The sequence below is a fragment of the Mauremys reevesii genome, linkage group 2, assembly GCF_016161935.1.
Source record: "Mauremys reevesii isolate NIE-2019 linkage group 2, ASM1616193v1, whole genome shotgun sequence".
Taxonomy (NCBI): Eukaryota; Metazoa; Chordata; order Testudines; family Geoemydidae; genus Mauremys; species Mauremys reevesii.
In genome coordinates, this window is record NC_052624.1 from 212341667 (window position 1) to 212462960 (window position 121294).

General features: G+C 42.3%; 2 protein-coding genes and 1 pseudogene across 3 annotated transcripts; all 3 read left to right on the top strand.

Moving 5' to 3' along the window:
* The first annotated feature begins 14196 nt into the window (after positions 1-14196).
* On the top strand, positions 14197-69651 carry DSG2 (desmoglein 2). 2 transcript variants are annotated; one of them, XM_039526752.1, is made up of 16 exons: positions 14197-14384; positions 40056-40091; positions 41522-41656; positions 47297-47458; positions 47644-47788; positions 50232-50389; positions 54396-54530; positions 54684-54869; positions 55830-56089; positions 56572-56714; positions 58592-58819; positions 60373-60603; positions 61482-61606; positions 64096-64467; positions 65741-66179; positions 66215-66355. In XM_039526752.1, exons 1-16 carry the CDS (start codon positions 14337-14339, stop codon positions 66223-66225), a joined length of 2814 nt encoding a protein of 937 aa, XP_039382686.1. In that variant the 5' UTR covers positions 14197-14336; the 3' UTR covers positions 66226-66355. The 2 variants fall into 2 exon arrangements, with proteins under 2 accessions (XP_039382686.1, XP_039382685.1); XM_039526751.1 differs by having other exon boundaries at positions 14198-14384; positions 65741-69651.
* A 19832-nt stretch (positions 69652-89483) lies between these two features.
* LOC120396649 (transthyretin) lies at positions 89484-102228 on the top strand. The gene is made up of 4 exons (XM_039521672.1): positions 89484-89627; positions 90908-91047; positions 100135-100270; positions 101963-102228. Exons 1-4 carry the CDS (start codon positions 89559-89561, stop codon positions 102068-102070), a joined length of 453 nt encoding a protein of 150 aa, XP_039377606.1. The 5' UTR covers positions 89484-89558; the 3' UTR covers positions 102071-102228.
* An 8943-nt stretch (positions 102229-111171) lies between these two features.
* On the top strand, positions 111172-115921 carry LOC120397315 (annotated as a pseudogene).
* Positions 115922-121294: the final 5373 nt, after the last annotated feature.

Sequence of the window (121294 nt, forward strand, 5' to 3'; positions counted from 1 at the left end):
TGGGGTCAGGTCAACCTGAATCAAAACATTTTGGTTTGTGTCAGTTCAACATTAATCTGTGTACGTTTGTGTTGATACAGTGCTTCACATGCCCTCATTTGCCTTTATGAGCCAAGCTCCCTTTCTGGATGATATTTCCTATGATGCCCCACAGTCTCCTTTCTGGCTGAACCATTGGATTGCATCTTGGGAGATTCAGGCCATGTTGGCCAGCCCATACAATAGAATAGGGGCATGAGGCACCTACACTACAACTCCCTTGAGACACCGCAGCAACTCAGAAAGATACAGTTTAGTGTTGAATCAAGTCAAAATAAAACAATTCAGTTTGACAAGTGGAAACAAAACATTCTGACATTTCTGAATCAATCATTTTCTGAAATTTCCATTCTATGAAAAATTTTGATATTTCAATTTTTCAAATCAATTTGTGACAAAAACAAATTTTGAAACATTGGAATTTCCCATGGGGAACAAATTCTGAATTTCAACCAGCACTACTTTTAAAATGTTTTATTTGAAAGTAGTATTTTTTTTAGAAAAGTACATTTAAAAAAAATCTAATTTATCCCTATATTTTGCTGTTAAATCTTGACATTCTTTCCTTCAGTATTTTATACAGCATTGCAAACAATTGATTTAAATATCTGGGCATCAAGTTCTATCTTTTATTCATCATTGATCATTTTCAAATATATATTGATAATATAGTGACTTCCCAGGGAAGACTGCAATATAATACAAAGAGAAGTACTGGAAATGGCAACATTTCCCCTTTATTTTCAGTGTACTGAGAAGCCTCCCATTACCCCATTACTTTTCAGTGTAGAAGCAAAACAGAGGCAGAATAAAGGATCAGTTATGCCCCTTTTCTGCACAAGCAACCCCCATGCAAATCTATGGGAGTTATATGTACAGATCAAGGATAGCCTATGGCCCTAAATAATAACACCATATTCCAATTGCACTGAAAACTTATGTAAAAGGAAACAATGACAAAAACATACTTGTGATATTTTCAAAAAACAATCAGATGACCTAAAAAAGTCACTTTCTTGTTGCCGTTGATATTTAAAAGGCCATCAGAGGTATTCTTTGGAAGGAATATGTATTTCAAGATGCAGTTAAATATAGTATAAAATGAAATAGTTTATCTAAGAAGCTAAATAAGTACTCTGAAGCTGTTTAACTGACATTTACCATGTAGACTGACTTTTGATATTGATTATGCATTAGCAGATTTATTTGCAAGTTTGTTTAGCTGATTTTATATGTATTGTCTATTGATTGGCTATATTTTTGTACTTTCTCAAAAGCCCTAATAAAGTGATAATAAATACACTGTATTTATTGCAGATTTCTTTTCAGCTTGTTCATTAAAGGTTTATTTAAAGTCATTCAAACTCTAGGTGTAACGGTTGGTATTTTACTCCCATAGGTCCCAATCTTACAATGAGTCCATGTGTATGGAGCCCTTTTGGCTTCAATGTAGCTCTGCACCGGTGCATGGATCTGTCTGTGTGGAGTTCATGGCCGGATCAGTGCTTTAGGAAGAAAGGGTGGTCTTGTGACCCTGAACTGGGACTCAAGAGACTTGGCTATGCAATAGACTTCTTGTGGGACTTTGGCAAATCACTTAATTTCTCAGAACTCTCAGTACCTTGTCTGTAAAATGGGGATGAAAATTAATTCCCGGCTCTTAGGTTATGACTACACTGCACTAAAAGGCCCGTGGGACTGATTCTCAGACCCAGGGCACTTGGCTCAGGCTTGTGGTGCTCAGGCTGTAAGGCTAAAAATAGCAGTGTAGACATTCGGGCTCAGGCTGAAACCCGGCAAGGGGGGAAGGTCTCGAAGCCTGGACTGCAGCCCAAGCCCAAATGTCTACATTGCTATTTATAGCCCGAGCCCCAGAAGCCTGAGTCAATTGACCTGGGCTCTGAGACTCAGCACTGTGGGTTTTCTTTGCAGTATAGACATACCCTTAAGGTATTGTGAGGATAAATTCATTAATGTTTGTGCGGTATTCAGATACTATGGTGCTGGGCACCATATAAGTACCTAGATAGATTTTCCAACCATGTATCTTTCAGCATCTTATACTGTAGACTACTGAACACATGGAGCAACCTTCAATGCTGAGAACCTACCTTCAGCGTGCATTAAAACCAAAGGAAGTTGAGGGCTGCCAGCACATTTTGGAATAATTCTGTTACATTCAATTTGCATTTGATAGTTCCACTACTTCAAGATCAGAAATACAGTGGTGAGCTAGCTTCTAAATTATTTCTGTGGAGTTGAAAGTTTGCCTCACATTGTTCAGTTAACATTACCAATACTGCAGTTCTGATGTAAGACAAAAGAACCTGCTGTATTTATATGAAGCAAAATCAGAATCAATTGATATATAATGGTGCCACAAATTACTGGATATTAATGTTCTGCCAATATCATTATTTTGGGTATGTATCTTAGTACATTTATTTTGCTCATTTAATATATTACTCCACGCATGTTACTATCATTGCTAATATGATTTATTGAAACTTGAAGTATAAACAAAAAGTCCAGCTCCAACATCTTTAATCAGGTAAAATTTCCAGAAAAGTTATGGACCTAAACTGTCAAAAATATTTAAATATCATAAAATAACAAATATGCAACAAAGTGTATGTTATCACTGATATTAACCAGAATAGCTTGCACTCTACAGCATACAAAGCTATGAAATCCTGAGAGTCTAGTGACTATGGGCCATGGTTCTGATCCTGTTCCCACTGAAAACACTAGAAGCTTTGCCACTAACTTCAGTGGGAACAGGGTGGGAGCCACTTTGGTTTTGGGTTGCATTGTTTTCTTTATATTTACCATTTAAACCAGAATTTATTGTGCATTTCCATAAACCAATAAACAGATTGTGAGAGAATGTATCCTGTAATCATTCCACACGGGGAATCTGGCATAAAAAATACATGGCATGTTATGTCTGGCAGAACTGTCATCTTGCGACAGATATTATCTTACTTCATAACTGTTCATGGTATATAAAAGAAAACTAACCGTTTTCATCAGTACAGTAATGTGATATTTCTAAAGGAAATGACACTTCTAAGTATACATATGAATTATATATATATATATATATATATATATATATATATATATATATTTTAAAATATCATACCTCTGAGAAAAGTAATTGGAGTGAGGGTTTTTTTTTTTTTACTGGTTTGATAAAGCCATGTGTAACCAAAAATAGCAGGCTCAGTGTGAGATGAGGGTTGTAGCATTTTATGGCATATAGCAGTGGTTTCCAAACTTGTTCCGACACTTGTGCAGGGAAAGCCCCTGGCGGGCTGGGCTGATTTGTTTACCTGCCACGTCCGCAGGTTCGGCCGATCCGCGGCTCCCAGTGGCCGCGGGTCACTGCTCCAGGCCAACAGGAGCTGCTGGAAGCAGTGACCAGTATGTCCCTCGGCCTGCGCCACTTCCAGCAGCTCCCATTAGCATATAGTCTTCCACACACATGCTTTTCAGCTGTGATATGACACAGGCTATGCCATACCACAGACTAGCAGTATCATGGAAAAGACCCAGTAAATCCTTCAAGCTTGAAAGTCCCCTTGACTTCATTAGGCATTCTATTTGTGAAGGATTGCACCACATTCAGCATGTTCAGCAAAATGCATGGGTGTGACAGGCCTCTCACTTTCCCATCATGGATTACATAATAATACATTTTTTTGCATAATGTTGTAATAATGTTGTAATCTGTAGCAATGTTGATTATTTATGGGGCAAGGCTCTTTTTCCCCAATTCGTCGTGTCTCCAAACCATACAGCTGCTGTTGAGTGTCTCACCAGTTTTCCTTCTCAAACAAATTGGGCCTTTTTGGTGAGATAAATTGAAGATGAATCCGACATAATGGATTTCAGGCCCTATACAGAGTGATTTAGGTTTTTCCTTATGTATCCTTAAAAGGATTTATTTGTTCTTGTATTTAATCCAGTCCAACTAAGAATAAGTTCTGCTACATAGGGCACAACACTGACCCCCCTCCAATACCCTTAAAGGCTTCTGTAGCATCATGGTATTCTCCTTCTACATGATAAGAGTTAAGGCTCTTTTCAGAGTGCTATTTTCTTTCTCCTCAGACTACTATTTCTCTGATCTAAATCCCTCTTTCTGGAGTGCAGACTCAACCACATGAAGCTCCCAACTACTGCTAGCATGAGGAATGTGGAATAAAGCTGAAACCCACCAATCACCAAATCATACTGAAACCCATCAACAATGTGGTAAAGAACTAACAGTGAAGCACAAAGATGTAGGTGACTATTCTTTCTGTGAATATCTGGTTTTTGTTTCAGGTTTTAACTCCATGGAAGGAGAGAGAAACATGGGGCCTGATCCTAAGAAGTGCTGAGTAACCTGAGGTCCTCTTAACTGCAGCTCAGCATCCTGTATGGGTAGGCTCAAGCAAAATTTCAGTGCACATAAAGTAACACTTTCTAGGGGACAGAATGAGTAGCACCTTACTGTATGTGTAGCTCCACTGAAGTAAATGAGATTTCTTAAGGAGAAAGATGCTACTTAACAAGAGTAAAGAAATCTAGCCCTAGAGTAACTACAATATTGTGGTTTACCAATACTTGTAGTTTAAAGTTATTTTGTAGAAAAAAACAGAAAAACTTGGCAAGAGAGGAGTCTGGATATTTTATATTTACTTTTAACTGATCATTAGACATTACAGAGCTCAACATCATGCTGTCTTTACCTACAATTTCTTTGAAATCTTCTGGTAGTCATTAACTCATTATTCTAATGTTCATTCAGGGTCCAACATGCCACCCTTACTCTCACTGGGTAAGATTTTTCAAAAGCACTCAAGTGATTTAGGAGCATAACTCCCATTGAAAATTAATGGAACATGTGCTCCAAAGTAACTTGGACTCTTAAAAAGCCCAACCACTGAGTTGGATGTTACTCATATGAGTAATCCCATCAAAGTTCACAGGAATACCCAGGGTGAGAAAGATTACTGAAAAAGACAGTGTAACTGGGTATTCAGTGAATCTTTCACCTAGGAAGTCTTGGCTATTCTATACCACTCTGGCAGTTTTTTCTTCTTAACATATATTTTATATTTCATGTGTTATATCTTTTCTAGCTCACTTCCATTCAATATTTGCCCAACTAGAGCAAACAGATCAGTTTGTGTTATAAATATGGCAAGAAAGAAAAGTATGTTGGACAGATGACAACAAAGGAATAATGCTGGACTCTGTGGTTTCACACATCACCGGATGTAAGTTAACATTTCATTTCAAAGGCTGCACTGATGTAAAATGTGAAAAACAATAATGTTTAAAAGTAAAATTCCAACTTTAACAACTGATAGAATGAAATGCCGAGGTTTATGTAGATTTTGATTAGAGAGCATCTCCAGCACACAAAATCTGTCTGATGGCAGATACTCTTTGATGAGTACAGGAATAAGAACCTCCCAACAATAACAGTTTTTCTCTCTCCTATCTAGATAATGACAGTATTTCTTTCCTTCATTCTCTAGTAGGATACTAAAACTTGAAGCCCCAATTGTGCCTTCATATATGCAGTTCTTATTGTAACTGGTATTTCTAAGCACATAAATTGGTCAAATTGTATTTCTTATTCAAATTGCCATGTAATCAAGTTATCTCAGATGAACTAGTGGGCCAAACCATCCCATGGTTAAAAGTGCAGAAGGAAATCTCTTAATGGGTCACATCATGAAGATCCACCATATCACTCTGTCAGGGCACTGGGAAGAGATCCCACTAGAAAAAGCCATGGAGTCTGCTGGCAAACCTGGCTGATCCCCAAAGATCTGCAAGGATTCTGACCTCCCAGTGGCTTTCATTGAAACCACACTATCAGGGACCCCTTCCAGTCACAGCTGCCCCACTGGGGTGGGGTATGTAGAAAAGATAAAACAAACTTGAGCTGTATTTACTTTCCCTACAAATCTCTACAGGTTTGAAGGGAGGACAATGTGTGTGTTCCTCTAGCCCCTCTGTTCTCCCTCACTTTTCCCAAGGGTGGACTGAGACCCACAGAGGACATTCTATATGATCCAGAGACTGGGTGGAAAGTTGCCCTGGAGATAGATTAATTCCCCATTTTGCTTGGAAAAAAATAGATCCACATGTGGGAGCAATCCAGGCCATTATGGGGGATTTGGGTAAGAAAAAAGAATACATTCAGATTACCACAAGGGGTACAAAGTTCCTATTCTCTCTGAAAATATTCAGATAAAGGTCCAAATTCGACCCTAAAATGTTCACCACAGAATCGAGGCAAGAGGATAATTTGGGGTGATTTTGCAGCTCATAATAGTCTCTAGCAAAATCTTGATAGGGCCACATTCTACCTGGCTGAAAGATAATGGATATCTCTGCCCTCCACATTTGTACTCTCCTATCCTTAAAAGGAGATAGGATTTTAGACTAACTGCACCACTTCCAATGCTATCCACCTTCAAACACTGTTCTTTGCCTACTATTCAAATATGCCTTTCGAAATGGACAGCTTGGTTTCTGTAGTCCCTTCTGATGCGGAGCTACTGGGATATCTGAAGTTAGTAACGAAAAGCTTACCATGCAAGTATCAGTATTTAATAGCTTTGGCATGGGACATTACAGGGATTTTTGCTTCATCAACTAAATGCTAGCTATTATGTACTGCAGAGGAAAAGGGTGATTAACACTGTGCTCCTGTCTTCCCTTCAGACCACCTTCATTTCCTATCAATGGCAGTGTTCCCTAAGGAATAGCTCTCCCGTAGAGTTAACTCAGGTGATTGGCACCCATGTCTGAGCACCTGAGTTAACTTAGCCCAGGTGTGAGCAGGCACACTGCAAAGCCCTACCTGAGTTACTGTGTCCTCACTGATGTTGCATTCAACCATGTGTGTCACTAGGACTTTTGGGGGCATAGCCTGTGTTTCTTTTGTGCTGTAGTAAGCTGAGTCATTCTATAATTTTTTTCCCAGTGAATTGTGGGAGAACTTGTCTGACTTTTGTGGCACACAGGGAGGAATTTGGAGAAAGTACTAGACGACTATGAGCACCTAAGTGGTTTAGTGTGCATCTTCACTGCCAAATAGACAGGTTACCAACCCAGCTGAAAGTGGAACCCAAGTTCTTGCCTTCATCCTCAGCCACATAAGTTAGGCTGTGTTGAAAGCACCACTTACCTTGAGTGAGACATTTTAGTGAGTGGAACAGATGGGAGATAGGACCAAGGTGTAAGAACCTCGGCTAACTGCAGTGAAGACATACCCTAAGAGTTCAAGCAACTCCCAGGCTAATTAACTTGAGACTATAAAATATGCCCTCTCGTAATCTATGTAACACTTGCACAGATCTCATCCTTGACCAAAGCACTTCCTGGTCTGTCGTCTTAGAGTGAAGAAGTAATCAGCACTTCTATGTCTCATTCAGAAGTAGACATGATTTTCATGTTGTCTTTCACCCAAGTGTCTTTCCTTTTTTCCTCTGCTCTATTGCAAGAACACCAACTCTCTAACCTCTTGATTACTAATACTTTTGTCTGTCTCTTCATCCCCCTTTTCCAAACTTACTATACTAAAATATTATTGCTTGTTTCCAAGCCTTAGGCATTTTTTCCTGATCTCTAGGTTCAGTTTTTTCAAGTCCCATGACTTTGGCCAGGAATACACTAGAAAAGGATGTCTGATAAATCTATACTGGTATAACTACCAGCAAACACTCTGAGTGTGCAACCCTCGTAAAAAGTGATTTAGGTAGTATAGCTTATACAGGTTCAGTGACCGTAATAAGGTAAACCAATAATTTTATATCAGTATAATTGAGCCTATACTAGGGTGTTTGTCAGTGTAGGAATGTCACAAAATAATCACCCCCTCCCCCAATCAACATTGCTATACTTGCAAAAGTTTCTAGCATAGACATCCCCTTTAACACTAAGGGGGAAATCCTCCTTCAACTGGAGTCAATAGCAAAATTCCTACTGACTTCAATGCGAACAGTAATAATTTCCTCCCCTATTCAGGCTGCAATATGTTTGTAGTTATTCAACAAACAGCTTCTGAAAAGAGTGAATTGATTTGTAAATATCAAAGTCTGTTTGTGAACGATTCACAAACAGAATAAAGGGATTGATTCACAACATATATGTCTATCAATAGCATTAATTTAGCTTACTCCTTGCAATGTCTGGCTCCCCTACGTGAGCTTGCCTAGAAAGAGCATCACTGTGTATTTTAGATAACATACAAATCCATATCAAATGAGCTGCGTTGTTGCGCAACTTGAAACAACAAATGAATTATTCTGCCACTCCCTTTTCTGTACAGTGTAAGGGCCTTTCTTTTTCAGACTTTGGTATGATGTCAGAAACCTGTGTTAAAGACAATAATTTTGTCAGGTTTTAACAGCTTTGCTAAGCAAACAGGTCAACATGTTCAACACTGTTCAACATGCCAACTAAAATGTGTAATTAGAACTCACATAATTTAAATGAATTACACTTCAGCAAATTTGCTGTACAAGGGAACAATCAGATATCTATTAACACTCCTGCAGAGGGACTGCACACTGTCTTTCCTATATCCATGCTGCCCAAGCAAAAGCCCAGTTCAAAATTCATTGAAATCAATGGGAATCTTTCCAGTGGCCTTTGGATCATGCCATGAAAGCCAAGTTCTGCATTTGGCACCCTGTCCTGTAGTATCTCCCTACAGCTTCTCCCTAAATTAGAGGGATCAGCAGCAGCATTCCCTTTGCAGCCTGACATAATCACTGAGCCCAAAGGATCAGAGTATGGCACAGCTGCTGCTATCTACTCTACTCCACTCTATCCATCGGTGCCACAAAATATAAGGGTGACAAAGAAAAGGGTGAGGAAATGGACAGTAATTATGACAGAGAGAACATAGAATAGGGATGGGAAGAAAGATAAGTGGGAAAGAAAAGAGACAGAGATTGAGTCTGAGAAGAGGTGGAACAGGAGGAGGAGGGAAATTATTCCAGCCAGTGAAAGGGAAATAAACACCCTGAATTTATAAAAATGATCCGAACAGAGGAGACACAGAAAGGATCAATCAAATACAGTTTATGAACACAGAAGAATCAGAAGCATTATTGTATGTGTCCAACTATAATCTGTTTAGTACAAAGTAATGACAGTAAACCACTCTTCCCTGTCTGTACTTTATACTTCTCAACCAATATTCTCACATGGGCCCCAACCCTGTAAGCACTTAAGCACAGGTATAACTTTGTAATTAATGGGGTTATGCCTGCTTAAAGTTAAACATGCTTAATGGATCAGGGCCTTAACATGAAAAGTTTTTCTCCTAATCCTTGATATCAATTATGCATTTAAAAACTGATAAGAAGAAGAAGAAGAAGAAAAAGAATTAATTTTATACTTAGCCCTTATATACCATTTTCTATCAGTAACTCTCAAAGCACTTTACAAAGGAGATCAGTATCATTATCCCATTTTACAGCTGGGGAATCTGAGGCACAGAGATGTAATATTTAAAGTCAATAGGTGTTAAAATTAGTGGTAGTTAGAAGTGAATTCTTGTGCAACCCTGTGAAATCTGGACAATGTCCTTTAATTGCAAATTCTTGGACAGATCATTGACAATAGTCACAAGAATAGTGTGGTAAGAATTTTAAAACAATGGAGTGTGATTTTAAGACAATGAAAAATATTCTCATATTACCTTAATATGACATACAATGAGCTTGGAGCATTTCATCACAGATATACACTGGATTTCCTGCTGTAGCAGCACTTGTTAAATACGGTACCTGTTCCATTTAATTCAACAGCTTGATTTTAAAAAATCACAGATGATTGTCGAATCTTTGGTTTCAAAACTTTAAAGGCATTATAACAAATTTTCATTGATTTCATAAGGAAGTGGGTTGGACCCTGGATGTTTTAATCTACCCCGCCCCCCCCTTCTTCCCTATCGCCAAAAAAGAAATTAATCATATACTAGAATTGTTACTGTAGCTTTACTCAGCATAAAAAGGGAGTGGCACTCATGGGTGATCACATTAAAATGTTTCACGGAAAGTACACAGGTTCATTACTGTCACTCATAAGATGGCACTGGATGTGCTCATAATAAATAATACTGTGACTTATTACAAAAATAATATTTTTATGAAATTGTGCATTTGTTGTTAAATCTGTATGAGGAAAATTATATGGATGTTTAAACTTTTAGAAAAGAATAGCAATTTAGGGCCTGCTCCAATGCTCATCGAACTACAGTAGAACCTCAGAGTTACGAAAACCTCAGAAATAGAGGCTATTTTAACTTTGAAATTTCATAACCCTGAACAAAACGTTATGGTTGTTCTTTCAAAAGTTGACAACTGAACATTGACTTAATACAGCTTTGAAACTTTACTATGCAGATGAAAAATGCTGCTTTTAACCACATTAATTTAAATGGAACAAGCACAGAAACAATGTCCTTACCTTGCAAATCTTTTTTTTTTCTTCAAACTTTCCCTTTATCTTTTTAGTTGTTTGTTTAACACAGTACTGTATTCCCCCCCCCCTTTTTGTTGTTGCTCTGAACTGCTGCTTGATTGTGTACTTACAGTTCCAAATGAGGTATGTGGTTGACTGGTGTGTTTGTTACTCTGCAATTCTACTGTAATTTGAAAGATTTTCACTGTCTTCCACAGGCTATGGATGGGGCTTGGTCATTTCAATAATGAACAAGGTGTTATGCAAAGGAACTCAGCCTGAGCTGAGCTCAGCTTTGGAGCTACTTCCTTATTGTTTTTTCAGCATGTTTGAACTCTCTGAGCCTATACCAGATAGCAGAAGGATACAAGCACCTGTGTCCTTGTATAGTTTACCTGTATCATGTATAAACTGATTTCCTGGACCATAATTGTAGACCAGTTTTAGGGATAATGTTAATAAAAGTGCTGAGATTCTATTTTAAACATTTGTCATTCTTGAATGGAAGAAGCAAAATAAGTGCAAATTATTATAATTTTTAAGGTGTGTACCATGTCTTGGAGAACAGGACTGAAGCCCTTAATATTATCTGTATTTGTAATTGGGTGAGTTAAAGGTAGATTCAAAGCTCTGGGTATATTATGATTGACAACCTAAGAGCTCCAGCATCATTACAATCTAGATGAAAGTGTCTCATTATGTCAAAGATATGTATGGAAAGCTGGGAGAGCTAGTTTACGGCATAAATCAGTGAAATTGAGTGGATGGTCATGTGGTGAAGGGACTAGGTTGGAAACAGATAGATGTGGATTCAGCTCCTTGATCTGCCAGATGTCAAATGTGAACTTGGGCAAGTTACCTCCATACAATAGGGATAATATTTCCCTATCTTAAAAGGAAGCTGATATTTAGTTAAATTCATAAAAAAATGTTTAGGTATGTCAATAATGAGTGCTATAAAAATTATAAACAAGAAATCAGGAAGCTCAGCATTAATGGTAACTGAAAGTATTTACAGCTTTGATTAACCTATGTGAATGTTATAAGCATCACAAGAGCAGGTCCAGCAGAGGGAAGTTTCTGGCAGCACCGCTTCTGCATACTCCCTGGCTCTACTGGCTGATCTTTCTCTGGCTGGACTCAGGGGGACTAGAGTTACTGCTGCTCCCTGGCACCTCACTATTCCTGCATCTGGCCCTACTCCCACAAGCGCTTAAAGCACGTGAAGTCAGTGAGATTACGCAAATGAATAAAGTTACACCCTTGCCTAAGTGTTTGCAGGATTGGGGCCTCAATACTATACATTGATCTATTATTTTTAATTGACTTTAAATAGAAATGAAAAGGTTTCACTTTATTTTAACTTAGAAATTATTTTGATTAGTTGTAGAGATGTATTCCGCTAACAAATGGCCCTAACAAATAATTAGCAGTTGCATCAAGGTTCTGCTTGGCTGCATTAGAGAGCACAAAAAAAATCACCAAAAAATTTGTAATAGTCTATTATTCAGCAAATGAAAAAGCTTTCCTTACAGATCTTTGACATAAGACACATTCACTTACATTGTAATGGTGCTGGAACTCTTAGGCCATCAGTCCCAGAGCTTTGAATCTTGGTATAACTCACCCAATTAAAAATACTGTATATAGATCATATTAAGGACTTCAGTCCTATTCTCCACTGCAAATCTTAAAAATTATAAGAATTTCCACTTATATTGCTTCTTTCATTCAAGAATTACAAAACTTTAAAATAGGATCTCAGCACTTTTACTAACATTAGGTAAGCCTCAAAGCATGTTTGTGATGAACAAAACCATTTATACACCCATTCACAAGTAGCTACACTGGCATAGAGAAGTTATGTTCCTTGACCTGTGAGACTGTTAGCAGAACTAGGAATATAACACTGCATCCACTGCTCTTGGACATGTGGTATCACTGATTTTTTTCTAAGTAGCAATATGATGTGCATAGAAAGGCAGCAGTAATTTCTATATCACTATTTCCTAAATCAACAAAAGTGAAGACAGTCTGAGATAATGCTGGTTCTCTGCCCTCAACTTACCATTTTGTGTCTAGTTATTGCAGCTGTTTCAAATGGAGTTATTTAGGAGATGCTGCATGTATAATGCAAAATGCTCCGGGTGGCTATTCCTCTGAAAGAGTCCTAATTCTGTTCATGATATTACAATTGGTTGCTTCAGAAATGATAAGAAAAGATATTTACCACAGTTGAGTCTAACCTGATCAATGCTAATTAATCACCATCTATTAGCATTAAGGTGTTCCAATCCTTGTAAAAGTAGGAAGCATGCTTACCTTAACCTTTCCCCCTTAGTGGGTATCATTAGATTCTGGACTGGTCAGTGCTAATTAATCAAGAGGTGGTATTGAGCAGAGAGCAGTATCAGAAATGGTACAAAGGAAATGGCTTTCAGGTTATGGAACACAGATTAGGAGTATCAACATTGACAGGTTGTGTTGGAGCAATTCTTCTTTCTACTTTCCCACGAGTCCATGTTTTTCCTGGGAAGCTGCATTACTCATTAATGAAGGCTACCTCTTTGTGAAAGGATTATCTGTAAAGCATACTCTGCTTGCTATGACTTGTGGTGTTCTTTCATATGGTGAAAAAAAATAATGGAACGAGCCTTCCTTGTATTTGAAATCCTCATACAAACACATGTTCAGCCCAAGCCTGCCCAAAGACAAAAGCAGGACTCTGTATGAAGAATCCTTTATGAAAGATACCCTGCAGCGACTGGGCAAAAGACTTGTGGTGTGAGAAGCAGATAGACGAAACAATCAAAGATCAACATAGAAAACAAGTAACATGGTCAGTTTTATTAGAGAAACTCGGTACTGACGATAGTGGGGATTTTTTTGCCCAGATCCTAATTGGAAAAAAAGTGGCTGCAACATTTAAAAAACAATATTCAAAGTTCTCGCCCTAGAAAATCCAAGGAGCGACCAGCCCTAAAGGATAAACAACCCCCCGATCCTTGTAAGTGGTCCCTCCAGGAGGAGACGGAGGTATTGCCCCTGCCCGTGCAGTTGCTGTTGGGTGAAGGAACAGAGTCGGTCAGGGTCCAGGGCTGGCCAGCTCCGCTCGTGTGTGTTGTAATAAACCGAGGAGCCCCCCGCGAAACGAGCCAGGGCTTGCTGGGCCAGCAGGGCCTTCGCAGGTAAGCGGCTGCGTTGTATGTGGCCGGCGCTTCCATCCAGGCACAAAACGTCCCCTTCGTTCTCCGCTCCGTGGCTCGCTGCGGGGAACAAGGGGCAGCCGTGGCACAGCCAGTGTTTGAGTTCACAGGTGTAGCGCCGGCAGCTTGGACTTTGTCTGCCTCCCACCTGTGTCTGCCCCCGACAGAAGCCCGGGGAGCGGGCTCGGCCGCGTCACGCGGGGAAGGGAAACACGTCCCCACACGACGCTGCTGTCTCTTGAAGCGGCGGCGACGGCGGCGGCTCCTGAGGGGTCCGGCAGCTCCAGCCCCTGGCTCCGGTTAGTCCGCAGCAGGAGGGAGGCAGGGCGGCCTCTGCCCCTCCCCTTTGCTGAAGGGGCCTGGGAGCTGTCACCCCCCCCCCCCCTCTCCCCGCGCCCTGCCCCGGAGGAAGGCGGGATTCACCTGCCCCCTCCCCCAGGTGTACAAATGTCGGGCCAGCCTCCCGGCCCGGCACACTCCACCCCTCCGGGCTGCCTTCCCGGCCCCAGTGCGTCGGCTGCCGCGGGAAGGATCCAGCCCCGCACGGAGTCTCGCCCGGGGGCGGCTGCTTTGGGCGCCGGGGGAAAGCGGGCGAGGCACTCGGCCATGGCGCGGGTCCCGGGAGGGCTGGAGGCGCTGCTGCTGCTGGTCACGGTGAGTCCCGGGCCCGGCGGGGAGGCGCAGCGGGGGCCCGCTGCCGGAGGGTCGGCGGGGGCAGAGGGGGGTGTAGCTGCCGTGCGGTAAGAGCCTTGCAGGATTGCACGGGGCCGAGCGGGACTGGGGCCGCTTCCCTGCCGCCACGCCCGGCCCGCAGCCGCACCTCGCCCCGCCGGGCTGTTCCTGCCTTCGGACAGCGGCGGTGGGACTGGCGGGCGGGGACACCCGGGCCGGGCGGGAGCCCCGCTGCGCGTGGGGCGCTCTCAGCGCTTCGCCCCGTGCTGAAGGGGCTTGAAACACAACTCGCTGCCGAGCTGCGTGGGGAGTGGGCCTGGTCGGCTGGAGCGGTGATTTTACACCGTCTTCCAGCTGTTGAATGTGGCCATTCCCACCAGGCCCTGGCTGCTCTGTCCTCAGGGTTTGGGCAGGACTCTTAACCCAGTGAGGCTTCCGTAACCTTGCCAGTCCTGTTGGTTTTGTTCCCACCTATCTTGAGGGGATACTGCTAAGTTAAGCAAAACTTTCCAAATGAAGAATTCTATTTACTGACATTATTAATATCTTAGGGGTTTTTTTTTTAATCTCTTAATAAGCTAATATACTTTTCAGTGGTTTTGCTGGCTGTTTATAGTCAGAGCTGGTTGGAAACATAATTTCCATCCTGTGGAAACTTTTGGGGAGGGGGAGTTTAGGGGGGTGGAGGAGGGAAAATAATCCTGAATTGGGATGAAAAGTCAAAATTTCAAAAAATGTGGTGGGACTGTGCAGCTCATCAGGTGTGGAACTGGGTCAACTGGCCTCCCTGCCTGCCTTCCATTGAAAGTTTTGATGAAATTGACATATTCCCATGGAAGATTTCGCTTCCAGTGAAATCTCCATTTTCAAATGGAAAACTGCTCAGCTGACTTTTTTTGACCCACTCCATTTATAGTTTCCTAAGCTTCAGACAATAACAGCAAACCATAGGGATACTATCAACTTAAAAGTCACCTTTGTTGGAAAATGTTTTACTCACTGTTGTACGAGTTACAATGGGTGAACTTACACATTTTAACTGGTTTGAAGTTTTCACTAGTTTTACCATTATTCCTGATCCTGCAGGACAGACCGTTGGCCTTTCCTAGACTAGGAAAAAGGTGCTTTTTCTCAGTTGTTAGTTCAAGCCTAGGCAGGACCATAGGCTATAACTAGGGTGACCAGATGTCCTAATTTGGGGGACTTTTTCTTATATAGGTGCATATAGCTCCCCCACCCCCGTCCTGATTTTTTACACTTGCTATCTGGTCACCCTAGCTATAACCCAACTTGTTAAAATCAAGCTAATGGTGTTAAACAGTGCCTAAATTAGTGTCAGATGGGATATTCCATCAAATAAAGCTAGCTCGATTGGAAAAAAGCACTTTTTTTCCTAGTGGCCCATCTGAGCAAATCAGATTAGAAGATCAGGGTCATTTTATAATATTATTTTAAATTTATTATGTATCAAGAAGACATTGAAAGGTTTAGAAACAATCATATATATTTAAATTCTACATGTCCTCTACCTTAGAAAGATCAGGAATGTGATCTCTTCTCTTCCCTGTGTTTGCTGAAGGTATCTTTGGAGAACTTGGCTCTTAGTGGAAGGGGCTGATGTGTTGAATCTGTAACAAAGAAATCTTTTCTTTTCTTTCAACATTCTGTGTCTCATCTGAGTCAGTGAGGACTAAATAAAAACAAAAGCAAGAGTTTTAAGGAGTGGCTAAATTATGTTCCCAAAACATTTGTTCAAGTTTCACTTCCTTGATACCTGTGATGTCATGATTGTAAGAGAGGGCCAGGTATCCATAGAGGGTTTTGTTTGTTTTACAAAAAAAACCAGGATGACAAGATGTGACTCTCCAATGTGAAAAACATTTGGTGGGGCAAACTTTTAGGCCTTCTTCATACATCCCAAGGAAGCAAATATGGGCTCTTTCCTTCTCCACCTTTTGTTTTGTTTGTTATAACTTTGCAGGGCAAAGTTAGTTTTGTAAAAGATAATTTTTACAAATTTTAAATTTGGCCTCACCCTGTCTCTTTACAAGTCACTGTGACAGGAACTAATATTATTAATGGGAATAAAACATGGTGACTGGGTTGTCCCCTTTGGTGATGAAAGCCATGAGAGGAAAATATTTGCAAAGAAATCCTTGTGGTGATTTTTCCAACAGCATCCTAATAGGAGGGCAGTGTTTTCTGCCCAAACCCATATAAAAGCATTACGCAGCCTGATGGATTTCCCCAAGTTTTTCCCAGTTGTAGAGTGATATGTGTAGTGGAGTGTAAGCAGCGCCAAGCTTCACACACTAGTCAGCAGAGCATGCTAGCTTTGATTGAGCTAGCATGCTAAAACTAGAAGTGTAGATGCAGAGAGGTGGGCTAACCGCACAAGTAAATACCGAGGGTTCCATGTAGGATTGTACTCAGGGCAGCTGTCCATCCTATCACCTACACTGCTATGGCCACAGTTCTGTTTGAAGTGTACTAGCTGGATCAAAGGTAGAGTGCGTATTTCAACCTAGGCTAAAAATCACACTTTCGGCTCCAGACATGCTGTAAATGAGATCAGACTCTGACTCATGGTGTTTAAATAGAGGGCTTTGTTACAAGGGTGGAGTGTACTCATTCTCATCCTCCTGAATAGGTAATTTTTCTGTTAGCAATTCCCTGGGAAAATAATTCTGAGCTTCTGAGTTGTTTAAGTGAAAGGCTTTCAGGGGTTTCCCTAGAAAATACACTTCTGTTAAAGAAATCTTAAATTAACACTGAAGAGGCCTGTGTACTTGGATTTTAATTTTAGATGCCTATGTGAAATCGGAACAGTTTTTACATTACATTTTTTACTACTGAAAAATCTTTACCTCTACAGTTTTCCTAATCCTCTGAAAGCCTTTAATGCAAAGCAATACATTGATGTGAAAACAGAAATTCAGAAGTCAATATCTATTTGGAAACATCACTCTTCACTAACAAAGGAAGTGCCAATATTAAATCAACAGCCCTTTAAAAGTTTCTACCAATAAAAAACAAACAAAAACCAACGAAATATCAGTCAATCAGATCAAATCTGTGCTTTGGGCTCTTTAAATGAAAAGATGTCAATCCCACTTAGCATATTTAACTGTCTGGTATTTTGTTTCTATTTTACTTCAATCCGTTGTTTTAAAAGTATCAAGAGAGGGCATATGGTTATTCATACACTTCAGACATTTTATATAATACAATGGTTTGCAAAGGTTCCCTATCAGGGCACACCCTGCCCTAAGCATCCAATCTAGTCAAAATCTACACAGGACTCATCTCACCTTCCACTTAAAAATATAGGTTAAGAGCAGGGTAATTTTCCTCTTGACCCCTATTTGTGATTTCCCTGGTAGATTGCAACCTCCAGGGGGAAAACCAATGGCCAGGTTCTGTTCTCAGTGACATCCATGCAGTGTCACTGATTTATAAATAAACTTATTCAGTGAAGATGCAAAAAGTTTAAGGAAGCAAATTGTCATACAGTTTAAGATTCTGTAGCTTCCATAATACGCATCCTTTATAGAACTTGTTCTCTCACTGCGCATAACTCCATTGGCATGAAAGCTGTGTGACGCTGACCTGTCAAGTTTCAGAAAATACTTTTAAAATATAAGTGAATATAAATGAACCATGAGAGCTCACCTGAAGTCAGAGTGACTAGTTTATTTGTGAACTCAAAGCAGTGATTCTCTGGAGGAGCCCCTGGGGGTCTTTGGTAAAAGTTTGCCACCATTCTTTGGTTGAGTTCCGTACCTTTTAATGAAGTTCATTCACCCTGTCTTTAGTTATGGCAAAATTACTCCTGCCATAGATGTTGCCCTCTTACTTGAGTTCGGTTCTGAGAAAGTGATATTGTTTAAAAGGAAATTAATAGTTTTTTTCAGTCCTGCACTACTGGGAAATAGGGTTAATCACAAGGAAATTTTGTGGGAGTCTTACATTAAAATATTGTATCACTGACTCAATGGAAATAACACAGGTATTTTAATCTGATATGAGAGCTAATGTCAGCCTTAGCAAACAAGAATGTGCAATGTATTTGGCTAGATTTCTAGCAAGATCTTTCGTATCATCACTACCTATAATATGACATGTTGCCTTTTTCTTTGAATTCTGCTACAGTACCTAATAGTCTGAATGGTAATGTTTGTATGTCATTCAAAGTAATTTTGTGAATAGTAAATTACAAACTAGGGCTCCAATCCAGCATCAGGCTTCATGCAGGCAGACCTCCTGAACCCATGCAGATGCCCACAGGCATAGAACTCCATTTGTATAGAACAAACTTCAGGCTTGGGGCTTAGAATGGTCAGTATGTTGATTAAAAATTGTAATTGTAACAATAAAAGAAGAGTCCTGGAGATGAATTTCAAATATAGAATCTGGTTTCATTTATTTTTGATAAAAGTTGGCTTAATATTAGTGTTACTTGAAACAACACTTTTCTGTTTGTGATTGTGAAATAGGCAAATGGTGCCTGTGGAGGATTGTTTCCTGTAAAACAAAGATCCATCCTGGAACAGACACTTCCTTGGGCTGGATACGTGTCTTTCTTCAAACATGCTGGAGCTTGAGAGAGACAGTGGGTCCATGGACACACTGACCATGGTGCTAAGTGCAGGGAGACCACAACAGAAAGTGCTTTTAGGTAATGTCAGCTTCCTTAAACAATAGCCTGTAACTAAGTCTTGGCACTTAAGGTATATATACCCTGCATGTCTGCAGAATCATGCTAGTGGAGCTCTCACTGGTGTGCTAGAAATAGCTGAGTAGATGACCCTTTGACATTATGGCTTGGGTTCTGAAGGCCTCCCCCACACAGTCTTCAGAGCCCAAGCTGTAGTCCGAGCCGCCATGTCTACACAGCTATTTTTAGCATGTTAGCTGAAGCCCTGCTAGTATGAGTCTGTGGATGTGGGCTGGGAGGCTCATTCCCAGATGCAGTGTAGACCTACCCATAGGGGCATTTTTTGTAGTGACCTGCCAGATTTGATTTTAATTCTAATTTAATAAAAAAAGTGTTTAACCAGCTTTGATTTTCTTTTGTCTTTTTTTTCCTCTATGCTGCCAGTAAAACCTGATCTAATTTGTAATGACTGGAATTGAGTGTGGTGACAAATTCAAGACAGGGCCAGGTGGATCACCTCAGAGATAGAACATGAAGTCTGACTACCAGGGAGGCTGAAGGCTTATCTACATTTGAAGCGCAAAGTGTCCCATTGTAGTCTGTATATCTACAATATGAGCATTACCTACACCAGTAGGAGGGTTCTCCGGTCAGCATAGGTAATCCACCTCCCCTAGAGGCAGTAGCTAGATTGACAAAAGAGTTTTGTTGACCTAGCGTATCTCTATGGGGACATAGTTCAGCTTTACTATATTGCTCAGGGTTGTGGATTTTTCACACATCTGAGCAATGTAGTTGGGTCGGTCTAATTTTCTAGTGCAGATCAGCCCTGGGTCAGGAGTAGCATAACAATGTATGCACCTACTCAAAGGTAACAGAGGTTATGATCTCTGTCACCCAACAGTGCCAAAAAGGGGCTTGTGTAAACCATCAGATTCACAGGGAGAACTGAACCTCTCTCTACACTCAGAAAACATCACCGAAACATTTAAAGTAGTAACAAAAATGAAAAGGTGTATGCTTTAAGAAGTTTATTAATGAAGAAATACATAAATGAGTTAAGATTCTTAATCATTGTTGGCTTGATTCACAAAGGTAGCAAATGGCTTCAACTCTTCTACTCACCTCTCTTGTTCATCCCTATTTATAGCCAATGCAGAGACTCTGTCTACAGGGTGTAGGAGATGCCCTCAACCTGAGGAGTTATCATTCAGCCCTTCACGGGGGTTAGATTTTAGAAGGCCTAGCAATGGCCCTAAGTCGAGGGTTCTCAAACTGGGGGTCTTGGACCCCTCAGGGGGTTGTGAGCTGTCAGCCTCCAGCCCAAACCCTGCTTTGCCTCCTGCATTTATAATGGTGTTAAATATATTTAAAGGTGTGTTTAATTTATAAGGGGGGTTGAACTCAGAGGCTTGCTGTGTGAAAGGGGTCACCACTATAAAAGTTTGAGAATCACTGGCCTTAGTTGTATTTGTCAATTTCGTTATTAGTTGTTGTGATAGGATGAAAGCATCAGCAAATGGCTAGCTAAGCAGCTGATGTGGAAATGCCTGCAAAATCTTATATGTGGACCTCGAGCCTTCTTAAAAATAAAAAGTGGATCCAAAAGATTTTTTTTGTTCATTATGCAATGGACAAGAAGAAGGTTAAATTTCTCATTTTAGTTCTTGGATAATCTCTTAACCAAAGGATTTTTACAGCCCCCTCTTGGCACCATCCAATACGGTGACACATGGAGCACATTTCACAGCACTAAGTAAAATCCTTTAACCACTTATGCATATGACTATGTTTATACAGCTAAATCGTCCCTTTAACTCTGATCCTGAGCCAAAGCCCAGCGAAAGCAAGCCCTCCATGCACAAAGTTAAGAACATGTGTACGTGTTTAGCATTATAGTCAAAAATTTTGACACAGAGAGAATTTGTGTTTGGAAAGTTCCCTAATCACAATGAGACTTAACTTCATTATGTCACAAGCTTAATTTTTTTCTCAGTGATACTTGTAACACAAAGCAAATATGAAATATCTAAGTTTTAGAAAGGCTGGAATTCTAGATTAATTTAACTCAATAGGAATTTTGCCCATTGAGATCAATGGAACCAGGTTCTCCCCCATAAAGCAGTCATTCTTCCCTTCAAACTGCTTCCTTGACAAAAAGCCAATGATACGGCTTTTGATAATGGATGCTATTTGTACTGGAGGTAGTCTAAAGGCTCCAGATGAGGATCAGGATCCCACAGAGCTAGGCACTCTACATACATAAAGTAAAAATACAGTTTCTAACTCAAAGTTTACAATCTAAACATATGAGACAGATTTTGGGAGGCTTTGTATGCATTTTTAATAAAAGAAAATACAGTCATGATTGAGGTATGCATTTAATTGTACTTTGTAACAGCCTATCCATGAATCCTTGCAAGTGTACATTTTCTACTCATTGGGTGAAATTGTGACCTTACTGAAACCCATGGAAAAACTCCCATTGACTTCAATGAGCCTTGGATTTCATCCATCAAGTTTGTATGTATGTTTCATATTCTGTCAGTGAAATGTTATTTTTCTCTACTAAACAGTGTCTTGGGTTGCTGATCAAGCTCCCATTGAACACATTGGAAAGACTTCAGAATAACCAGATCAGGGCCTTATGGCTCCAATCCACAGCCCTTTACGTAACCAGAATGCTATGTGTCTGCTTTGTGTAGTGACCAGGGAGCAAGGAAGTTACACCAAAGGGAACTCTGCATCTCCATCCCTGTCACAGAGCTGAGGCTCAACACTAATCTCTGTTGCAGTAAGGGATTAGTTGGGAGGGTAGTAACATAGCCAATGTGTCCACAAGATGGTTGGATAGGCTAGACGATATGTAGGGTGAGGTACAGCAGGCCTTTGTAGGCTACTCTAGTGCTGTGGGCACTGCCCCCCAATCGTGGGAGAGAATGCCATTTCCTGACTCAGCTCAACACATGCATAGTTCCCAACTTTTATTCACTTTCAGTGTTTTCCTGTATTTAAAGTTTTTTGTGGGGTTTTAAAGTCTAGGGAGATGTTCAGCTCTCTCGGTAGGTCAGGGGTAGGCAACCTATGGCAGGCGTGCCGAAGGAGGCACGCAAGCTGATTTTCAGTAGCACTCACGCTGCCCGGGCCCTGGCCACTGGTCCAGGGGGCTCTGCATTTTCATTTAATTTTAAATGAAGCTTCTTAAACATTTGTAACCCTTCTGCTGGGCCGAAACGATAGCAGCAAGGGCTGGGTTCAATACATAGGGGTCCCTTCCCCACAACATAATGCAAAACCAGCTCGAGCCCCCACCCAGTGACCTGGGAAAATCTTGCACTCACCCCTGGGCGCCTCGAAGAGGCAATACTTCCCCTCTCGCAAGCACAGAGTCTTGGTGTAGCAGAAAAGGTTTAATTACATGACAAACAACAAGCATTAAATTGGGAAAATACCTCAGCTAGAGTTCATAGGTCAAACCATGAGCAAAGACCCACTCCAGCAAATTAGGCCATGTCCTTCTCTCGGGGCCCTTGAGTCCAGCAACCCCCAAATCACCCACAGTCCCAAAAGTCCCACAATCCAAAAGTCTCTGTCCCAGATCAGTGCAGCCCCAGAGCTCAAGAGTCTCTCTGCAGAGGTCCCCCTCCCCAGCCTGGGTGGGGCACCTTACGTGGTTTCGGGGCCAACTGCCCTGCCTCTTCGTGTTCTGCTTCCACTAGTCATCTCTGCAAACAGCTCAGCTCCACTTGCTCTGTGGGCTGCTCCGCTCTGCCAGCTGCTCTGGTCCACCAGCTGTCCTGTGAGCCACTCCAGCCGTCCTCACGAGCTGCTTGGCTCCACTCACCCAGTGGCTGCACAAACTGCTCCACTCCGCTCTGCCAGCTGCTCTGGTCCACCAGCTGTCCTGTGAGCCACTCCAGCCGTCCTCACGAGCTGCTTGGCTCCACTCACCCAGTGGCTGCACAAACTGCTCCACTCCACTCTGCCAGCTGCTCTGCTCCATGGCTTCAGGCTCCCCCACTCATTAGCACAGTACTCAGTGCTCTCAGCTCAGCAAGTCCAGCTCTTTGGTGATTCCAGCTCTTAGTAGGGGAGCCCCAGTACCAGTGAATTCAGCTCAGTAACCTGCATTTAGATTCTTAAGGGAATCAAAAATTAACTCTGACATTCCACAGTGGAGAGAGGCATAGGTGGCACTGGTGCTTCTGGCTCACACAAGGAGCCTGCACCACCAAGTACAGATCTCTGTCCCCAGCCTCTCTCTCTTGATTGGGTTTTGGAACCCATGTCCCTTGTCTAGCAAGTGCTATTTAGTTGACAATGAAACCCTCTATCATAAGACAGTTTTGTAGTTCCTCATTTACTTAATCGGGATGACAACATTTTATTGCTCCTGCCCCAATAACAAAATTGGGGCTCCCATAGCTGTGAAAATAACCATCCCAGGCTGCTTTGCGGTATGCTAAGTGGGGTGGGAGTGCCCATGCAAATAACTGAAATGCTAATGCGAATATTTGAAACTTCTTTCCGCACTCCCCATAATCTACCACCAGATGTCAGGGTAGAGCTCATCCTGACTCTGCTTACACATTTAAAAAACCTTATTTACTTTACATACAACAATAGTTTAGTTATATATTATAGACTTATAGAAAGACCTTCTAAAAACGTTAAAATGTATTACTGGCATGCAGAACCTTAAATTAGAGTGAATAAATGAAGACTCGGCACACCACTTCTGAAAGGTTGCCGACTCCTGCTGTAGGTCCTGCCAGCATTTTTGTCACCGTTCAGGTATTGTGATTGCATCTTCTGTTACCCTTTACTAAATGCATTGGTTGTTACGCCTCTCCTGATATCAGACTTCAGGTTCTTTCTTGGGGCCACCCTGAATTTATACCCAATTTATCTTTCTGCATCCAGTTCCAGTTAGCACAAATTAAACCAGATTTCACTGGCAGAATTATCCTTCAGGATACATATGCCAGAAAAGACCTCTTCAGGAACAGATTTTTGGTTCTCAACCTGAGACAACATTCAGTCCAATCTCCCGAAAGCACCCACTAAATATAGTGTGGGGAAAGAAATAAAGCCTCCTGCAGAAGTTGAAAGAACAGTTGTAGAGAAACCGAGAGCAATTAATTCTGAATCAGGAGAAATGAACTTGCAGAGGTTGGTCACAGTCTAGATCCCAGTTGAAGAGAAGACAAACTACTCACTGAATGACTTGAATCTGAAATCACGCCTGAGATTGTAATGTCATGGGTATGAACAAAGCCAAAAATTATTCCAGGGTGCCAAATCTAGGGGGCTAGAGGAAAAGAATTAAAATACTCTAATCTCCCTCTAAAAAACTCAAATTCTCAGGTTCCAAAATCTAAACAATCTCACTGTCTCCAACAATTTAAGTCCTTTGCCTTTGATTTCCAAATATCTAATATTGTTGCACCTTTGAGGACTTTTGATCTCAAAACCTTTGGGACAGTGAGATAAATCTGGAAAATAGGGTCAGGTGAACATCAGGTCAGTGGTCTTTTTGACTTAATCTATTAATAACAGAAAAATACTCATCTGTCTTCAGAAATGGAAGAAAAAAGTTCTCTAAAGTGTCAGTTTAAACATGAGGGGCCACATCCACAGCTGGTATAAAACAGTGTAGCTCCATTCACTTCAGTAACTCCTCACTTAGGCCTGGTCTACACTAGGACTTTAATTCGAATTTAGCAGCGTTAATTCGAACTAACCGCTCAACCGTCCTCACCAGGAAGCCATTTAATTCGAACTAGAGGGCTCTTTAGTTCGAATTTGGTACTCCACCCCAGCAGGTGGAGTAACGCTAAATTCGACATGGCTAGCTCGAATTAGGCTTGGTGTGGATGCTAATCGAACTTAGTAGCTCCGGGAGCTATCCCACACTGCACCACTCTGACGCTCTGGACAGCAGTCCGAGCTTGGATTCTCTGGCCAGCCACACAGGAAATGACCCGCGAAAATTTGAATTCATTTTCCTGTCTGGGCAGTTTGAATCTGACGTCCTGGTTGCACATCGGGGCAAGCTCCGCAGCACCTGCAACGATGCAGAGCTCTCCTGCAGAGGAGTCCGGGCAATCCCAGAATAGAAAGAGGTCCCCAGCATGGACTGACAGGGAAGTCATGGATCTGATCGCTGTGTGGGGCGAGGAGTCTGTGCTCTCGGAGCTGCGCTCCAGCAAGCGGAACGCGAAGACCTTCGAGAAGGTCTCTAAAGCCATGAAAGACAAAGGATACAGCCGGGATGCGATGCAGTGCCGCGTGAAAGTCAAGGACCTAAGACAAGGGTATCAAAGTCAGAGCGGCAAACGGATGCTCCGGAGCACAGCCCCAGACATGCCGCTTCTACGAGGCACTGCATGCCATTCTAGTTGGGTCTGCCACAACTGCCCCACCAGTGACGGTGGTCTCCGAGGACGGAATAGTGTACCGGGACAGTTCCTCCTCGATGTTCGCCGATGGGGAAGATGAGGAAGGGTCTTTTGAGGACGGCGCAGGCGACAGCGAACACACTCCCGCTTTCCCTGACAGCCAGGATCTCTTCATCACCCTCACAGAGATCCCCTACCAACCCTCCCCTGCCGTTAACCCGGACTCAGAATCAGGGGAAGGATCAGGCTGTAAGTGCTACACACGTATAAACATTTATTTTTTATAACATTGTTATAGAAAAAATAGAAACAGTATTTACAAAATTCTAAATATTAAACTATGTGAAAAGAAGGTCCACACAAATGGGGATAGAATAATAATCCTCTATCGACAATTCCACGAAGGTGTCATTCAGTTCCTCGCAAAGCCTCCGCATGAGGTTCGTCGGAAGAGGTGCCTTGTTGGGCGCTCCGTGGAAGCAGACTCTTCCACGCCAGGACATCAGAATATAGAGAGGAATCATCGCCTCTACTAGCATTGCTGCATATGGTCCTGGTCTGTGCAGTGCGTCCCGTAACATCCTGTCTTTCTGGGCACGAGTGACCCGCCTCAGGGTGATCTCATTCTGCAAATACTGCATCTAAGTAGGGCAATTAGTGTAGTGTTACTATTGTTAATGGTTTAAAATTAGGTTGCATAACAATGACCCTCGCCTAACAGCCACGTGCGAGAGGCCACAGAGAACAAGCATCCATTGATCGTTCCCGTGCACTGGCGGGAGGGGCTGCAAAAGGCTCATCCTTTCTGCTTTGCACATTGCCTTTAGCAGGAGAGCACAGCTAACCACTAACTGATAAGCAGTATGTACTGCAAGGCTTACCAGGACTTTGTGCAAGAGGGATGCAGCTGTCTTTCCTCGCTTGTGCGCTCTCCAGTGCAATGGCGCCGCCAATGAGAGCGTATTCCGAAATCTCGGACTAGTTCTGAGATCTCCTGAGACTTGGTGCCCTCTTTGGTCTTGTTAACTGAAACTGACTAGACTGTGTTCACTGTTGGCAAACATGTATGTGTTCAAGGAAATCACCTACTTTTTCGCATCACACAGCTTCGGCTCTTTCCCGGACTGCCCCGGCATCCCCCTCGCAGAGGCTGGCTCAGATTAGACGGCGAAAGAAAAAGACTAGGGACGACATGTTCCAGGAACTGATGGCCTGCTCCAGAGCGGAGGCGGCAGAGCAGAGACAGTGGAGGGAGACCCTGTGTCAGCAGCATCGCACACACATCGAACGGGAGGATAGGTGGCGGCAGGAAGACCAGCAGGCGACTCAAACGCTGCTTGGTCTAATGAGGGAGCAAACGGTCACACTCCGGCGCCTTGTAGATGTTCTGCAGGACCGCAGGCAGGAGGAGAGAGCCCCCCTGCACTGTATCTGCAACCGCCCTCCAACGCCAAGAAGTCCTGTCCCCCCCCTCACCCAAAGTTACAAGAAGGAGGGGTGGTAGGGGCCGTGAGAACTGTCACTGCACCGCAGCAGAGCGCTAATGTTCAAGACACCTCTCGCGCTGTAAATTTGTACAAGTTCTTTCCTTACAGCATCACCCAGTCCCAACTCCAAGTTTAAACCCCCCACTGTGTACTACATTATTAAAAGCGGTTTGGTGTTACTCACTGTTTCCGTCACGTTTCTCGTGTCAGAAGACTTTCTGTGTGTGTGTGTGGGGGGGGGGGAATTGTAATTGCAGTGCATAGCCCACAGTACCATGGTACAGACTTGGGTGCAGGGTCAACTGCAGGGCACACACAGACTGCAGTCACTAGGCACCAGGGTCAGTCTGTGTGGTGTATGCTGTCCCGGGTCTTTCGTTGATGTGTATGCTTGTCCAGGGTCCTGGTGCCTGCCATCCCCGAATGTAAAGGCAGGCTTCCCTTAACATGCACTTCGACCGTAGCCACGATCCTCCCCGGTGCCCTGAGCCCCAAAAAGAGCCCTCATCCAGGGGCAGATACTCACCCTTCCCCCGCACCCCTCACCCCTTCCAACGCCCAAACCCACAGCCGTCATGTAAACCCCTATCCAAAGACGGCACCCCTTGCCCCTTCCTGCAAACCCACGCATTCCTGCAACCCCCCCCTACATGCACAACCACCGTAAACCGTCCCCCACCCCACAGACCTATGTAGGAGCAGGAGGCTGTCCGTCCTGTTTTGGACAAGCGGTCTGTACATCAGTGCACACCGAACCCAGCACAGAATGCTTCCATGTTTCAACCAAGAAACAGAAATGCAAAGTCAACGAAAGATTTATTATTAATTACTGTAACATTTCATTAGTTTTAAAACGTGCTTTGGAAGTGGGGGAAACTTGGAGAACCGGGTTTGTGAGCTCAGATCTAACTCGACACATACAGACACAGGCCCATGATCAGGCTCTCTTAAAATCAAGTGGACAGTCACAGGTTACCCTGCTCTGCGAGGAAACTCGCTTTCAAAGCCTCCCGGATGCACATCGCTTCCCGCTGGGATATTCTCTCGGCACGGGTGTCTGGCTGATCGTAAACAGCAGCCAGGCGATTTGCCTCAACCTCCCAAGCGGCCAAAAAGGTCTCGCCCTTGCTCTCACAGAGATTGTGGAGCACACAGCCAGCAGCAATAACTATGGGGATATTCTTTTCGCTGATGTCCGAGCGAGTCAGTAAGCTCCGCCATCTCCCCTTGAGACGTCCGAAAGCACACTCCACCACCATTCTGCACTTGCTCAGCCGGTAGTTGAAGAGTTCCTTCTCACTGTCCAAGGCGCCTGTATAGGGCTTCATGAGCCAGGGCATTAGCGGGTAGGCCGGGTCCCCAAGGATCACTGTAGGCATCTGCACATCCCCAACCGTTATTTTGTGGTCCGGGAAGAAAGTACCTGCCTTGAGGCGTCTAAACAGACCAGAGTTCCTGAACACACGCGCATCATGAACCTTGCCCGCCCACCCGACGAAGATGTTGGTAAAACGTCCCCTATGGTCCACCACAGCTTGCAGCACCATTGAAAAATAGCCCTTTCGGTTAATGTACTCGCTGGCCTGGTGGGCTGGTGCCAGGATAGGGATGTGAGTCCCATCTATAGCCCCACCGCAGTTTGGGAATCCCATTGCGGCGAAGCCATCTATGATGACCTGGACATTTCCGAGAGTCACTACCTTTGAGAGCAGTTGCTCAACGATTGCGTGGGCTACTTGAATGACAGCAACCCCCACGGTAGATTTGCCCACGCCAAAGTGGTTCGCTACTGACCGGTAGCTGTCTGGCGTTGCTAGTTTCCAGAGAGCTATGGCCACTCGCTTATGCACACTCAGGGCTGCTCGCATGCGTGTGTCCTGGCGCTTCAGGGCAGGGGACAGCAAGTCACACAGTTCAAGGAAAATGCCCTTACGCATCCTGAAGTTTCGCAGCCACTCTGTGTCATCCCAGACCTGCAGCACTATGCGGTCCCACCAGTCTGTGCTTGTTTCCCGGGCCCAGAATCGCCGTTCCACACCATGAACGTGACCCATTGCCACCATGATCTCCACTGCGCAGCGTACCCTGCTTTGAGAGGTCTGTGCCACTCTCCTCACCGCGCTGCCGGAGCCTCCTCGCCCGGTTTCTCAGCAGCTGACTGTTGCAGAGGTGGACGATAAGGTGCGAGGAGTTGACAACGGCCATAAGTGCAGCGATGATCGCAGCGGGCTCCATGCTCGCAGTGCTGTGGCGTCCGCGCTGTAACCGACCAGACAAGGGCGCGAACAGATTTCCCGCCGGCGCTTTCAGGGAGGGAGGGCGTGATTGACGGTTCAATGACGACAGTAACCCAAAACCACCCTCGACACATTTTTTTCACCCAGCAGGCATTGCGAGCTCTACCCAGCATTCCAATGGGCAGCGGGGACTGCGGGAACTGTGGGATAGCTTCCCACAGTGCACCGCTTCGAAAGTCGACGCCGGCCCCGTTAATGTGGACTCAGAAGTTCGAATTAGTGTATTTAGTGTGGATACACAAATTCGACTTCATAAGGTCGAATCCACAAATTCGACTTAAGTAGATTCGAAATAGTCTTGTAGTGTAGACAAGGCCTTAGTCATCCTGGTTAAGGTTGTTTCATTGCTGATCAGTTAGGGTACATGTTCGTTTAACATTGCGCAATGCTCCCTTATAACATTGTTTGGCAGCTGCCTGCTTTGTCCACTGCTTGCAGGAAGAGCAGTGTATTGCAGCTAGCTGGTGGGGGCTTGGAACCAGGGTGGACCAGCAGCCCCCCTCCCATCAGCTCCCCGCTCCCCTGAGTTCCCTGTGTGGCAGCCACCCAGCAGGCTCTCAATTGCTGGGCAGTTCAGCCATCTCTCCCCTCACTGCCATGTGCTGCTCCTTCCCTCTGCCTTGGAACTGCTCCTGGGAGCCTCCTGCTTGATGTGTGGTGGGAGAGGGGGGGCTAATGTCAGGGTGTCCCTTCCCTCTGCTTCTGCTCCCCACTCTTGCCCTCCCTCTCCACAGAGCAGGGGGGGACACACAACAGGGCTCAGAATGGAGGGAGCTTGCTGGCAGCAGCTGCTGTCTCAACTTGCTGGTCTACTAAAAAAGGCAGTGTACTTAAAGGGACAATGCGCATCTCTCTCACACACACATGGTGTGTGTCTCTGTCTGCCATGCTGTCTCCTATCCCTCCATTCCTGCTGCCTTGGAGAGTGTGAGGGTTAGTGCTAGTTCATCATTTATCAGTAAGGCATTCCCTGGGAAATATCCCACCCTCACCACCTCAACCAAGCTTCACAATCACCATTGCTGTGTACAGTATTAAATTGTTTGTTTAAAACTTATTGTGTGTGTATGTGTATGTGTATGTGTATATATACACACACACACACACAAGGAATTTCTTGAAAAATACCTAGGAAGAGATTAATGCAAATTTCCCCAACCTCTGGTAATGCAAAAATGCTGTATTTTGAAGCATTAAATTGTTTGTTTAAAACTTATTGTGTGTGTATGTATATGTACACACACACACACACACACACACACACACACACACACACACACACACACACACAAAATATGTGTGTGTGTGTGTGTATATATATATATATATACACACACACACACACACACACACACACACACAATAAGTTTTAAACAAACAATTTAATACTGTACACAGCAATGGTGATTGTGAAGTGTGTGTGTGTGTGTGTGTGTGTGTGTGTGTGTGTGTGTGTGTGTATGTATAATAAAAATATATGGATGTGTGTGTATATACCTATTGTGACAAAGTTCCTCCTCTGCCTTGGTGGGTCCTGCGCTTATTGGCAGATTTGCTCACCTCAGTGATTTTCCCCTCTGGTGTAACCCACAGTCTGGGTCAACTCCTCCTGTGTCTGATCAGGAGTTGGGAGAATTGGGGGGAACCCGGGCCCGCCCTCTACTCCAGGTGCCAGCCCAGGGCCCTGTGGACTGCAGCTGTCTAGAGTGCCACCTGTAACAGCTGCATGACAGCTACAACTCCCTGGGATACTTCCCCATGGGCTCCTCCAAACACCTTCTTTATCCTCACCACAGGACCTTCCTCCTGGTATCTGATAATGCTTGTACTCCTCAATCCTCCAGCAGTACACCCTCTCACTCTCAGCTCCTTGCGCCTCTTGCTCCCAGCTCCTCACACACAAATCTCACTGACTAACTGGGAGGCTTTTAACTAGTTCCAGCCAGCCCTTGATTGGCTTCAGGTGTCCCAATCAATGTAGCTATCTCCACTGACTTCTAGAAAGATCTTAATTGGCCCCAGGTGTCTTGATTAACCTGGAGCAACTGCTATTTGGTTACCATGGTACCAGGGATTTGTTTAGCTTGGGGCTAACATACCTGTTCCTCACTACTTTACTGTAGCCATCTGGCCTTGCCCCATCCAGGGCCGGCTCCAGACCCCTGCGCGCCAAGCAGGCGTGTGGGGCGGCATTGTCCCAGCAGGGCGGCATTTGGCTCCGGCGGACCTTCCGCAGTCATGCCTGCGGGAGGTCCACCGGAGCCCCGGGACGAGCTGACCTGCCGCAGGCATGACTGCGGAGGGTCCCCTCTTCCCGCGGCTCCGCTTGAGCTCCCGCAGGCATGACTGCGGCGGGTGCGCTGGTCCCGCGGCTCGGACGGAGCTCCCGCAGGCATGCCTGCGGATGCTCCACCGGAGCCGCGGAACCAGCGCACCCACCACAGACACTTCTGCCCCGGCCGCGGGACCAGGCTCGCCACCCTGCTTGGGGCGGCGTAATTTCTAGAGCCGCCCCTGGCCCCATCACACTATCTATATGTCTGGTGAAAAAAATTGTCTGGTGAAAAAAATTTCCCTGGAACCTAATCCCACCTATTTACATTAATTCTTATGGGGAAATTGGATTCGCTTAACATCGTTTCACTTAAAGTAGCATTTTTCAGGAACATAACTACAATGTTAAGTGAGGAGTTACTGTACATTAGCTCTTAAATAACACCCTACACCCACTTGAAATCCATTATGTCTATGTAGACAAGTATGTAAGGTGGATTTAAAACCAGAAGAGAAACTACATTATATCACTATTGAAAAACATAATTTCAGAGATACTCAAAACCCTAGAATCTGTTGAATAATTGAAAGGGAAGAATATGTGTGGACATCATTGATCTTTCCATGTCTTTTGGGTAAACTTGATCTTTGGGTAAACTATGATAGCTATAATAGTTTCCTGCAAATATCCTTGAAAAATCTTATTGCATTAAGACTTATTGCAAAGTTTGTGTTATTTTGGGCCAGGATTGTTTGTAACCCGGAAGATGTGATATGAGGCCTGGGAGTCCAAAGGAATTTTGAAAATGTGCCAGATAATAATGGACATTGGGACAATGAGTGTGAAGTGAATTTCTTGAAAAATACCTAGGAAGAGATTAATGCAAATTTCCCCAACCTCTGGTAATGCAAAAATGCTGTCTTTTGAAGCTTCACCCTGAGGAGTGAGCAGGGCCACCCGGGCGGGGGCAGGGGGGCAAGTGGGTCAATTTTCCCCAGGCTTCTGGCCCCACAGGGGCCATGCAAGCCCTGGCCTGGCGGCGGTCTGGGTCTTTGGTGGCGTTTTGGCGGCAGGGTGCCCTTCAGTGCTGCTGAAGACGCGGAGCGACTGAAGGGCCCCCTGCTGCTGAAATGCCGCCAAAGACCCAGACCGCTGCCGGGTGAGTATTAGCGCCGCAGCTCCCCCACTTTGCCCCAGGCCCCCTGAATCCTCTGGGTGGCCCTGGGAATGAGTCATTGTCTGATTACAGACAAGATCAAAGCCTCAAGCTGTGTAAAGAAACAGTTGAACTTCCTGGCCTGGGTTCTCGTTCTAAATCTGAGACTGTTATGAACTTGCCAGAGGACGATGTGAAGGCCAAGACTATAACAGAGTTCAAAAAAGAACTCAATACATTCATGGAGGAGAGGTCCGTGACTGGTTTCCCCTGGGGTGCCACCTGGAACTGGGTTTACCACTGAGCCCCCTGACTCACCGGCCTGGGCTGCCTTTAACTGTACTGCCTGTACTGCTGTGACAAGCTACAAAGCCCTTCCAGCCTGCACTTTCACCAGCATACATACAGGTAGGCACACACCCAGCTGCAGTTACATGCAGATTCTCTGACCAGCCCCTGCATGGGAAGACTCCAACTAGAGTACCTCCCAGATCCTCAGGCACTTACTGCCTCTGGAATTGAACCCAAAATTATACCATCTTGCGCTGCACAGGGAACTGTACAGCCTAAGCTTGTAAAATTTGCCCCCTCCCTCAATGTGGAGAGGCATATGCAACAAGCTTTCTGCCCTCCAGTTATGATTCCCCCCACACTGGTTTAGATAAAGCAAAAACAAGTTTATTAACTACAAAGATAGATATTAAGTGATTATAAGGGATAGCAAACAGATCAAAGTAGATTACCTAGCAAATAAAAAAGGCAAACTAATTTTAATATATTAAATAGATTGGTTATGAATAGCAGATTCTCACCCTAAGAGATGATACAGGCATGCTGCAGATTCTTAAGGGGCAATGCTTACTGCTTAAAAATCCCTTTAGCCTGGGTCCAGCACTTCCCCCAGTTCAGTCTTTTGTTCCTCAGGTGTTTCCAAGAGTCTTCTTGGGTGGGGAGTCAATGAAGAACCCAGAAGATGTCTCTCCCTTGCTCTGTATAGCTTTTGCATATGGTGGAAACCCTTTGTTTTAAATCTTGGTTCCCATGCCAGTCAGTGGAAAAATACTGACGTCCCAAGATGGAGTCCAGCACCAGGTGACCTAGTCACATGTCTCTGTAGAGTCACAGCAGCCATCCCCCATGGGCTGTTTGGCGTGTTCACAGGAAGGCACACCAGGTGGGAGCTAAGCTTCTCCTACCGCCTATTATTTCTTTCTAATGACTCATTAATCTAAATGGGCCTTTCCCAGCCAGCCATCTAGACTGAGAGCATTTTGCCTAGTGTTCACAGGAATAGCTACATGTGAAATAGATACCTAGTCAATATTCATAACTTTGGATACAAATATGATATATGTGTACTGTGACAGGTTCCCCCCAGGGTGCCACGTGGAACTGGGGTACCACTGAGCCCCCTGACCCACCAGCCTGGGCTCCCTTCACACTGTACTGCTGTGACAAACTGCCCATCCCACATATAGGTAGGGACACATCCAGCTGCAGTTACATGCAGATGCTGTGACCAGCCTGTGTGGGAAGACTCCAGCTAGGGAACTTCCCAGCTCCTCAGGCACTCACCCCCTCTGGAGTGTAAACCCAAAATTATACCGTCTTGTGCTGCACAGGGAACTGTACAGCGTAAGCTCATGAAATTTGCCCCCTCCCTCAATGTGGAGAGGAATACGCAACAGCTTTCTACCTTGAGTTATGACTCCCACACACTGGTTTTAAACAAAGCAAAAACAAGTGTATTAACTACAAAAGAGAGATTTTAAGCTATATCCAAACAGATCAAAGCAGATTACCTAGCAAATAAAAACACAATCTAAGCTTTATACTACAGATCAGATATGAATAGCAAAACTTCACCCTAAGTGATGATACCAGCAGGCTGCAGATTCTTAAGGGGCAAGCTGCACTTGCTTACAGCTTGAAATCCCCAGGGTGTTCCATTCACCGGCTAAAAATGCTTTTAGCCTGGGTCCAGCACTGCCCCCAGTTCAGTTCAGTCTTTGTTCCTCAGGTGTTTCCAGGAGTGTCTTTGGGTGGGGAGTCGGTGAAGACCCATGATGATGTCACTCCCCCTGCCTTATATAGCTTTTGCATAGGATGGGAACCCTTTGTTTTAAAGCTTGGTTCCCACGCCAGCCAGTGGAAAAATACTAATATCCCAAGATGGAGTCCAGCACGAAGTGACCTAGTCACATGTCCCTGTAGTGTTATAGCAGCCATTACTTGGAGGTTGTCTGCAGCATCCTCAGAAAGGCCCCCAGGTGGGAGATAAGCTTCTTCTAAGGCCTATTGTTCTCCGTAATGGTTCATTAACTTGAATGGGCCCTTCTCAGCCAGCCATCTAGACTGAGAGCCTTTTGTCTAGTGGGCATTCCCTAGTATAAACACATTCGTAATACAGATACATAGTCAATATTCCTGACTTCACATACAAAAATGATACATGCATACAAATAAGATAATCATCTTCAGCAAACCATAACCTTTCCAATGACACCTCATGTACCTTATCTTGCATAAAATACACCGTAATTATGATATAATATATCATTAATATCACTATGAAGAATAGGGAGTGCAGTGTCACAAGGACCATAAATGGCTATTAGCCAGGATGGGCAGGGATGGTTTCCCTATCCTCTGTTTGCCAGAAGCTGGGAGTGGGCGACAGGGGATGGATCACTTGATGGTTACCTGTTCTGTTCATGCCCTCTGGGGCACCTGGCATTGGCCACTATTGGAAGACAGGATACTGAGCTAGAAGGACCTTTGATCTGACCCAGTATGGCTGTTCTTACGTTCTCACAGGCAAAACCCAGTTGTGGGTTTTGGAGAACTAACATTGACCACAGCCTGAGGTTTGAGATGGGGTGACCTCTGAGAAGCTTTTTAGCATGTATGTCTTTTCTTTATTGTTTTTAAGATGTTTTCTCATCAATGCTTTCCTTTTAAGAAGAAATGTTTGCTTAGAAAGAGTTGTGTGGTGACATGTAACTGTGGGCAATTATATGTTCATAGCCTTCAGAAGGAAAGCAAAGATGCTGGCCTGTTTAGGTAGTCTGACTTTTTTAGATTATCACAACATAATGCAGGGAGCTGCCTTAAAAAAACAGGAGGGAGAGAGATGGGGTCTTAACCCAAGAGAGGAGCTGGGAGTCTTCAGTAGGTGCCCTTTAGGGACCACAGAGGGAGAATACAGGTGCAGTTCCCCTGAACTGTGCACACACTATTGACATATGGAAAAAATATCTAATACATTTTAGAGTATAGGATATGGAGTTAAAGGCTATTATTGTAAAGGTTTCTAGGGACAGAATTACCTCTTTCACTTCATAAGTATAAATGAAGAAGTTATTTTGATATATCCTTGCTTTAAGACATTACCTGAAACCTTTTCGATACTTCTGCGTGATCCGTGGCCTAACAGGGCAGAGGTACTCCAGAAGAGACAAAGGTTCACCCTAATACTGCTGACTTCAGCATTATGGGCCTGATCCTACACCTGTCTGAGTCAATGGAAGTCTCTCATTGACTTATTGTTGAACCAAGAGGTGATCACTTATGCATAAGAAAAAGAGAATTAATTAATTCTTGCGTGCTTCCTGCTTCTCTTAAAAGAAAGGCTTGCAAAGATCCTAACCTTGTTTAATTTTCTAATTATAAAATATTTGTATACTTTATAGACTGTGGGTAAAATTTTCAAAAGTACTTAAATGACTTGCAATCAGGATGGATACAAATCAATGATTTTTTTTTTAATTTTAAAAAATGATTTTTTAATCAAATCTTTTTTATATTTAAATATGCTTTTTCCTCAAAAAGCATTTTATCAAAAAAAATCCAATCTTTATAGCTCAAAGATATCTCAACATGGAATAGGGATTATAAATTCTAATTCTATAGAATGAGACAATATATTCGTGTAATGTTTGAGAAAAGTTTTAGAAATGAGTTCTAATAGTTCATGGATTAGGGACCCAATTTTATGGAGCTCCAGGGGCTTCTGTAGAGATTACTTAGGTTAATCTTTCTATCTACCAATGGATCTGTCTAGAAGATACCATCAGAGATGCTTAGTTTTGCAGTTCTCAAACTATGGATTTGTGTCTGCAGAGATAACATGCTTGTTAGCAGCAAAAATGTTTTAAAATAAATAAATAATATAGAGAGGTGAGAAATAACAGACCTCAACCCTATTGTCCATATGCAAATTTGTGTACACAGAGTCAATCCCTTACCTCTCTAAAAGTGCAAAGTTTCAAAAAGTTCAGTGAATAGAAGATTGTTGGGGGTGGAATAGATCTGGACAAGGAGAAGAAGTCTGGAGATAAATGTGAGAAGTGAGGGACAGGCAGTAGAAACAAAAGTGAAACTGTTTGAGCAGCATATTCCAGAAGTCTTGTGCTCTTTCTGAGTGTAGCCTTCACTGATTTGAAATCTACCATATCAATGTCTCACTAGAAGGGAAAACCTATAATGGCAGCAGGCCGTAGAAGAGGCCCAGTTTGGGAATATTTTAATGAAATTCCTCTATCTGTGGTAAGACAGACATGTGCAAAATGCAAACAGTGCAACAAAGAAATGCAAAGCCTGGTTGCCCCAATGAAACAACTTCATGAGAAGTGTTCCTTCTCGGGAGGAAGCTGCATTGAAGATGATGAAAGGAACATGTCGGAACATGCAGGATCTTCAGGTTGGTAAACCTTTTTATTTCATACTTCTTTCTTAAGGACTGCCTGTCTTCCTTCTGGACTATTCTTGAATTCTCAAGTTTGAGCAAAAAGTATAGTTGTTACTCTATAGTACTATAATTTTAGATGCAGTTGTGATTTAAAAATAAATAAATAGCTGAAATAGGCAGATCTTCCTTTTACAATTTCACCTTTAAAGTACTATTGAGTGTCAGTGGATGCAATGAGTAATACTAAATGAGCAGTATGGTAATAATACTTAAATAACTGCATTGACTTATTTTGTTTAGGAGACTCCATCCTCAACATACAGGATCCTGAAGACTATCTACCTTCAAGATCACCATCATTTTCTATAGTTTCAGAGTTATCTGCCAATTCTAGAGTTTCAGTCACATCATGTATGTCACATAGCCTCACTATATCAGCTGTAGCAAAAAGAAAAATAAAACCTCCATTATCCAGAAAAAAACATAGATACCTTTGTGATAAGAACCAGTAGATTACAAAAAAAAGATAATTGAAGAAAAAATTGCCTGGCTTGTATGCAACAAACTCTCCTTTCTGTACGATTGAGAACCCACACTTCATTAACATGGTTCAGTCATTAAGACCAGGATAGAGTCCACCCAACAGAGCAGATATCGCAGGCAAATTGCTGGATATAAAGTGCATGAAAGAGAAATTGAGCAGTGTGCCAACGGTCTAGAGGGTAAAATTGTTAACCTGAGTCTTGATGGGTGGAGCAATGTCCATGATGATCCTGTTGTATGTGCTTGTGACAATAGAAGAGGGAATGTCTTCCTTACAGAAACAATTGATACATCAGGAAATGCGCACACAGCAGAATACTTACAAGAAGTAGCAGTAAAAGCTATAACAAACTGAAAAAAAATTCAAATGTCTAGTATGCAGCTTGGTCACAGACAATGCTACAAATATATCCAAGATAAGAAGAAATTATTTGGAAGAGAGTGAAGAGAGTCCCAAGCTAATAACATATGGCTGCAGTGTTCATTTGATGCACCTCCTAGCCAAAAACTTCAGTGTTCCAGAAATAAAGGCTAATGTTGTTGAAATTGCAAAATACTTCCATAACAACCACTTTGCAGCAGCAGCTGCTCTGAAAAAAGTGGGAGGAACCAAGCTAACGCTCCCACAAGACATGCGCTGGAACTCAGTAGTGAACTGTTTTGAGCACTATATCAAGAACTGGCCTAATCTGATGACACTTTGTGAACAAAATAGTGGAAAAAATAGATGGCACTGTCACAGCCAAAGTTCTCAACATTGGGCTTAAGAGAAATGTTGAACACATGCCAAGTAACCTGAAGCCTATTTCTATAGGCTTGAACAAAATGCAGGGAAATGGCTGTTTTATTGCTGACACTGTTGATATTTGGAAGTAACTGAGTGAGATCTTAAAAAGAGAAATATGCAATGGCAGAGTTAAATTACAAGCATTCAAAAAACGAATGGGACAAGCACTATCTCCAGCTCATTTTCTTGCAGATATTCTCAATACTCGGTACCAGGATCAAACCTTAACTGCTGAAGAAAAGGAGTTGGCTATGACATGGACATCCAGCAATCATCCCTTCATAATGCCAACTATAATAAACTTCAGAGCTAAGGGTGAAGCATTCAAGAAATATATGTTTGCTGATGATGATATTTTAAAGAAAGTCACACCAATGAATTGGTGGAAGTCACTTAAGCACTTGGATTCAGACACTGTTGAAGTTATAATCTTACTTTTAACAGCAGTAGCTTCTTCTGCTGGTGTAGAAAAAATATTTTTTCCCCTTGGAATAATTCATTCCAAATTGAGAAATCGTTTGGGACCTGAAAAAGCAAGAAAGCTTGTTTTTCTTTTCCAGATTATGAACAAACAGGAAATTGAAGGTGAAGACGACGGAGTTAGCTGCAGAAGCCAATATTTTAAGTTTCTCATGTTGACCTGGCTGACCTAGTTGATTTTTAATTTTTTTTTAATTTCATTTAACAAAAACAAACCCGATTTAAAAAAAACTTGAATGTTTAACTAAATTCAAACATTCATATGCTTGTTTTGTTAAAATATTGTGTTTGCTGTAGAAGAAAAAAATCCAGAATACATAATGTTGTTGTTTTAGTTAAATAAAACTATTTAAATGTCTGTCTGGTGATGTTCTCTTCCTAATACAGCATGGCAAGAAAATCTTCCAAATATGAATATTAACCTGTTGAACTGGAAATAGTTCACCTCCCAATGACTTCATAAATATCTGCTTCAATTACCTTTTGGTAAATGAAATTACAAAACAATCATTCATTTTCTGATATAGCTGTAAAACTAATCTGAAAAGTTTTCAAAATAAATCACTTAATGTACAGTGTGTACCTTCTAAAAATGAAAGCTACATCTATCTCTGAGTTGTGAAAAATATGTATTAAGGTTATAACAACCAACAAGAATGCACTTTTATGTAGAAATCCATGATTAGTCTTCTTGGCTAGTGATTTAAATCCCGATTTAAATCAATTTGATTTAAATCAAATCCACCCTGCCTTGCAATATCAGACTCTTACTTGTTTTTATATTTTGAAGTTTGTTTTGGGTGCGGTTGCATAAACTGTACCTTAATGCCACTAAATGGTTGCAGAATGAATAACGTTGACTATGTCATTTATTTGACAGATCTGTTTGAACTTTGGAAATGGACTTCACCTAGAGGTAGGCAATGGCTGAGAAATAAATACAATGTCCATGTGTAAAAAAACGTTTTCTGAGCAAACAGTAAACAAGAAAAGACCACTTTACTTATAACGGTAAATAGCTTGAGTTGCTTTGATGTAGACACAACACAAAAGTCATTGTATCTATTGCTTACTGCAGCAATATAATTGAATAGGCCCAGTCCTAAACCTATTAGCATTAATGCTATTTTCCATGGGGAGAAAACTTCCCTAGAATATTATGGTTGTGATGAATCAACTTTAAGATTCTCTGAGTTAATGGTAGTGACTGTTAGTTTCTGGCTGGTATCAAGGTGAGATTCACAAGAGGGAGTTAGGCACTGCACTACCACCATCTTTTGTGCAGTTTTAGGTATTCATAGAACAGTCCTATTGCACTGAGCCCTGAAAGCACGACAATGAAGGGACACTTAGTCTGAGAGTCCCACTGGGGCTTAGGCATGAGTAAGGAACAAAACAGTTCAGCAGTGTCAAGTTAGGGAGCTGCCTTCATGCTCAGCAACCAAAATTTAAGCACCTCTGGGATTTTAATGGAGGAAACTTATGTTCCTAGGGAGTTTAAACACCTCTAGGAATAGGCAGTAGCTAAGCAGTGGTTTTGTGAATGCCAGTGGTGCCTGTATGTTGAATTTAGGCATCTAGCTGCCGTTTTAGGCACCTAAGACTCCGTCATGAATCTCACCCCAAATCTGAATCTGGATATTGAGAGCCACTGCACTGAGTAAGCCAGGCAGTGGGAAAGAACAGGTGGGTCTCCACTGGAAAGAGGGTAAGGTAGTGGAAGCAAGTAGTTCGCAAGTTTCTGGGGTTGACAAGATTATGGCATACAGGGGAATGACAAAGAGCCAGTGAGAGGATGAATGTGGAGGGCTCTGGCTCTATGGAAAAGGTGGAAGGAGCAGCAAAAGAGAGAAGATGGAGGTTGTTTGATGGGGGTGAGAGAGGTTTGAGAGGAAGGCAAACAGGGAAATGTGAGAGGACTCTGAGATCTTTAAAATAGACTGCATAGATAACTTTCTCCTCCAGTCTGATAGCCACCACTTTAATTCACAGCCATTCTGAGAGATTTGACTAATTCCCAGTTGTCTCATAATTTAATTTATTTATTTTATTTATTTTAAACCTGGCCTTTTAAAGTGAATGTTTAAAAAAAACCAGACACATTTATTTCTTATGTGGGTTTTCAGGGAAGAGTCTGACCCTTATCGTTAAAATAAACCATACTTATTAGAAAAAAAATCTAGGGTAAAATCAGAGTGTAAATTTAAACAGTCAGCTTGTTTAATTAAAATGACATGCAGAAAATGACATCCAGAAGTTCTAGACACCGCAGTGGTCAATTGAGAAAAGTATTAGTATTTAATGGCTAAAATGTAATGTTGGAATTTAAACCTGCTTTTTTCATAGGTTTTTAATCAAGCTGCCAAAAATGATCATCTGTCTAATCAGAATAGTAAAATCAGACAAAAGCGGGAATGGGTTGTTCCACCAGCTATGATTACGGAAGAGGATGACAGTTTGACGATAAATCCAATTGCTAGAGTAAGTCGAGAACAGCTGAAGTAAGATGGGAAACATTATTGAAAATACATTGTTGCATGTAAAATATGGCTGGGGCCTACTCGAAACACACAAACTGTTAACACCCTCTAATTCTTTAAGACAGCAATTTAAAGAAAATGTTACCTTGGCAATGATCCCAACAATGGTATTTTGAGCATGAATGCTTTGCAGGATTAGGCCAACAGTAACTGTTGCTCTTATTATGCCTTACAAAATTGGGCTTTTCTTCACCAATGTATCTGTTCAACAATGAATAATATGTAATACATTTTGTTTGATTTTTTAGTTATTTAACAGTTGCTGTAGGTTCTACACAACATATGAACAACTTTATTTGTGCAGTACTTAGTATATGTGTCAAGTTCCTGTATTTTACAGTGTTTCTTTGAGATTTTTTTTTGTTTTGTTTTTTAAGAAAAGGTGTCTGTGGACACTGTTTAATGTTGGTTGGCCTTAATTTGCCCCTCCTGCCTTCTGTATATGCATTATGATACAGTATTTAATTACGTGATCAAATACTATCTTTTTCCACATGACCCTGCCTCATTCAGTGACAAGAAGGATGGTGCTTTATTAATAAACTGTGTGTCTCTCTCTCTTCATTAAATATGTGGCCTCAGGTCTTATTTACTGCACACTGTTCAAACTCTCTTCTGAAGAAGGAATTTTTAATTTTCCTTTTGACTTTTATATGGTACTCATCACTAGAGTATCTGAATGCATCACAAACATTAATTAATCTATCTTCATGATGCTCTGTGTGAAGGGGTAATATTCCCGTTTTACAGATGGGCTGCAGAGGCACAGAGAGATTAAAATAAAAGGTATTCATTATTTTGGGTGCTCCACTTAAGAACATAAGAATGGCCATACTGGGTCAGACCAAAGGTCCATCTAGCCCAGTATCCTGTCTGCTGACAGTGGCCAATGCTAGGTGCCTCAGAGAGAGTGAACCTATCAGGTAACAATCAAGTGATCTCTCTCCTGCCATCCATCTCCATCCTTTGACAAACCATTCCTTTGTCCCCATTCCTTACCCATCCTGGCTAATAGCCACTAATAGACTTAACCTCCATGAATTTATCCAGTTCTCTTTTAAATGCTGTTATAGTCCTAGCCTTCACAACCTCCTCAGGCAAGGAGTTCCACAAATTGACTGTGCACTGCATGAAGAAAAACTTCCTTTTATTTGTTTTAAACCTGCTGCCTATTCATTTCATTTGGTGGCCCCTAGTTCTTATATTATGGGAACAAGTAAATAACTTTTCCTTATTCACTTTCTCCACAGGACTCATGATCCATAAGGCCTAATTTTTCAGAGTACTTAGTATTATATAGCAACCAACCCCCTATTGACTTCAGTTACAGCTGTCAGTACTCAGCACTGCTGCAAATCAGAACCCACAGTGTCAAGTTGGGTACCCAGAAAATGAGGAATACACAGTTAGTGACCACGAGTGAAAAACTTTAAGAGGTCCTGTGGAAAAAATATGATCATGTAATTAAATACTGTCATACTGCATACACTCGGGGAGCATTTCCTGACTTCTGAGTGCTTTACATGTTAAGGCTGCGAAGTCATGTCTTAGGTTTTTAAAAAAGCAAACATCAGAAACAAAAATTCCATCATGTGGTATAATGACAACAGCAAGATTGGAATCTTTAGATCCACTGCACAGTTCTCTGGCACTTGAGCTAAAAGAGTAACTGATAGCAATAATAGTTTTTCATCCTTTGTGTGGATCAGTACTACAAGGGAATGAAATGCACATTTGACAGTGGCATTCACGGATATTTGCTGGCAGCAGAAGACTGGTGAGATTCATCAATCTTGGATTCCATTTTGGTCTCTCAAGGGTGGTGAATGTAGACCCTTCTTGTTTCCTTCCCTCCCCACTTGTCCTGTCTACTCAAACTTGTCTCTCTTTTCCACCCCAACCATGTCCTTATCCCAGTCTCCACTTATCAGGTTTCATGTCCCAATCTCTTTGCTCAGTCACTCTTGTCTCCCACTCCAGGCTCCCCATCTGAGTCCCAGTCTTCACCTCTCCTTCCAGTCTCAGTCTTCTTGTCCAGCCACTCCCAGACCTTCCCTTATTTCCCAGTTTTTCATCTGATCTTAGTGTTCCCCCATGCCCACCAACTGTCTTCCAGTCATCCTCTCACCAGCTCTCAGTCTCCTTGACCTAGCAGTTTGAGTCCCCCTGCCTCCTCCCCCCACAACCAGGCTACCTACCTAGCCAGCTCCCAGCCTTTCCTTCCCCACAACTTCTAGTCAGAGTTTCATTCCCTCACCCATGCCAGTCTCATCAGTTCCTTGTTCTGATCTACTCCATTCCCTCCCCACTGGGTCTGGCTCTTGTCCACTGTGCATTTGAGTTAGGCAGCTTCCTCCATCATGCTTCCTCAGTGCCAGCAGGGGATGGTCAAATGAAAGTACAGGAAAGCCAGGTTCTCTTCTCTCAGTTACAGTGCCTGGCATGATCCCAGCCCAGAGTATTAATTACAAGGGAAGTCTGACTTTGCCCTTTTAGCGCTGGGCTACCAGAGCATGCTCAGTCATTCTGTAGTGATGGCACATGATAATACTCCACCATACATAGGAACCGTGAGGGGATGAAGCATGCTCATTAAGTCTGTAATCTTCAGAAGATTCAGCTACTAAACTCTTAAGAAGTGTCTATTGAGCGTGGGCATCAACTGCAACAAAAATGATTAGGGGGCTGGAGCACATGACTTATGAGGAGAGGCTGAGGGAACTGGGATTGTTTAGCCTGCAGAAGAGAAGAATGAGGGGGGATTTGATAGCTGCTTTCAACTACCTGAAAGGGCGTTCCAAAGAGGATGGATCTAGACTGTTCTCAGTGGTAGAAGATGACAGAAAAAGGAGTAATGGTCTCAAGTTGCAGAGCGGGAGGTTTAGGTTGGACATTAGGAAAAACTTTTTCACTAGTAGGGTGGTGAAGAATTGGAATGGGTTACCTAGGGAGGTGGTGGAATCTCCTTCCTCAGAGGTTTTTAAGGTCAGGCTTGACAAAGCCCTGGCTGGGATGATTTAGTTGGGTTTGGTCCTGCTTTGAGCAGGGGGTTGGACTAGATGACCTCCTGAGGTCCCTTCCAACCCTGAGATTCTATGATATTTTTCAAAGGCTTTTCACTTGGCCAAATTTGGACAGATTTTCATAAGAACTGCAAAAGGCATATTCTTGATATAAAAACAACCCTTCATACAAAATTTTATGCCCCTGGTCCATAGCATGAGGGCACTAGATCCATTCAAAAATAGATCCTTATATTTTAAATATTGCAAAATATTTTCCCCAACCACATTCTCAGAAATGGCTGAACTATTTTGGCTGAAACTTTAAAAAAAATTCAACCTGATGAAAACACCCAACATGGAGAATTTTAGCCAAATGGTTTAAGTTTCGCAAAGCTATAAGCAATTGAAAAAGAGATCTTACAATAGGAAGTGTTGGGCAATCTTAATAATAGATGATGCTGTCAGCCCTGCCTATAATGACATAAAGCTAAAATTTTAGGACCAGATTGTATAATTTGCAATGTAGGTGCAGCTCTGAGAAGGATTATGTCTCAGGCCTGGTCTACGCTAGAGGGGCAAGCAAGTGAAGTCGGTCTAAGTTACACAACTTCAGCTACGAAAATAGCGTCGCTGAAGTCAACATACTTAGAGCTACTTACTGCGGTGTCTTCACTGAGGTAAGTCAACTGCTGACACTCCCCCATCGACTCTGCCTGCGCTTCTCGCTCCGGTGGAGTACCGGAGTTGACAGGAGTGCACTGGGCAGTCGATTTATCACGTCTTCACTAGCTGCAATAAATCAACACCTCTTGGATCGATCACTCCAGATGTCAGGGTAGACATAGAATCATAGAATATCAGGGTTGGAAAGGACCTCAGGAGGTCAAATAGTCCAACCCCCTGCTCAAAGCAGGACCAAACCCAACTAAATCATCCCAGCCAGGGCTTTGTCAAGCCTGACCTTAAAAACCTCTAAGGAAGGAGATTCCACCATCTCCCTAAATAACTCATTCCAGTGCTTCACCACCCTCCTAGTGAAAAAAGTTTTTCCTAATATCCAACCTAAACCTTCCCCACTGCAACTTGAGACCATTACTCTTTGTTCTGTCATCTGGTACCACTGAGAACAGTCTAGATCCATCCTCTTTGGAACCCCCTTTCAGGTAGTTGAAAGCAGCTATCAAATCCCCCCTCATTCTTCTCTTCTCTTCTCTTCTTCAGACTAAACAATCCCAGTTCCTCAGCCTCTCCTCATAAGTCATGTGCTCCACCCCCCTAATCATTTTTGTTGCCCTCCGCTGGACTCTTTCCAATTTTTCCACTTCCTTCTTGTAGTGTGGGGCCCAAAACTGGACACGGTACTCCAGATGAGGCCTCACCAATGTCAAATAGAGGGGAATGATCACATCCCTCAATCTGCTGGCAATGCCCCTACTTATACAGCTCAAAATGCCATTAGCCTTCTTGGGAACAAGGGCACGCTGTCAACTCATATCCAGCTTCTCGTCCACTGTAACTCCTAACTCCTTTTCCTCAGAACTGCTTCCTAGCCATTCAGTCCCTAGTCTGTAACAGTGAATGGGATTCTTCCCTCCTAAGTGCATGACTCTGCACTTGTCCTTGTTGAACCTCATCAGGTTTCTTTTGGCTCAATCCTCTAATTTGTCTAGGTCCCTCTGTATCCTTTCCCTACCCTCCAGCGTATCTACCGCTCCTCCCAGTTTAGTGTTATCTGCAGATTTGCTCAGAGTGCAGTCCACGCCATCCTCCAGATCGTTAATGAAGATATTGAACAAAACCGGCCCCAGGACCAACCCTTGGGGCAGTCCGCTTGAAATCGATTGCCAACTAGACATGGAGCCATTGATCACTACCCATTGAGCCCGACGATCTAGACCACTTTCTATCCACCTTATAGTCCATTCATCCAGCCCATACTTCCTCAACTTGCTGGCAAGAATACTGTGGGAGACCGTATCAGAAGCTTTGCTAAAGTCAAGGAATAACACATCCGCTGCTTTCCCCTCATCCACAGAGCCCGTTATCTCCTCATGCCCTCAGGAGGCTCCCAGAGACACAGCAAAATGCACAAAATTGCTACATTCCTAATGATGGTACAGTACATTCACTGTGGCACACCCAGTTAGTTCTGAGAATCACTACAGAGTGGTGGGAGAGGCCATGATTCTCCTCTTCCACGCCCCTTCTGGAGTGGTTGGTGCTTCTCAGGTTTGGTAGGAAGGAATAGTACCTGCACTCTGTCCTTGCACAGGACATGTGAGGTTCCAGCTCCTTGCATCCTTCATTACCTCTTTGCACCCAAAGAAGGGCCAGGCAAAAGCTAGCCCTTAATTTTGTAGTTGCTCATATTTTTACAATAAATAACATCTTTTCTTGTCCTTTTTAACCATTTTTTCCCCTGAAAATTAAAGAGAATGCACTGTAGCTTCCTCTACAGAGTTAGGGTATGTACTATAACTTGCTTGTTGTCCATAGTATGTTTATATATGTTTTTTAAAGAACTTCCACTTACTGAGTGCAATTAACTCTGTTAATTCCTGTTGTGATCCTGTTAGATAACTTCTGATCATGCAGATGATCCAGGGGTGGTAATTACTTACACAATTTCTGGCCAAGGAGTGACGGAACCACCATATGGATTGTTTGTTATCAATGGAAAAACTGGAGAACTGAACATAACAAGAAAAGTTGACCGAGAAAAGACTCCAATGTTCTATGTAAGTTGAATTAGTGGGCTATAACTTTTTTTTTCTATATGTGCTCTCTCTTTAACTTTTCAAATTAATTGCCATCTCTTTTTGTTTTAATGTCTCTTGACTTTTTCTCCAATGCAAAGTGATAATTAACAATTTCTATTAATGTGGATATTTTTATTTTCCTGTTATTTATTTGTCTATTTCAGCTTAGAGGTCATGCACTTGATCAGAATGGGAAAAAAGTGGAAAACCCAATAGACCTGAGAATTAAAGTTAAGGATATAAATGACAATTACCCAGTATTTTCAGAGGAATTTTTTACTGGCTCTGTTGAAGAGTTAAGTGAATCAGGTAAAATACTATTTTTCTAATTGTATTAATAAATTAAATAATGGTGCTATGTGGTCACTTAACCCCGTGTGCCATTACTGTTTTATAACAGTCCTGTATGGTATGCTTCTCACCACTTCCTAACTAGAGCAGTATATGTGATTTTACTTATTCTCTCAGGAAAAAGACTCTTGAAAGTAAACAGACAAACTTTTTTAGTGACAGTTAAGATTGCATCAGGACACACCCCACCAGTAAGCAGCATTGAATGAGGCCACTTGCTTAAGATGTTGAGAAATTTCAGGTCTATAAAATGTGTTAAGTGGAAAAGAGAGATCTAGCATTGGAAGAATGGAGAAAGCAACCTCTTCGTTTCTAAATGACACCCATCACAGATCTGTACTTCCTCTTAGGAACAATTTTGCTAGGATCAAACTGACACATGAAAATGTGGGCTGTGCGAAGGCCTCAGGATATTCAAGTGGTGATTTGGGAGGGTGGCTGCAGAGCAGGTAAGCAGGGGAACTCCACTCACCCCTGTGATGCTGCAGCTGGACTCTTCATGAGCATTGCATAGCCCAGCATATACAGCTGGGCAAGTAGGTAAATGGTCACTGAGTCTGACATTACCCATATCCAGTGATCACAAAACCCTATAAGGAGTGTGCAGGGATTGCAGCCCCATTCCAGTTCAGCGTTCAGGAGTGGATCACATACCCTCATTCCCATTTCAGTTCATTAGGCAAAGCATATTCACTTGCATATTTAACTGCGGGTTAGAGAGGAATATTTCACCCCTACCAAGTGCTGGCCTCATCCAAAGCCCATTGAAGTCAATTACAATCTGTCTGTTGACTTCAGTGGTTTCAGATCAGGCTTCTGGGAGGTGAAAACATCTGTTGTCAGTAGTTAAGAAAAGAGTGTTTTGGGGAAACAGCTTGATAAATCCTTTACCCTGTAGGCATTTCAGCCTGATGGTGATCATAAGGAAGAGGTTATTGAGGGTCTGCTCTTGTGAGGTGCTGAGCTCCCTCAATTCAAATGGGAGCTGTTTAGTGATCAGCTTGGAAAATCAGGTAGGGTTCAGGCAAAATTAGATATAGATTTAAGTGGCTAACTGGAGATCCCAGAACTAAGATCCGCCTTCTTCAAAAGCACAGACTCCTGTCACTTGAGCTAAAAGAGACTTTCCATTATATGCTAGCAGTATATCGCCTATGATATATAAATGAGTAGTTCTGACCGTAGCCATCAGAGGGCAGTGGCACACATTCATAATGGTCAAAGGACTGTTTTCAACAGGCAACCCATTTTAGAGAGTCAGGCATGGGAAATAGGGCAGATGATTTAAAAGAATATTTTTGTCTCCATTTTCTGTTTGTATTAAATTATACCTGTGCAGTTTCTATAATTTTTTTTTTTAACTTTTAGGTAAAGATCACCCATATTAGGCCATTTGTCTTTTCTGATCTACTGAGGTTTTAGTATAGAGGTGGGCAAACTATGGCCCGCGGTCCACATCTGGCTCGTGAGACCCTCATGCCTGGCCGCTGAGCTCCTGGCCTGGGAGGCTACCCCTGGCCCCTCCCCTGCTGTCCCCCCACCCCTGCAGCCTCAGCGCGCTGTGCCACCAGCGCAATGCTTTGGGCAGCCAGGCAGCACAGTTGCAGAGCCGCGGCCTGACCCAGTGCTCTGGGTGGCGCGGCTGTAATGCCACCAGCCACTGGTGCTCTGTGCTGTTCAGTAAGGGGGTGGGGGGTGGATAGAGGGCAGAGGAGTTCGGGGAGGTGGTCAGGGGGTGGGGATGTGGATAGGGGTCGGGGTGGTCAGAGGGCAGGGAACAGGGGTTGGATGGGGCAGGGGTCCCAGAGGGGCAGTCAGGAATGACAAGGGTAGGGGGTTGAATGGGGTGGCAGGGGGCCGTCAGGGGTGGAGAGTCCCGGGAGTGGTCAGGGGACAGGGAGCAAGGGGTGGTGGATGGGGCAGGAGTCCCAGGGGGGCCAACAGGGAATGGGGGGGGCGGGTTGGATGGGGCAGGAGTCCTGGGGGAGCGGTCATGGGGTGAGAAGCAGAGGGGGTCAGATAGGAGGCATGGACCAGGCCACGCCTGGCTGTCTGGGGAGACACAGCCTCCCCTAACTAGTCTTCCAAACAATTTTGGAAACCCGATGTGGCCCTCAGGCCAAAAAGTTTGCCCGCCCCTGTTTTAGTATGTATATCCATGATGTGCATTTGTTTGCTTGTACACGCTATCTGATGACATATTGGTTGAAAGTGTTAAAAAAATAAGACATTTCTCCAACTCTTAATAAAAGCAGTAATTAGAAGTACAACACAAAACAGTTAAGTGGTTCTGAAAACTCTCCATTGTGTATTCTATAAATGATACTTGCCAATACATAAACAAGGGCAATGTAAATCTATCTTTTTTTTTATTATTATTATTGTTATTTTTAATTCTCAGGTACACTTGTGATGAGGATAAATGCAACTGATGCAGATGAGCCGAATAATATAAATTCCAAAATTGCTTTCAAGATTCTTCAAAATCAGCAATTTCCATTCAGTATTAAAAAAAACACCGGTGAGGTTGTAACAGCAACGTTATATCTTGACAGAGAGGTAAACTACACTCTTCTATAGCCTCTTTTCCAGAGTTTTAACGACACTATATCAGCCCTCTTCCCTCCCTCACTGCTGCTTCATTCTGCTCACTAGATGAGGACTGGATACATAGATCTTCTGACCCACAACCTCCATCTCTATGGCCCTCCTGGAAGTGAAGGCATAGCCCTTTTCCTAGATCAGCTTTTTCCCTTTCTGTCTGCTCAGGTGTGCTGGCTGGTGCATTTTGAGGGTATAAGAGTTAAGGCGCTGCTCATCCAGTTGTCCTCAACTGCACAAGAGGGGAGTATTGGCCCAGTGACAGCTTGTCTGTCCCCACTCCATTGTTGTCCACAGTATGAGTAGCAATCACAGGGGGGAACAAGGAGATCTCCTTATTCCATCATGTGAGCAAACTGCTAGCATCACGATCTGATTCTGTAAGACTGCTGATACATATAGCTGGCCCTAGAGTTTGTGGGTTTATATTGAAAATTAAGACATGGATTGCCAGAGGCAGACTTCTGTAACCCACTGTTAAAAGCTGCATGTTAAGTGTTAGCAACAACTTTATTCTAAGGACCGAATGGCTAGGCAGCAGTTCTGCAGAAAAGGACCTAAAGGTTACAGTGGACGAGAAGCTGGATATGAGCCAGCTGTGTGCCCTTGTTGCCAACAAGGCTAATGGCATTTTGGGCTGTATAAGTAGGGGCATTGCCATCAGATTGAGGGATGTGATCATTCCCCTCTATTCGACATTGGTGAGGCCTCAGCTGGAGTACTGTGTACAGTTTTGGGCCCTACGCTACAAGAAAGATGTGGAATAATTGGAGAGAGTCCAGCGGAGGGTGACAAAAATGATTAGGGGGCTGGAGCACATGACTGATGAGGAGAGGCTGAGGGAACTGGGATTGTTTAGTCTGCAGAAGAGAAGAGAAGAATGAGGGGGGATTTGATAGCTGCTTTCAACTTCCTGAAAGGGGGTTCCAAAGAGGATGGATCTAGACTGTTCTCAGTGGTAGCAGATGACAGAACAAGGAGTAATGGTCTTAAGTTGCAGTGTGGGAGGTTTAGGTTGGATATTAGGAAAAACTTTTTTCACTAGGAGGGTGGTGAAGCACTGGAATGTGTTACCTAGGGAGGTGGTGGTATCTCCTTCCTTAGAGATTTTTAAGGTCAGCTTGACAAAGCCCTGGCTGGGATGACTTAGTTGGGAATTGGTCCTGCTTTGAGCAGGGGGTTGGACTAGATGACCTCCTGAGGTCCCTTCCAACCCTGATATTCTATGAACCTACTAACTTGTATGTAATGCTACATATTCTTATTGGCCAATAGATGGTGCTCCTTCCATTAGCTATCTACATGTATACAAACCTGTTGTCTTTATAGAGCACTCTCATAACACCCACATTAGCATTCTGGGAGTGGGTGGATATGGCAGGAAAGTTTGTCATTAAGGGGATACACCTGTTGGAATGTTTTCAGCAGTTACAGAGGGTGCTTATTGTTACTTGGCGGGAGTGTCAACAGGGGGTTCTTCAGCTGTTAGGGATGGAGGACCTGTGAAATTCAGCCCCTCGGTTCATCTTTCAGGATACATTGACGGGGTGATGGTGGGTCAGTTGGTAGAAGTAGTCCTGGATGATATTGGGAATTGATACTGACAGAGTGACATTACCACCTACACCACAGGAAATGTTTTTGTCACCCAGTCTGCAACTCCACATGCCCTCCACGGGTGATAGAAAGCGTGAGTGTACTAGCCATTTGCACTCTCTTTCACAGTGAACATGTTCTTATTACAAAAACATAGTAAGTACAGCATGGTACAGTTGTGTGAAAGCTGCCCTGCAGTTGCTTGGGCCCAGATCCATAAAATGGACATAGGTATTGTGATGCTGAGCATCACGGTGCCTAATTGTTAGGTACCTAGAAAATCACAGGGACAGCACTGAGATGCACAAAGCTGAGTTAAGTGTCTAGACTCCTACACAAATAGGGAGAGAGAGGAATCTTAGATTGTGATCCATAAAGCCAGCATGGGAAGTGGGCAGCCATTTAAGCTAGCCAGTATAAGATGCTAAGCCCCTCCCCTCTCCGAGTTCAGTACCCAAGTCCAGACTGTAGAGAGGTATCTAGCTCTGCTTGTGATTCACAAACCAGGGGCAGATTGGCATTCAACTGCTTAAGTCATGGGTATGGGCACCTCCCGTATAACCTTTAACCCAGTGGTTAGAGCAGGGGTCGGCAACCTTTCAGAAGTGGTGTGCCGAGTCTTCATTTATTCACTCTAATTTAAGGTCTCGCATGCCGGTAATACATTTTAACATTTTAGAAGGTCTCTTTCTGTAAGTCTATATTATATAACTAAACTATTGTATGTAAAGTAAACAAGGTTTTAAAATGTTTAAGAAGCGTCATTTAAAATTAAATTAAAATGTTGATCTTACGCCGCCAGCTTGCTCAGCTCGCTGCCAGCCTGGCGTTCTGTTCGCCTAGGCCGGCAGTGGGCTGAGCAGAGCCTGCAGCCAGGACCCCAGACTTGGGGGGGTTCAGGGGTCAGGACAGAGGGCTGGGAGTGTGGGGGGTGTAGGGCAGAATGCTAAGTGTGTGTGTGGGGGGGGGTCAGGGCAGAGGGCTTGGGGGCATGGGGGGTGCAGAGCAGAATGCTGAGTGGCTGGGGGGTGCAGGGCAGAAGGCTGAGTGTGGGGGGGTCAGGGCAGAGGGCTGGGGTGCTCGGCTCCTGGGGGTGCTCCCAGTCCCCTGCCCTGAGCAGCTCATGGTAGGGGGCTAGAAGGGATATGCTCTTTCCCCTTTGCCCCCCAAGGGCCATCAACTGATTGGCTCAGGGAAGGAGAGGGGGCGGGGCAGGAAAGCACCACGCTGGGAGAAGAAGCGGAAGAGGGGAGAAGCTTGGCTGCCACAGAACCAAGCTTCTGCCTCCTGCCCCCGCAGGGAAGAGCAGTGGGCGGGGGGCTGAGTTAGGCTGGGGGACGGCGGCAGGCAGCTGCGTGCCGCTCAAAATCGGCTCGCATGCCGTAGGTTGCCGACCCCTGGGTTAGTGTACTCACTCGGGCTGTGAGAGACCCCCCAGTCAAGTCCCCCCACTGCCTGATGAGGAGAAGGGATTTGAACAGGGATCTGCCACATCTCTTAAATGCCCTAATCACTAGGCTATAACGTGATTCTAATTCTCTCTGGCTCATTTAATATTTAATTATTCAATTATTTAATCTCTCTTATTGAAATTCCATTTTGAGGAAGCCCCACATCAGAATATTCCATAGGCCAGTGATTAGAGTGCTCCCCTGAGAGGTGGGACACCCCTGTTCAATTCCCTTCACCTCATCAGGCAGAAGGGGGCTTGAATGGAGGGCCTCCCACATCCTGGATGAGTATCCTAACCACTGGGCTAACGGTTATAAAGGAGGTCCTTCTCTTTTCCTTCCCCAATCTGTTTTGTGCGGGAAGTTATTTCCCTTCATCTGTGGATCACTCTGGGGCGTAGGGGGAGGCAGGCACCTGGGTGCCTAGAATGAGGCAGCAGTGCACATGCCCAGAGGGAAATAACTAAACTATTAGTATAAATCTGTACTAATTATGTCTGTAATCTGTGTGTAATAATGTAACAATAATTATTTTATCATATATAGTATTCACTATAACTTTCCCTTTCCTCCAACTATGGAGTGACCATTTTCTAGCCCAAATTAAACAATGATAAAATTCCCAAAGCCCTTTGTGCTGGAGTTGTTACTCTTGTTTCTTTTATGTTTCTCAAATTCTTTCCACCCTCCATTTACTAGGTTATTTGGGAAAATGCTAAATGCATTCCTGAGCTCAGGACTCTGGTAGAATAACTCTGTGATGAATGGAATTTAAAATTAATTAAACATACTGCTATAGTCGGCCATTCCGTATCAAAGAAAAAATAGAGATAATGTACCAGAGCAAAAAATGTTTTATATAATTTTGTAATTGGTTTCTGTATAGATTTAAACACTTATTTTTGAATGTGACACAGGAACAAAGTAGCTACACTTTCATTGTAGAAGCAAGAGACAGAGATGGAGACAAAACTGGACTAGCTACAACCTCTACTGTAAAAATCCTGATTTTGGATGTCAATGACAATATTCCTGTTCTTGAAAGGCAGACAGTAAGTATGTTTGTTTGTTAACAGTCTCTGTGTGTTCCTATGTCTGGTAATAACAGGTAATTTACTATCACATGGCACACAAAGGACTCATTTTGCTATAATGAAATACAGTAGACTTAACATTTTCTTAAAAGGTCTATTGTTTGATTGCAGTATGAAGGCAGTGTCGAGGAAAACAGAGCAAATGTGGAAATTATGCGACTGCAAGTATCTGACAAAGATGAAAAATTCTCTGATAATTGGCTGGCAAACTTTACAATTGCCTCTGGGAATGAAGGGGGTTATTTCCGTATAGAGACAGATGCTCGAACAAATGAAGGAGTTTTGACTCTTGTAAAGGTAAGTGTATACTGTAAAGTCCTTTTTTTTTTTTTTTTTTTTTTAAATCATAACGAGACTTTTTAAAATATTAGAATAAATTACATAGGATATTAATTTTAACTAAAACTATTTACATTTTACCAGCATGTGAACAGCAAATAATTTACAAGTGGAACACTCCTCCATTTCTATATTTTACCTAGATGTACTGAGTATGTACATAATATAAAAACAAAGGAAAGCACGTTTCCCTTCAGTTTAGGAGACCTGGGTCCCATTCTTGACTCTGCCATTGATTCTGTGTGTGACATCAGGTAAATCATTTAGAGCCTGATTTTGCAGGCTGCTGAGCATCCTCAGTTTCCCCTAAAGTCAACATGAGTTGAGGATGCTCAGTAACTCTCAGCATATCAGGTCTTATATCTCTGTGCTTTGATTTCCGTTTCTTTAATTTTGTGGGTAACAATGCTTAACTACGTTTATAAAGTGATTTAAGCCCTACAGATGAAAAGCACTTTCAGTGCTAAATATGATAATGCTTAGAGGGCAAAAGCTAGAATATACAACAGCTAATATGGAACTGATGCATTCTACCTCCTTTCTCCAATTGTGACGCATGGAGTGAGAGTCCATCCCCAAGGCCAGAAGATAGTGTTCTCTCCAATGTCAGCGACCTGAAGCTATTACTTTGAATTTATCCATATAAATGACAAGATATTGTATCCTTATGCTGTATACTATTTGATATACACAACATTATATATTAAAAGAAGACTTGACAAGTTTAAATAACACTTATTTTTTCTGGTACTGTCAGTCAGGCACCTTTAGCTAGCCTTAATCCATTCCTTTTTTTTTTTTTTCCAGCAAAGAAAATGTTTTTAAAGATTGAACGTTTAAACGTTATTTGGATGTCAAATTCTGTGTTTATTTTTTGAGTGATGTTTCGGTTTTTGTGTGTGTGTGTGCTTGTTGCAGGAGATCAATTATGAGGAAATGCAAAGCATGAACTTGAGTGTTGTCATTACAAATAAAGCAGCATTTCACAAATCAATTAGTAATACCTACAAAGTAAAACCAGTTCCAGTCACAATTAAGGTGAAAAATGTTCTAGAGGGCCCTGTATTCAAACCCCACACAATAGTGATTAAGACAAAGGAGACTATGACGATAAACCAGATTATTGGGAGATATCAAGCCTATGATGAAGACACTTCAAAAGTAGCAGAACATATCACGTAAGCGTCATCTTTTTATTAATTAGCAACATTGCCATTTAAAGAATGTCACATTAAATCTTTGCATCAAACAAACACTAGGTTGACATTATTTCATAGTCATGCTGTTTGATAGACGTGTCTAATTATTACCATATAAATGGGATGGATATTCTTTAGGGTTTTATATAGAATGTATGACTTTTTATTTTTTAAATTATTTGCGTTTGTGTTAGTTCATATGATGAAAAGTGCATCTCCCTACAGAAACAGTCTGTATTGATGCATCCATTTAGTAAATCTACAAGTATACCAATGCATGCCACTTCTGGTTTCAGACAGTGGACTGAGCTTTAGGATGAAACCTGTAGAAATCCCATGAAAATGGAGATTTGGTGTAGAGCAAATATTTGATGTGTGTATGCGTGCAAAGCAGCTTCAGCTTCACCCCCATGGTTGTCTTGCTCATTATAATTTGATTTTTTTTTTTAAATTTCTAACAGATATGTAAAAAAAAATGATAAAGATAATTGGATCATGATCGATTCTACTACAGCTGAAATCAAGCTAATAAAAATACCTGATTATGAGTCATCTTATGTAATTAATGGTACCTACACTGCCACCATTCTGGCCATAACTAACGGTAAGTTGTGAGGCATTAGGTTTCATGTCATATGCATTCATAAGCCTTTATTTACAAACATTCTCTATTGCTGAGGCCTGAACCTAATGTTGCACTGCAAGAGAGCAGTCTTACCATCTGATCAGTACCCATTTAGGGCTAAATATTACAGCCTTCTGTTGATGAACACTCCCATCAAAATGAAAGCAAGTGCTCACCAACATAAGGATTAGACTATACAGCTTAACAGTGTAAAAGTCAGGTTCTCTAGCATAAGCAGGCAGGGCTTCTTTGGCTGCAATGTCTATGTATATTATGGTCACTTCCTTGTTCATTTTGAAGTCCTTATGCATTCTGGAAATGTATCTGGAAGAAGTTTTTGCTGTCATTTTTAAAACCACATATAAATATAAAAAGGTTTCTAAATTCTGTACATTTGTTTTATTTCAAAATTTTGATTGTTTCCTTTTTGTAACTGTTCTGCAAGATGATTAGATTAAAGCGTGAGATTCCCACCCCACTCTGATCCTGTATGCTAGGTAAAAGCTAGGAGCAGCGAAAAGGAGCTCGGAAAGTCACAGTTCCAGCTGGGGAGAATTCTCCTGGCACAAAAACTGTGGAAACCCCCCTTGCAAGTACTGGCCTGAGGTGGGGGTGGGGCCCCAGCACATACCACTGCAAAGATTCTACACCTGTAGACAGCCAGGGACAGGTTGCCATAACACAGACAGTTCCCCAAGACTGTTTCAATTATGCTGGGGGCTGAAGTATAGAAGTGGCTTAAAGCCAAATAACACTTCCTCCCACTGGGCTGCAAGTTATGTGCTGTGCCTCTGAAAGGTGTGGCTAACCACAAACGATAGCATGATTGTAGCACAGGTAGGCCATACCTGCGAGCACAGATAACAATAGCAGTGAAGATACGGCAGTATGAATATAAATAATAATATATGGAGATATACCTATCTCATAGAACTGGAAGGGACCCTGAAGGGTCATCGAGGCCTACCCCCCCCCCCCCCTTCACTAGCAGGACCAAGTACTGATTTTGCCCCAGATCCCTAAGTGGCCCCCTCACGGATTGAGCTCACAACCCTGGGTTTAGCAGGCCAATGCTCAAACCACTGAGCTCAGGCCAGCAACAGAAGTACCTAACCAGGCAGGCTTCTTTTTGGGAGACTAGCCCATGCTAAAGCTCATGCCACCACATCCTCACTACCACTGTTACCTGTGCCCACTAGCTTAAAGATAGCGGAGGCATGCCTACTGGGCTGCATTCATACCTTCATTTGCATCTCAGAATCTGACCTAAAGGCTTTGTTGACAGTGTAGAATTTGGTTTTTAGTCTGGTTGGTTGGTTGTTTTGTTTTTGAATCAGTCTCTTAATCCTAAACTCTTTTTGCTTAGGGGCTATTACCCATTTATTGAGAGGACTACATTGCAAGAAATGTTTGTGTCCAGAACAGTATTTAATTGAAATACTGCTTGTCAAAATGGAAGTGTTGAAATCTCTCAGTAATATGAGTAGAAGATTTGAAAAATCTCAATAGTCCTATGCTGTTTGAATACAATGTAAAAAGAACTCTCAAATACATGGTCTTTCTCATTTGTTGTTTGTAATGGTACTTTTGAACTATAATTCTGTTTTACTTAGTTTTTAAAATGTATTATATTCAGAAAGTATAACCTTACAGATATTTCTGTAAATATTAAGAGTTAAATCTTGACCCCATTAAAATCAAAGGCAAAACTACCTTTGGCTTCAATAGAAGCAGGATTGGATCCTAAATTCATATTACTGCTTTTTATAATCCTGGAAAAAGTATGAAATATTTTTTTTAAAGCAAAATTTTTTGCACACACTAAAGAATTTAAACTTTCATGTTTATATTTGCAGATTATTCTAAGAAAACAGCCACTGGTACCATTGTAATTCAGGTTACAGATGTCAATGATAATTGTCCAATCATTGTGACTCCAGTACAGACGGTGTGTTCAGATGCAAAGTTCTTCAGTTTTACAGCTAAAGATCAAGATGCTTATCCAAATAGTGCTCCCTTCACTTTTACTGTCATTGATGAGCCTGAAGGGATGGCAAAGAAATGGGTAATTGGAGACACAAATGGTAAGAGAGAATCAATTCTGACGTATAATAAACATTTTTGTAAAATCATTTTCAGTTCTTTGCAGTTCTGCATTTATATCACATTTTGTTAAATCGGGTCAGATCAGAATCTTAGGGCTTGATCCAGCCAAAAAGGATGTGCACATCTGCTGTGCCACACCAGGAGAAGCATCAAGAGTTTGAAGTTTGTCTCCTCCCCCCTTCATTTCTAATGGCCATAGAATACAGAATTATGTATTTGGAGTTGTAACCTGACCACCTGTGTATTGTAATTGGGCTCTTGCGAATGATGTTGGGACTAAGACCCCTTCTCTCCCCCTGTCCCCACAGCATTCAGGTGACAGATGTTCCTCTCTGCGTGACTGAATTTGCAGCCATATAGCTGCAGTCAGCTGCAGGGGTCACATTCCTGAATGGCAGTTCAGTTCAGGAGCTGAGCTATGGAGAAATAGGAAACTGCCATGCACCCTGCACATCAACTAGATCCTTAATGAGTTGTCCAAGATACTCCAGTACTTTAGGAGAAGGAAGAGAGCCCTCACAACAATGTCCTCCTGGGTGGGGAGTCCTACTCTGCAAGAATATATTTGCAATATGAAGTCATGTCTGTACTTGGATTTGGGTGAGGCAGTTGCTCCCCCATTCACAGTCTATTTTCTTTAACCACATCACAATATGATGAGCAAGGCAGCCTCCCACTGCACACTGCCACACCCAAATACCTGTGCAGGTACTTAGAAGTGCTCCAAGTAAATCAAAGCTCTTTTGCTCAGCTGCTGATCCTCCACTTCCTAGGCAGCTCTATAATTCACCATTACAAAGCTTTGCCAGAGGGCTGCCACAGCAGAGGAACACCTCTCCAGAACAGATTAGCTTGCTTGCTGCCTAACTAGCATTTACAGCCTTCACAGTTGCTGCAGCCCAGATAGTGGCAGCTACATTGTTTTGGATGGTATGTTATCTAGAATCAGCCCCGCAGTGCCCAGCCCAAATAATACACGATCTCCATGAGGGCCTGGCTGGGGGGAAATCCTCCAAGCACTTGTGCGCTCACGTAATCAGGGAATGAGGGAGAATCCTTTGATTCCCGTACTCACTTCAAAAAATCAGTGCACACAGACATGTTGCAGAGCTGTTCTTCATTATACCTATAGGGATACTCCTAGGAACCTGCTCCCACCTTCTCAGCACAATTGCAGTGTTTCCATTATGTCAGGACCCTTCTTACCTTCTGAAAGTGGGAGAGGACTAGACAACTGTAACTTGTTACAAAGACAAGTGGTATTTTGGGGGTTCATACGGACAATTCAACTTTTAATAAGGCTTTTCCACAGTCTATAGAAATTAGAAATAAACATTGGTTATATTTTGCCAGAGTGTGAACTATATGATGAAAATAGCAATTGGTTGTGTATTAAAGTCAATTCTATTGCATTGGTAGAATTCTTTTTTGTTTTTCTTCAGTAAGAGACCGTGATTTCTAACTGTATCTCTACCCAGTTCTTGTTTCACTGATTATGTTTTTCCTTTACCCCAATCCTGTCCCTACAAAGCAACAACCATGCAGCTGTTACTACCACAAGATGTAAAGCCCAGCATAAATCAAGTTCAAATTTTAGTGAAAGATATGCAAGGTTTAAGCTGTGCTGAAAAGCAGATCCTTACACTGACCGTTTGCACATGTGTGAATGGGGGTTCCTGCCAAAACAGACTAAGCGGCTCTTCAGTTGGGCTAGGAGCTGGAGCAATTGCACTAATTATCTTAGCAATTTTATTGTTGCTACGTAAGTAACCGTTTTATGTTATTGCTTAAGCACTGCATGTTCTATGCAATACAAGATACCAAAGAAGAAATGGTCCCTACCCCAAGGGGTTTATAATTTAAGTATACTTTTGTGGGTGAAATCCTGAGTCCACTGGAGTCAATGGCACCATTCCCATTGACTTTCAATGGGGCCAGGATTTCACCCTGGAAGTAATAGAAGTAGTATGTGGCAACAGGAAACTGTTTCAGTCTTTCCAGTGGCTTTTAAACAAACAGTTAACATTTGCTTATGCTATACTAAAGGACAGATGATAAAGCATTGAGAAATCCTTTTGATTTTTCTTAGGGCTCCTCTTATGGTCCAATGAATCACCACCATGCCCTTCCCATTCCCTTCAGATAATGTCACCATGGCTGCCCCTCTCCACTACTCTGGCCCATCTTCAGAGTGTCAACTCTGTTTCCTTACTCCAGTAACCAGCTGAAAACACAGGCCAACTGGGGTGTAATCCTCTACTTTGGGAGTGGCAAGATGTTGTGTATAGTGAGTCAGCTATTTATAGCCCAAAAAACAAACAAATGAGGAGGTGGACTTAATGGTATTTATGGCTCAGTGTGGCATGGTGGTGACTTTAGTTGGACTACTTATATATACATAGTTAAGCACATGCATGAGTATTTGCAAAATCAGAGCCATAGTACACATTCATTATCTATTGACCATAACTAAATAAACTCTGCATTATATTCCTGAATTTCTAGAAAACTTGCACCTACCCTGTGTGCATGCTCACATAGTCCAGATGTTTATTACCTAACTTAACTACAGACAGTTACCTAAACATGATTTGAGCTCTAGTTATCAGACACTGAATGATGCATTGTGTTTTCCTACAGTTGTGCCACTCTTACTGCTCTTTTGCGATTGTGGATCAGGTGCTAAAGGATTCACAGCAATACCTGACAGTAATGAAGAGATGTTACGTAAATGGAACAGTGAAGGGGCAGCACCTGAAGACAAGGCAAGTGTACCTTAGCCCAATATCATCTTTGGTTTTTTTTAACTATTTCAATTTCTCACTTGGTGTCAGTTTTAGATTGTGGGTTGAGATTTCAAAGCAGTGCAAGAGATTTAGCCACACGTTAAAATTAATTAATTAAAAAAACGTGTGGCTAAATTCCATACACCATTCTAGAAATATCAAGCAAATTGTCTAAATTCCAAAGGAAAAGAGGAGTGAAATAATCAAGCAAATAGTGATTCTCACAGTTCATGACAATTGCACCTGTATTTCCTCCTCATGGTCCATCAATGGCACCTGCTCTTGGGCTAGTGGCTCCCCATCCATCACATCTCCTGGGTGGAGACCTGTGTCTCCTTCCCTCCCTCCTAACAGAGTTTTTTTTTTCCAAGTTGCGTAGTTCCCTGCCTACACTGTGAGTTCTCCAGCAAGCCAGACTGCCTAACAAGATTGTGACCATCTTTTGCTTTCTCCCCAAAGGCTATGACCAGTTGCAATGGCCCAGTTATAAGTTACCACAAGCTTTTCCTAAGCATGCACGTGTGTTCTTAAGGTGAAAACATTCCAGGTTCTTTTATTGTTTTTACTAATAAGTTTACCAGAGTTCACCATCCCCTCTCCCCAATAACTCCAGCAGTAGCCAGGGGTGAAAATAATTTACAGGACTTACCGGTACTGCTGGAGTCCTGAGGGGGCGTGGCCTCATCCGGAAGAGGCGTGGCCTATCAAGATTTAAAGGCCCTGGGGCACCAGCTGTGGCTGGGAGACCCAGGGCCTTTAAATCAACCAGGGGCTCCTAGCTGAAGAGGTGACTGGGAGCCCTCCCCGGGGCTCAGGGGCAAATTAAAGGGCCCAGGGCTCCAGCTGGCGGGGGGAACCCCAAGATTTGTGGGGCTGGGGCAGGGATTTAAAGGTCCCAGAGTTCCTGCCATTGAGGGGAGCCCCAAGCCCTTTAAATCCAGCCGCCGCCGGGATTCAAAGGGCTTTGGGCTGCCTGCAGCCACGGGGAGCTCTGAGCCCTTTAAATCCCCGCCGTGGAAGCCGGTGCGGTCCAGCACAGCGTACTGGCTCTTGTCGGTACACCAGACCGGACCGGACCAGCTTACTTTCACCTCTGGTAGTAGCTCTGGTAAAAGTCACTCCTTCAAATCCTTCCACAATGATTGGCACCCTCTCCCTCCTACCTGACCACCTTGGACAAAGGTCATGTCTGTTTGCTGGACCAGAAAGAAGGTCCTGAGGGTGTAAACTCAGGCTATTTATTCAAAAGCCCTTTCTTTGTTGGCTTTTGGGGAATCCAGTTTGAACCAGTATATTTGAGCCTTTGCAGATGTTGGTACTTCTAGGGAGGTGTTACAACCTGAGTGAATTTGCCGAATCATCCCTCACTGTTCTTTATTCCTGGAAGAGCTGTGATCAGCCTATCCCATGGAATTACATACAGTCCTGGGCCCACAATGACACCCGTGGAGGATTTAAATTTATGTATTGCAGGAAATTGCTACATCTGCCATGATGATACTATTTTTCTGAGTGGAAAGTGAGGAAGGGGAGTGTGGGAGAAATGCTGGTGTGTCCAGTACCTGAACCACCAAAGAGTTTTTAAATATTTGCATTCACAAGGGAAGAACTTTCAATTCCAATCAGTGGGTGTATTAATTCAGCAGAAAAATGGTGGAATGGAAAGCTTCATAGCCTCTTAATTTAAAGTCTGAGGGCTGTATCCCAAGTAAGTGCCCAGTGCTCCCTTTCAGTGAGGTATGTCGGAGAGCAAATATGATTTAACTAGATCAGAAATGGCTGCAAGGAGGAGAAACTGAGGAGAATAGTGAATACTTGGCATGCTGTCTGCCCCACAAAGCCCTAGTGTGTCTACTGCATAAGGCTGAGGCTCAGGTGGGGTTTGTGCAGGATGGGTGAGTAATTACTAACATTGGCATCCTCTCTCCTGACTCTGGTAAATATCCAAGTGGAATCAGTGGGGCATTAGCTTTTCCTTAGAGCCTGCATTCCCCTTAGAAAAGCTGCTGGTGAAAGAGAAAGTGGCAATGTGGCCAAGCTGCCATAAGAGAGAAGAAGGGCAAGCAGCATCGCAGAAGGGCCAGCAGACCCTGCAGAAGCTGTAGGATCTGAGGGTTTAGCGTGCGGCATGAGATCATATACCTTTCTCACTGAAAGGAGCATTTGGAAAAATTTTGCCAGGTGAACTCACTGGAGTATCCTGATTTTTCTTACTTGCCCTCTCATTGGTTTTAACAGGGGATGATACATCACCCTAAAATGGCTTTTGTGAGCTTCCTTGGCTACACAATCATAAAGGCTGCACCCTTTTCCAGGGCACACTTTGCCCTTTGTAACAGCGTGTCTAACACCAAATCAAACAATCATGCCAACCACCTCCCTCTTGGACTCCACTCAGCCCAACTGCTTAGAGAATTCCACGTGCAGCACAGAGCACATTTCATGTTGTATTTTAATTGTTGTTTTAGGCAATGCTAACCCTCATCGCTCCCACTGCGTTGGACAACTCAGCAGCAAATGTGCGCAGTGGAGCAGCAGCAGCAATGGGTGCAGAGGCAGCTGCTACAGGAGGAGGCAGTTCTCAGTCCCATATCGAAGGACGCTATGGTAATGCTAACATGAGCAATGGGAGATGGGAAGAACAAAGACATCTTCTGTCTGGTGCAAAATATGGAGCCATGGCAGCTGGCGGGGCCATGGCAACTGGCGGGGCCATGGCAACTGGCGGGGCCATGACAATGAGAGCTGGAGGGACCATGATGATGGGAGCTGGACGGGCTATGACGACAGGACCTGAAGTGGGCATAGATGAAGAATTTTTGAGAGACTACTTCAATGAGGTAAGAGTCCTGCTTGAGAATATCAATATATGAATGTTATTTTTTTAAAAATAAGTAAATCTTGTGGAAACAAGTTGTTAAAGGCCATTAATTCTATTTCAAACCTAAAACTATTTTATCAGGATTGTTTATGATATAAAATTTGTTTTAAAAGAAAATTTGTCTTCACAATCTGCCATGTTTTCCTTAGGCCCAATCCGGCAAAAGACATAACCACGTGCCTAGCTTTATTTTGGCTTCAATAGGATGATTGCCATGAGTAAAGTTACACACATTAAGTCTTCGCAGGATCAGGGCTTTAGTGTTACACAAATGCTACACATTTAAAACAGAATGCACTGTTTTCCAGTTCCAGCTATTACACCTTGTATGAACTGAATTATTTGAATACATCATAGAAATTATTGATGAAAAGCACCAATTAAATTTTCTAACCCATCTCCAAAAGAATGAAGGGATACATTTTTGGGGAGATGAGGGAAGGAAGAGCATAAATGGACACCATTGTAAAAATAGTGATTTGCTCCAAAAAAAGTGAAATATTTTTAAGGGCGCTGTCAATTTTAAATCACTCCCTAATGAGTGCAAACTGGTGTTAGCTATAGTCTCTGAATCTTGCTGATAATTTTAGGGGATTTAGTCAAATTTTCCTATTTGCTTTGCATTTTTTTTTCTCCACACCATCAGTTGCTGTGTGAAATATTCACTTACAAAAAGGAATCAGCAAACTAACTGACAACAACTGCTGCCATCTACACAAACTGAAAGACAGAAATCATCTTTTTTTCTGTTGGCTTTCAGTTATAGTATGTTGAGGGTAAGTCTGTAGTACAAGATAGGGCTATGATTCCCCTGCTCATGCATACATACTTATACTAGCTCTCCCCAAGGTCGGATGAAAATAAATAGCAGCATAGCTGGGATTGCCTGGGTAGCAGCAATGGAGGCAAGTATAAACCCACCAGTTTCAGGCGGGTTTGTAATCAGTACAGCTTGTGACTCTGCTGTCACTACCTATGCAACCATGGCTACACTGCGATTTATACTCCTCCTAGAACACTGAGAGCTAGAGCAAATATGTATATGTTAGCAGGGCAATCACACCCCTAGCTCATAGTTTATACGTGGCCTTAGATGTTACTTATAACAATAGTGAGTAAAAAATGTTCCAACAAAAATGCAGTTGTTTTTTTTAAAAGTTGGTAATGACCCTTTAAAGTTTTGAAACAACATTTGTTAAACAGTTTGTTTGCTTTTGTTTCCTCTATTTTAGAAAGCTGATACTTTTGCTGACGAAGATGAAGCTCATCTAGCAAAAGACTGTCTCTTGCTTTACTGTGAGGAAGAAGCAGGCTCCTCACATGGTTCCATTGGCTGCTGCAGCTTTATTGAAGATGACTTGGATGACCATTTTCTGGATGATTTAGGAGATAAATTTAAGACCCTAGCAGATATCTGTCTGGGCAAACATGCAAAAGTGGAAGTCAGCCAGCGTAGTTCCCATGTGTTGAAAGACAGGAATGCTAGTCCAGCCATGAATGAGTCAGGTTTGTGTCTTAATGATGCATTGCCACAGTTCTTAGATCAGCAAAATGCTTTCAGTTCAGAACATGCCTATTCTTTAGGCACCAGCTTCCAACCACCTGAGCCTGTGCACAGAGTAAATGGCATAGGTTCAGAAACTGTGACACGGGAGGTGGTCACTGAAACATCCTATGCATCTAGGCCTGGCCTGCAACAAGCTAGGCCTATTGTTGATCCCTTGGCTAACAGCAATGTTATAGTGACAGAAACATCCTCTGTTGCTGGCCCCACGGTGCGACCCACAACAGGTGTTCTTGATCCGCAGTTCCTTGTAACAGAAAGAGTGCTCGCCCCAGCTTCTGGTTTGCAGGACATGTTAGAAATCTCTGACTTGCCAAATGGACATAATGTTAGGGTAACCGAAAGGCTGATTAGGTCAGATGACACGATGCCTGGAGTCTTAAAAGTTCATGACTTCCCTGATTCACAGTATGTTGTTGTGAGGGAGAGGGAGAGGCTGCTTGTACCTAGTTCAGATCTAAAGACCTCGCTAAGCATTCCCAATTTATCAGAAAGGCAGAATGTGGTGATAACTGAAAGAGTGGTTACACCCACCTCAGGGCTGCAGGCTAGTTACACAACTCCGGCTGAGGTTTTAGGGATGCAAAGCATAAGAGGGCAGACCACCATTTCTGGATCTGGAAGGCAGGAGCGTATACTAATCACAGACCCCCTCTCTAACCAAACAGGCTTAGGTTTGGAGGATTCTTCTACCATAAGTAAGTCTTCAAATATCAGAAAATACAGCACTGTACAGTATACTCGCTCATAAAATATATATCCCTCAGACATCTCTGCTAGGCATCATTTATATCTCTACCAGCAACACTGGCAACTTTTTAGTATCTCAAGATCTCAACTTTCCTGTGCTTTTAAAAATGGCATGAATTTTCTTACAGTAGTTTCTGTAAATAAGAAATATGACCAGGGAAAAAAGCAGCTGATTTTACAGTGTTTTATAGCAATGCTTTCAAGATGGACAATGAATAGGGACGTTTCCTTGTTTTTTCCTTCTACTACTGTATAGTTCATCACGTGTAAGATAATGCCGGTGAAGACTAAACCCATCACCCACATGCAGAAAACAATATAATTAGAAAACCAGAAAAGTCTTGAAAAAAATTGTAATGACCAACAAAAAATGTTAAACTAAATTCCTATGAACTGTTTGTCTCCTATGTTCTAACGTGTCTTGCAAGGAGCTCTGGACCTTAGTCATCAATTTCATTCCCTCTCATCTAAAAGGGCCAGAAACAACTTTTCTCCACAGAGATGGGGAGCTGTCTGTATATGCAATATCCCAGGCTCCAGAGATTTACAAATGGAAGAATTTGTCAGAATTTCATAAATAATGTGAGTCAGATAATGATCTCTAGCTGTGAGGTGCACACTGCCTCAGAGCTAGGAAAACCTGTTCCTGGGAATGCACCCCAAAGAGAAGTAGGTTTGCCGGTGTTCGACACATGTTCACCTTACATAGGAGGACCAGATCTTTCGACATCTAATCTGAATTTTGATTTCTGCCCCATCTTTCCGTTACATATTTACCTTTTTAAGGAACATTTTAATATCATAGCCTTGAAAATAACTAAACTTGAAAAAGATAAAACTGTTTAACATGTTACCTTGAAAAATTAATTTCCATTGGGCAGGGATGGTGTCCCTAGCCTCTGTTTGCCAGAAGCTGGGAATGGGTGAGGGGATGGATCACTTGGTGATGACCTGTTCTGTTCATTCCCTCTGGGGCACCTGGAATAGGCCGCTGTTGGAAGACAGGATACTGGGCTAGATGGACCTTTGGTCTGGCCCAGTATGGCTGTTCTTATGTTCTTATCTCTTCTCTGTGAATTTTGGTTATAGTTATGGTTTAATGCTTACCTAATAAAATTAAAAGGAATTTTTTCCTGCACTGATTCCAGTCTAGGCACCAAGAAAAATGTGCCTTCTATATATGAGAATTTGTGTTGCAATATTTCCTCAAGACTCCTGAATAATTTGCAGATCTTGCCTGTGAAGATCTTCTGTCTCTTTCCACACTGTGCCAAAATAAATGTGCCATACCGTAAGCCAAAATAAAAGTAAAATAGAGGGGCACGGTCCTGCTGAGAAGCCAAGCAGCCAAAATTGTTATGTTCCCAGAAATGCTGCTTATGGAACTCACAGGAGTGATAACCAGAAGCTGTGAAATCAGCATTTCCTGTCATTCAAAGCAATGCTTGCACATTGGCACATAGTTTGGAGAGTAAGTAGCAAGAAGCTGAGCTGTCTGCAGACCACTGAATACTGAAGAAAGTCAGTTACTTTTTGACATATTGTACCAGCTTTGATGTAATGCACATAAGCATTTTAATCTTCCATATTTTTGCTTACTTTTATTGGTCATTAAATAACACATGAAGCAAACATAGTTCTCCCTCTTCTGTCCACCACTGTGAGCAGAGATGTAGGGCCAGAAATTCAGGCATATTTGAGATCACTTAGACATCTATAGGACCTGATTTGCAGATACAATCAGGTAAGTGACCTAAATCATGTTGTAAAATTACAGTCACAAAACTGGAGGTGCAGGTTAAAATTTGACATCAAGAGCCAGATCCTATTTCCACTGAAGTCAGTGCTAAAATTCCTGTGACTTTACTGCTTCATGACTGAGGTCTTGCTTATATTTGATGAGAAATGAGGGAGCTCACTACAATTTTTTACAGAACTTTCAGTTAGTCGTTTCATTTTTTTTCTTGATATTTAACTGTGGGGAAAAGGGAAACACATTTACTCAGAAAAAGGAAGGGAAAGTAATGTAGTATGTATATATCAGAATGTAAATATTTATTTTTATGAAATTTGGGAAAACCCAAGTGAATTTTGTTTAAAATCTAAGCTGGAAGGTGCTATGAATAGGAGAAGTCACCTTAATGCTTTTTGGAACAGTTATGACACAGTAAAAATATAACAAGGGTTGTTAATTACCCTTTAATTGTGCACATGAAAGATATGGGACTGGTTAAGTGAAGCATATGTATAAGTATGTGAGGGACTGGGGCCTTCGACTGCAGAGACAGGACTTCAGTGGTTCTGATTATTACTTTCAGTTTCACTCCATTTCTAATCAAATTTTATCCAATTGCATTGCTGTGTATTGCCATATTATTTTCTGCCTGAAATTTTTTTAAACAAAGATATGTTTGAAATGGGGAAAAATACTAAGTGTGAAGAAAGCAATTTAAAACAGAAACTTGTATTATATTTAAATAGGGGGAAATATGAAAATGAGAACTATGGTCTTTTTTCAGCACGGGGTATGCAAGCATGTACCTAATTTAAGCACATGAATAGTTCCATATAAGTCAGTGAAAATACTCATGTGCTTAAATTTGGCACATGTTTAAGTACTTGCTGAATTGGGGTCTATCTCTCTGGTTTTAGTTTTTAATGTATATGGCATAGACTTGTAGTTCATTCCAAGCATGAATTTTGAATGGATAACTGTGCTTTTTTTTTCCTACATGTAGAGGAAATGGATTTATGCTGGTTTTATATGTGGCCTTTTTTGCAGTGATTTCTATATTTTTATGGAACTTCAAATAAAGGAAGATGCTGATACTGTCTTTTTAATTATTTATTTAGTTTAAAATACAGCCACTCAGAACAAAAATAGTGACTTTTTATTAACCTGTTTTTTTGTTGTTGTTTTTTTAATTCCTTCAGTTTATAGTAATGAGCGCTGGGTTTTACAAAGGAGATGAAAGGTGGCCAGTGCCCAAGTCTCAGTGGAACTCAATAGGAGCTGTGTGTCCTACTCAGATGCTTTTGAAAATCTCACTCTACCTTGTTGTTGTTAATATTACTTAGCACTGGTCCAGAGCCTGCTGAAGGCACCAGAATGCTGCATATTGACTTTCATGGGCTTTGACTCATAGCCATATAGCAGTTTTACATTTTCAGCACACTTTACAAACATCAGCTTTTCATCACAACACCTGCTGAACTGGGCATTACCTCCCAGTTTACAGCTAGGGAAATTAAGGAACAAAGACTTGAAGTAACAGGATGATAACACAGAAGATCCTGATGCGTAGTATGTGTGTCTATATTATTCTGATTTGAAGATAGTCATCGGTTTGTCAACAATTGTTGTACAGGATCTTGTGGCAAATGCTATGAAAATCTCATTTACTTTTAATTTAAAAAGTAACTTGTTTCTCACATTGGTTTAGGCAATCAGAAATTGGATTAAAAAGGACTGCTGATATAACTAACTTTCAGAAATTCACAAGGACTATATCTAGCCAAAATTCTATCTTTGAGGGATTTTTTTTTCTTCCAGAGTTTTATGGGTAATTATTAACTTACTCCATTTTCTGTTAAAGTTTATTGACTTTACATAACAAATGCACACTTGTCTGAAGTGCAGAAAAGCAGATATTCAGAGCTAAATAGTATTGAAAGACTGGTGGCTCACAAATTGAATCAAATTTCTGTATAATCAAATAAAGATATTTGCCACTTCTATATTGCATTTCACCCAAGGATCTCTCATTCACAAAGTTCAGAGAGTTTTTCCGGTAATTACCTTCAGTACAGAGTATGTGATTTGCCTACCACTTCTGCTACTCTTTTGAATGAGAGATATTTTAGTCAGCATTTTATATAATCTCTGCAAACTCCAATGCAAGCAGAACATCTACTAGATTTGACATTTTGATTCTGATAGATCTTTGTGTATCTAATTATACTGTGGGAAGAATTTACAAATCTAGATTAATAGAAACATATGGTCAGTGTTCAGCCACTTGTTAACTCTGAATCTGGGACCACATACACATGTATCTTCATTCAAGATGTCTCATTCTGTCTTTAAAAGATAATACAAGATGTCTGGTTTTGTTAGTCTTTATAACACAATTATGTTGATGAAATATCAGCGTCAGGAGCTATAATCCAAATGATTGTTCAATGATTTAGTTTCTGGCCAATATTGACCAAGTACATCATATTTCACAAATGTAACAGGAAATCGACTCTAATACAGCAAATTAGGAGTGTGCACTTAGCAATGCAAGAAGCTTGAATATACTGTGTTCAGATGGCAGACATCTTTAAGTAAATACTTTGTATTAGTTTACTACCACGTGTTCAAAGAGAGCTCACACTTAGCACGTCAGGAGCTGACATCTTTCCTCCTCAAATGTCCTTTATCTGTCAATACTGGGATGTCTATTCTACTCCTTGGTTTTTAGACTCACAACTTTGGTGTCATCAATAGCTGTCTTTATCCATGCTGCTGTCTTTTTCTTCCACAGTACTGACATTGTCACTAAATCCTTCTGGTTATCCCTGTCCAACATCTCCACACCTATCCCTCTTTCTGTTTCCTTTGCAAAAACTCAGATCTAGGCCCTGTTTATTTCTCTTGTTGGCTACTACAACCTACTCACTCTGATCTTCTTGCCTTCCTTCTTCAAGCCATTCAAAAATCAACTGCTTCACCTTCTTCTATGACTGGAAGATCATCATCATCCTGCCCTTCTTCAAGAACCTTCTCTGGCAGTGTTACCCTCATTACATTTGGACTCCTTTGGTGAAATCTGGGCCCTACTGAAGTCAATGGCAAAACTGCTATTGCCTTTAATAGGGCTGGGATTTTATCCCTTGACCTCACCATTAAAGCGCTACACACATCTTGACATTAAGGGACTATAGTGATGGCAGAGGATGAGGGGGTGTATAAGTATACATATTCGTTAACTTGGTGTTCAATATATATGATGCAGGATTTTTGAACTGCTATCGATCGATAGTACAGTTAGTGAAGCTCAGCAAGGTGGAATTTTGCTTTTTGTGTGTGTGTACACATATATAGTCCACCTAGTTGTTTTAGCATTTTTCTTTAATTATTGGAATAAATTTGTAGTATAATTTTATTACCCTTAAAATCAATGATCTCATTTTAAAATATATATGTTGCTTGAAACTTACAAGATAAAGCTTCTTCATAGGAATGGTAGGGTGGCACTAGAGTCTACTACATAGACAGTGTCTGATTTGGAAAAAGTAGCTGAGAAATAGATATTTTCTTGTGCAGTGTGCTCTCTTGGCCTTTTATAATCCCCATAATTTAGCTGTGAGATAGTATTTAATCAGTCCCTCTTTTTGTTTTTTTTGTTTTTTGTTTTTAAAGAATCTATTATCATGAGTAAACAAAACCCAAAGTTAAGCTATGAAATATCCTGGCGGTGAAGCAATTGAAATAACTGATTCCTTGGTTAATTATTCATAAAAGTGTTTGGATGAAGTTTAAACTCTCTGGGAGTAATGAAATGTTAGAGGACATTTTATATCTACTTAAAGGGACCTTATCACTGTTGTATTCATCCTTACTCCCCTCCTTTGAAGTACGAAAGTATTATTAACCCCCGTTGACCAATATTTTACATTGGTACCTCTCAGCAAGTATTGCCAACTAATTTTTAACCATTTCATCCAAAGTTTTAATGAAAAGTAAAATGAGATCTACAAAACATACAGAGTTACATTGTCACAGCTTTATCTTTCAGACAAAGCCAAATTATGCCGCCCAGATAACACTTTGTCAGATGGAAATTTGAACGGAAAATTTTCTACCTTTAGACATGTGGACTGCAGTGATTATTGGCATGCAGGAGAGTTTTTCTCTGTGTGCACTGGCACTCAGAAGGGATCTGCTCAATAATTTTCCCAGTACTGCCCTTTATCACCTGAGAAACACTCAACATTTTGTCTTGCAGCCAAGAAGTTTAACTTTTTCCTAAAAGACAGATGCCACGTAATATTGATGCAGAAGGTCAAAAAGAATCTCAGCCATAAGACAATATCCCTGACCGATCCTGCCAAGACAATATGAGTGTGAAAGGTGCTTACTTGCTGCCTGTAGTGCCTTTTCTTGGGTTCCTATAAGAACGATAAGGGAGCATTCATGGAGACCGCTGAAGACTGTTCTAAAAGACGATAGAGAAAAAGTACTATTGTTGCACACAGCTAGAAGAGGGGCAACGTACCACCCATAGTTTTATCAGTTGAGAGAACACTGTTAGGGAAATAATCGACTCAAGCTACACCAGGTAAGTAGAGAAGTGTATAGCTATTCACAGATTAAGACAATCTTTTACATCAGAGTTCCACATACAAACATGGAAGTTCTGCTGACTGAAGCATTATGATGTGCTAAATGTCACCAATAAATCGTGCCAGGCCTTCAATGCAGAAATCACCAAAAAGCTTGCCCTTTTAACACTATTTCCATCCTGAAAATCTCACTGGCCAACTCTGTTCTATTGTGACATCCCTAGCAGAAAACTGCTGGAGCATGGGATTAGAGCCTCATGCAATTGGGATTTTTTTAATTAACTAGATGTTTCCTCTGAAAGTTTCACTCACTTTTAAACATTATTATTTTATACTCTCAGGAGAAGGCTCAGTGCTTTAGCAGAGTTTTCTGGCAGGTGAGACAGGGCAAAATATTGTGATTTAAGATAACATGGCCAAATGAAGTGGAGTTTATAAAAAGTTGTTTCCACAGTGTATATGCTGAATGTCCCTCTTTGCCTGAGTTTCTATAGTTTATTTTGTAAGTAATGTAGGAAAAACCAGCTGCTGGGAAGGTTTCCAGCACTGCCAGTTTAGTTTATGAATGCACTGGAATTAGGCCTTATCACAAATGAAGCACTTTCCAGTGCCATGACTATCCAATTCCTCTCTTTACAATAAAAATAGAAAGTTCTCTTACCTTCTTTTCCCACCCACCCACTTTGCTGTCATGCTTTAAGGCCAGCACCAGAGAATGAGCCCCCAGCCTCAGTGGCATGCTTTGTGTATTTTCCATTCTGCTAATTAGGTTCTTACTCCACACCTAGCTGTGTGTGCTTGTTTTCTCTATGGCTAGTGGTCCATAAGAAAAAATATCCTACCTTCCAGTCCTGCAGACAGGAGTAGAGCTATTCTGTAGATAGTTTTCCACTTCAGTGCCACAAGGAGCCCTCTCTGATTATAATGTGCTGCCATAATGGCTGGGCTTCTGGAGGCTCCCAAAATAAAAATGCTTCATAATTAAATGATTAAGGCCGTGTTGCACTGATGGAACCGAAAGCCAAATTTGACCTATCATGTCTATTATCAACAAATGACTGGCTATTTTCCTGTAGACACCAATGCTTTAGCATGTTAAGTGAAATACACAGGGATTCAGAGCAGTTAAGCATTCTTGTATAGGAAAAGACTTTAGGTCAAACCATATTTTCTTTAAGTTTGAGAATGTCACTGTAGCACCACTAACATAAACAGCTGTTCCCAGTGGCATTGGAAAGACCACCATTTTTCTTCCACTTGCAGTTAGTAAATACCTGCAGCATTTCAGTGTTGTAACTATTGGTAAAGGCTGACTTATTAAATGGTTAAATAAAGCTTGACTGATACTCATCTCAGTCCTGCACTATGGTAGCCAATGGACATTTTGCTATTGACTTCAATGGGAGCCGGCCACCTATATGCTCAAAAGCAGAGATTATATGGTATCCTGCCGTGCTGGTTTTGTAACATGAACAAATAGTCAGCCTCTGGCTGGACAGGTTCAGGGAATGCTGCCAAGTCTGCAGCCCCACAGGCCATAGGGATACTTTCCTGTCTCACCCTGGCAGCAGTTTGAAATGTTCACATTGTGTCCTACTCATGCTCCAGGGGTACATGGTGTGGCACACAGACTCCTTTGCACTGAATGAGAGCTTTGGGGTTTTCATAATCTGAGACATCGGTGAAAATCAGGCCTTCTCATCTTCTAGCTCAACCCTGCTTAGGCCACATGGCTTTCTGTTCCCCTCAGCAAGCATAGCACAGCAGTTTTGGGCAGATGGGAGGCAGACAGCTCGTCACTGATTCTTGGGCACTGTAGCTGAGTGCCCCCATTGAATGGCTTTACAGATGGTCCCAGATCTGTTAGAACCAGACCTGCCCACTGGAGACAACCCTTTGTATTTTCAGATTCTGACTTACATCACCACTAGTAATGTAAATCAAAATTTAAACTCAGGTTATCTGAACTGAAGAGCAAATATTTGAGATAAGCGCATAGTGACTTAACACCACTAGATGGCGCCAAGTTATTGCACTGACAGAAGATGGACATCCTGTAATTGCAACTTGACAACAGAAGTAAATCAGATACAGGCTTGTGCATATTACTGAAGGGAACAAGCCTGTAGCAGTTTGTATCACATGCAGCTACAGGTACATAAAGTCACTCAAAAATACCAGCAAAGGATAGTAACAGAAAGCAACTGAAGAAATCCACCCTGAACCAACTCTGAGGTATTAGGAGGTAAACACTAGCAAAGTCAATCCACCAAATTCTCTCCGCTGTGATGACACCCACAGAGCTTTTTGACCCAATTTCTTAGACTTTCCTTACTGATACTAAAACACACAATTTACATAAAAGTGACAAACTGCGGACAAGCAACACCCACACCCAAAGTAAAGTCTGGACCTGCTATGCCACCTCCCAATGAGCTCATGTACCTCTCACCTGCAGGGCTAGTGTCATTCATGTAAGTCATAAATTCCTCCCACATAACACAGCATTTTTCAGTGTGGCCATTAACTCTTTAAATAAGATGCCCAGATGGCCCTAGCCTCTGTTTTGGTGGCCCTAGCCTCTGTTTGCCAGAAGCTGGGAATGGTTGACAGGAGATGGATCATTTGACTTGGTCTATTCATTCCCACTGGGGCACCTGGAATTGGCCACTGTTGGAAGACAGGCTACTGGGCTAGATGGCCCCTTGGTTTGACCCAATATGGCCATTCTTATGATGCAACAACTTCCGCCACTGTCAAAGGAAGAGTCCCTTGCCTTGGCATAACTTAGGGCAATGCTGCTCCTTTCTATAAAAGATTTTGTGCCCCCCCCTATAATTCCAGCTTGACTGGTTATTAATGAATGCTTGCTTTGTTAAGGGAATTATTTTAATATTGTGCCTGCTGGCTAGTCATGCAGGTGATAAGGCTACTACTAGTTACTGAAAAGCTACTACGCTCCCTTTCTTTTCATCTCTCACACCTTTATTCTTCTTTCTACACTGTAGCAGCACTGTACCAGAGGTGAAATGAACCAAATGCGTCCCAGCCACAAAGTGCTCACAAAACAGCACAAAACGTTCTTTAACTCTTTTGATGGCTAGCTCCTCTTTCCACCAGGGCCGGCACCAGGCACCAGCAAAGGAAGCAGGTGCCTGGGGCAGCCAATAGAAAGGGGCGGCAGTGTGTCCCTTGTCGGGGCGGCCCGCCCCGGATCGGCAGCAATTCGGCGGTGCGTCCGTCACTCGCTGTCTTGCTCCTCGGTGGCACTTTGGAGGCAGCTTGAGCGGCTTCTTCTCCCCCCCCCCACCCCCACCGCTTGGGGTGGCAAAAAAACTTCCCACTCTGCTGTTTCTGGGAAATGCTATTTCTTCTCTCCCCTTGCTGCTTCCCTCTCCTGTTGTCTTTTCACTCCAGCTTCCTTTGCCTTTTCCTTAGCCCTGGGCAGTTAATGGGCCATATAGTTGTATATGTCTAGTGCAAGAACACCTTCCGCCATTACATTTTGTATGGGCTACACCTCAATCAAGTGTTCACATGGTACTTTCTAGACCAGCTAGCTGGCACTCATGCCTGGTGTTCTGGTAACACTCCATTTTCTCCCCATGATCTGAGCCTGTGGGAGGAGCGCGTGTGTCAGGTCTAATCAGAATTATTTACACATCTTTAAGCACGGTAAACATATGTAATTATGCAGTCAGGGTCAAATTAGTTACCCAGGCGCAACTGTGATATTCTGCCAATAGCCATATTGCTCTAGTCCTGTCATGTGTAGGGTGACCAGATGTCCCATTTTTAAAGGGACAGTCCTATATTTAAACCCGCTTGCAGTTGTCCCAACTTTTTCTTAAAAATGGGCAAATTGGTCCATATTTTCTGTCTTCCCCCTATCAGTAGTGGCAGGACTGGCTGCAGGCTGAATCCCTGTTCTGCAGCTCACCCACCAGTGGTGAGTGAGGGAGTCCAGTGACCAACAATGCGGGGGTGAGTGTGCAAGGCTAGTGGCAGGGCAAAGATGCAGTGTGTGGGGCCGGCTGCTCCCACACTGGTCCATCAGCGCAGCGCACATGCACGCACACACACACACACACACACACACACACACCCTGCCAGCTCTTGGTCAGCAGGGATCTGCCTCCCCCCCCCCATTCCACTTCCAGCTGGCACTGGCTGTGCACTGAGAGTTGCGGAGCCTGGTGTGTGTCGGCAGGTGCCAGACAGCCGCCGGTTACGTCACCTCGGCCACCCATCTATTGGCCCTTTACATGTTTCCCCTTTCCCTGTCCTCTCCCTGCTTCACCCCTTCACCCACCGCCGCCCCACCCCCCAGCCCTGCTGCTCCGCCACATTCCCCTTGGCAGGGCATGTCCCGCTCCCAGTGCTGTGCAGAGAACCAGCCCCTAGTCAGAGCGCTCAGCTCACCAGCAGCCTGGCTGACAGGCTTTTTCCTTTGCCGCTGGCTGGGCCAGTGCCCCGGGAAAGCCCAAGCCCCTCTGGCCCAGGGCGCTGGCCAGGAGGCGCCAAGCCCTGCTGGTGCCAAAACCCAGCACAGCACTGGCACAGGGCAGCCTCTCTGCCCCTCAGCTAAGCTCTGGCATGTAGGAGAGAAGCGATTTCCATCCTGCCCCTGCCCCGAACCTGCAGGCCCCCAAAAAGCCCCCCCACCCCTGGACAGGGGCTTATCAACCTCTTCACCTTTCCCCACTCCCACCCCCCGTGCCCTGGGACCGTCCCACAGGGAGTGCAGGGCTGCTGAGCCACCTCGCTGGCCAGGTTTGCTGAAGCCCCTGTAGTCAGGTTCCCTGGGCCCTGATGCACAAGACAGCCTTAGGGCTTAACCCCTTCCTGTCTGCACTGGCTGCAGGGAACAGGAGGAGGCTGGGTTATGTCGGTGGCCAGCAGCAGCCTGGAGGTTTTAGCTGCCTTTCAACACTGTGTGGGCAGGAAGGGACAAGCTGCTTCGAGCCACAGAGGGAGAGGGTGGGAAAGATGAGCTCTGCAAAGATACGCACCAGGTCATCCCTTCCCTCCCACGCAGTGCCAAAAGGCTGCTGCTGGCCACATTCTGGTGTGAACCCTGATAGAAATCTGGGGAGGACATGTGAGCCTGGGTGCTTCTCCACGTGTTGCCTCAGGAAGACGCGGTGCCAGGTACCAATAGAAGCGGGTCCATCCCGGAGGCTCAGCTAGGCATGGAGGGTGGAGAGCACCAGGCAGGAAGGGTCAGGTTGGTCAGGCACCCCCCTCCCCCCCGCACACACACACACACACACACACCATCTGACAGAGGGGTACTGAAGAGAGAGAGAGGGCGTGTGTGTGTGTGTGTGTAAAAACCTCTCCCTATGTGTGTGTGGGGGGGGGGGTAGGAGTGTGTGTCACCCCCTCTCCCTGTGTGACCCTTAAAGATAAGAAGGTAAATAAAAAGAATCCAACTATGCGGTATTTCCTTTTAACAAGGGCTCAGTCCACTTGATGGTAATTTGAACGTTTGTATCGCCTAATTCTGATTGATTGCTGTTGAACTCGCTTGACTATGAGTAATTTTACCCGCTGTCCTGTATTCAGCATAGGGAAATATGGTCACCCTAGTCATGTGGTTTTAATGGGTTTCATTGCTCTCGAGTTCTGACTGGCCTAGTCTCTATGGTCTCAACTAAGTGGTTGTAGTCAAGGACTGCAGCAACTTAGCTGAAACCACAGAGAATAGGAAGCTAGATAGTCCCAACCCTTCTTCTTGTTGAGTCTCCCTGGGAGATCCAGGCACCAGCTCAGGAGCCAAGAAGAAGACCCCTGAAATAGTGAGTGTCCAGGCAAAACAGCAGACGAACCAAATTCCGAGTGCTGACGGCCACAGCTTTGCTCCCTGACTTGTTTTTTCAGACAGCACTCGCCTGCTGTTACTTTTTAGCCTGTTTTCATATCCTGAGTGCCACATTCTCCCTGTTCCCCTTCCTGCCTCTTCCTATTGCTTTGACAAACTCATGTCCTCTATATGCCCTGCTGCTACTTCTTCTGCCTTCACTCATGTATCCCCACTTTGCCTGCAGCTTGTCTTCCCCCAGCTCCATGTCCTGGTCCATTCACACCCACTCTATCTGTTCTGCTCACTTCAGCCAACTTCCTCTCCTCCCTGCTTCTCTGCCCTTAGTAAGTCAGCTGCTCACATTCACCTCCTTCCCCTGACTCCTAGTGACATGTCCTAGGCAGCCCTGTCCCATTGTCTCTGCTCCCAGTGATTCTCCCCAACACCTCCTTTCTGCTCTAAAGCTGCTCATCTCATTTCTGACTGCTGTTCTGTCCCTTCCTTCCTTCCCTTCTGCTCCTGGGGGAGCTTTAAACACCCTCTCCCACAACACTTTTCATGATCCCTTTTCATTCCGCTTCATTGACATGCCTAATCCTCTGCCCTCTCTCTCCCCATTCACCTACTCTCACTCCTCTGCTCCTTAGGCCATTGAGCTGCTGTGCTGTTTCTCTTCCAGTCTTCATGCTGCTCATCACGTCCTGCTTCCTCATCCAGCATGATCGCCTCTCCTCTCTATCCAATATTTCTGTATGGGTTTGTCTGCTTTTTGGAAATTTAACCCTTCATAGCTGATGGTCTCCTTGGGAAGAAGAGTTGGTTGAGTGAGACTGTTGGCTTGCTCCTCTAGTTTATTGGGAAAACTGAGGTGGGGAATTTGCTGATGGAGAGAGCACCTGTTGGGACCTCAGAAGAGCTGAATGTTCCATAACATTTTCCCAGGGGGCTATCAGCCTCATGAAATAAACAGCTCAACAAACCTAAAGTTGATCATGTATTAAGCGCCAGAGACCCTAAAAGCATAAACACGCTATGTACATTTATCAGAGAAGTTGGAGTTGGAGTCTAGAGGTGACAGTAAACAGTAAAGGCAGAATGAGTGCCAGGTGACTGGGGTAACTAATCAGTCCCAGTAGCTAATGGCAGGATTTATCCCAGGAGGGAAAATAACTGAAAGTATTAATCATTTTCCAAATAAAATAAATAAAATGTAAAATTATACAAAAGTTCTGAATAGAGAGTATGACCCATTAATCTTCTTTAGCTGTCACTTAGCAACAGAATCACAAATTAAGGTCAGCAAACCGGGAATTCTTTTTGGCGGGTTTGGAAGGTGATAAAACCCACATTGTTCTTTCAAGTGATTACTGAATGCCCTTTGCTGCTAAGTCTGACTTGAAAAATATTGGAGTGTAAGTGCAAGTTCATGATAAAATTCTCTGTACAACAAATGCAGTATTACACAGTGCAGCTACTGATATAGAAAGTTCGTTCAAGAATTGACACCAATTTACACTCTTACAATGCTCTTACTTATAAGAGCTATAATTTCCAATTATGTGCCACACTGTGCTTTTTAGCACAGACCTGACAAGGGGCAGTGCAAAGCTGCATTACCCTAGCAGGAGCACTGGAAGGACAAGACCTCTCTGAGCAACTTGGTTTCAGTACATAGTGATAGCATGACATCCCACAGCCTGTCCTTGGGAGGCTGTGCTGTACGCACCCTGCAGGGTGCTGACTAGTGTGAAGCCCATGGCCCTGCCTCCTCACCACTACTTTTGGGGTGCCTTGTGCCTGAAAAGAAGTTAGCAGAAAGCAACCCCTGCTTTCAGGAGAGTTCAGGGTCTGCAATAGTAGGCAGCCCATGCATGGTGAGGAAAGGGGGTCTAAAGCTCCTTGTGACACTGCCATTTATTCATAACAAATGCACCACCCACAACCAACCTTATATTCATAAAATCATAGGACTGGAAGGGTCCTCGAGAGGTTATCTAGTCCAGTTCCCTGCATTCATGGCAGGACTAAATATTATCTAGACCATCCTTGACAGGTGTTAGTCTAACCTGCTCTTTAAAATCTCCAGTGACAAAAATTCCACAGCCTCCTTAGGCAATTTATTCCAGTGTTTAACTACCCTGACTGGAAGTTCTTCCTAATGTCCAACTTAAAACACCCTTGCTACAATTTAAGCCCACTGCTCAGATGTTAAAGGGAACAATTTTTTTCCTTCCTCCTTGTAACAATGTTTCCATAGAATATCAGAATTGGAAGAGACCTCAAGAAGTCACCTAGTCTAACCCCCTGCTCAAAGCAGGGCCAATCCCCAGACAGATTTTTGCACCAGATCCCTAAACGGCCCCCTCAAGGATTGAACTCACAACTCTAGGTTTAGTAGGCCAATGCTCAAACCACTGAGCTCTCCCTCTCTCTATCCAGCCTATCTTCTAGTTTTATGTATTTGAAAACTGTTATCATTTTCCCCTCAGTCTTCTTTTCTCCAGACTAACGAAACCCAATTTTTTCCAATCTCCCCTCAGAGGCCATGTTTTCTTTAATCATTTTTGTTCCTCTTCTCTGGATTTTCTCCAATTTGTCCACATCTTTCCTGAAATGTGGCACCCAGAACTGGACACAATATTTCAGTTGAGGCCTCACCAGTGCAGAATAGAGCAGAAGAATTACTTCTTGTGTCTTGCTCACAACACTCCTAATACATAACAGAATATTTGCTTTTTTGCAACAGTGTTGCACTGTTGACTCATATTTAGCCTGTGATCCACTATGATCTCCAGATCCCTTTCCACAGTACTCCTTCCTAGGCAGTCATTTCCTAAGTGGCGTGCATTGCATTAGTCCATATTGAATTTCATCCTATTTACTTCAGACCATTTCTCCAGTTTGTCCAGTTCATTTTGAATTTTATCCCTGTCCTCCAAAGCACTTACAACCCCTCCCAGCTTGGTATTGTCTGCAAACTTTATAAGTGTACTTTCTATGCCATTATCTAAATCATTGATGACGATATTGAACAGAACTGGACCCAGAACCGAAACCTTTAGAACCCCACTCATTATGCCCTTCCACCTTGACAGTGAACCACTAATAACTACTCTCTGGGAAAGGTTTTCCAACCAGTTATGCACCCATCTTATATATAGTAGCTCCATCTAGGTTGTATTTCCCTAGTCTGCTTATGAGAAGGTTATGCAAGACCTTACTAAAGTCAGGATATATATCAACCACTTCTCCCCAGTTGTTATTGGTCACATTGCCTGCAATTGTGGTCTTTACGCAGGGGCAGAGTGTCATCTGAGTGTGACTCTGTCCTTCAGCCCATGCTGTTGAATGCAAAGTCAGTGACCAATGAAGTGATCACCAGGATCTGAATAAGGATGAAGGGCCTTACTCTGCATGCATAACAGAGAAGTGACTGGATGCTGCTGTAGGTCAATTATTTGCCCAGCTCATACCAGCTGGGGTTCTCTGTTCAGCATGATCTAAGAGAGGGCCAAGGAGGTAGGGGGGCTGTGCTGTTTGCAGCTCTCTTAAAAAAAAAAGTTCAAGTAGGTCTGCTGCTTCAGTGCTGGATCTGAGAATGAATGCCCACATGGCAGGAGAGCTCCAATATTTATTTTGCAATACTACTCAGCCAGCCCAATCAGGAATGGGGGCCTACTGTGCTACGTGCTGTACAAACACACAAAGATATGATATATTCTTCCTGAAAAACTAAAAGCAGGGAAACTCATAATCACTAGCAGCAGTAAGCACACTGTACATGCAAGTGTTTTTATATCTATATCATGTGGAACTATTATGGAAGCACATGGTTCTATGGATAGGGCTGCACTTAGATAGAGTTGAATTATGCACTTAGAGCAGGGTATATATTTTTTCCTGTTATAAACTCCCCAAATCAACTAGCTAATCTAAAGATGGCTTCAAATGAATTTTTTCCACCTAGAAAACACCACACTGAAATATTCAGGAAATCTCCACTCCTATAACCCAGGCACTAGAATCCAGTCTTCCGACCAGTTGAGATGCTGGTAAAGGGTTTATAAGCACAGAAGGTTTATTAAAATATAGTTCTTGCTCAGCCAATTAAAGTGGCAATTTGTGATTGCAGTTTTGTGCCCAGATCTAGGTGGGCAGCACTTTTCACAGAATACATGTTAGTGAGGATAGGTCTGTATGTGCAAAAAAATATAGTTGGCCTCATTTTCATAGTCACAACACTATCCTAAGCCACAATGGCCAGTTTAACGCTTACTAGCTCTGTTTGTTTTGCTCAGGGCTTGTCAATAAATGATATTTGTCCCAGTTACCACAAAACTAGCTTGCTTTCCCTCATTTGCAGGAAACAATGTGAGTTGCAAAGCCTAGGTGTCCTAAGCAGGGGCCTTGGCCCCTGCATTTTCTACCTGTACGGAAAGAGTTTGGGATGTTGCTGCTGAAATGTTTCACTGCTGAGGTTCTCTGGAGTCAATTACTGAGTAAGCCCCTGGCTTTCACCACCTCTGTTTTAGCAAAGCCTGATGGCATTTCAGTGGAGACTTTTGGTTCAGCTGCTCTAGACTAAGAATTGTGGCTGTTCAACCATATACTTTGCAGCTACTTTGTTATCTCCTGCTACGTGCTGTCTCTCTTCATGGTCTGTAGTCTATAACGGTGGTCTGTTTCTATACCATACTGAACACTGGGCAGACCCCAAAAACAGAAAGAGAAAAATCCTGAAGATTTTATTGAATTCTAAATCAGGATACATTCAATCATATGCAGCCCCCTTTGCTTTGCATGCGTGAGCAAGGTTTTCATCAAGCTCACATTTATGTGCATGCACAAATACACTTATCTGTGTGGGCCCAGTGAATTCAGTTAATGAATTTGGGGCCTGATCCAAAATCCACTGAAGTCACTTGTACCTATTGGAAGCGGTGTATATGAGACAGAATGCGTCGCACAGCATTTCTTAAAATTCCTTGGCCGGAACCTGGCACTGGGGCAAATAATAAAAAGAGTAAGACAAAGATGTGTGACCACATTCTTCACATGTGTGTATATGCATTACCCATAATTACTAAGCTGTGGGACAGTAACTGTAGTGACTGGGGATGAGTGACAGAAAATGGAAACCAGTTAATTCAGACAATGTACTTGATGAAATCTTGCTGTATAGGAGCTGAGACACTGTACTTACTAATGCAGAGGTGAGACAGAATTCCAGAAACCCATGGCCAGAAGCAATTAATGAAAGCAATTAATGAAATGAGGCAATTAATGAAACAAGACAGACAATGGTCTGTGTTGCATCATCACAGCTCAAAGTGAGCAGTGAGCAAACACATACATAGCATTACGAAATGACTGATATTCATTTATAAATGGCTGACATGATACTCCACTAAAACATCCTCATGGTGTGCAGCTCCTGAGCAAGATGATACCTCAAACACGTGGAAACCATCTCAATCCAGCAGCCTATTAGGGAGGATGACCATTCAAACAGGTTCTCCACCTAGATAAGAGTGGGGATGGGCCCTACCTCATCTTGCAGGAAGTGATCATCTCCCCAAGTGTAAGGCCTCATCTTCATGTACCCAATCTTGATTCTCTCCCAGAAGATAAGATCCAGTGTAAGTTCACCTGAATGTGTTGAGCCTCAAATACCTGAAGTACAGTAATTCCATGATTATGACAGGCCATGCTATCCCAAGAACACATGCAAGAATGGTCACTGACACACACAAGGAAGTCACCTAGAATACTGAGGACTCCAGTGCTACTCCCAACAACAATTCATTGAGACAGGAGAGTAGCAGGGGGTCTGTAGACTAATAACTCTCAAATTTCTTTTATTGCCAGGACTCTCAGGCCAAGAAGACATACTGAGATGAATCCAAATAGTAACATATAACATACTGAACCCACTCAAATGAGAGGTGTAAATATAATTTCGTAGATTCCTATTCTAAGGCCAGAGGGACCATTCGGATCATCTAGTCTGACCTCTTGTATCGCACGGACATAGAATTTTTCCCAAATAATTCCTTTCGAACTAGAACATATAATCTTTTTTTTAAAAATGCAATCTTGATTTAAAAATTACAGTTTTTCAACAGCATGTTTTATAAAAGGTAGAAGAAACTTCCAAGCAAATTATGGTACAATGCTGGAACTGAGTACTAGGGACGAAAAAAGTATTTCCACATGTCTATTTGCATTAGGTACCAGAATAAAGTTCCTGTGATCATTTGACTAAGCATTTAACAATCTTAAACAGCGAGATACTGAGCAAAGTACACATCTGTGATAGCTGACACAGGATTCACAGCAAACATATGCACAACCTAAAAAGATCATAATCTGGCCTTACAGACTTGAGTTAATGATAATAGTGGCTAGGAATAGGAATTCAGTGACAATACCACCAGTATAAGTAAAGGTTATATTAGATAATATAATTAGATCAAAATCAGACCAAACAAACATATTTCAATGAAAATATACTAGCTTTTCTGCAGTTTATGAGATATTTTGTTCTTTTTATAAAGCAGTGCCCCACACTGTCTCTTTCAAGTTTCTATCTTGCACCCTGTGAAATCTGTGAGTTCTGTTTATTTCCTGAAGAAAAACTTTCCATCATGTTGCAGGATTTTATATCACCCACTACCACAGCAAGTAGCACAAAATAACTTCATAACTCACACCCTCTAGTCATCATGCTAAGAAAAGTTGACCTTTAAAAATACTGGTCTTCTTGACAGCACAAGCCGATTCTCAGTAATATAGAGAGGTTAAGAGAGATTTCATCTCCGTCTCTGTGTGATTCAAAGTTGTGTATAAACTCATTTTGGTGGTGTTGTTTTTTTGGCAATCATTTGTCTAGGCTGATGGATTTGCCTCTTGGCTTGAATATGTATTAAAGTAAAAGAACAGAAGTTTTGTTCCAGTGGGATTGCAGGAACTGCACAGGCAGCTAACAAAATAGTCTCTCAGAAACTATCGTGCTCATTTGCCCAGTGACCTCAGAGTTTAAACTCTTCAAAGTGAGAGCTTACGCAGATGAATTGGTACCAAGTGCATTCATAAATTACAAAAGCATCACAGCAAAAATTCACTATTTGGATGTTCCTTTTATAAGGTTTGGGTTCCATCCCAGAAACTTATAGACATGAGTAAATAATCTGAATTTGACTTTATGCTTGTTAAAGGGAATACAACTTAAATGTTTTCATTAGATCTAAATCCTTCTGGTAGCACTTTTAACCTTCTGTCTTTTTCAAGCTCACTTAATACACAAGATAAATATGTATTTATTAACTACATGCAAACCACAAGAAGTATTTCCCTCCCCCTCACTCAATCAAAATATTAACTTAAGAAAAATGTCTGAACAATAATTAAAATTGTAAATACATTTATGCTCATTAACTCAGAGCTAAGTGTCCCATAGCCGATTAGTATTGAACATTTAAACAGTTTACATATTTAAAGCACTATGCAAATATTAATCCTCGACACCCCTCAAAGGAAGGAAACTAATATCCCCAGTTATACAGATGTGGTAATTGTGGCACAGACATTAAAAGCCAATTCAACACTCACCGAAGTCAATTGGAAACACTCTCATTGACTTCACTTGACATTGGATCAAGTTCTCACTGATTTGCCAAAGACTACATAGCAAGTCAGTGTCAAAGTTGTATTTAGAACACAAGAGGTCTTGACACCCAGTGCTGATGTTCATTCTTCTAGATTTCAAGGGAACTAAACTGTCCATCTCCCCCACCCTCCCTTAAAGGTGTAGGCATACTAGTCTGAGAAGTAAACCGTAGGTTATCTCCCAAATACAGTTCATTGTGATGTTATCCCATAGTAACAAAATAGAATCCATCCATGCCTTTTGGAATAGATAAATGATTAAAATTTGTATAATGCCTACAAATTCATGAACTCTTTGGGAAACTCATTGTGGAAAGCTATTCAGATTACTACATGACAAATTCTAATGTCTATTTTCCCTCAGATAATAGATGATCAATCATACCAGCAGAAGGTTACAGTTTTGTAGTGGCCAAAGTCAAATGTTCAAATACAGTAATTGTAATGGTCATTCCAATCACTTATTCCTGTAAAAGTACTTGGTTTCCTAATTAAATACAAAATAGATGTAAATACAATAGAAAACAAAGAGGTTACTAGTGAAAGAGGGGTATGTGTGTGTGTGAGAGAGAGAGAGAGAGAGAGAGAGAGAGAGAGAGAGAGAGGCGTATAGTATAGCGTCTGGAAAACAGCTTTGACGTAAACAAGAGAATTAACAGGACATGTTTGTTCTTGACCTGAACACTGTAATGCTTCCAAATAGGTACCATGCTTTCATTAAAAATATGTATTAATTTTAACTAGCAGCGGGTGAACTTCAAACAATTTGGCATCCAGCTAAGCCCTAAAGGGTTGGCATATTTGAGGATTATCCACATGTTTCCATAACCACATTCTTCTGTATCCAACCTAGTCTCTTGCTGAGCCAGCCAGAATCCCCTACCTTTATCTAACTCCTATCAAGTCTCCTGACTCCAAACAGACCTCTTTTGTCTAGTGCTCCAATTCCAACAGGCCCCTAGCCACTTATTTTCTGTTCCCTGATCCTTTCTATACCTTTTACCTTCAGTGGAGGGACAGCCCTTGTCTGGCAATGCCTGCAGTGGCATATGGTCATTCTATTTAAATTTCATATGCTCCAAGGTTCCTTGGGATAGAAGAGCCCCAGAGTTCATTACTTTCCTACTGATTCCAGAGATGCCCTAGGACTCACAGAACTGAAGATATAATTCAGACCATCTTCAAAAAATCAAAAGGAAAGAAGAAGGAGAGATTGGTTTGATATTTAGGCTGAGAGGCAGAATATTTCCATATCTCTGTACCCATCCCTACTGACCGCCCTGCCAAAAGGACAATGTTATTTTGAATGAAAATAAAGTGCATAATACTAGATGCTGAAATATGCTATTCCTATAGATAATCTTGTGAAGCTGAAATCTCGCAAAGAAGTCAAGAAAGTCTGCTTCTTCTAAATTCAGTGTCCAACCACAGAGAAATCTCATGTGAAGCTAAAAGAAATACTTTCTAGAGATGGCCAATATTATGGCCATGGTGACATTTTGCTGAAAATGGGATCATTTTCTGTTTTATCCATTAACATTCCTACAGAGAGTCTTAAGAGATAATGGCAAAATGCTGCTTGAAGATACACAGGGCAGATCTCTGATTCCCTTCCATGTGCAGAAGTCTACTGCTGGAGAGGGATTCTCATACGTGAAGGAAAGATTAGCCATGTCAATCTGACAGCAGAATTTTTATTACAAGATGTGACTAACTCCCACTGGCATGCAAGGGAACTGAGCCTGATTCTCAACTGCCTTACACCTTGTGTGGTCATTTTTATACGTGCAAAGTTGGTGTAGAATGCTGCCATAGCAATTTTTATGGGTCAGGATTGTGTCTGCTTCAATGTCTGTACAGCATTTAGCACCCAGGGACCCTGCTAGGTCTCTGTAATATGTTTTTTTAAATCAACAATAACTTTGCACATGTGTAAATGACTACATAAGGGAGTGGAAATTTAGACCAGTTGTATCACTTTATCCTTTAAAACTTCTCTCTAAAGGCTTGATCATGATCTAATTCAAGTCAATGGCAAAACTCCCAACACCCTAATGATGCAGGATCAAGTCCTAAAAGCTCAATGTTCTTCCTCCTCGAAATTCATGCCTAGTTTTTAGATTTTGAAAATGAGGCAAGAACTATACTACTCACATTGTCAGTTAAGATAGAAACCACTCTGCCATGCCAAGACAAAAAGAAAATAGTGACAGGTGCACAGATAAAACAAAAATCATTTGTTATTAGCACTGTCATTTGCCATTTCTTGTGTGAGTTAAGTTCATAAAGATATGCCATTAAATAACCAGGGGTCAAATCCTGATCCCATTAAAGTCAATGGGAACTTGGACATTGCCTTCAATGGGACCAGGATTTCACCATAGTATTTTTTGTGTATTGTGCAGCGTTTTATCATATTCCACCTATACCGTGTCATGAAAGACAATATCACTCTGATTGGACAGCTGATCCTCAAAAACATTACACGTAAAAGGAAACCTGCGTGGGAGTAGACAAGGAATAAGACTGAATATATGAGGATTTCTCCCAATAAGTCAGCAAGGGAACTAGGACCTGCTATAACCAGTTACACAGCCAGAGAAAAACAAATTACTTGCATTATTTTACAGAGGGTATTCTAACAGCCTAATCTCCCCAGGCAAGGTTCATGTTTGTGTGGGTTACTTATTCTCTTAGCTCCAATGATCCTGCAGTCCTTCCACATGCAAAAGTCCCATTGACTTCAGTGGCAGTTCCATGTATGGAATGACTGCAGGATTGGATTGTTTACTAAGTAAATAATCAGAATCAGCAGGTTTGAAGTCATATGGGCATCAGATAAGCAGCCTGTTTTGTGGTAGGCTTGGGTATAAAATCCCAAATCCCATCAGCTTCTAGCTGCTGGCACAGAGGCTCACTAACAGCAAACAGAATGGCCTTTCATTCTGTGCTTCTCGTTTTCTTAGCTGGACTGGTATTTCTCTCTGAAGCTGCACCACTGGTAAGTATTTTGGCACTGAAGGGGGAATTAAAGTGATTGCAACTAGCATAAACTCTCTGAATACAGGCACACACATCTATTTTATACTGTATGCATTACTAGCCTAAAACCAATTCCTGCAGCCATTGCTATGCTACAATGGCCTGGTACTGCCACTTTTCTCATGCATTTCTTTAAAAATGTGCAGTAATATTTAAAATAAAGTCAATTTTGGGATTCAGCCATCTATTATTTCAAAGGTCTTGGGACTCATTTGCTTCAGTGAGGTCTTGTGGTTAAAGTAAGGGGCTGGGATCTAGAAGATTTGGGCTCTATTCCTGCTTCTGACAGTGATATTAGTCAAGTCCCTTTGATTCTCTGTGATTCAATTTCTTTATCTGTAAAATGGGGATAATTTTACCTTCCTCACAAGAGTGTCATGAGGCTTAATTGTTTACTCCTTATAAAACACTGCAAGATCCTCAGATGAGAGATGCTACTGAAGCATTACTAAGAATTAAACACAGTGTAGCAAAGTTGGAGAAGCCAATTTCCTCCCAGCCTAAGGGATATTTCTAAGGCAGGGGTCGGCAACCTTTCAGAAGTGCTGTGCCGAGTCTTCATTTATTCACTCTGATTTAAGGTTTCACATGCCAGTAATACATTTTAACGTTTTTAGAAGGTCTCTTTCTATAAGTCTATAATATATAACTAAACTATTGTATGTAAAGTAAATAAGGTTTTTTAAATGCTTAAGATGCTTCATTTAAAATTAAATTAAAATGCAGAGCCCCCCCCCGGACCGGTGGCCAGGACCCGGGCAGTGTGAGTGCCACTGAAAATCAGCTCGTGTGCCACCTTTGGCATACGTGCCGTAGGTTGCCTACCCCTGTTCTAAGGCAATGATGCTGTTTATCGAAAGCAGAGGCTGTGGTGATTGGTCTGAACAGATACTCATTCATTATTTTCTTGTCCTTTCTTTGACCTCATTTAAAGATACATCCTTAATTAGCATGTTGTTTTTCAGAGCTATTACCTTAAACTATATCTACATATTTATTATGCAAGCTTTCCCTGAAGTAGGACAATGTACCCAATCTAAGATTATTCTGGCATGAGAAACATCTATTTGCGAACTATATTGTGTTTAAAATATCACTTTGCTTGGAATGTGCCCTCATGTGGTCATTAAACATGGCAAGTGTGGCTCATCTGCTCTTTGGAAGAAGATTTCTAATAGGCATGTTGAACATGCCCTATATAATTTGCTGCACTACAAAAAGCTTTTCTACTTTCTCAAGGTTTCCCATGGATCTGTTGATTCCAAGTGCCCTCTTATGGTGAAAGTTCTGGATGCAGTTAGAGGAAGTCCAGCTGCCAATGTAGCAGTTAAAGTGTTTAAAAAGGCTGCAGATGGAAACTGGCAGGACTTCGCTACTGGGTAAGTTATGTTGTGCTATGAAACTTTCAAGATGTCTTGAAGAACAAAATGAGATATAAAGGGGATCCTGACTGGAAGATCAATTTATTTTGTAGCTTGTCCCTCTTACTTTGTTAAAAAGCATATGGGGCCTGATCCGAAGCCCACTGAGTTCAGTGGGATGAGGCCCAGGGTGAGAATATATACTAGTAGGGAGAATTACTTCAAACTGTTCATTTTACCTTAGTGAGGGAATATTTTAAATTTTTCTCCAAGTTTTCAAAAGGTGCTGTTGTACCTATGTTTAAAAAACCAACAACCTGTGCACCCGACCTTCTATATAATTCAGGGTAGCCATCTTGATATACAGTAGGCCCAGAGCTTTATTTGTAGAGGAGGAATCCAGGCTCTAAACTTTGTTAGAAAGCCCTAAACATACACACAAGAAATGCCCTTTCCTACTGCTTTCACTTACACAGGTGTAAGTCAGGAGAAACTCCTTGGACAACATTACACTGGGGTAACCAAGAGCAGAAGAGGGTCCACAATGTATGTTTGTGTATTTCTATTTATGGCACTTATATTGCACCTATGAGTGTGGTATCTGAGCAGCTCACAACCTGTAATGTATTTATCCTCAAAACACTCCTGTGAGGTTGGGAAGTACTATTATGCCAATTTTACAGACTGAGACTGAGTGAACTGAGACACACAGAGATTAAGTGACTAGCCCAAGTGCACACAAGAAGCCAGCTCTCCCAAATGAGCACCCCAGCCAATAGAACTTCCTTAATATCTTTTGCTAAAGATTTTGAGACACTATTTACTTCTGTCTGCAGCACTAAGACCTTTGTTTGTCTTTGTCTCTAGGTATTTCACAAACACGCCCTGTTTGTACTATACAACATAGCTGAACAGATCTGCAGAAATTTCCTAAAGCTAATGTAGGAACAAACAGCATTCAGAATGGATTTAAAGAGCGAAATCCTGTATAAAACTTAATATTTTTGCCAAGCTTCTTATGCAGGATGATGGGCTAAGTCTATTGATCTGTAAACACCACAGTATGCTTTTCTGCCATCATTAGGAAAACTATATTCTTTTAAAAATATGTGAGAGTAGTTTTTTAAAGCATACATAATGTTTGTATATGCAATCTGCAGAGGAACAAGATAAATACTATATTCCCTCAACTGTGTGATATAACAGTTTAGACTGTAACATTGTTCTTGATTGCCATTTGGGGATATATCCTGCAGTTTTTATGAGCCAGGAGCTTCCATTGAAGTAAATGGAAACTACAGGTGTTCAGTACCACTGAAAATCAAGTCACTCTTTTTTAGGCATCTAAATATGAATTTAGGAGACTAACTTTAGACACAAATTTGGAAAATTTTGCCTGGGAGAGTAGGAGTAAGAATTATAGTCTAGTGTTTTTGTAGAAAGTCCACTAAACTGTATTCCTTCCTCTATTCCATGACCTGAATGGCATGGTGTTAATTCTTCCCTGGATACCTGGCTAACACCGTGCTACTTTCAAACACGCTACTTGTTTGATCAGCTGACAAATTTGGGGACATTTTATAACCACTGGGCTTGCAGAACTGTTAGGTTATTTTCTATTTTAAACAGATCTATGTTTACAAGGTTTACAAGACCTAACCTGAGCCACAAGACCTGGTTAATAGTGGTTCTAGACCAGGGGTTGCCAAATTTACTGGGCCTCTGAGCCACATACAACAATCTTCAGACGTTCAAGAGCTGGGGCGCACTTGCCAGGAGCCAGGGCTTCAGCCCCTCAGGAGGTGCCTGGCAGGGCTCGATGCTTCAGCCCCACTCCTGCTGAAGCCCTGAGCCCTGACAGGTGCACTTCACAGGGCTGAAGCCCCAAGACCCTCCTCCATGCTGGGCAGAAACCACTATCCCACCACCCCACTGCAAGGCAGATGTCCTGAGCACCACCCCCACCCCCAGTCTGGTAGGTGCAGAATGGGAGTGGGCAGGGGGTGGGGTTCCATGAGCCACATTTCAATGGTAAAAGAGCCACATGTGGCTCATGAGTCATAGTTTGGCCACCCCTGTTCTAAAACCCAATTAAAAACAAGTGTGTCAAAGTTGCAAATATTTTGCATAATTCAGAAAGTAAAATACGAATTTGACCAATGCCAAGAAGTGGAGAATTTGGAACTTGGTGTTGCTCAACCTTGTTAGGACGGCCCCTGCACTGCTATTGCATTGATTCAGAATGGGTTGTGTTGCTGGTTTTTTAATTGTTGTCCCAGGATACAGGACTTTAGCAGACAGTAACAACAAAACTACTAATAGGTTTTCCATCATATTTATTTTGATAGAGCCTCTGATACTGAGAGACTCACAGGAATGGATGTTTTCTGTATTAGTGTCCCATTTACTCCAGCTTTCACTGGGACAAACTTTCATCTTATTTGCCTACTGAGTAACTTAAAATCAGACTAATGCCTTTGTCCTTGTTCCTCTGCTTTAGTAGAAATGAACGAAATGCAGCTCTGGCAGTTCAATTTAAGGTATCATTACAGTGAGATGAAAAGGAAATTGGTGACTAGGGAACTTGTTAAACAGCAGCAGTCACAAGCAAAAGATGCATTTCTCCTTTACTTTCTGTTAAGGATGCATAGCTGTGCGGCTGCCTCTGTGTGATTTAGTGAATGCACCAATAAATGTGCTTGCCCAAAACTGCTGTCAGTCGAGAAACAGAAGCATAGTCAATCTTTACATCTCCTTCAACTCAATATACGTAATTTTGCTATTAGTATCACCTAATTGACAAACCTCGCATTGAGAACTTGTTTATGACAACTACCACGTCACTGTGGTCTGCAGGATTTAGAGGTGTGCAGATCTATATCTTTCTGCTTACAGAACACCATCAGAGCTCTGCAAGACAACATAACCTACACAAGCTCCTTCCCTCATGCTGCTGGGAGTTTCCAGTTTGCACCACTCTAAAACCTACCCCAAGAGATTCCTGGTGAATTAATTATCACAAAAACCAATAGGGCCTAAATTCACAAAAAGGGACTTAGGCATTTCAGTGCCGAGCATTACAGCTCCTAACTTTAGGTGCACAGGCTCTCTATACAATACATGGGGAGAGTTAGGCAGCTAAGGATGAGATTCACAGAAGCCAGCACCCTGAGGTGAGCTGTCTACTCTAGCTAACAGGTAATGCCAAGAAAAGTGGCATGGCCTAAGTCCTGCCTCACCTAAGTTCAGGTCAGAGGGAGGCCCCTGGTTCTGCCTGGGATTCGCAGCTGTGAACCCCTCTCCTGGAATTAGGTGTCTAAGCCAAGTCAGTGGTTTTTAAAGAAAAAAAATGAAGATGAGAAGATAGCCCCTGTTAATTTTTTGGACCAGGGACTAGAGCACTCACCGAGGACGTGGGGGTTCAGTTCCCCACTCTGTGTGATAGGAAGCAGGGATTTGAACTTGCCCTAACCACTGGGCTACAGGATGTTCTGGCATGGAGCTCTCTCAGTCTCTCCTATTGAAGCTGTTCCACTGTGTATAACTAATTCAATAGTCATTGGAACCAGGTCACTGGAATCTGGCTCTCCCACATGCTGAGTGCCCTAACGAGTAGGTATAGTCACTCATTCTCATGCTCTCTGGCCTAATGACTATTTAATTATGCCATATTAAGACACATTTCTTGGCTTAATATTAAGGCACCTGCTGTAAAAGTCATCTTCCTCTCCAGGGTGAAAGTTTTAATGCCGTATCTCTCAGGTCATCCTTTAATGTCAGCAGGACTGTAACTGGCCAATCATTTAATTTATCCAAAGTTAAAACTTAGATTTTTTCAGAAAGATCTTTAATAACCATAATTTATTTTATTTTATTGATCATTTTGAATTTACTACAGCTTTTTAAATTAAAGTTTAAAAAAAACTCTTTGGATTATTTGACCAGTTTTGATCATCTTAATCAGTGTAAAGCATTCTACATCACCCCTATAGAGGAGTCTACCATGTAAATGCATGTTGCCAGGGCCCAACACGCCAAACGTGTGCTTGGGGCGGCAAGCTGTGGGGGGGTGCTCTGCCGGTGCTGCGAGGGCGGCAGGCAGGCTGCCTTTGGCAGCTTGCCTGCCAAGGGTCTGCTGGTCCCGCGGCTTCGGTGGACCTCCCGCAGGCATGCCTGCGGAGGGTCCGCTGGTCCCACAGCTTCAGAGGACCTCCTAAAGCCACCCCTGCATGTTGCTGTTGAAATGTGTGAAAAATGTTGACCAAACTCTAATGATTTCCTCTCAAAAATATGAGTGAGTCAAAATCAAAAGGTTCCCCAGAAAATATTGACTACATTTTTCAATTATCCAGTTGGGAGAATTGAGCCAAAAAGTGTCATTTTGAATCACCATTTCCAAATGAAAATGTCATTGATCATGTCACATTGTTTCAGTCAAAAATGTCAATTTTTGTTTGTTTTGACACGTTGGGAATTTTTCAAGTCACAAAAATTTTCAATATTTTGGGTTACATTTCAACACTCCAATTAAGAACAGAAATTAACTTTGAAATGTCAAAATTTCCCCTGGGATGAAAATTTTGTTTTCTGAACTGCTCTAGTTATAATGTCCTGAAAAGATTCCCTCCTGTATTCATGACCAGAACTTTGGACCATCAGAGAGAAACCCTACAAATATTCAAGTCTAGGTTTTAAAAAAAGACTTCATGCATGATGGCAGAAAAAAATTGGGAATATGTTATTACCTCACATACCTTCTGAATATCTGGATACAATCAATAGATACATTTGTTAGGAAGTGTTATTTTTACTGGTGTATTATGCTAAGGCCATGGCAGTTACAGTGTATATAGGGGGAGGTGCCCTTCTCTGGGTATGTCCCTATAAGTATGAATAATTCTGTCTCTTAATATTACATGTTAGTGTATTAAGAAAAGCACCTTGAATTTGGATTAACAGTATTTAAAAGGCAGGAGGAGAGTTAGAATACAAGAAGTGACTTTATTAGGAAGCTTACTTCAAACTGAGTTTAATGGAAAATATGCAAGGAAAGCTAATTCCAGCCGAGTGCTGAGGGAGTATGGTCTAGTTGTTCAGGGGATTGGGAGTCAGGTAACTATTTAACTCTTCACTTGACTGTCTTTGACCTAGACATACTTTTGCAAATACAGCCCCTATCATATATTTTAGCAATTCCCTTTGCCAAAATTAGGTCTTTTGTGGGTTAGGGTTTGAATTTTGAACATAAGCTACTGCATATGCATTTGAATTAGTTTCTGTCACAAATTTTACTCTAAAGCACTATTTCATTCTGTTGAATACAATCCAAATTAATAGGATGCCTGTAAACATTTGAGGGCATAGTTTAATTTCAATACAGCATATGTTCCATGAAGAGGATAAATGACATTGATTTCAAGGGCACTTTACACTGAGTAAATTACATAAACCCCAAGACAGCAAGAGTGTAGATAATAAACAGACTTCAGTTACCATACACAGCTTCATAATGAAAATGTCCCAAATAATGTAATTGGAACAGGTTTTTGAGCTCTAATAGCTACTATTTAACCTTCATCCATAAAAGAGAGTAACACCCTTGAAACAGCTCCCTGCATTCCTTATGTGCAACGTGAAAACACCTTCTTTTCTCTCTCCTTCCTTCCATCCCCAATACATATGATTAAAACATTTTTCTAAAGAAATTCAGACACATCTGTTCTTCATTCATGAGATTTCTGGAACATGGGGAACAAGAAGTTACAAAGTACCCTGAAGTAATCTTAATCTTCATAAACTCAATGTGAATGAACAATTAAGACAAAAAACGGTTTAATATTCAGTTATGCTTAATCAGGTAACCAAACTGGAGATCCAGCCCTTGTGTTTCTGCACGGTCAGGCATGCAAGTGAATAATATGTCCCAATGAAAATGGTGGACATATCGTTTGAGATATTCAAACTAAATGCAAAACCTATTAATAGGTTTTTCTCTGTTACGCAGAACCTGTTGAACTAAGAGTATAAATCAGTTTCACACTCACAGAGGTTTTGTTTACAATCTGCTGACTGAGGCCTTGAGGAACTATACCACTACAATGATTAATAATAATAAATGCTGCTATGTCAGGGAACATGGTTACAGCTCAGCAGCCTCCTAATCCGGTCACAAAATTGTTCTGGTTTGTTGCACAGACTGGTCTAGCTCTAGTCTGGTAATGAAATATGGTTATGGTCCAGACTACAAGGAACATTGGAACCATGCTTGTAACCAGACCAGGGGACAACCAGGTTTTAACCAGGCTTCCTCTTTGATTATATTTGTGTTATAAATGTTGGACTCATGGGGTGTGATTGCAACTCATGTGGCCATACCCCCTAGACAAACAATTGCTGTTTTTCACTGATGCAACAGAGACTTTTTTTTTTTCAATTCAGCCCTTAATTTGAAAGTGGTCTCTCCTATCACATGGCTGAAGAAGGCCCACATGCTATGTTTTTGCTTCTTCATCAGATGGAGAGCCAAGAGTGGATGGAGAGGCTCATTCTAAACACAATCTACACTCACAGATATTTACAATTCTCCTGTCGCAGGGCCTAATTTAGGGGAAACTTCTGCATCATTGAAGTCCACTAGGAGTTTTGCTATTGACTTTTATGAGCACAACATCAAGCCCCTACGGATTTTTTTCTGGTACTACTAACATACACTTGGCTATAGGAGTGGGAGCAGCTTGCTTGATGCAAAATTCCCTGAAGCTCTAGAATGGTATAAATGCTACTAGATGTATACTCAAGGTGGGATTTTCAAAAGAACTCAGCATTGGTCTAATTCTGAAGTTGAAGTTGAGAGCTTTTGAAAATCCCACCCTCAGAAAACTACATTATTTGTAAGTAAACACTATGCTCAGTTGCTTTTCCCAAAGATTATAACAATCACAATTTTAACGATTTAAGTAAGACCAAACCAGTATAGCAAAAGGCACTGAACTTTGAAATACCAATGATTTCATCTAGTTTATCGCTTGTCAGTGCTGGCTTGTTCACTATTTTCTATTTTTATGGCTATTATAGACAATTTATTGGCAATAAATTATTTTTGCCTCTGATTTTATGACTGTCATGTGTCATTAACTCTTTGGTATCTGCAACACACACTTGACCCATAGTATCCAAACTCATATAACATGCTTCAGAAAGCTACTGTTGCCTTGTCTTCTCTTTCCCTCTGATTAGCTGCATTAGCCTCTTGTATTATATCCTCTTTCTATTGCTACTATGCCAATGATCTTTGTATCCAATGCCCCTGCAATGTTTTAGTCCTAAATCCAGTTTCTGCTGGATCAGGCCTAAACTAGAAATGGTGTCACATTGCAAAGTCTAAATCTGGATTCCATCTTCTCTCAAGTTCTGGGTTGTTCACATCTGACATATTGATTCTGTATATTATAACAATACAGTCTAACTGCAAAATTCAATTTGGACCAAACCTTTCCAGTGGTTCTGATAAGAGATTTTGGTTTATGCTCAATTGTTAGCTTTAACTGAAACATGGCTAGAATATGTAGGCTAAGGTGATTAAATAATTTGCATGTTCAAAACTCATAGTTGCCTACAACAACTTCTTCAGAATCTGATCCTCTTCCTTTTGCAAATGCAAATACCATTGAGCATTAACCAATTATTCAATTTTTTTCCCACTGAATTTTAACCAACAAGGTGCAATTTATAAAAAAAATAATAAATGAAATAAATTAACCTTTTTTGAGTCAAAAGTTTACTCTAGATTCAGTTTATTCCCAGTGGACCAAATTGTGCCCTCCCCCAAGGGAGTTTTTACATCAACTTCAAAGGAACTAGACTTTCCCCCAAGGTATATAATCCCTTTACTTTGTAATTAGAGTAAATCCTCTGTCATTGAGACTGTTTTGAATCATTGTAATTCATTTTGGTGCAAAAACACACAAGTAAAATGAAGGGTGTGTGTGGAAAGAAGAAGAAAGTGGAAACAATACAACTGATTTCTTCTCTGATCATCATTAGGCTCCTTCATTGTCTATCCCTCTCTTCCACCTCTCACTATGTTATCTGCCTAGATAGCCATTCTCACAGATGGCAATAAAACTGGTGAGTCCTAGTAGCTTTTCAGACTTCAAGCCAACTCTTTCTTCAAAAACATCAGACATTTATACAAGATTGTGAAGTTATTTCATTCATAAATATTTCAAGAGGAAAAGCCAAAAAATTGTAGAAAATACAAAGACATTTTGGCAGTAAAAACAGAGAAGAGGAGCAGGAGCTAGAAACCACCTATGTTACCATTTGAACAACCATTTTAGTTCAAAAAGATCTAATTGCTTATACTGGCTAGATCACGTCACAACTATCCATTCTTTTCCACTTTTCTGTTTTAGCCACCTGATGTATTTTATCATAAACCTAGCTGGTGAGCTCTTTGGTCCAGGGATTCTCTTCATCACTCATTTATACAGCAGCTAACATAATGGGTCCCTGATCCTCAGTTCAACCTGTACAAACTGTCATTCAGTAACAAATAGAGATTTTATTATCATGCGACCATAAGAAAATACCTTCAGGGTCATGTAAAAATGCTTCAGGAGGCACATTTAAAATGTTTAGCCTCGTATGCTTATAACAATTAGTCAAAAGATCTTTCCCTCAAAAAAGTCTTCCTCCTTCCCTAATTTTATCATGGCAACCAGCATGTCTCCTGTCATCATGACAATCCTTTTTCTAGGCCTCTAATTTTCAGTTCCAGGGCACACTTAATGCGAGTTAAACACCAGATTAAAATAGGCCTTAGCCATAATGCATGCTGTAACAGCAGCAGTGATAAAGTTTTCTGCAGCCTGGGCTTGATTTGTGATGTAGATGGCTGAGCTGGTAGCAAGAATAGGCTCTGTGATGCTGGGAAGTATACGCTGTGCAGAAGATGGGGAATTATTTCAGATAAATAGAACCATTCATTGGGGTCCGAAGAACATGGCTTCACATCTGTGCTACTTAACATTTTCTACACTGTCTACTGCCGTTATACACCTGACTGTCAAGATAATGTGTTGACGTGGATATTTATCATCACAGGAAAACCACAGAATTTGGGGAGATCCATGAGCTCACAACAGATGAACAATTTGTAGAAGGGGTATATAGGATTGAGTTTGACACCAGCTCTTACTGGAAGGGACTTGGCCTTTCTCCATTCCATGAATATGCTGATGTGAGTATTCCTGAATATGCCTTATGTCTAATATATTGAGCAGAGCATCTGCTTAACAAAAAAAAAGTACATATTTCTGTAATGCACAAAGAGTAGCATTATGCATTGCAGTGTTTCACCATATCATACATCATCATCTGGACAAAAGCTGCAATACATACAAAGAGTTCCACTGTAAGTTAATGGGCCAAATTCTCTGCTAGTGTAAATGGGCAAAACTCCACTGAAGTCAATGGAGCTGTTCCCATTCACCCCAATAGACAATATGACCCAAACTGGTGCATTATTCAAAAACATTAAAGATTTAAAATGTTCTGCAATACGGAAATGCAAAATGGAAATCTTTGCTGGGGTGGATGCAAGGCTTTGGGGCCCCGTAATGAATGGCATCAACATAACAAATTGGAAAAGGTCTCTATTTACACCAGAGGCATTTTCTTGGTTTCAATAGCAACTCCAGTTTCAGTAATCTGGAAATCACTGAAATCTCTTCAATTTGATGTGTAGCCACAGAAAGTCAGACATATTATCCAATATTTTTTGCCTGCACGTCCTTTGTTTGTAAAGTTCAAAGTGCATTTTTCCCCAGCTCACTTCTAAAGTATGTGACAGAGAAAACTGCAGCAAACAACATCTAGGAATAAAATTATAAGGGAAAGGAAAAAACAGCCTTATTTGCAGCTTGCCTTTGAGTTCTCTTCACATTTCCTAAAAGACTGACTCAGCTATTCTGGGAACATCTCCAATACATTGCAGACTGCATTTTACATCACAAGCTTGTTTTATGTTACTAAGGCCTGTGCCTGCAAGGTACTGAGTATGCTTCCACCGTCTTCTGAGAGTGCCACAGACGATAGCAGGGCCGCCCAGAGGGGGGGGCAAGTGGGGCAATTTGCCCCAGGCCCTGCAGGGGCCCCCCCGAGAGTTTTTCGGGGCCCTTGGAGCGGGGTCCTTCACTCGCTCCGGGGGCCCCGGAAAACTCTCGCAGGGCCCGGGCCCCCGGAGCGTCTTCGCTCCCGGTCTTCGCTGGCAGGGGGTCCTTCCTCTCCGGGACAGAAGGACCCCCCGCCGCCGAATTACCGCCAAAGCGGGACCCGCCGCCGGAGCGCAGCCGGGTCTTCAGCCGTAATTCGGGGCCGGGTTTTTTTTTCCGTTCCGGGACCCGCCGCTGAAGTGCCCCGAAGACCCGCAGTGGGGGCTGCACTTCGGCGGCGGGTCCCGCTTCAGCGGTAATTCGGCGGAGGGGGGTCCCCGCCATAGGTCTTTGGGGCACTTTGGCGGCGGGTCCCGGAACGGAAGGACCCCCACGCCGCCGACTTACCGCCGAAGCGGGGCCCCCCGCTGCCAAAGACCCCAGGCCCCCGGAATCCTCTGGGCGGCCCTGCAAGATAGAGGGGTAAGGGCCTAATCCAGAACCCAATGAAGTCAGTGAGACTCTTTCCACTGACTTCAATGAGCTTTGGATTAGGCCCTGAACCCTCTAATAGATACTTAGATTTATCAAGGCATTAATCTGTTAGAATATCTTGCATCTACTTTATTAGGTTTGCATAGTTAATAAAAGATAAAACCTATAACTGAAAGAAATCACCCAACTACTACTCCAGGGAAGACTTAATACTAAATCTAACACTGAGGTAGTTTTAGAGCATATATGTTGTGCTTCAAGCTTACAAGTATTTTCTTTTCCAGGTGGTTTTTACTGCTAATGATTCCGGTCATCGTCATTACACCATTGCTGCTCTCCTCAGTCCCTTCTCTTATTCAACTACTGCTGTAGTCAGTAACCCACAGGAATAAATATACACCGAAATCATCCTCAAATATCCTCCATTGATAGAACTACCATAGGTTTTTAGGAGGAGGTTATTTCCTATAACTAATGGCATGCCTTTTTGCTACAGTAGTCTATCATTTTGTAACCTGGCTAAAAATTCAGGCAATAAATGTTTAAAGAAGAAACCGTTGTGATTTTCTCAGTGATGTTTTACGTTGTTCAGAAGAAACACGTTTGTGTTGAAATGCAAAAGAAATATTGTGTAAAAAACCCAACAACACTGACTGGCCACTCGGAACACATCATCCTTGACTTGGTACAGTAATCTGTAACTGGGCCCCTTTCTACACTGTTAGAAAACAGATCAATTCATTGTCTTATTCTGTGGTGTCTTGTGTTTGAAAGAAGATAACTTTTGCATGGCATGCAATGAATATCAAGAGCTATATTTACCTATCAGCAAACATGATTAAAACCCAGAGATAGCTGAACTAATTCTAATGAAATAAGTCATATTTATTTATTATTAGTATCATGGCAATGACAAGACCAACTGACAATGGGGCCCCATTGTGCTAGGTGCTATACAAACACAGAAAAGACAAATCACAGCACTAAAGAATTTATAATCTCAACGGAAAAGACAGATGACAGGTAAGGGAAAGGGGATATAGCATACAAGCAAATTGAACAGAAAGATGGTCTTTATAAGAACAGCCATACTGGGTCAGATCAAAGGTCCATCTAGCTGAGTATCCTGTTTTCTGGCAGTGGCCAACGCCAGATGCTCCAGACGGAATGAAAAGAACAGGTAATCATCAAGTGATTCATCCTCTGTCACCCATTCCCAGCTTCTGGTAAACAGAGGCTAAGGACATCATCCCTGCCCATCTTGGTTAATAGCTATTGATGGACCTATCCTCCAGGAATTTATCTAGTTCTTTTTTAAACTCTGTTATAGTCTTGGCCTTCACAACATCCTCTGGAAGGAGTTCTACAGGTTGACTATGTGTTGTGTGAAAAAACACTTCCTTTTGTTTGTTTTAAACCTGCTGCCTATTAATTTCATTTGGTGACCCCTAGTTCTTGTGTTATGAAGAGTAAATAACACTTTCTTATTTACTTTCTCCACACCAGTCATAATTTTATAGACCTCTATTATATCCCACCTTAGTCATCTCTTTTCCAAGCTGAAAAATCCCAGTCTTATTAATCTCTCCTCATTCAGAACCCATTCCATACCCCTAATCATTTTTGTTGCCCTTTTCTGAACCTTTTCCAGTTCCAATATATCTTATTTGAGATGGGGCAACCACATCTGGATGCAGTATTCAGGATGTGGACGTACCATGGCTTTATATAGAGGCAATATGATATTTTCTGTCTTATTATCTTTCCCTTTCTTAATGATTCCCAGCATTTTTTCACTACTGCTTTTTTGCTTTTTTCACTACTGCTGCACATTGAGTGGATGTTTTCAGATATCTATGCACAATGACTCCAAGATCTCTTTCTTGAGTTGTAACGGCTAATTAAGTGTTATTGGTAAAACTAATTCATTAATGTGTGGTGTGCGGGTGGTCGAGCTACCCGATTTATCCGTTGTCTGTCGTAGCCTCCCCCCCCCGTTATTATCCTTGAGTTCCCCTCTGTCCTCTGGCTCCCCATATCTCATTCGCGGTCCAGCCTGGTACTCCCCGCCCCTTTGTTCCTTGGTGGCCCCTGCAGACCCCTGCCATTCCCCCTTTGCAGACCACTGTGCCCACGAGCGCCCATCTCCCTTTCCCTGAGCACAGCGCACGATACCCACGCACGCCTCGCCCTTGTGGTGCTCGGCGCCGTTTAGCAGATGCGCGCACTCGTGCTCAGCTCGCGGCCTGCTGAGTGAGGACCCTACGGCGAGTGGCGATGAGGCTGATGAGATGCGCACAATGAGGACCAGCGGGACCGGGACACAGAATTATCCTGGCGGCTGGAGTGTGACGGGGTGGATCCTGGCATTGAATTTGGGCCGGAAACAAGCACTGACTGGTGATTTTGCATTGTGTGACAGGTGTTGGGATGGCAGTGGTGGGGCGATGACCGGTGGCACTTGGTTTTGGGCAGAAACACTGGAACTTGGTGACTTGCTTGTGTTGCAGGTGTGGGAAGAACCCTCTTGCCCCACAGAGAAGCCCCTTTGCACTGCCCTGAAACGCCATAAACACAAGAGAGCTTAGCCCACACAGCTGCCACCAGGCAGCGGAGAGCACTGTGGTCATATGGGGAGGGCTTCACTAAGAGTGAGAGCTAAAGCAATGCTACGCTGCTACTGTGCTGCAGGAGCTAAAAGCAAAAAGTGCTAGTGGAAAGGAAGCTGCTTTGCACGAAGTGCAAGGGGGGTGAGTGGGGCGAGGGATGGAACCCATATCATATCTATGCTGACCCATTCGGGCAGGGCGGTGATACCTGGAAGCCATATCACGTGTTTGCAAGGCACACCAGGAAGGTGGTGGTTTTTCACAAACAAAGCACTGGGGGAGGGCCAGGAGTTCCCAAGTCATGGGGACGTTTCTGACACATTTGTTGGTGCTCAGCGGCAGCAAGGGACTTACTTCCCAGACAGAAATAACAGTGTGGGGGATGTTGAAATGCCTGTCAGTTGGGGGGGGGCCTGGCACCCCCCCTGATGCTTATGCACCAGCCCCACAGGCAGCCAGCACAGTGGATGCCTGGGCTCATCATGGCAGGACACACAAGTTACATGCTGGTGTCAAATGGTGGGCAAGCAGGAATTCAAGAAAAAGCAGGCTGGGCGGTGCATTGGGCTGGGCGCACTCGAACTGGCCCGTAGCCACGCCAATTGCTGTGCTTGCTGCTGCTGTTCTCCACATCTCCTGGGCTGTTTGGGAGACTCTGGCAATCTGGGGGGAGTAGAGACGGGCTTATGGGACCTGGAGGCTGGACAAATCCAGACACACCAGGAGATTAGCAGACACCTGAGAGGGAGCAGCAGCAGAAGCCACAAGAAGGAAGCAGCAGCCAGCCAGGTACAGCGCATCAAGGCATTTTGTGCCAGAACACCCAGCCCCCCTTGTGTGACCAACCTTGCCCAGCAACCCTCCTGTCCTCGAGTACAGCCCTCTTATGCAAATAAAGTCACTCTCATTTAAAAAATAAAATTTTTAATTTTTCATTATAATTTTTTTTTTTCATTTAAAAAAGGGGGAGAGAAGAGAGGGAAGGAAGGGAGGGAGAAAAGAGGGAAGATGGAAAAAAATTGAAAATTGGGAGTAGGGGGGTCCTTTCTGGGCAGTGGGGGTCGGGGTGGGTGGGGCAGGCGGCGGGGAGCCCCCCACGGGGTGGATGGGGAGGGTGGGGGGGGGAGGGAGGGGAGGTGGTGGTGAGAGGTACGGCTAGGGCAGCTGGCTGGGTCTGCTGCTGGCTCCTGAAGCAGCTCCACAATCTGGAGCATGCTGAGCAGCATGATCCTTGCATCGCGCCGCATCCCCGCCGCCGATCCCGCTGCCCCTCGCCACGCCGCCGCTCCCCTGGTCTTCCCCGCCACCTCTGCTCCCTCCTCTCTTCCCTCCCCCACCTCTCCACTTTCCTGTCCTCACTCATTCCAGATTCACCCTTCACTCATTCAGTCTCTCTAATATCACTGCGTCTCACTTCATCTCGCCTCTTCTTTTCATCTCTAGCTTCTCCTTCTCCGCCTTATCTGTGCTAGCCTTTTTTGAGGAGGAGGGGGATGGGAGAGAGCTGCATGAAAAGAGAAATATTTTAAAAGATTAAAATTTTACATTTTACAGAACAATGGTTATACTCGAACACTACAGCAGTGAATCATACTACATTGCACATGTGATTTTTTTACAAGGTCATTTTTTCATCTCTTAATAGTGACTCTGCATCTCTGGGTTACACATCTTCACACACACACAGGTCCATCAGCCATGGTCAGCAGCTTGCATGGTAAGGTACCCTCCCCTCAGTGATTTACCCTACCCACGCTAGGCCCTGCTAATACTCCGCTAGCCCCTCGCTACCCCCCCCCCCCACCCACCCCCGGTAGCTTGGCTTTATCTCCCCGCCACGCCAGTGACAAACAGAAAAGATCAATCTCCCCGGTCTCCCCCTCCAAAGCACTCCGGCTTGTGCAGCTTTTTAGTTTTTTTTAGCTGCTGAACCCAGTAGAAAAATGGCCACCCCCTTACCCCTTACTTGAATTTTTAATTTTTTTAGGTTAGATTATCAGGTTTGGTTGAACTGAACATAACAGAACAAGATAGAAGATGCGGACGCATCTATGCAGTGCCGGGACCATACGCTGCGATGACGCACTTTGCATGCATATGATACTACATGTACATGCCATGCATGGCATGTGAAAGTGGGTGGGCCACCACAGGAACAAATGCCTTGCCTTCTTGCCTTCCTTCTGCTTCTCTAGGCTTAGGACCTACAGGAGCGAGGATGTCCTCTCGGTCCCGGGAACCTGAGGATTTCCTCTCAACATTTTAACATGTCTGCATACTAAATCCTGCATCTCAATCAGTCATCAAAAATCATCAATTAAAAAAAAAAAAAAAAAAAAAAAAAAAAACATATTAAACTCAGCTTTGCTCCTTCCTCATCAGAGCTCCTTCTCTTGCTTCAGGCGCCATTCTCTGCAGTGGCAGGGTGAGGGGCAGAGGGCAGCTCCTGCTGGGGGCTGCTGCTGGCCTGGCTGCTGGGTGCACTCTCTGTCTCTCTTCCTCTTCTTCTTCTTCTTCTTCTTCCCTCTCTGCATCATCGTCTCAGACATGGCAGATTACACCCCCACCATACCCCCCACAGTCAGGCAGTCAGGGGTGTGGGTCTAAATGCTGCAGCCTTGCAAGCATTGCATGCAGAGCAGTTTGTTTTCCTGGACCTTTTACCTTTTTTTTTTCTTTTTTTTCTTTCTTTTTCTGGTTCTGCTCTGAGCTCCTCCTTACTGAGTCCTGCTGCTGCCGCCTTCAGCAGTCAGCGCCTTTATTTAGAAATTCTTTTTTTTTTTTTTTTTTTTTTTTCATTTCAGTTTTGTTCGCACTCTGTCCTCTCCCCATATTCCATCCAGATCCAGATCCCTTACCTCCCGAGCTGCTGGGGCTGCTTTGCTCTTCTCAGCTCAGAGCACTGCTGTGCTGCTGTGCTGAGCTGCTGTGGTGGTCACCTGCTGATGTGTCTGCTGTGCTGTGATGATGATGATCCTCGCGCTATGAGCTGCAGAATGAATTTCAATTTCAAATGGGCTTTTCCCTGTCTACCTGGCCAGGCCATCCGAGGTTGAAAGCTGTCCAGAGCGGTCAGTGGTGCACTGTGGGATAGCCGATAGCCAATACCTCCGATTGCGCCACACTAACCTATTCCGATATGTTGATAATACCGATATTAGCGCTCCTCCTCTCGGGCAGGGTACAGAAACCGAATATAAGAGCCATTAAAAAAATCGATATAAGGTGCCCCTAGTGTGCCGGTTGTTGTGTTTAATCGGTTTTTTAACTAAAAAACCGATTTAAACGCCTAGTGTAGACCAGGTTAGACTCCATCATTTTATATGTATAGCTGGGATAATGTTTTCCAATGCGCATTACTTTGCATTTATCAACATTGTATTGCATCTGCCATTTTGTTGCCCAGTCACCCAGTTTCGTGAGATCCCCTTGTAGCTCTGTGCATTCTCTTTGGGATTTTACTATCTTGAGTAGTTTTGTATCATTTTCAAATTTTGCCACCTCGCTGTTTACCCTTTTTCCAGATCATTTATGAATATATTGAATAGGACTTCTCAGTATAGACCCCTGGGGGACACCACTATTTACCTCTCCATTCTGAAAATTGACCATTTATTCCTACCCTTTGACCAGTTACCAATCTATGAAAGGACCTTCCCTCTTATCCCATGACAGCTTACTTTGCTTAAGAACCTTTGACGAGGGATCTTGTCAAAGGCTTTCTGAAAAGCTAAGTACACTATATCCACTGGATCCCCCTGGTCTACATGCTTGTTCATCCTCTCAAAGAATTCTTGTAGATTGGTGAGGCATGATTTCCCTTTACAAAAACTATGTTGACTTTACCCCAACAAATTATGTTCATCTATGTGTCTGACAATTTTGTTCTTTACTACAGTTTCAACCAGTTTGCCCAGCACTGAGATCAGGCTTACTGGCCTGTAATTACTGGGATCACCTCTGGAGCCCTTTTAAAAAATTGGTGTCACATTAGTTATCCTCCAGTCATTTGGTACAGAAGCTGATTTAAATGATAGGTTACAAACTACAGTTAGTAGTTCTGCAGTTTCACATTTGAGTTCCTTCAGAACATTTGGGTGAATATCATCTGGTTCTGGTAACTTATTACTGTTTAGTTTATCAATTTGTTCCAAAACCTCCTCTAATGACACCTCAATTTGGGAAAGTTCCTCAGAATGTCACCTAAAAAGAATGGCTCAGGTTTGGGAATCTCCCTCCCATTCTCAGCTGTGAAGACCGATGCAAAGAATTCATTTAGTTTCTATCCTTGAGCGTTGCTTTAGCAGCTTGATTGTCCAGTGGCCCCACTGGTTGCTTAGCAGGCTTCTTGCTTCTGATGTACTTTAAAAATATTTGCTATTACTTTTTGAGTCTTTGGCTAGCTGTTATTCAAATTCTTTATTGGCCTTATTATATTTTATATGTTTACACTTCATTTCCCAGAGTTTATGCTCCTTTCTATTTTCCTCACTAGGATTTAACTTCCACTTTTTAAAAGGATACCTTTTTGTCTCGTGTTGCTTTTTTACTTTGTTATAAAGTTCATTATCGTGAACTTTTGTTCAAAATACTAAATGCATACAAACATTTGACAGAATTCAGTTAACATATGCCATTTGTAAATCTTCTCAAACATCTCTGCACTTGCCAAGTTCAGCTGGAAGTAGATATAATGAAAGAAGGGTTGTCTCTATTTGAAACAAGAAAGTACCCCAGGTGGCCCCCTTTGATGGTACTGTGAACTTATACCCAAACTTGATCGTTTGAAGATTTCTAGCTAGAGTTCTATGGAACTTTGTTAGTTCAATCCAGACCTCGTATGGAAAAAAACTCTGCAGGATTTCACCATCAGTCACAACACCAAATGGACACAAAATCGCTCTATAGATCAAGTACTATCTGTTCACCTGAGCTTAAAGGGGCAGTGCTAAGACAGAGGCATGCCTTTTTAACAAAGTTATCTGTATAACAACTCATAAGAAATCTTCTAAAGTCAGCATGGGTTAAGATGCAGACTGATTGTGTGTGATTCAGTTGAAGTCATGGAGAAATTGATTTTTTGGGAGGCGGGAAGGGAGGGTAATCATTTGTCTAGACTGGTGAATTAGTCTGTTGGACTGAATATGTTTTGTTCTAGTGGGATTGCAGTGACTCTATGGGCAGTTAATGAAATAGTACCTCTCAAAAATAAATCAGTGCTCATTTGTTAGTGACCCTGTAGTTTAAATTCTTTAAATCAAGAGCTTGTTCAGAAGAATGGATACCAAGTGAATTAATAAATTACATAAGCACTGCAGCAACAATTAACTGTTTGGATTTCCCTTATTTCTGGACTCTGCCCTTGTTACACAACTCTTATAAGTCAAATATTTTCATTTGGCGCTGTTTCAATGGAATATGTTTCAGAGGTATCCAGTTTTTGTAAATCTTCTCACTGAAGCTTGAAAAACAGTATGTTTGCACTTGCTATAGCTACACCCAATAACTACATATTTGACAACAATAACTGCATACAGACAACAAAATGTGTGTACTTAACCACATTCAGTTATCCACCCAACTCTAGGTTTAACAACTGACGACTGAATACGTGTGTTAAAAACAAAGACCACAAAAAACAAGTCCTTATTTCAGGGCACTGTATGGAGCAAAGCTTTTTTTAAAAAAATTCTCCATCCAGGACTCTCAAACTCATCACAGTCCCACAATCCTTTGTGGCCACATCCCACAATCTGTTGGGGTCAAAGCAAGAAACCACGGCTGTTGTGATGGTGGGAACTGATGAGGTGTAGGGTGATGCTGGGGGGGGGACAGTGTTTAGGAGACTTCTGGAGGGGTTAGATTCTCCTCGGGGGGAGCTGTTGGCTATTTTCCCACCCAGTATAGGTGCTAGATGGCCTGGGTGTTTGATGTTTACCAGTGGCATGGTTGGGAGGTTAGGTGGTGCTGGGGGAGTAGGTAGAGCTTACATAAAGACTCCTATGAAGAGATGTCAATGACTATATTAAAAAAAGAATCCAGCTGATCACAAGCATAGAGTGACAATTAAGATTACAAGATAAAGTGCCAAATTAAAAGAAATAACTTCCAATTTTATGGGGCAGCTTTCCACGTGCAATTAATTTTGGCCATAAATTTACTGCAGGAATAAATGACAGTATTTAGATCACAATTTGACTGTACCTTGAAAACAGGTAGTTAGATGTCCAAAAGTCATTTGCATCCATGGGGCATGGATGGGAGATAGGCAAGTGGAAGCATCACAGGAAGTGGTCAGACACAGCTGCACAAGTCTGGAGAGGTAGTCTAAGAGGATGAAGTGGCCCACATTGATTTCAGTACTGCTTTCAACAAAGAAGGAGAAGGGTGACCGTTTTCATCAGATAAACTGAGAGGTTGCTGATTCTCTGGATGAGAGTATTTTTCATGCTATGACCAGAATGAAATCCATACTAAAAATGAAAAGTATATCATTGCGCAAGAGACAAGGAAAATTTAGTCTCTCACACATTGTCAAGACCACATACAGTAGAGCACATCTTCAAACACACTCTAAAACAGAACAGGAAACATGGAGGGAATAGGCCATTTACAATAAAGTAATTGTAATCAGCGTATCAGCGACACAAAAAGTGATCCAAGTTATTTTACAGAAGATAATGCAGTAGACTAATCTCCACAGGCATGGTTCATGTTTGTGTGGGTTACTTATTCTCTTACTATTTACTAAGTAAACAATCAGAATCAGCAGCTTTGAAGTCATACAGAATTTGCTAAGCAGCCTAATTTGAGGGAATTGGGTATAAAATCCCAAATCCCACCAGTTTCTAGTTGCTGACACAGACTCTCAAACTGCAAGCAGAATGGCCTTTTGCTCTTTGCTCCTTGTTTTCTTAGCTGGACTGATGTTTTTCTCTGAAGCCACGCCACTGGTAAGTATTTCAATATTGAGGTGGCCTTTTCACGTGTGATCGACGTAACCTACCTCATCTTTCTTTTTAAAAAATGACAAGAATTGGAATAAGTGAAAGACAAATCAGTCTATTTTATTACAGTTATTTTAATTGTATATTGTACGTTGGCCCTGCACTCTCCTACCTCTCTCCTTATTTCTACAAAAAAGTGCTTCCCCCGTTTGCTGTAGTTATTTATGTTGATGAAAGCAGTAGATAGGCTGTAATAGGAGGTAGCACCTGCTATCAGGATAATTTCAACAGCCATTAAAAAAGACCTTCCCTCCCAAATATGTTTCAGCCTTGGGAGACTGTGGAGAAGCAACTTCTCCCCTCGCAAGACATCAAAGCCATCATCAGCTGAACAACATCTCAATGGGCAGTAACATGACATGAGAATTCATCTCCCAGCAGGCCTACGAATTGCTGCCTACTGACTCACCTGCTAATTCCTTCTGTAATGGCTCTTGCTCCAACCTCAGCAGAGAAGGGAAATGAAGTGGTGTCTGGTCTCTTCTCTACTCACTCTTCCTTTATTGCTCCAGGTCTCCACATCACCATTCTGTAGTTGGAGTGGATTGCCACATCCACTGCTCTGAAAGAGGCCTGGGACCAAGTCTAAGACTCCCTTTCCCCTCCTCTCACTTCTGGTGGCACTCATGTGGCTCTGAAAAATGTGAGAGATCCACACACTGTGTAGCCTGTTGATCTTCCCCAGCAGCATTGCCCTTGTACTCCCACTCTGCTCCACAGGGCCACTTCTGATGTTTGGGAAAGCTAGTCCATATGATTTTGGTGTGTAAAAAAACAAAAAAAACCCACCAGGTTTTGCTTATCCTGCCCTCCACACCCTGACAAAGCTTCTGAGGTGGTGGCTAAAACTCCTTTATCCACAGAAGTTGACAATTCCTGCTACAATCTGCCCCACTGATGACATCAGAAACCTCAATGGGCAGGAGGCTCTTCATCCTAGAAATTGGGGTGATTGAGAAAGTCAATCAGGGGCACCGAGTTTATTTCAGTTTGTTAGTTTAATAGATGAGCTTTTCTCAGGCTATGTGGCAGGATCCCCAGAGGTGAGGTAGATTGTCATGGGTCCCCAGAAGGGATTACAGGTGAGGGAAGGGGTCACACAGTTTAAGTTATTACAATTTTTAAATAAGAACCTTTCTTTTTAAAAAAAATCAGAAATGGAAATGTGATTTTTGAAACCAATGATGGTTTTCATAGATTCTAGGACTGGAAGGGACCTCGAGAGGTCATCGAGTCCAGTCCCCTGCCCTTAAGCAGACTCGGTAGTGATCACTAACCAGCAGCTACCATAGAGTTCTAGTTTCTTTTTTACTTAAGGGGTTATGGGAGGGGCATGGTACTGTTTTATCCTCATTCCCTTTGGGGTTGCTGGCTTCTGAGGGAGGAAGCAGTCACTGATCTAATGAGGACATGGAATATAATTGTTGCATGCTTTGTGCAGGGGAAGCTTCTTATACCTTTCTCACCCGTGCACACTTGCCCAAGGGCTGACCACAGTCTGGCCCATAATGGGGTTATGACAGCAAGAGAGAGCACATGTGCATGGCTTGCCAAGCTGACAGTTGAACAAAGGGAGGAATGGGATAATGTGTCCACCGTGAAGCCTCTCCTGATTCCTCTAGCCCCCACACTAAAACAAGGAGATCAGGCTGCTGGATTCCAAACCATCACCACTTGCCACTTCTAGGATTCAACTTTTATTCTGTCATCTGTGGGCTTGGTTGTGCCAGTTAGCAACAACTCTGCACTGGATGCTGTCAGAACGGCAGAGGGAGTGCTGAGAGGCATTCTGTCTCTGAGGAAAGGTTGTCAGTGCACATGAGGAGCAGACCCCTTTGTAGGGTGCAGCATATGCTCCCTCCCTCTGATCCTGCAGGCTAAATTTTTGTATTATACAGTAAACTTGTGTATCTGGTATATGAAAATATGTGATACCCTCTATTTCTAAAAAATTAAATTTCTAATGGACATGCTTTATCATGGTTCATGACGCCTATATAATTTGCCATAGAAGAATTACATCTCTCTTTTCCCTACATGCAGGGCTCTCATGATTCCAAGCACTCTCTTATTGTGAAAATTCTAGATGCAGTCAGAGGAAGTCCTGCTTCCAGTGTACCAATTAAACTATATAAAAAGGCTGATGATGGGACCTGGCAGCTCTTAAGTTCAGGGTAAGTCATATAATACAATGAGAAGGGGGCGAGGGAAGCATTGAAAGAGGCCAAAGATTAGAAAACCCACTTTTTACATGCATTCATCTTAAAAGCATAATGTATAATGTCATTAGTTACAATCTGAGAAGTAATAAGGTAATTTATGCCTACACCAAATATTTACTGTGTGGGCGGGGGTCTCTTCTTCTAAGTAAATTATAGCTCCAAAGCTAGCAGACTGGCTTCTGGATGGTTTGAAAAAATTGTAAACACAAGGGAGGTAACTCACAGGCAGTTAAGAATTCTATTAAAATATGAAAATGGCATCTGTGTTTTAACAAGCTCCTAGATGGTTCATCATTAAGTGCTGAATTTCCTTGTCTTATACTAAAACAAATGAGGGACTCGAACATGTCAGTTGATGTAGCATTCAGAACTTTAAACAATGGATGGAGATTACTGAAACACTAACATAAAATACAAGCATCATACTAACCACTGAAATCCAATCCCTGGTGCCTACACTATAGGATTGATTAAGTGGAAATAAGAGTATTTCTAGAGGAGCTACATAAAGCCAGGAGACAAAATTCAATACAGGCTCCACATCCCTACATCGGCTAGCAGTTTATCAGGACATTAGTATTGTCTAGAGACTAATTTAAACAAACCTATCTGCTTGTGAAGGTCAAACAACTCAATGGACTAATAAGATTTCATAAGACTATAGTCTTGGTCAAACCTATGGCAACTCCAGTGTAATTCAAATAAATTATAAACAAAGAGTGTTTTTGTAAATAAACCAGAACAAAATACTCCCCTAAAAAGAAAAAGAATTAGGATTAATAAATAATAGAGAAAATAACCACTAGTTTAAATGTGTTTATTAAACATCACGAGAGTTATGCACTCTTAGGCCAGTGGTGAGTTTTTCTTGTGTGCCCCCTGCTGGCTCTGAAGTAAAGTTTAAGCAACTCTGGGCTCAGCTTGACAGCCTTATCAGGAGACAGTGAACACCCATGCCAGGTTTCTTTTGGCTCACCTCCAACCTTTGCAGCAGTATCAATAAAGAAGCTTCTACAGCCCAGACATACTTTGTGGTATGCATGGAAGATCTAGATGCAAGGACAGACTTTGTGAGGCCGCCACAGTACAGAAAGGAACAAGTTATTTCAGATGACCAGTCAGCATTTTCCCAGATGTCTGGCTACAGAATGTCATTGTAGTTCAATGCTATATATTATCTCTTTCACAAATCTGCACACAAATATAAATGTACATTATCTTGCTCTCACACAGAAAAACCAATTAATATGGTGAGATCCATCAGCTTACAACCAAGAAACAATTTGTAACAGGGTTATACAAGATTGAGTTTGACACAGTCACTTACTGGAAGGGACTTGGCCTTAACCCATTCCATGAACATGCTGATGTGAGTATTCATTATATTTCTATTTCACGTTTTAAAAAGGCCTATAATTGCAAAGAACAAGGCTGTGTTAACTGTATAGGGTTTAATTAACAACTGTGTCCATTTATTGCTCTCCAGTTTCAAAGGCTTTGCCACGAACTAACATCTTCAGGATCACTGAGCAATTCAAATTTGCAAACTGAAATCTCCACAGGAATTTCCACACACCAAATACCCCAGAACTAACCTCCCATTTGCTCTCAGCAGGCTCCTAAACTTGTTTCTCATCTAGGGACTTCCCCCCTCCCCACTTTTGCAGCCACCCAGTGGTCCTTTCTAGGTCTTTGGGGGTACTTGTGGAAGAAGAATAGCAGGGATTTTTCTCCCTCAGTCTAGTGGGGAAGGAGGGTTCCATATTTTCCTTGGCCCATCACTAATGCTTTTGTTAGTGATGTTTGCCACACAGTGGTAGCAGTACAGCAGCTTCACATGCAATTGATTTTATTTAGATTTTTAAAGAAAAGTTGATCCAATGCTCTACCTGCATGCACCACAGTTATTTAAAGTCTATAGAAATAAGATGGTTTAATATTAACAATATTTCAAGCTAAGTCCTTTTTCAGTTCATTCCTCTCCCCAAGAAATCCTGAAGAAATACATCAGTTTTGGAAACGGCTCTGAAAATCTCCAGCCTCAAGCTCTGTTGCATCAAAGTTTGGGGAGGAGGAGATGTTAAGTACCAGAGTGGAGGATCCTCCACTGAAAACACTTTACCAGCAGCCAACAAACATCTTGCAGCTATCAGTTTGACCATCCCAAATTATTTCTACAGCTGGGTACAATATGAAGAGAGAAACAATCCCTTAGCTACTTAAGGCCCACAGTATAAGGCAGTTGTGGTATTTGGTTGAAACTAAACCTGGAAATGTTTAAAAAGTGACAATTCCAACATTTTCACAAGTATTAAACGTTTTGGGGTCCCCCTAACTGTAAAACAGCTTGACTCTAAAATTTAACTTTACAGTTAAATATAATTGAAATCAACAGAATGGGCTAATTAATATATTATTTCCAAAACCTGACTGTTTGGAATAGAGGTGTATATATCATAAAGTCTATGTATGGTAAAGAGAATAAATGAGAAATAGGAACTTTGTAGATAATTCCTCAGCTTGACAGGGCAGCGCAAGACACCGGTAAATTAGGAATCCACAGAACATACAGTGCTATAGAGGGCAAGGAAAGCAGGGTAGCTAGAGACCTTGCAGAATGAAACCTGTCAGGAGCTGGGAACTTTGCAGGAATCATGATTTATGTAAGGCAATACGAGTTTCTGGTGCCAGCAACTGTCATGTGAAGTTTAGTAGTTTTGCAGGAGAGATGTTAGTGCTGGGGACTGTACAGAGGACCTTGAGTCTGCATTGGTCACTTCTTAAAGATATACACAATTAAAACTTTAAGATAAGGCTATGACTATGTCCAGTGTAGCTAAATATTTAAAGTATAGAATAAAAATAATCAATTAAGGGAAAACAGATAAATATTTAAATACATTCAGAGGTTGGGACATTATGTCAAGTCACTTAGGGCCTTTTGAAAATCCCATCTGCATTTCATACAATCTCTTAATGTACATGTACCAGATAAATAAGATATTAGCCTGGTGTGGTTAACTGAGTATTTTGAGGAACGCAGCTTAAATATACAGAATGGATTGGATGAAGTTGGAAGTTGTATCTGACTCACAAGAGGGTGAATATTAGCAGGAAAAGTATGAAGTTTTAAATCTGTAGAGGGAGGATGGTTGCATTTGTATTTTCTGCTTCACTGTGGAATAATGGAGAGAACACTGTTCGTCTGGAACTGCACATACAGAATGAACGCTATGCTGGGCTCTCAATGATAGTGGTTATCTGAAATAAGGCAGCATTGAGGCTTTGGCCCACATGTGGAGAGGAGATAGAAAGATTTTTGGTGTCTGGTTTAAACTGGGTAGATGAATTGGTTATATGTAGTGAGCAGATGGTGGTATGCAAAACTAGTCTGTACTAGAAATGAATACAATCGAGGGCAGTTGGGTTTAAGAGGGTTTCTGGCCTATAAGCAGAGTCTGGAAAGGAATTCAGGGAATAGAGCTAAATTTGCTTTTCATGTGTACATTCACTTAAAAGCTTGTGTGAACTGTCAGCAGATTTGAATGCTTACCTTCCATCCCTTAATTGTTCATTTTTTCACTCCTAAATGCTTATGTTTACATACTGCACACAGCAGAAAGACAACAAACTGTTTTAAATGAAAATCTTCACCCTCTGACCCCATGTAAATGCGCTCTTAGCTTCTGCTGCTTTGGCTACTTCTGGATGACCAATGATCTAGTAATACCTTAAGTTTCAGACTTCAAGGACAAAAGACAGGAAAAAACAACGCTCAAAAGAACTGATACTCACCTCTGCCATTTCCTTGGTTGTTTTCCCCAATGTACCAATATTATCTTTGTTTTATCTGGGTGGATCAACTTACTATCATCCAACCTGTATCTTGGCTATATGCTAGAAAAGCCAATTAGCCTGGTCCACGCCTGAAGTAACTCATAAAAAGCTGATCATCTGCATCCTGATGGCACAGCAGTTAAGACTAAATATCTCCTCTAACAGTGTTATGCATTGAATGGAACACAACACAAAGGAACTGCGACATCAGGGAAATCAGTGGGAGTCTGTGCAGGGGCTCCATGTTATTGCCTCTTTTGGTAGGGTCTGGGCCAAAATAAACAATGTACTAATGAAGATAATTCAGTAAATGTGTCTTGTTCCAAAATTTTGTCTTTGAGACTTTTTTGCATTACAGATCTATTTTGCTCACAGTTCTTTGTGATAAGGACTATGGCTTATCGGCCATATAGAAGATTTTAGTTTACTTTCAGTATATCAGCAGTGGACTTTTAGTATAGTTTTTTACAACCCTCAAACAGTGTTTCTTCTGAACCAAAAAAAAAAAAAAACCATTGGAAAGAGTAACTGAAAACATTTTTAAGAAACGTTTATTGACTTTACCAGAGTTAACACATTCACTAAATAAAAATCTGTTACGTAGCAGTTTGCTCCTGAGTTAGTGTTTGAAGATGAAAAATGTTATGTGAGTAATAAGTACTAATTATTGCAGAATCATTAATGATAGGAAATCAATCTACAAATCTTAAATTGACCAATGTAGGACAATTTGCATGGTTAATGTGTAGTTCCTAATTCCTTTGGTTCACTAACTACAGCTGTAGTTGAGTAGGAAAAGGGACTGATGAGAGCAGCAATAGTATAATGACGATGACCAGAATCATTAGCAGTGAATACCACCTGGAGAAGAGAGAAAAAAACATTTGAGAGCTTGAAACATAATTGTACATTTTTAAAGCCAGAAGGGCCATTGTGATCATCTTATCTGGCCACTTGCATATCACAAGCCGTAGAATTTATCCACATTAATTCCTGCTTGAACCAGAGAAAATTTGTTAGAAAAAAGTCCAATCTTAATTTAAATCTTTTCCAGTGATGGAGAATCCACCACAACCCTTCATAACTAACCATTGGAACAACTTACCCTCACTGTTTAAAAACTTGCTCCTTATTTCTGGTCTAAATTCGTGTAGCTTCAACTTTCAGTCATTGGGTCTTGTTATAACTTTATCTGCTGGATTTGAAGAGCCCTCTATTATTTTTTCCCCCCATGTAGGTATTTGTGGACTGTGATCAACTCACCCTTTACTCTTCTCTTTGATAGGCTAAATAGATTGAGATCCACACGGTTATCACTATAAGACATGTTTTACAATCCTTTAATCATGGGCTCTTCTCTGAACCCTTTCTAACTTATCAATATCCTTCTTGAAGTGTGGCACAGTATTTCAGTAGCATTGCACCAGTGCCAAATATAGAGGTAATATAACCTCTTTGCTCCTCAAGATTCCCTTGCTTATATATCTAAGGATCTCAATAGCCCTTTTGGCCTCAGTGTTGCATTGGGAGCTTATGTTCAGCTAATTCTCCACCATGACCCTCGAGCCCTTTTTAGAATCACCGTTTCCCAAGGTAGAGTGCCCCATCCTGTAATTATAGCCTGCATTCTTTGTTTATTAAATCTGGCTGTACTGAAACATAGTGTGTTTGCATCCAACTTATCAAGTGATCCAGATGGCTCTGTATCTGTGACCTGTCCTCTTCGTTACTTGCCAGTCCCCAAATAACAAGCTGTGCCTCAAAACTATTGTATAGATTTAACCTCAAGTTTTAATTTTGGAAGCATGCATATTCTTGTCTAATGTTTTGATGAAAATTTTCTGTCACTGTTCTTACATTTTGTTAATGATCTAAAGCTAGTAAAATATGTGCATGACCTTATAAATCAGTGTTGTTACAGTACAGACATAGCATTTGATTGATGTGCTTTTTGACCGTGAGGTATTGTTGACCATTTGTGAACCCTACTAGGGATAGATGTTTGTTCTCTCTTTGCTCTCAGCAGACTCTAAGGTTATGTAACACAGCATGTAACTTCTGTTATTGGGACTAACTTTGTAACTGAAAAATGGTGATTACAGAACTATAGCATATGAAATCTGGGCTCAGTGAGAGATGGAGGGGAAGGATGTCTTTAGATAGGAGGGAGAGGAATCTTGGAGAAGGATTAGTCAGAGAAACTATGCTAGTGAGTAAAGCTTTGTGGAAAGACAGAAACCCTGGAGAGGGGTAAACTGGCAAAAGAGGAGACCTGGAGCAATGCAGTGGAGGTGTGGGAGTGTGGCCGGAGTTGACACTTGTACTTATTTAGGGCCGCCTCAGAAGGAGGTTCAGCAGAAAGTGGAAGCAACCTCTTTCCCTTCACACAGCCTCATGTCCTTGGTAAGGAGCTGCTTAGCCCTGGGTATGGGCAAAGGAGTTGTCAACATCACCACTGTAAGTGTATATCCTTGTGTCAACAAGGAAAAGGGTTCTTGAGTCCATGGAGGGCAGTTGAAGATTACCACGCCTGGAGAGAGCTGGAAGACTGCTTTGTTACTTGAAAATGAGAGATTTTTTACTGAGATTTGGCAGGGTGGTTAAACCTCAGATTACCCCATCTACCATGGAGACTGCAGACCACTAGCTGAAGAGGGGAAACTGAGGTACCAACACCGGAAAGGTAAGCCCATTACAGGGAATAGATGACAATTACCTGTCTGTATTGATGGTTCTGCAGCTATGCCTACAAAAGACAAAATCAGCCTACAAATGATGACAAGGTTGTATGGCATTCAGGGATAGCTAATATTTATATAATTAAACAGCACATGCATATTGTAAAGAAGAAAAACAGTATACAGGTGTCTATTTTAATTTAAAATAGCGTCCTTCTCCTTTTGCATGTCACTTGTCATTTAGAACCCAAGTGCTACCGCAAAGATCATTACCTATGTTTGTACAGTACAAACTTACCTATAAACTTGGCCACAGTTGTGATGGGGGCTCTAGCTACTACTGTAATAATAATTAAAAGACATGAATGACAGATGAGAAGGGGGAACCATTGACACATGAGGAGCTCTGTCTGCTCCCAGGTTTAATAATTCCATGAAGCTTGGGTGAACTCTCTTGATACTGGGGTATTTTCCTGCTACTTATAGCTGTTTAGAATACTTCTAGGACAGCTGTGCTGTTTTATGCTAAGAAGAAGAAACTTGTTAGTTAGACTCCAATCAATATAGTATCTTTGGACAACCATACTTTATTTTTTTCCCCCAAGTACTTTCAGATCTAAACAGATTAATAGTTTTATAAGAGCTAAGTATTACTAAATTGTTGCATTTCACTCCAAACATTTCAGCAGGAGATCAAATCTGTTAATTAGCTGAGGTACAACATTTTTAGATTTTGTAACAGTTTTAACAATGTATTGTTTTACAATAGCACAGGGGTGGCCAACCTGTGGCTCTGGAGCTCTTCAGAAGTTAATATGCAGCTCCTTGCATAAGCACTAACTCCGGGGCTGGAGCTACAGGAGCCAACTTTCCAATGTGCCAGGGAGTACTCACTGCTCAACCCTTTGCCCTCACTCCACCCCTTCCCACCCCCTCTCCTGAGCCTGCCATGCCCTCGCTCCTCCTCCTCCTGCCCCACCCCCCGAGCCTCCTGCATGCCACAAAACAGCTGATCGGGAGGTGCGGGGAGGGAGGGGGAGGCACTGATCAGCAGGGCTGCTGGTGGGCAGGAAGCACTGGGAACGGGGGCGGGAGGAGGAGAGTTGATATGGGGGTTGCTGCTGTATTACTATGGCTCTTTGGCAATGTACATTGGTAAATTCTGGCTCCTTCACAGACTCAGGTTGGCCACCCCTGCAATAGCACCTAGACACACCAGAAGTCAGGCTCAAGGCTGCATTATGCTGGGCAAAATTTAAAGAG

Bases quoted from the DNA above. Each gene is read 5' to 3' on its own strand.
- DSG2 (XM_039526751.1), top strand. From the start codon at position 14,337: ATGGCGCGGGTCCCGGGAGGGCTGGAGGCGCTGCTGCTGCTGGTCACG. The intron at 40,092-41,521 runs GTAGGCAATGGC...CTTTTTTCATAG, and splicing joins GAAATGGACTTCACCTAGAG to GTTTTTAATCAAGCTGCCAA. The intron at 60,604-61,481 runs GTAAGTAACCGT...GTTTTCCTACAG, and splicing joins AGCAATTTTATTGTTGCTAC to TTGTGCCACTCTTACTGCTC.
- LOC120396649 (XM_039521672.1), top strand. From the start codon at position 89,559: ATGGCCTTTCATTCTGTGCTTCTCGTTTTCTTAGCTGGACTGGTATTT. The intron at 89,628-90,907 runs GTAAGTATTTTG...TACTTTCTCAAG, and splicing joins TCTCTGAAGCTGCACCACTG to GTTTCCCATGGATCTGTTGA. The intron at 91,048-100,134 runs GTAAGTTATGTT...TTATCATCACAG, and splicing joins TGGCAGGACTTCGCTACTGG to GAAAACCACAGAATTTGGGG.